General features: G+C 37.4%; 3 protein-coding genes and 1 pseudogene across 6 annotated transcripts; 1 reads left to right on the top strand and 3 right to left on the bottom strand.

The window, feature by feature from the left end:
* Positions 1–29,953: 29,953 nt before the first annotated feature.
* On the bottom strand, positions 29,954–77,729 carry ATPSCKMT (ATP synthase c subunit lysine N-methyltransferase). Of its 3 annotated transcripts, none has more exons than XM_056824308.1 (5): positions 77,677–77,729; positions 69,260–69,549; positions 48,489–48,626; positions 44,672–44,722; positions 32,931–33,826 (listed from the first exon to the last, which is right to left on the bottom strand). In XM_056824308.1, exons 1-5 carry the CDS (start codon positions 77,702–77,704, stop codon positions 33,638–33,640), a joined length of 696 nt encoding a protein of 231 aa, XP_056680286.1. In that variant the 5' UTR covers positions 77,705–77,729; the 3' UTR covers positions 32,931–33,637. The 3 variants fall into 3 exon arrangements, with proteins under 3 accessions (XP_056680288.1, XP_056680286.1, XP_056680287.1); XM_056824309.1 differs by lacking the exon at positions 77,677–77,729 and adding an exon at positions 76,600–76,737; XM_056824310.1 differs by lacking the exons at positions 32,931–33,826; positions 44,672–44,722 and adding an exon at positions 29,954–31,944.
* A 398-nt stretch (positions 77,730–78,127) lies between these two features.
* CCT5 (chaperonin containing TCP1 subunit 5) lies at positions 78,128–97,754 on the top strand. The gene is made up of 11 exons (XM_001363915.5): positions 78,128–78,260; positions 82,691–82,751; positions 82,834–82,998; positions 85,285–85,483; positions 86,770–86,962; positions 87,054–87,203; positions 87,623–87,742; positions 89,224–89,409; positions 91,190–91,327; positions 92,878–93,058; positions 96,378–97,754. The coding sequence occupies exons 1-11, from the start codon at positions 78,156–78,158 to the stop codon at positions 96,503–96,505; spliced, it is 1,626 nt and encodes a 541-aa protein (XP_001363952.1). The 5' UTR covers positions 78,128–78,155; the 3' UTR covers positions 96,506–97,754.
* A 1,416-nt stretch (positions 97,755–99,170) lies between these two features.
* On the bottom strand, positions 99,171–112,051 carry CMBL (carboxymethylenebutenolidase homolog). Of its 2 annotated transcripts, none has more exons than XM_001363994.5 (6): positions 111,714–112,051; positions 109,727–109,960; positions 105,201–105,308; positions 101,034–101,176; positions 100,032–100,123; positions 99,171–99,399 (listed from the first exon to the last, which is right to left on the bottom strand). In XM_001363994.5, the coding sequence occupies exons 2-6, from the start codon at positions 109,939–109,941 to the stop codon at positions 99,220–99,222; spliced, it is 738 nt and encodes a 245-aa protein (XP_001364031.1). In that variant the 5' UTR covers positions 109,942–109,960; positions 111,714–112,051; the 3' UTR covers positions 99,171–99,219. The 2 variants fall into 2 exon arrangements, with proteins under 2 accessions (XP_001364031.1, XP_003340655.1); XM_003340607.4 differs by having other exon boundaries at positions 109,727–109,986; positions 111,714–112,025.
* A 6,986-nt stretch (positions 112,052–119,037) lies between these two features.
* On the bottom strand, positions 119,038–120,420 carry LOC100018990 (heterogeneous nuclear ribonucleoprotein A1-like 3; annotated as a pseudogene).
* Between the last annotated feature and the right edge of the window lie 14,323 nt (positions 120,421–134,743).

Raw genomic sequence — 134,743 nt, 5'->3', positions numbered from 1 at the left:
GAAGGAAGGAAGGAAGGAAGGAAGGAAGGAAGGAAGGAGTGAATTCCAGATAGGAGGGACAACCCATCCAACAGCATGAAAATAGGAGAGGAAAGGTTGGCTACAAAAAACAGCAGGTAAGCTAGTTGAGCTGAAATATAGGGTGAGTGAAGGGGTATAACACGTAATCAGCTCAAAAAGACAGACTGGAGATGAACTGTGAAGGGCTTACTGGGCAAGAGAGTGACATAGTCAGAATGGACTTTGGAAATATCAACTTGGCAGTTCTATGGAGGAAATAGTGAAGATGTAGAGGCTTAAGACAACACCAGCAAATAGGAGACTATTAAAAAGGAAATCTTATCTAAAATACTTAATCTAAAAGAACCTAATCTAAGGTTGTTGCCATGTAAGTAGAGAAAACGGGATGTATCTGAGAGGTGTTATGGAAGTTGAATGAACAAGAATTGATGCAATAGTAAAAAGTCAGAATTTTATTTTGAGTTCATCAACTTGGGTGACTGGCAGGATGGTGGTGCTCAAAAGGAATTGGAAAGTTAAGAAGAGGGATGAGTTTAGAGAAAAAGATAATCATTTATGCTTTGAATATAATGTTTGAGATGCCTATGGGACATCGAGTTAGAAATGGTCTCCAGGCCTTTGGTGCTGTGACCTAAAAATCAGAACAGTGACTACAGCTTAGTGTATAGATTTGGAGTCATCTTCATACAGATAAAAATTGGACCCAGAGGAAAGAAGTTATATAGAGAGAAAATAAGAAAGCCCAGGACAGAGTCTAGAGGAAAACTCACAATAGGGGATGGATCATGGATGATCCAGCAAAGATGACTGAGAAGCAATGTGAGAGAAATACATATGTGTATATATATATATATATATATATATATGCAGACACCCAAAGTAGGGGAAAATGAGATTCTTGATTTCACAATCTTCTATGTTCTTTTTTGTATTTGGAAATGTCTGTATTTGTTGATGCTTGTTAAATTCATTATACCAAAAATCCCGCTGCTCTAGCTAGGTTTCCTCAAACTCCCTATCTGTATGTTGCTTATCAAGTTCTCAAAGTTTTCTTGCTCAAGATTTAGATAAAAATGAAAATTTTAGAAGCTTTAAATACCTCTGGCTTCTTGGTTCTCTCTCTCTCTCTCTCTCTCCCTCTACTTCTCCCTCTCCTCCTCTCTCTCTCCTTCTCTCTCTCTTCCTCCCTCTCTCCCTCCCTCCCTCTCTCTCTCTCTCTCTCCCTCTCTCCCTCCCCCCTCTCATTAGATTAAATGCTCATAGCACAATGCAAATGGGACCAATATAGTGAATCTGATCCCCTTTGACACCAGGGCTTGGCTCAGTTCCATGGTCACAGACTGCACTTCTAACTCTGGCCAGCTGTGTTAAAATGCATGTTGACAGACATAAGAGGCAGGGGACTTGAGTGAGAGAGTATGGATGGTTTAATATACATTCTCACACTAGCAAACTAACTCAAAACATGACCAGTAGAGTGTGTGAAGGGCATTGATGCATAAGACTTGAATAAAGATGTTCATTTATTCAAACTGCAATATTTGGCATCATTTGGAGGAATAAGAAGGGTGGATGGTCAAGCCTTGCCCTATTCAAATTGTGACTTCTTGTCCCAACTCCTTTCCTCTAATCCCTACCAGCATTCGTCCTCCTTAGTAATTTCATTTCATTCCCAGTATATCTTTTCAAACTATGGGCGAATAAGGCTATAATAATGTTTTTAGTCTTCCTGGGTATCCTTCCTAGACTGTTCTTCCATTGAATAGGATAATTTTTTTTCTTTTCTACATAAAGGCAGTGCTTTCTCACTCTTGATTCAAAAATCAGTGTGTGAAATCATCTCAATACAACTTAAAGCTTTTTCTCCTTTTTCATTGTAGATCAAAGTTCTTATTTCTCACTCAAACATAAATATATATATATATGTATATATTGCCCCATATCGTCCATAACTGCACAGAGAGTATCACCTTACACAAAGCTATTAGCAGCATTGTTAGTGTCCAGGGCTATTCACTGGGTCAAATGACCACCCCAGTCTACCACAAGGCCTCTGCCAATGAGACCTCCTTTGAAGACAAGGGATATCAACAGCAGCAGGGAGGCTACAAGAAGCTCAGCTAAAGTAGGGCTGGTAACTTTCTATTTGAAGCAATTATTCTTGCTAACTAGATGCTACACTCCGGATTGAAAGTATTGTCAGTGCCCTCTAAGTTTCAGCAACCTAGTACAAACCTCTGGTTGCCCTCTCCTGGTTACAGTTCCTGTCTCATTTTTAAAGACACCTTAAAGCTCTAGTACAATCAGACAATGGTCTCTTGCTCCCCTCCACTGTAATGACTGGCAGGTGGACTGTCTCAGAGAAGTAACAGAGGGGATGAAAGGAGGAAGCTAAGCTATCTGGCGCTAAAAAGGACGCAAGACTTGCATATATATCTTGCACAACCATATATAATATCATATGATCATAACATAATCCCATCCTCCATGACCACCTTTTCTAAGGTGAAGTAGCCTTTCTCATTCCCTTGAGGTATGTGATTCCTTTAAAACCTTGTTTTTCTCCTTCAAGGGTAATGTTGGCACTAATTTAAATTTTTTACCCTATACAAAACCAAAAAAAGAAAACCTCTGGGAAAGAGAGTAGTATATTGTCAATTGTCCCAGGCCAATTGTCCTTTGCTAAAAACAACTCTATCTTCTGCCACTACTGGTAATAAATATTCATGGAGGCCCTGAAGTGCCCCTGTTATAAGCTACATTCAAGCATATATTACAATAAGCACCCTCAAGTTTTGCAAATATAAGGCTTAAAAGACACATATTTCTATGTAGATACATAAATATGTATAGCAACAGCGCCCCAAATGTGCAGATTTGAACCACAAGAACTACCCTAAGACTTTTGAGCCACTCTCTGTATACATATATATACATATCTTCTGGAAAGAAGGGGAGAGACAAACAGACAGACACAGAGACAGACAGAAAGAGACACAGAGAAGAAAGAGAAAGGAGAGAGACAGAGAGAAAGGAGAGAGAGAGAGAGAGACAGAAAGAGAGAGAGACAAAGAGAAAGGAGAGACAGAGACAGAGAGAGACACAGAGAGAGACACAGAGAGACAGAGACAGACAGAGACAGAGAAAGACAGAGAGAGAGAGAGAGACAGAGACAGAGACAGAGAGAGACAGAGAGACAGAGAGACAGAGAGACAGAGAGAGAGAGAGAGAGAGATTAGCACAGCATTCCAACAATTCTTATGACTTAGTTTAGTCTCATGAAGGATGGTTTTGTGGAACCCGATGCTTGTGAAATACAATCTCTGTGTGATCTCTAATCACATAAGGGAAAAGTCAGAATGTACCCAGAAGAGAAGATTATGTTCCAGCCTACTCAGTGTTATCAGGTCAAGCCCAGCTCCTTTCTTCTTCTTTAGCAAGGGATTAGAATCCTGTTGTGTTGATGCTGGACTTTAATCCTCTCTTCCCTTCTGAGCTGTAAAAATGGAAGATGTGAGACTTGTACATATTGGCCATCTGCCACAAAGTATTTCTTGACATTGAATTTCCATCACAGAGATGAAATAATTTTGAACTTCTTGGAAGAATGGCATTATTCCAATACAATGTGTATATAAATTACAGTCCTAAGAAAGAGAAAGAATGCTCACATTGAAACATAGAAAAGAGAGATGCATGAGTGCCAAGTGATAGACAGTACCTTTGTGGCTCTGTTCCTGTGTGGAAACTGATGAGATCAAGAAGGTTGCATTTCACCACACAGATGTCCTTAAATCTCAGGATATAAGCTATTAAGTGTTTCAATATTGTCGTTTAGATTATCTCATGGCAGCTGAGCTATCCTATCAGGTTTCAAACGGTTCCTATCAACAGTTTTGTTTTCATTTTTCAAAATCATTTCTAAATGGAATATATTTGGCAAAACTCTTCATTAAAATGATAGTAGAATTCAGGGACCTCTAATTAAAATATCTTCCATCTTGAGCAATAACTTTAATGAAGAGATTATAATACTTCAGGAACTTTGGTTTTGTCTGCTCTCAACTCAAAGCATGAGTCCTCTATAGCTTTGGAGATGGACTTTGAAAAGAGATCTGGGTTCAAATACTATGTCTTCCATTTACTAACAGTGTGATTTGCCAAATCACCTAACTTTATCAAGTCCCATTTTCTTCTTCTATAAAATAAGGAAAAAATACTTACAATACCAAGTTTACTATTGTGGCTATCATGGGGCTCAAAACGAGATAATGTACATGAAGTGCTGTATAAATGTCAAACAGAAGATAGGCTCAGCCTATGAAATTTACAATAGCATGAAACCAGTAAAATAATTAGGTAGGAAGATGAAGGTAATGCAAGACATATATGTTCAACTATAACTATACACTGATATGGAAGAAGTTTTATTCCTGATGAACATGAATTATCCTTTTATGTCTTGTCTTCAAAGGTTAGCAAATTGTACACGTATTGACATTTCTATTCTCATATTAATTATTTGTTTGGTCAGTAGTTTTCATCAATTAGCATAGGATATTGTATCCAACATGTCTTTAGAATTCCCCATCATTCTGAATATATGATTTCCTGAATCTGGCACAGTGGTAAATTATGTATGTATTTATTCTTTTGTTTTCAGAGCTAGATTTTATTTCCATTTATTTTTTGTTCTTTTTACATGTTGGGATTACCCACTCATAAGAAGTCAGTAGACAAACTATTGGGAAAAGAACACAAGAGCAAAGGCACAATCTTTTCATTCTAAGGGACATTAACTATTTTCCTTAAAAGTAACAGGTATTAATGCTACCAATGTAAGCTATTCAGGGAGATATAATAACAATTTAACTCAATCAAGAAAGTTCTGTGAAAGGTTGATTTGAGATCCTGAGGAGTAACTTGTTAAAAACCGTCTTTTCCTTTAAGGTACATTCCATGCTCCCCAGATGAAGAGAAAATTTAATAATAATCTATTTATTATGATATACTGCTCAAATATTTCACACTTAAGTTATCTTGCAAAAGGGTAATAACTGCCATAATCACCAAAGAAGACTCAGGAATGAGCAGGCTTGTTCAAAAATATCTCTCTTGCTATTCAGATTAGAGCAATTATTCATGAAATATTCAATATAATTTGTCATGTTGAGAAGGTAGAGAGCCAAGCTTACAGGAAACTCAATAATCTTTTTTGTTATTAGACAAAGATTCTTTTTTCTTCTTGTTCTATAGAAGGCTGGCAACTAGGTGGTTCAGTGGATAAAATGCTAGGCCTAGAGTCAAAAAGCTCTGAGTTCAAATCTGACTTTAGAGAGAAGCTGTGTGGCCCTGGACAAATTAAATTCTGTATTTCTTAACCCACTGGTGTAGGAAATGATAAACCACTCCAGTATCCTTGCTAAGAAAACCCCATGGACAGTATGGAGTCATGAAGAATCTGACACAACTGTACAATGCAATAACAAATTGAAGTATATGGATATAATGGAATCTATTGGTCTGTAAATATAACTGAACTTGTTTGTACATACCCAGATTGATTAACATGGAAGTTTCCTGTGTCTCCTACCACTTGGATGGAGTTGCATCTTAGGGCAGCTAGGTAACACTGTGGATAGAATGCTCAGCCCAGAGACAAGAAGACTCATCTTCCTGAGTTCAAATCTGCCCTCAGACACTTACTAGCTTGTGTGCCCTGAGCAAGTGACTTGCCCCTATTTGCCTCAGTTTTCCTCATCTATAAAATGATATGGTGAAGGAAATGATAAACATTCTTTGCCAATAAAACCCCAAAGAGCATCACGAAGAGTCAGACACTGAAAAATAGCTGAAAATAGATATGTTGTTATATAACTTTGGGGGGGGGTAATTCGAACTCACACTAGCAAGTTAGATTCCCAGTGGTGATGACTCCTCCCTTCTTAGGGTTCTAGGGTACCCAAAGGGGAAGTAGGGGGTTTCCTAATGCTATAGTTTATAGATATAGATATAGATATAGATATAGATATATAGATATAGATATAGATATAGATATAGATATAGATATAGATATAGATATAGATATAGATATAGATGTGTGTGTATGGGTATGTATATATGTGGAGAGAAAGAAAAAAGGAGAGAAGGAAGGAAGGAAGGAAGGAAGGAAGGAAGGAAGGAAGGAAGGAAGGAAGGAAAAATGGAAGGAAGGAAAAATGGAAGGAAGGAAGGAAGGAAAGGAGAGAGGAAGGGTGGAAAATACACACCAGTAGTATATAGTATTTGGAAGATATGTAATGAGCTTAAAGGCTTGGTTTCTAAGTTGAAGCCCTTTCCTCTAGCTAATCTTCTTTAATATTTCCTTTTCATTAACTAAGATTCCAGAATTACTATTCTCCTTTTCAGAAGAGTAATTTCTTTATATGTCTGGGTGTGAAGAGAAATTAGAAAAATTAGACAAATAATTTTATAATCTAATAATTATGATTACCAGGACTAATTCTCGAAAGGTAACAATAAAATTAAATTTTCACGATTTCACCTCTAGGTTCTATGAACTGACCTACAAAACATTGAGAGTTTTTTTTAAGAGGAGACAGCAGTGGCACTATTACTTTGTAACAAATCAGATTAAAATAGTAATACCAATTCACATTGTAAAATGCTTCCCAATTTACAGAGCGCAAACAATTCTGTGAAGCAAGTATGGCGAGATACGTGGGACAACCCTAAGTTAGAACCAATACCCAAAATGCCATCAAATAAACTATAAGCTCACAAGTTCCTTTCACATGGCAACTGGAAAATGCCTTGGGGACTCAGCAGAAAATAAATAAGCTTCTCATATGCCTTTGGGCTAGAGGCACGTATGCCAAATGATAGCATTATATAGCCAGTCAGCAGAGCAGAGAAAAGAGGCCAGTGAGCAGTTCAGGAGGAGGGCTGAGCAACAATGATTGTACAGAGAGGCTGTCACCCTTGTTCTCATCTTCAGCCCAAAGCTTGCTAGAAGTTACCCAGAGGTTAGCTCCACCAGGGTCAGAGAATCCTCTGATGCTAGTGATGAGCTGCTCCAGGGCCTGTTTCAGAGGGCTGAAACTAGTTAATGAAGAACAGGAGTCCAGCAGATTGATGGCTAAGACGTCTTTGCAGGAAAGTCTTCCTCTCAAGAATTTTTCACTTTTTTTGTATCATGGACCCCTTTGGCAGGCTTATGAAGCCTATGGACCCCTTGTCAGAATATTGTTTTTAAATGCATAAAATAGAATACATAATATTACAAAGAAAAGTATTTATATGAAACATAGCTAACAAAAATAAAACCCCACTTTAAGAACCTAGTCCTAGAGCCTTGGGGGTTTTTTTTCAAAGAGCCTTTTTGGTGAATTTTGTGGCTACCTCTGAGTGGCCCTATTCTAGGGTGGCCCAAAGACAAAGTATTCTCTACTTCCATTGCAGAATGAGAGGGGACTCTTGCGGAGGACGGTCCTTCCATCTGAATCCAGCCAGAAGGAGCTGAGTGCCTGTTCTTCATTCGCTCATGCTGCCAGGGGAAATAGCCAGGGAAGAGAACTGGTGTCAGCTTAGAAAGTGTGGCTGGGGTCTGAGAGCAACGTCAGGACCCCTTTTCTCAAAGGACACCCCTGGGTACGAAAACAATTCTCTCAATTAAAACTAACACAACCAGCTACAATCATTACAGAGGGACATAGTTACTCAAAAGTTGTTCTAAAAATCAGCCAGCCTCCCTGGAGCTAGATGGGGCTAGTGTGGAAAGGTTTCATAGAGAACATGAATTCTGAGTGTTGTGAAGGGGCTAATGTTGTGAGGCCTAACTATTTATGAATGAAGGATTATAAATAAGCTAATTGCATCAAGCACTGTACAATGGGAAATAAGGAGAAGGAAGGATAAATTGGTGGGGGGTCCCCAACCCATCAATAGAATTTATGTTTTATTTTTGTGGCAACTGAGTGACTGAAGATTCTTCTCCCAAATAGAAGGTAACCTAATGCTGGTAACGTCCTTTTCTTTTCTTTTCTTTAAACCCTTACCTTCCACTTTAGAATCAATATTGTGTAACAGTTCCCAGGCAAAAGAGCAGTAAGGGCTAGCCAGTTGTAACTGCAGAAATATGGGTTTCAAGACTGTGAATTGCCAAAACTGTAAAGATAATTTTTAGTGTCTTGATTTAAATAAAAAATAAGTGGTCGCCATGGGAAAAATTCCCAAATATGAAAATACCCAAGTCAGCTGGGTTTTATGGATATTTAATTAATACAAATGAAAGAATTTAAGGGAAGGGAAAGATAGAGAGAGAGAGAGACTATTCAGTATTTTATCACTCACCACAAGATTGTCCTAAAGCAAAACTCCAGTTCTTCACTGAAATCCTCAACTCCTGAACTCAGTTCAGAGACCCAGCTCCTCCAAACTAACTACAAACTCCAACTAAGAGAGCCAGCTCCTCCAAACTAACTACAAACTCTAACCACAAACTCCAACTCACCCAAATTCAATAAGTCCCTTCCTTTTAAAGAAATTTTCTCTTATGTCACCTCCCCTAAATTTTCATATCTACCAACCACAGTAGACATTTTTTCCCAGGACTGCCCATTCTTAGTTCTCACCACTCTTTGGTTCTCACCTTCTCTGGGTAGACTAAAACTTCACACCTCTTTTGTTAAGCTTGCCTTTTGTAAGTTGCTTGACCTTTTAGTGATTAATCTAACCTTTATAGGTACTTAGCACCTTTTTGTATTAAGTCTAAAAATAAACCTAGCTTAAGGTTTTTGCTTCACTGTAAGTATGAGTTGGGGACTTTTCATTGTTCAGTAAGGAATTTTACAACTTTATCGTCCCCTAAGGCACTGTCTGAGCAGGGTGGAGTAATTTTAAAGTTCTCAATACATTCCTGACCAAGTACCTGCATTGTAGGAAATGGGAAATAGCTTAATCAAATCTTCTGAAGTAGAGTCTGAGCAATTTTAAGATTCACACAGTGGGGCGGGGGGGGGGGGGGGGGGCACAGAACTAGGAAGAGTCTGAGGGCAAATTTGAAATCAGAACCCCTCAGCTCTAGGCCTGGATCTCAATCCACTGAGCCACCTAGCTGTCCTCTTTCTGCTATTGACACCTAAATTTAATTAACAAATAAAATAAACAGCTGAGACTTTCTTCTCCAAAAATTAAACCTTTAAACCTAGGCTATTCTCCCTTATTTCTCCTCTCTAGCATCATCAGCACAATGCCTATTTCTATTCTGGCACTACTAATGACCACATTTTCTAGGTTGTATAGACATCTGCCAATAATAATAATGGCTAATGTTTATTTAGTGCTTTAAAATTTCTAAAGAATATTACAGATATTATCTTATTTGATTTCCATAGAAACTCTATGATGTAGGCACTATGCTAAAATTAATCCCATTTTACAGATAAGAAAACTGAGTCAGAGAATTGAAACACTTTACCCATAGTTCCACTAAGGAATGAAATAGATAAGTTATTAAGAGCAAGTTCAAAAGACAAAGATGCTAAGAAGCAAAGAGGGTGAATATAAGCCACAAGTTTTTTTAATATATAGATAAAATTAATAACTAGAAAAAGTAGTAACCTTAAGTGGGTGCTCATTGTTGAATAGCTGTCCTTTTATTCATCTTTAGCTAACTCCCTACCATGTTTCTAACATTTCACTATTTAAGATTTTCTCCTCGTTCTTCAAGTCCCCAACTTCTTCTCAATAAACCTTACCAGCAAATAACCTATATTCCTATTTTACTATAAAAGCTGAGGTCATCCATCATGGGCTCCCTTATTTCCCCCATATCTCAAAATATCTCTATGGATTCCCTGATCCTCTCTTCCTTCATCTCAGTTGGAGAGGTTGAGGGAGTCTTACTCATTCCAAAGGTCAATTTGTGCCCTTGATCTCACTCCCTTCCAAAAACCTACTCTCAGGAGTCTGATTTGTCAGTTGCTTCCTCTCACTTACCCTCATCAATTTATCCCTCTTTGCCCACTCTTTCTCTACTACCTAAAAACATATAAAGTTTGTTTTTTTAAAACCCTTACCTTCCATCTTGGAATTAATACTGTGTATTGGTTCCAAGGCAGAAGAGTGGTAAGGGCTAGGCAATGGGGGTCAAGTGGCTTGCCCAGGGTCACATAGCTGGGAAGTATCTAAGGCCAGATTTAAACCTAGGACCTCCATCTCTAGGCCTGGCTCTCAATCCACTGAGCTACCCAGCTGTACCCCCCAATATCCCCCCCATATAAATTTTTTTTAAGGAAAGGGAGGTTTTCTTAAAAAAAAAAAAAACTCTTCCTTGATCCCATTATACCCTCAAACTAACATCTTCCCTTTCACAACCAAACTCCTAGAAATAGTATATTAAAACTCATTGCTTTGATTTCTTCCAATTCCAATCCAGATAAAATGGCCTGTGGGCTAGAATTGGCCAATCTTTAGTTCTGGAGTCACTCAGTAATACTAGGAAATAATTACAATCAGGAGTGATCCTTGAGTTCCTATAGACTCCTCTCATTACTCTTCTCCTTTACTCTCAACCCCTCTTTCTACCTAAACCCCCTCCTACTGCATCTTCTCTTCCCTACCTTCATTCATTCAAATTCATTTATTCAACACGTCTTCATGAAGTTCTTAGCACAAGCAAAGGATCTACTCTTTCTACCTGTCAATGCCATTGGAATTGTCTTGCTTTGAGCTTCTGTTGACATTCTAGGGCCCAACAGACTGATAACCCCTGAACTGGTTATTACTCTAAAAGACAGTCTCTCATGTTTTACATGACAATAATTTTTTAAAGACATGATTTAAAATTTTTTTAAAGAAAGAAAGGCATTTTTTCTTGTTAAACAATTAGGTAACAACTGAAGATGAGCGTCAAGAAATAATTCAGAAGTTAGCAAATAGTAACATGGTTATTTAGATTTGAAAGTTGTTTAAAATTGATAGTACATGATTTTTATATTTCAATATTAACATTCTCATTTAAAATATTATTTTAAATATCCTAATGAGACCTCCAAAACAGAAGCAATTTTACTCAGACATTGTCATTACTGGCATTTGCTAGACAATAAGAAATAGGGTGATGTATTGAAAAGAGTGCTGCCTTTAAAGGAAGAGATTAGTTTTTAGTATTTATAATTAATTTTATTAATAGTAGTAGTCAGATTTGAATCCTGCTTTTGTTACTTAGTACCTGTCTGACCTTTAGCAAGTCACTTATTCTAGCTGGATTTCAATTTCAGTAAAATGAAGGGATAATGGTAGATGATTTCCAAAGACCCTTCTTGTCTTTAGTCTATAATCTTTTGATATTTCTTTCTTTGAAAGGGTAAATTTATTTTTCTCATCAAATGACTAAAAGCTAGGGGTGCTGTCCTTTACCTCCTTTATCAGCCTCACTACCACTTACCCTCCCCCAAGCCATGAGAAATAAAAGGAATATTTGCTGTGACCAAGAAATTTTTCTATTTCACCATTTCCTTTTATGTAAAAACTAATAGTTAAAATTCTCATGCTTGTTAGAATTCAGGCAATTGCTGTCAGAGAGGAGACCCTCATAATCAGTCTGAATTATTTACTTTTCTGTTCGCAGTGTACAAGAATTGCTCCAAATTCTCCTAGTTAATTTAAAATATTTGCCTATTTTGATCAGCTCAAACATAATCCTTTGACTTCTATTACTCAGTGATTCTTAAAGGCTTCAGAGTAATCACTGTCTTGAGTGTTTTAATGGAAAATCTCTTTCTGGGAAGTCCAAATTTACATCTTAAAAGAAAAACAAGTAAAACCCACCTGAACAAATAATTGCCACACTACCAAATGCATAAAATTTCTACACTGTGCCAAAAATGGAAATGGACTAAAAATATAAAACCATCAAATACTTAACTCATTTAAAAACAGGGAATTACTGGGTTCTAGAGCTTTCCCCCCCCCCTTCTTTTTACCTAACTACCAAGTGGGTGGAAATATTGTTCTTTCATATACTGAAAGTAAAAGTGACGTCGCATCAGCAAGTGGGCTGCAAAATATAACATTAAAAATCAGAAGGAGATTACTTAAATGCCAATAAGAATGAAATAAGAAGAGGCATAATGTGGTTATGAATTTTACCAGGGAAAAGTTAAACACAAAGAAAATATCAAGGAGAAAAATAAAAGAGAATAAAATCTAAAAAAAACCTCAACTGAGACTGAGTGGGTCGATAACACATAGGGGGGACATTAAGGGTCAGAAGACAAGAAAGGAAAAAATGAAGCAAAAGAATTTGAGTCGGAATGCTGAAAGGAAAAATAAGAGAATACAGAAAAGTTTGTAAAAGATAGATGAACAGAAGAAAAGAGGATAAATTGGAAACAAATTGTGCAAGATTTGTGATACCACCTATCCATTCCTTATAATAAATGTGATATGTACATTTAACATATTGCAAATTAAGTTGTGACTGGAATGAAAACAGATTCCATCCATACTCAAGTGGCTACCAAACAGGGTAGGTGGTTAATGAAGGAAAATGCACTCATAATCCCTGACTGTGGCCAATAACCATTGGATTTTCCACTGAAATCCCAAGTTCAATATCATGATTCAGTTAGGAAACCCACACTGCTGCTATTTCATGGCTAGAAAGGTCAGACGGAGAGCTCTGTGACTTACCTGAGTGAGCCACTGGTGTTAGGCAGGGCTTATATTGTAGATGACCTCTGTAGCTCACAAGCCCATGATCTGGTCAGAGAAGAATAGATCATTACACAAAGGCATTAAAATTCAAGAAAAAACGCCATATTGTCCCCACCAAAAATAAAGAAAGGAGGAAAGGAAAAGAAGCAAGAAATCTTGGGGAAAGGACAGAAAAAGACTTTGTAGAGAGGTGGGTTTGGATGTTTCTTATTGTCCCTCCAGACTCCAGTCCATTGTCCATTCAGCCACAGGTCTTACCATGTCACTTCCCACCCAGTTAACATCAGTGGTTCTCCATCATCTACAAGGATAAATGTCAAATCTTCTATTTAGCCTTCAAATCCCTTCATAACCTAGTTATATACAGACTCGCACCCCTTTCTAGTCTTCTTATACCTTACTTCTCACCATGTTCTCTGCAATCCAATGATACTGGTCTCCTTACTATTCTCCTGGCTACACTTTCTTTCCCCATTTTGACACTGTGTCTCTCAACCCCTGGACAATTTCACTGACCATCCCCTGTACCTGGAATGCTCTCCCACCTCATCTCTGCCTCCTGACTTTCTTCAAGAACCAGCTAAAATCCATCCTCTACAGGAAGCCTTTCCTTATCTCCCTTAATTCTAGTGCCTTTCCCCTTTCATTATTTCTAATTTAGGTTGTAAGTGGATTGTGCCATTGTCCTTGCCTCCATAGGATGCTGGGGCTAGGATACTCTACTGGGCAGGTCTTCCTTCAGGAATTTCTATGGGAATAAGCAAGCTCCCTGCCTTTAGGGACCCCTGATGACTGTCTATATGTCTATATGCCTTTCACAGTTCTTTCAGCCCTCTCTGCTCTGGTCTATATCAGTGCTCAGCTCAAGAACTTGCCAAATTTGTCTCTTCCCTTTGAAAAACAAGGTCCAAAGACACAAAACTATAATGCCTATGAATGAATAAATGGAAAAAATATGTATTAATTATTATTATGTGCCAAGCACTGCAGATAGAAAGTTACATTCTAATAGGGAAGGCAACATACAGAAAAAAGGAGCAGTGGCCAGAGAGAGGTACCTTCATCATGAAAGTTACAGGATTGCAAATGAGGGCCAAAGAGCAATAGATTGCAATAACTCATTCGAGAACAATTTCATAAGCAGAGGCAGGGAACATTGTACACAGTAACAGCAATATTGTGGAATGATTGAATGTGATAGACAGCTCCTCTCAGCAGGACAAGGATCCAGGACCATTCTGAGGGACTTATAACAAAGAATGCTATCATTTTTCACATGTTTATTTGGATATGTTTGGGGGGTTTGGTTTTATAAGATTATTTATTTACAAAAATGAATAATATGGAAATATGCTTCATGTGATATATCATTCAGGTATAACCCAGACTTAATTGCTTGATAGCTCTGGGAGGCAGGAGGGAAGGAAGGAGGGAGACAATTTAGATCATATAGCTTCAGAAAACTTTTGTGGAAATTTGTTATTACATGTAATTGGGGGGAAATTAAATTTAAAATTTTTTCAGAATTACTCATATTTCTAGAACTTGAAGGACAGGGATGAGGGAGAGGAAAGGTACTCATTTGGGGCAAGGTAATTAAACAGAGAGTAAAAAGTGAAATAAAAGAGAGTTGGAGCTTTTCCAGAAATAGTGGGAGGAGTCATCACAAATCAGGACAATGGAGCCTCATGAGTTGACAAGTACTCAGGAGAAGGGTTGCATCAAATCTATATAATTTAAATCCTAAATGGGCTATCAACAGGGATGTTTCTAACAGGGAAATACTTTCATGATCAGAACAAAGGCTTCATTCTTCAAAATTATTTAATTGGTCTATGACTAGGTATACTCCCTACATTTGGAAGTTCTCTCTTTTGTCTGAAGAAAATACATCAATTTTTAAAAAAAGATTCAGAATCAGAAAACCTGGGTTTAAATCTTGATTTTGCATTTTAATAACTGTGACCTTGGGCTAATTTCTAAATCCTTGTAGACCTCAGTTTCCTCATCTGTGTGTAGCAATGTTGAACTGGCCTATTGGAGCTATTCCTGGTTCTCATTGACTACATAGGATCTTTGGGCTTGCTTCCAGCCTTTTGTGTTTCAAATTTAAGAAGTTTACACTTTGAAGTGAGGAAGAGGGACTTTACTGACTACAGAGACAGTAGAGTTGATGACTCAATGTCTATCTAAAAGAGAACAAATACCCCCTTCAGCCTCATTCTTCCATTATGTGGGAATTGTATCAGACCTCTTTCAAGCTGCTCTCTTGAGCATCCATGCAACTATAGCATGTGGCTTCTAATGAACATGTCCTGGAAGTGGGGAGAAAGGGGGGGGGGAGGCAGAAGCTAAGATGGTGGCAGGGTAACAGGAGCCTTCTGAATCTTCTTCCAACCAATCATTGCAGAGAGACTCAAAAAGACAGAAATCAAAATCTCCCACTGGATGCAGCCTTAGAGGTAGGCAGTGTTGAGGGATTTCCATGCTATATGGGGACAAAATTATGCTTATCAAAGCACAAGCTGGTCACCCCTCCCCCACACCACCTACAGTGCCAGAGTCAGAGCAAGGACTGGGGCAATCTCTAAACTCTCTTGGAGGCTGGCTGAGGGCACCACAAACTTACCCTTGAGGGAAGTGCAAGGCCTCAGCAGTGAGACTTGGGACCTAAGGCTGAAAAGCTCAGAGTCTGGGCAACAGAGTAAGGAGATTGGGAAGAAACAAAGCTGACCACAGGAGAGGCAGCAGGGACTGGAAAAATAGCCTCAGAGCAAAACGCTTTAAAACATGCTATGTAGATTGACTAACATGACAGCAAAGGAAAGTAATGAATGCTGGAGGGGATGTGGCAAAGTAGGGACATTAATTCATTGCTGGTGGAGTTGTGAACTGATCCAACCATTCTGGAGGGCAATTTGGAACTATGCCCAAAGGGCCATAAAAGACTGTCTGCCCTTTGATCCAGCTATAGCACTGCTGGGTTTGTACCCCAAAGAGATAATAAGGAAAAAGACATATACAAGAATATTCATAGCTGCACTCTTTGTGGTGGCCAAAAATTGGAAAATGAGGGGATGCTCTTCAATTGGGGAATGGCTGAACAAATTGTGATATGTTGGTGATGGAATACGATTGTGCTAAAAGGAATAATAAAGTGGAGGAATTCCATGGAGACTGGAATGACCTCCAGGAAGTGATGCAGAGTGAGAGGAGCAGAACCAGGAGAATGTTGTACACAGAGACTGTGGTACAATTGAATGTAATGGTCTTCTCCATTAGCAATGACCCTGAACAACTTGGAGGAATCTATGAGAAAAAAAACATTATCCACATTCAGAGGAAAAACTGTGGGAGTAGAAATGCAGAAGAAAAACAACTACTTGATTACATGGGGGATATGGCTGGCGATGTAGACTCTAAACAAACATCCTAATGCAAACACTAACAACATGGAAATAGGTTCTGATCAAGGGCACTAGTAATACCCAATGAAATTGCCCGTTGGCTGCAGGAAGGGTGGGGAGAGGGGTGGGAGGGAAATAATATGATTCTTGTAACCAAGGAATAATGTTCTACATTGACTAAATAAATTAATTTTTTTAAAAGCATGCTACACAAAGAACTGCCTGCCCTCCTCACTTAAACTTCTGACTGGGAAGGGAATATACTACCAAGGCAAAGCCCTGTGAGACAGAAGCTAAGAAAGGAATGTTCACCAACATGCAGGAACTACAATCAACTAATAGAAAAGGAAATAAGCAGCAGCAAAAAATGCTTTTGACCTTGGATTATTTCTGTGGAGAAAAAGAGAAAACTACAGAAGCAACAGCAGTAAGCAACAAATAAACAAACACATCTAAACTTTCCCCAAAAAATGGAAATTGGTCACAAGCTCTTGAGGAACTCAAAAAGGAGTTCAAGAACCAAGTAAGAAAGATAGAAGGAAAAATGGGAATAAAAGTGGGAAAAAGAAATGAAAGTAACACAAAAAGAAAATAACAGATTAAAAGACAAATTTTCCCACATGGAAAAAGAGGCACAGAAATCAAATGGAGAAATAAGTAAATTGGAGACCAGAATTGACCTGCTAGAAGCCATGAAAAGCAGGATAGACCAAACCAAAAAGGAAAATCAAGACCATAATCAAAAATCAGTCTTTAAAGACTAGGATTGGGCAAGTAGAAGCTAGTGACATCACAAGATGGCAAGAATTAATAAAGCAAAATCAAAAGAAGGAAAAAAATTGAAGGAAACATGAAATATCTCATTGAAAATACAACAGGTCTAGGAGAGACAATCTGAGAATTATTTGTCTACCTGAAAGTCTGGAAAAAAAACAATCTTTGACATCATATTACAAAAAAATTATCTAAGAAAACTTCCCTGATATTATTGAACAAGAGGACAAAATAGACATTGAAAGAATCCACAGACCACCCCCTACATTAAATCCTCAAAAGGCAACCCCAAGGAATGTAATAGCCAAATTCAAGAGTTTTGAGGCCAAGGAGAAAATATTGCAAGCTGAAGAATATGTCCTACCTAGGCAAGTTTGAACTTCTGTTTAGATTGCTTCTTTTGTATCCTTTTTTTCCTGATCTTAAGGAAACAAAGGTCTATCCTGAAACAGTTATGTCTAGGTTGGAGGTGATAATGGGAGGCCAAGAGGTCTGGAGTTCCTTGGTCCTATCAGCTAAATGAAAGCAGAATATTCTCCTTCAACACTCTGATGCTCTTAGACTTCCACCAACAAGAGGACATGCCTAAGACTGGTTATTTTACCAGCCAACTGTGGGTTTTTAAATATTGTGGCTAGGGGAGCTGTATCCCCCAGAATGTCACAGGGGTGCTTCCCCCCTACACCCTGGTATGGGATTGGTCGTTCTATAGACCCTCCCTAGCACAGGTTTGGTCCTTTCAAGACCAATCCCATTCTGGGAGAGTAGGGGGGAGGGACCTTTGGGGCACGCTGGGGGATGCAGTCCATCCCATCCACCCCCACCCACCCCACTCCTGCCACAATATTTTAAAACCCACATGGCATACACTAAAAGTTTTTTGGGCAGTGCACAGATTAAATGAAATGTGAAATGCCTAATTTGAGGTCCTGCAAATTGTTTTATGTTCTGATGATGTTCAAGCATCTGCATCCTAGAAGACTAGAATAGTTATTATAAGTTACCAAACTATGTTTTTAGGTTTTTTTTGTCAAATGCATTGTTGTGAGTACTCTTGTAAAAGTCTTGTGTTTTGTACCTTTTGTGTGTAAGGAAAAATTATTTGTCCTATTCCTGATACTCCAAGTATGTTTTTACTCTTCCCTTGTTGAGGAAATCTTAGACATGATCCATAACTCCAGCCATTAGATAATGGGCTGAAGAATAATGAGAATAAGGAGCCTAACTCCCATTTCATTAGAGCCTGGGTTTCCCAGCACATACTGGTCTGAACCACATGCTTGGGTACAGAATAGGGAATGAGCACAATACTCCAGCCCCAAGTTCCAGCAATGCTTCTTCAAGGTTAGGTATCAAATATGGGTATGATCCTTTCAGGTCTAACTACCATGATCCCGTAACTCCAAGTAACCTAATTGCAGATCTATTTACTCGTTCTCATATGAACAATGCAAAAAGCCCAAGGGAGAAAGGTCAAGATTTCTTTGGGACTGGTTTGCTTATAACTGAGCATTTGAATCTACCATTGAAGTTAAGGAAAGACAAAAAAATGGGAGAAAGGAAGCAGAAATTAAACCTAAAGAGAATCAGTAGAGAGGGAAAAGCAAGAAGGAAGATGATGATCAATGCAGTGAGTCTCAGCAGTAAGAATAAATGCAACTCATCAACAAGTATAGAGTTGCTATGGACAAGACCCTGTTCTATATTAAATCCAAAGAAGGAGAGTGGGTGGTTACCTTTTCATATCTTACATTTTCACAGGGGAGATGGCATGTCCATAAATACCTATTTTATTTATTTTTTAATTCTATCTTTATTTTATTCCAATAACAAATTTACACATAAGTTTTCCAAAGTTACATGATTCGTGTTATCTCTCTCCCCTCTTCCCTCCCCATTCCCAGAGTTGACAAGCAGTTCCACTGAAATAGCTATTTTAGCAGTATAGGACTTCTATTCCTACCCTGACCTTGGAAGAATAGGGTACCCTGAAGAAATGCCTATTGGAAACCCAGGGCAGGAAACAGCTTCTCCCATCCGCTTCTACGGCCCGAAGAGAAGGCAGTCAATGATAATGTAGGATGATTTGAATCTCAGACTTGCCCCATTGATATACTTTGGGAGAAACTGGGATGCTTCATCAGTTCCTAAACATGTGCTTATCTCCTTCCTATATGAGCCATACTGCTATGAAATTGAATAATGAAGGTAATGTTTTTGTTATTGATGAAATTGTATGAGCCCACTGAGTCACAACTGCACTGATTCCAATAAAATCACCATGTGTAATTGTACAGTGACACTTCATTTACCCAAAATCTTCAGGGAGTGATATGTTTCACATAAGTGAATTTCCACACATCTTTGATGACTCAGACCATATTGAATTATGTGGGCCAAGCTATTTGTCCCAACCCTACTACAATGGTCCCAGATTGCTATTGTTCCTTTCCTTTCTCATTCATATGAAAGGACTATAAATATACACTGGGAAAATTGGTTGATATTGTCATTTAACTACACCATTTAAAAATAGTGGGCCAACATGAAGAAATGAGGCAAGAGAGAATTCAGGGTATCCAAAACTTATGAGACTAAAAAGAAAGAAAAAGTTCAACTGGGCAGCACAAATACATTCAGTCAGTCATTTAAATTATGTGTGTTTGTTTTCACAAAATTCCATTATGTGATTCTGCTTAAATCTGCTAACCTTAGGCAAAATCTAAAATGGATTTGATGGTGTTATTTCTCATCAGGCCACATATCTATTGCAGGAGGCAATCCATTCTTGAACACTCACACTTCCTCCATACCTGTGCTGTAGGGCATTGATATTGATTTGGGGGAATGGCTGCATTTTGCAACTAGCACCAAGATCTTCTATATAATTGTAATACCCCTATTTTCAGACTTATTGCCAGCATTAAAAAGGCCACTGTTTGAGAATAAATATTGTATTCTAGAAAAGGCTAATGAGGAAGGGAGGAAACAAGCTACAGCTCAACCCCTTTGTCAACCCAATTTGTATCCCGATGCCTAGGAAAGTTGTCAAATTAGAGGCCAGAGAAAACCATCTGTATTATTCAAAATAAATCACAAAGTCAAGAACTTAGATATTTAGCCAATGATATAATATATATATACATATATATATACATACATAGGAATATACATAATGTTTTAAGCACTACTGTATTTTTCAATTGGAGTCCACCACTGTCTTTTCCCCATCTCATAAGAAATACATAGTGAGAACAAGTACAATTAAATAGTCCCTACACCCTCCCTGCTTCCTCATACACACACTCCATTCATTAACCATGTCTGGATGCCTATGCCTTTTCCCATTCCCATAGTACACTTTTTCTTTAGAGATGGGAAATGTGTTTTCTCTTCAATATGCTTTTTTTTAACATAAAATTCCAATTCTTTCTTCCAGACAGTATGCTTTTCTTTTAAAAGTATATAATAGAGAGGCAGCTAGGTGGCTAAAGAGCCAGGATTGGCGACGGGAGGTCCTGGGTTCAAATATAACCTCAGACACATCCTAGCTATGTGACCCTGGGCAAGTCACTTAACCCCCATTGCCTAGCCCTTACCACTCTTCTGCCTTGGAACCAATATACAGTATTGATTCTAATATGGAAGGTAAAGTTAAAAAAAAAGAAAGAAATATGCCATAGTTTACTCTAGCACATAACTTTAATTCCTCAGAGGTTGTGATAATCTAAGATTTGCAACCAAAGCACATCACTAGTAGAATATTTGTATTAGAGGAAAGGGAGGTCTTTTATCCAACTACTGAAATTTATTGAGTAGGAGATTGATATGGTATGTGATCTGTGTTTCAGGAAAATTGCCCCTTGGCAACTAGATGGAGGAGCCATTGGAGGAGGGAAAGACTTCAAGCGAGGCAATCTATTAGGAAGCAATTGCAATAATCTAGGCAAGAGGGACTGAAGGAATGAACCTAAGTTGTGGGAATATGAGGAGAAATGATATAAAATTTGAAGAGATGATGAGAAGGTAAAAATGGCAAGATTAGAAGAATAGAAATATAAGGTCAGTGAGAATGAAGAATCAAAGAATTTGAGACTCTGGAAGAATAGTGCTGCCTTCAACAGAAATAGGGAAGTAAGAAAGAGAGTATTGATGGTGAAACACATTAAGTTCTGTTTTTGAGTTTTGAGACCTTTTTGTGGCTTCCAGTTTGAAATATCCAATGGCCAGTTGGACAGAAACTCAGAAGAGGTCTTGAAACTGAAGATGGATGATAGATCTGTGAATCACTTCCTAATCTCCCAGCATTGTCTATCCCCCACTTCAGCTCATTATCCAATCAACTGTCAAATTGATCTTCCTAAAGCACAGATCTAACCATGTCACTCCCTTATTCTATAAACTCCCTATTACCTCAAATATAAACAATCGTTTGGCTTTTAAAGCCCTTCATAATCTGGCCTTTTCCTACCTTTCTCATCTTCTTTTATCTTACTTCCTTCCACATTTTCTGTAATTCAGTGATACTGGCCTTCCTGCTGATCCTCACAAAGACAATTCTCTTGACAAGGGAGATTTTCACTGGCTTTCCCCCACACCTGGAACTGTCTCCCTCCTAATCCCCATCTCCTGGCCTCTCTGATTTCCTTCAAGTCCCAAATGAAATTCAACTTTCTATGAGAAGCCATTTCTAATGCCTGTTGATGCTAGTGTCTCCAACTCTAAGATTATCTCTAATTTATCTTATATAAGGCTTGTTTTTGCAGTTTGATGTTTGCATGTTGATTCCCTCATTATACTGAGCTCCTTATGTAGCCCAGGTCCCTGGTACAGTACCTGGCACATTGTTAGTGTTTTTAAAATGTTTGTTGACTTAACTAACATCCATAGAGATGAAAGAAAAACACCAATTCAGTCATGAACCTTTTGGAAGAAGCTATTAATGAATAAATAATTCCTTGATGTACTTCTTTTGAACTTCAAGAAGTTTCTCCTAAATTCAAAATGTTCATAAGTACTTAAAAAACTACCTAAGTCCATTAATAACTTAAGAATTACAAACAAGTAGGCAGAGGAGGAACCAATTCATTCTTATCAAAAAGCACCAAAATTCAATGCTAATGTATTATTGGAGAACTGGTATATTTATTCATTGCTGGACAAATTGCAAATGGTAGAATTTTATTTGGAGAGCAGTATGCATTATTGTAATAGCCGTTAACTAGCCTGTTCTTTAACCTAATAATTCCACTCGTGGAAGTAATCCCTAAAAGTATTAAGAAAAAACCAAGCAGACCAATAAAATGACCTATAGAGAAATTTTCATATATTGAAATATTCCTCAATGAGAGAATTCTCTCCAGTGATTGATCATAACACAGCCATAACTTAGTACATAATTTCCCTGAAACTCATGGAAATTAAATCATATTTTCATATCAGCCTCATAATGAGTGTCTGTGACAGAACTTGAACCCAGATCACCCTGATACCCAGTTCTGTTACGCTACAATGCCTCCCAAAGTTGCCTTCCATAGAAACACTGTAATTACAAAAAATTGCAATCTACATACCCAACAATAAAGGAATGTTAAATAAATTGTAGTATACTCATGGGATAGAATATGATAATGCAATTAGGACTAACAAGTCTGCGAGATACAAAGAAGTCTGGAAAGACCATAATGAAATAATGCAAAAGAAAGCAGAACCAGAATGGCAGAATATATAACAGGAAAAGTCAATGATGAAGAGATAAAGAAAGACTCCTAAAGAAGTCTCTTAATGGAGTATTAGACATGGTAATTGAAAAGTTATATGTTATGTGTTGAAGTTAATTTTAAAAAAAGAAGTTGATTGACATGTGAATAGTCACAAAGCAAACTTAATTGGTTGCATCAAAGTTTAATATTAAGGCTAAAGTATACGTAAGACTAAAAGCTATAGAGAAATTGGTGCTCTACATTGATAAGAAGAGTTTCCTCCCAAACAAAATCATAAATAAGGGACTGCCTCCAAAATAAAACTCTTTACATGATTTATTTTTCTAAATTTTTCATTTGGGACAAAGCCTATTCACATTTACAATGGGGTAGCTAGGTAGCAAAGTAGATAGAGCACCTGACTTGAATTTAGTCCAATTTAGCCTCAGGCATTCACTAGCTGTGTGATCCTGGCTAAGTAATTTAACCCTGTTTGTCTCAGTTTCTTTATTTGTAAAATGAGCTAGAGAAGAAAATGGCAAACCACTCCAGTATCTTTGCCAAGAAAACCCTAAAGGGTTTACAAAGAGCAGACCTCACCTGAAAAATGACCAAACATAAATAGCAACAAAAATATGATTTAAAAAAAATATAGTATCCCTTTAATTCTAGCAATCTGGAACTTAATGAACAAATAAATACACACTTATCCTATTCCTACCCTACATGTTTTTTTTTTCCAGATTTAAATTATCTCCTTCAACTTTCGCCTTTCCTGATGACAGTCCAAATGTATTTAGTTTGTTCTCAGACATCAGCCTCATCTACTTGATTATTTTTGATTGATTGCCCTCACTGAATTGCCTCATGTTCCATTATTATTTTGACCTTCTTTTTGATTGTTCCCCTCTAAGTTGGATCCAAAGCAGGGTTGGAAAGACAAAGCATTTATGTGTCTTAGATAAGGTCTGAAAACAGAATCCCCTTGTGTATTACTGCTTGAAGCAAAGCAGCTGAGGACCAGATGGTTCATTTGGACTGGGTGTCCAGTGCTGACAGGGAGATGAGTCCAGGTCACAGGTTGCAGCAGCTAAATTAAAACCTTTAATTTAGCCTGTTCAGTTCCATACCTATTGGCATAAAAATTTAGGACTTTCACACTGAATCATAGTATTATAGGATCTTAAAGTTAGAACTCACCTCCTATGTCATCCATCTAGTTCAAATGATACCTGAGCAACAATACCCTCTAGAAAATAACCACCAAATAGTCACATAGCCTTTGCTTAAAGACTTTCAATCCACCATGTCCCAAGGCAGCCTATTCAATTTTTGAAAAATTTTAATTGTTGGAGCCAAAATGGCACAGTAGAACAGAGAATCTCTGACTTACCATGAGAATCCTCTCCAATCAATATTAAAATATCACCACAAAACAAATATAGGGGTGAAGAACCAACAAGGAGACAGTGAAACACCTTTCAAGAAAAGAAAAACCCAAAAAAGTAGGCAGAGAACATCTGGAGCACTGGGGTGAGAGGGGAGCACAGTCAGCAAGAGGCTGTAGCAAGGAGTGAAGAGCAAGCCAAGAGCAAGCCAAACATCCCCAGCCCAGTGTCCCAGGTTCAGAACCTAAGGTCAAGCCAACAATTCATACCCTGAGATCCTGCCTAGGCAAATAGTGGTCCAAGTTAACTCATACTTCTTAAAATTTCAAACCTATGAAGTCCAGAGTCCCAGCCCATAGCAGTCTGGCCTAAAGCGGACTGATCTATGTGAGCCCAGGACAAAGCCAGGAGTCCCAGTATGGGCTTGGGATGAGACACAGTTCACAGTTTGAGGTGGCTGATAGTACTAAAGGGGAGTCCCTGGATCTTTTTGCCTAAAGCTCAGGGCAGAGCTCTAGGACAAGGCAATCACAGGTGTGCCTGATTAGAACAAGTACATAGTAAAACCAAAAACTTACACCTAAGCCTGAGGCTACAACCTCAATAATTCCTGATCAAAAGCTTACAATCAAGCCTAAGTCAAGTCTTTGGGTTATCAGGATGTCAAGGGTTAATTGAATCAGCAAAGGTGGGGGTGGGGGAGCCTCAGAACTCTCAGCCCTCAGGCCATCACATCATCTTCCAAGAACTGAAACTAGTAAAAACTCAGAAACTAAGCTGAGAATAGCATCATGGAAGGACTGAAGTTTAAGAGTACCCCAACCTCCCAGAAAACAGAGTCTACCTATATCATTAGATTGGGGAAATGAGCAAACAACAAAAAAAAAGTACCTAACTCTAAAGAATTTTTATGGAGATAAAGAGCAAGATACAGACACAGAACAAGACAGTGAAAGTAAAGCAAACACACACAAAGTACAAAAGAAAAATATGGATTGGACACAGATTCTGAAAGAGCTCAAAAAGGACTTCAAAAACCAACTAATAGAGGCAAAGGGAAAGTAGGGAAGAGAAATGAAAGCAATGCAAGAAGAAATGAAATGAAAAAGAAGAACCAAAAGCTGACAGAAGAAAATCAGGCCTTAAAAATTAGAATTGAGCAACTAGAAATGAATGATTTCATGAGAAATCAAGAAACAGTAGAGCAGAATCAAAGGAATGGAAAAAAAAACCAGAGGAAAACATGAAATATCTTATTAAAAAAAAAAAACAAGTGACCTAGAAAATAAATCCAGGATAATTTGAGAATTATTGAACTACTTGAAAGTCATGATTAAAAAATAAAAAACCCTTGGATGTCATAATACAAGAAATTATCAAACAACTTTAATTATTAGGAATTCTTATTTCAGATCAAAAATATGCTTCTCTTAAATTTCTGCCTATTCACTCTAATCTCAACCTCTGGATAAGTAGAGCAAATGCTTATATGTTGATTTTCATGTGATGCTAAAAACAAGGCAAAGACTAAGTGGCACTGGCTCATATGGAATTAGTTTAACTACATATGAATAGGACACAGTGAAGTTATGTGAAAGTCAACCTCACAACACCCCCAGAGTGAACAGGCTTTGATTTGGGGCACAGACTGGGAGAGATGGAGGAAATTCCATCTCCACTATGACCAGCGTATCTGCACCTTGCACCACCTTCTCTTAAAAATCTATAGAAAACAGTGTGACTACCCCTGGGCTACTATGCTCAAAGTGCTACATCACTCTATTACAGTGGCATCACTTAGCTCTGCTTCTCTCTTCAGAGCAGTGCCTACTGTATGGATCTAAGGATTTACTCAATCAAAAATCAGTTCTAAAGCTCTCATAGCAATCCCTATTAAAGTTGATATTGCCATATTTCCTAAGCCCTAGTCATAACCTTGAGATAAGAAAGTTACTTCTCCACAAATCAAATAGTAACGCTTAAATACTATGTGCAACACTTATTCTTAGTATAGTGTGGTAGAGACTTGAAGAGAGAGAGGACAAGCCAAGATGCAAAAAAACAAGCTGGGGACCTGACCTGCCTGTCAATCAAGGAGAAGGTTCCAAATGGGATATTCCCAGGAGTTGGCAGTTGAGCCTGACTGAAGGGGAAGAAGCTGAGATCTGATCCTGGTTAGCTTCTGTCCATGGGGGAAGGACTCTTGTAGGTCTGACTTGGCTTTGAGCTTTCTATCAAGGGGAAACCTCTGCTCTCTCTGAGATTTGACTGTCCAAGAGTTGGAGGAAAGCCAAGTTGAAGGAGAGAGTTTTCTTGGTGGCTTGGTGAAAAAGAAAGAAGATTTTGAACAGTTGTCCTCTATCCATCTCTCTGTCTCTCTGTCACAGTTTGTGGCAAGACTGATTATTTCCATAACCCTCCTAAATTCTCCTTGTAGTTTAAGGAAACCCTCATCCCTCTCACTTCAGTTTCTCATCCTGTTATCACAATAAACCCCTTACCTGAGAAAGGAAAAAGATTATCTTTATAGTCCGCTCAGGGGGGGAGGGAGGAAGCCAAAAGGCTTCCAGAAGTGGGCAGTTAAGGGAGGGAGTGAGGGAAGAAGAGGGAGGAGGAGGTTAGGAAATATATTGATCCATCAGCCATCAGTAGGGATCAGTAGGCAGACCCCAGAGCATTCCCCTTTAGCAGTATCCCTGTGGCAGCATTTCCCTGTAACAGCATCTCTGTAGCAAGTGCCCCATACTTAGTAGCAGCTCTCTCTAGTCATCAGCCAGGGTACATCAGTCATTGCAGCAATAAGAAATATAGTCACACAGATCATCTTTTCTATTTCAATAGGAAGAATAAAAGCAATGACTAGTATTTAATAAAACATCTACCAGTCTTTGATATATTTTGAAATAGTACATAGGAAGATTCTAAACTAAGGTGTCCTTGGAAATGCACAACTTATTTATTTACCCACAGCTGTTTCCCCTAGAAAATCCAAAGTTGTATATATAGTCCAACGTTGTTCCTATTCCATGCTAGACTTCTGGTAGAGGCAGTTGAAAGTACAGAAACTCTGGATTCAGGATTTGGGCACAAATTTGGGAATGGAATTTAGGATCCAGTATGAACTGGAACTCCCGGAGATTAGAACTTTTCCTAATCTCATCTATGTTGTTGCCTGAAAGAAACTTGTGAACCATTCTAGACCTGCCTAGCTCAAATCAGATAATGGTGAATAAGACACAAGAGCCAACCCAGCAACAAACAGCACTGGAAACCCAGCATTCCTCTCTTCAACTTTGAGTTAGCAACCTTTTTAATTCCCAAATCGTGCTACCTCCCATGACAAACTTCTCACACCCCCTAGCCCGAAGCTCTGCCACTTTGTCCATCAGCAAAGACAGGAAGCAAAAAGTAAAGAATGTTACATACATTATCTTATGTGGACCTCAAGAAACCTGAGGTAGATACTACAGGTTTTGATGTTTTACAGAATAAGAAACTTAAGTAACTTACCCATCTGATCAAGGACACAAGTAATATCCAATGAAATTGGGAGTCAGTTGCGGGAAGGGTGGGTGGAGGGGAGGGAGGGAAATAAAGTTTGTATTGTAACCAAAAAAAGAGAGAGAGAGAGAGTAAAGTAACGTATCCATGGTCACTGTAACAGCAGGATGCAAGGAAGAAGGATGGAGTATTAAGTTTGACTGACAGGCAAAGACCATTGGGTCCAAAGAGCAGAGGAAGCTGGGGAAAGAACCAGAAGGAGAGGGTCCTGAGAGGAATCCCACAAGGAAGAGAAGCTTTTTGGAACTACGATCAAGGGTGGAAGGGGGGTTCCTGCCTTGCTTTTGAGATCGCCCAGAAAGCCAGTTGAGAGATCAACCCTGAAAATCAACCTTGAAGCTTCTTAGCTTATGACTTTGTTACCTGTCATTGTCCTCAACTCCTGAAGAGAGATTTTGGTCTTGCCAGACCTTGGACTCAACGGCCTTTGAACCAAGCCCCCCAAAACCATTACAGCACCTGCCTTTTCCCTGTCCTGATCCTTTAGTCCTTAATTTAGTTTATAAGATAATTGGTATGGGGAGGAGAATTTCTGGGTTATCCCAAAGCTCCTAGGAAGAAGGACCTCAAAGAGTTTTGATATAAGGACACCTCTTAACCTCAAACCAACCCCCCACTTCCAAATACCTTGAATTTATTAAAGATTTGCTAAACTGTAATCAGATTGGAAGAAAGGGATTTTGTTCAAGAAGCATTAAGGGAGCCAATTCCCTGAAGCTACTGATCAGTCATCACACAATGATGTTCAGGCCCCCTCTCTGTGTCAGAGGGGTGGGTATCTTCCTGAGAGATTCGTATTTGGGTGTTTTGGGGGTTCCTCCACCATCATTCAACATTCATCCTCCCTTTGACTAACCAACACTGGCCCATCACTTGGGATCCCCATTTCCCAGAGACATTGCACTGTTACCATAGCCCAGGAGAAGAGAGTGAGAGAGTACAACAGGAGTCATTCTACCTTGACTCCTACCTTTCCTCACTCATCTGACTCTCAGCAACAGCTCCCCCAAGATTAATTATTACCTTTTCAGCAAATAATACATTATTCAGCTACCTAATGTCAAAAGCAGGATTCAAACCCAGGACTAACTGATTTCAAGACTAGTTTTCTCCCCTTTGACCACACTGCACCATTTTCTCTACTTGGTCTATTTTCTGTACTTACTCCACTTACTTAAGCATTCACTTCTACTCATTTTCTTGTCAGGCTGTGTAAGATGCCCCCCTGGTGGGCAGAACCAGGACCAGGAGATCCTCAGGTAAGGTCGAGGGAAAATGAGAGAACAGAGAAAAAGACTGGAGTCAGAAGGACCTCTTCTGCTGGTAGCAGAATGAGTGTGTTTTAATTCAAACTGGTAACATCTTTTAAAGGCAAGAACCACAGACAGTAAAACAATCCTTGGAGAAACACCAATGAGAAGGTGTAGCAGATAAGGCTCTAAGGTCACCTGGGTTCATGGGACAATCTAATCATTAATAACATGTTATTATGTGTAATTGTGTGGGTTGTTTATGGTAATTGGAGGTGTCAGACAAACACACTGAGGAATAAGGTAATGGGAAGACAGAATTCTTTCCCTCCTCCCCCCCCACCAACTTCTGCTGTCTTTTTCAGTTGGAATCAAGCTAGGATTCAGAATGGGTAAGTTGACTGAAAATTTAACTCTCTAAAATACCAGAAACAGGGATTTAATTTTAAGGAAGGAGGGGTAAAGGGAATTTGGATAGGAGAGAGGGAGTTTAGGATTTCCCTAGTATTTTATAAAACTCAAGATGAATAAGTAAAGTTGTATAGTCTTTAAGAGGGATATTATTAACAGCTTTAAAAGGTCTTCAGAGCCAAGCTCCAAATCAGCCAGAGAAAAATCAATAACCATAAAGGCAGAGAAATCTCCTTTAGCTCTTTCTCCTAAAGTCCCAGGAAAAAGAGTAAGAAACAGTTTGTGTCTCCTTGTACAACTGCCTTCTCTAGGCTACATTCTTCTCTGGAATTTTCCTTGATGGATAGATTTTCAAGCTTCCATTCATTGCATCTGCTTTTCCAGGTTTTCTGTAGCATGGTAAAATTACACTTGAAATCTATACTTTGCCACTTACTACCTGTGGCCTGAGGACACGGGCCACTTTAGTTAAAGAGTTGGACTAAATGACCTTTAAGGAACTTTCCAACTGTAAAACCATGATACTAAGAAGTGTCAACTCCTGGTCTACCATATTTCTGACTGCCCCTTTCTCTTGAAAAATACAGCTTAAGAATATAACTGTTAGGAGTTATTTGCTAAGTTATAAAACAATCTATTTGATGGCTATGCAGGCAATAGTATGCTACACCAGCTAACCCTGACATCAACTTCACTTAGAGCACATGACACGGATGATACAAGGTAAGGATTTAATTAATAATTAAGAAGACTGATAAGAAATTTCTAGTCACTCTTCCACAACAACATTTTATCTTAGTATAATAAACAGAAAAAAAACTATACTTTTCCCCAAAACTGGCATATATAAAACTTAAGGGCAGCCCAAAACCATGTGGTGAGTACCATAGTTAGAGTAGAATGAAATGGCAAATTGAGTGCTGGACTTGAAGTAAGCAAGACCTGGGTTCAAATCCCATATCTGATATTAGCTGTAACTACTGGCAAATAACATCATGCTCAAACCTCAGTTTCCCTCTGAAAACAATTAATCCCTGCAAATACTGATCTCCTTTAATTGTGGTGAGGCTCAAATTAGATCACGTATGTTACATATTTGGTAAACTAAGCACTCTATAAATATTTTATTTTCATTATTTAAGTTTTACTGGTCTTTCCAGTGGCAGCAAAGGCAGTAACAAGTTTTCCCACCATCTGGTAGACATACATGGGTCTATGCCAGGAACCTCTGCTATTAGTGCTGCAAGGTAAGGTTTCTATCCATCCTTTAGACATAGGGTTGTAATCATGAAGTCCCCCAACTCTGCCTTGCTTGCACATAGCAAAACCCTAAAAAATACTTATGAGATTGTTCAAAGGTACAATGCTACTAAATGGCAGAGCCAGAATTTTTACCTGGGTCTAATGACACCAAATCTAGTGTTCTTTAGTCAATGAATGAAAAAGGCTATCAGATAGTTTAGAATAGCTCAGTGTAACACAGAAGAAAGCATTGGATTTAGAGTCAAAGAACTTGATTTCTGGCTCTGTAAGTTCCTTGAGGACAGAACTGGTTTTGCCTTTCTATGTACCCCTTAGAACTTAGTACAGAAACTCACACATAGTAGGTTCTTCATACTTTGATAAATCATTTCTCTTTTCTGTGCCTCAGGTCCTTCAGATGTAATAAAAAAAGGGAGGGGGGTCCCTGGCCTGGATTGCTTCTAAAAATCCCTTTTAGCTCTGAATCAATGAACCTATGATCACAGAAGGTGAGAATTTCTGACCAATGGAATTAAGGAACCATCAAGGGCTGCATTTAAAAAGTCTTATTAGAAGAAGTCATAAATGTAGAGCATATATTAATGTGATCTAATTAAAGGTATCTGATGAAAGGGTTAGGACATAAGCTCATACTTCATGAAGGATAAACATACAGTATAACTCATATCTAGATTGATCAGGACTGAGTACGATCAATCCACATAGCAAGTGGTCCAAAGAAATGTCTTGGGCCTTTCCTGGGAGAATGGTTTTTCCATGGAAATTTATTTAAGTACAGAAATAATTCTATCCATTTTCATGGGGGGGAAAACTCCAAAACTTGGGAGGCTCAAGAAGTAATAGGAAAACAACTATTTTTAATTAGTGATTTTTTTCATGGAGACAGACACTAGCTTACAAATGTTACTCCTATTGGCGGTCTGCTTATTCCTGTGACAGTGGGTATCACTTGAATAGGAAGCATCAATTATTTCCAGTCACTTTCAACTTTCACAAGTAGAAAGTTTATCTTCTCGTAGACAAAGGTTTTCTTTCCCTTGACTTCCGTAATGATAATTGTAATGAAGGAGCAATTAGCTTAGTTAAGAATAGAGTGTAGTCAGACATAAGGTTTATAGAAGGGATCTGAGATTTCCTGGGGTACTTGATGATTTGCCATGGAACCCTGACAAGGTCGGAGATAGGGAATTTTTGGAGAGTGTCTTAGGAGCATCAGATGAGAAACCATCACCCCACTTCTGGGACAGAGACTAGAAGGTTGGTTGTTCCTGGCTTCCTTTTGGAGAGGTTGTGGAAGACTTACAACATCTTGAATCTGAAGGAGCTGGAAGCTGGTTAGATCAGAAAGCAGAGAGTTACTGAGCAGCTCTTCAGAACTCCTCTGGGGGCCACCAGAGGGCAGCTGCTGGGAGGACCAACTGGTGACTCAGGGACAGTTGATCTCTGGCTGAAGGGAAGGAAATTTCAAAAATTTAGCAATAGGTTTAGTAAGCTAGAATTTATAATTTAGATAAATAGCATAGAATAAGCAGGATCATTATTAGTGATCCAGAAAGCTTCCCGTGAGGGAAAGATTGGTTGGGAATTTATATAGAATTTATTAATTAATAGGGAATCCCTTATCAATACTTATTCTCCTTTTACTTTCCCTTTTATCCAATTATTTATAGTTATAATAGTTTTATATAACTGGCTTGAGCAGATGTTTTCCTTCAGTTACTTGAGCAGTCATTTTCCTCAAGGGTCAACCTCAAGAGCACTATTGGTACTACTAATACCAATAATCAATAACGGTAAATACCCTTTACAACACTTCCAAGTGAAACAACACTCTCTTATGCCCAACAAGAAAGACAAAGTGAATGACCATATTCGTATTAAATAAAACATTAAGTTTTGTCATTGTTCAGTCATGTGTGACTCTTTGGGATCCCATTTGGGGTTTCCTTGGCAAAGATACTACAATGGCTTGTCATTTCTTTCTCCAGCTCATTTTATAGAAACTGAAGCAAATGGTGGAAGTGACTTACACAAGGTCACCTCCTGGCACTCTCTCCAACCACTACACCACCTGGTTGCCTCTTTCATTAAGTAAGGCATCCCTATCTTTTTTTTTTTAACCCTTACCTTCCATTTTGGAATCAATACTGCATATTGGTTTCAAGGCAGAAGAGTGGTAAGGGCTAAGAAATGGGGGTTAAGTGACTTGCCCAGGGTCACACAGCTGGGAAGTGTCTGAGGCCAGATTTGAACCTAGGACCTCCGGTCTCTAGGCCTGGCTCTCAATCCACTGAGCAACCCAGCTGCCCCCTTTCCCTATCTTTTTGAATAAGAAATACTTTTCAACATCACTAAATCCAACATGATAGTGATTTTACTTAGTATTCATTAATTGAGAAAATACATGATAGAAAATTACTATGACTTCAATAATGCTTTAAAATGAATTTGTATTTTATTCTTAATAGCATCTGCATACATTTGAAAATTAATAATACATGTGTGGTATTTATCCAACATATAAAAGTTAAATTTGCTTCTTGATGGTTTCACAATAACCGGGGAGTCAGTTCCCCTGCCCCTCAGCTAAAGGTCCAGGACTCACTTACTGAAAAGCACTAAATTAGGAAAGGAGTCTATAACCTCTGAAAATGGGTTTTTCCTAATATTTAGGGGAAAAAAAAGATTTAAATCTTTATTAGTCTACCAAAGCAAGCTTTTCAGATACTAATTTTGACAAAAGAGGGGGAAATGAAATTGAAATGTTAATTTACAGGAAATTATATTTATATTAAAGAAAACACGTTTTAAAGGGGTTTTTTGTTCATAACCATGGTCTTGTTCTAGCTATGAAAATCATCACCACCAATTCATATTGATTAAGAGTTCAAGTACATGGCATTACATACAGTAAATCCATTTTGGGTACTCATTCATAATCTACTTCTATTCCTTAATTTTTTTCTCCTTCTCACCAAAAAAAATTTTTTTTTAAAGAAAGAAAAAAAAATGTCAATCCAGACCACAGGGAATTTTCCTAATTATAAAAACATTAAATTTTAAGGTACAGTTTTGTAAGTAAACTATAAAAGCACAATAATAAATTATGCTTTCAACAAAGCTTTCATTTGGATGACTTTCTACAAATGCATATTTGACAAAGGTTTGAGGCAGCTCTTTTTCCTTCCCCTACAATCATATGCCCAGACAGTGTCTATCCCCTCTCCTGTAATATGATCAGGGATCCAGTGAGGAAAAGGAAATCGGCAAGCAATGACTCGGGCATCATCTTCCAATTCTAGCTGAAGTTTCTTCTCCAACTGTGGCATCTGTAGGGCAATAAGAAAATCATTAATATAGTGAGCAAGCTAGATTATATATCTGGTTAGAAATTTCTTTTGCATTGTATAATTCTAGGAAATTGCTACAACTTTTCTTTTTAGTCAAAAAAATTGAATTATTTTGTAAAAGAGATCACTCCGGATACATATACAAAGTGGAAAAAATTTCATTAAAATACATAAAACAAAGTACCTGCAGTTACTAACCTATCTTAAAATATCAATTACAAACTATGCTAGTTTAATTAAGGAATGTATTAATTATACTGGGATCTAATTTTATGACTACATTTATAATGCAAACTGCTTTAAATTATTTACCTATTTTAATATTTACAAAAGCTTTTAATTACAAAAATGTTTTATTCAAGATGCTCATTTATTGGGAAATAGTTAAACAAACTATAGTACATTACTATAATGGAATAGTACTATACCTTAAGAAATAATGAATGTGAAAACTTCAGAAGGGAAGATTTATTGAACTTATGCAGAATAAAACCAGGAAAACAATATATGTGATAACAACAATCATGTAAATGAAAAGAATGAATACAAATTGAAAGATGACCAAGTTTTGCTTGGAAGCAATCAGAAAATGCACCTCTCTTCCTCTTTCCTAACACAGAATTTTGATAGTATGTTGAACCATTTTTTCCCCTTGTTTACGTGCTATTCTTTGTTACAGAAATGGTTCACTAAAAAGGGGGAAGGAAGGGGATACTTACAAATGAAAGTGATATGAAACATATCAGTAAAAATTAAGAATCCCTTAAAACTCCTTATGGACTAATGGTATATCAACTCAGTTAACCTATCTGTGATTGTGGCATAAGCCTCAATCTTCATAGGTATGCTAATTTTAAAAAATTATCTATAATATATAATATACCGTAAGAAATGAGAACATAAAATTATCAAGAAAAAATATTTTGAATTCTAGTCAGGTATCAACTGGGCTATTAAAAAGATAAACCCATGCAATTTATTATTATTAATTATAAACTAGGGATCATTACCAGAACAGTAGTCACAAGATAATTTTGTTGGCCATACAAATTCATGAAAACCACCTATCTAGGTATAGATGGGACTTTGGTATTCATCAGGGGAAGAAGTATCCATAGTGATGAAATCATAGATCTTTTTTTTAAATAGTCAAAGAATAGAAAAGGTATTTTTCTCATTCCTCTATGAATCACAAGTTTGATGCTTTAAAAATGTTTACTATAATAGTTAACATAATTATTACTATGTATTAATCACATACTGAATAAATATTTCTTTTTATCTCAAATATTTTTCTATTATTTGACTACTTGTAACTATTGTTGCATCTTAAAAGTATGTTTTTATAGGAGTATGAAAATATGAGCAAAGTTTACAATTCACCTTTAAAGATTTTCCATAGAATCCGAAGTTACCTATTTACAATTTACTCTAAATTGATTTGGTAAAGACTTGCAATAGTTACATCTATAGAAAGCCCAAATACTAATTATTCATTAGGATCAAAAACAAACAAAGATGTTAAGCTAAATGATAGAAACTTGTTAAATACTATAGTAGCTACAAAATATATTTTATATATAGATAAATATTTATATATGTATATATATATATATATACTGCTAGTATATTATCTACATATTGCTTATGGAATAAATCTATACCCAAAAAGGACTGCCAGAAAAACAAATGAAATTCAAAGAAGGATACAGTATATGGATGATATTTTACCAAAACCTCAAGGATCTCATATGGTAATTTTGTTAATAAAAGATAATTATAAAGTTATTCATCTTACTATTCTTTTAATTTTTACATTCTGCTTTATTGCAACATGACTTTCTGCCTTGTGCTGAGTTGAGATAACCCTGAAAATGAAAGGAGCTATTTCAATCATAAGAAATTAACTGACTAAATTACACATAAATATGCAACAAATCTAATTCTTGATATTATACACAAAGAGAAGCAGTGATGTGTCATATCTGCTTAATAGAATTCAAAATTATTCATACAATTACAGATTTGAAAGTGACACAAAGCCATGATGATCCAATTATAACTTTAAAATTTCAAATAACTTAAGTTGAATAGCTCAAAGAAATCTCAAGATTAGCTGGCCTCACCAGGAAGTTGTAATAAGAAAAAATACTGAATAATTAGATATAAGTTTTTATATCAAAACATGCTGATAGCAGTATATTTTCTTCAATCATTTCATGCCAGTGCTAATTTTTACGGAATTTAGATATTAAGCAGAAACATTTATTACATGGCTTATTTAAAATCTGGCCAATGTTTCAATTGGCCTTTCTTTTAAATAATAAAATTAAATAATCTACAAAGAAGGAAAATGCATCTACTAGTAAGTACTAATAAGACACTGTGACTCTAGCGGCTAGTTTATTTTCCATAAGCAAAATATTTTATGAGATTATTTATCTTCAAGTTAATACAATAATTACAGCATGTCATAACATACTCAAGACACTGACTCCAAAATACCAAGATAAGTTCAAAATGAGCATATGACTTAAACATAAAGAGTACTATTGTAAGTAAGTTAGATTAACAAGGAATAGTATACCTGTCAGATCTATGGAGAAGGGAAAAATTTAAGACCAAGCAAAAGACAGAGAACATTGCAAGATGTAAAATGAATAATTTTGATTTTATTAAGTTTTTAACCCTTTTTAAGGGTTTGTACACACAAACTCAATGCATTCAAAATTAGAAAGGGAGCACCAAATTGGGGAAAATTTTTTATAACAAAGTTATCTTAAAAAGGCCTAATTTCTCAAATATACAAAGAATTAAGTCAAATTTATAAGAAATCAAATCACTCCCCAATTGATGAATGGTCAAAGGATATGAATAGGCAGTTTTCAAATTAAAAAATCAAAACTATCAATAATCACATGAAAAAATGTTCTAAACAACTCTGAGGTACCACCTCACACCTAGCAGATTGGCCAATATGACAGTAAAGAAAAACAATAAATGTTGGAGGGGTTGTGGCAAAACTGGGACACTAATACACTGCTAGTGAAGTTGTGAAATGATCCAACTATTCTGGAAGGCAATTTGGACTTATGCCCAAAAGGCTTTAAAAGAATGTCTGCCCTTTGATCCAGCCATAGAACTGCTGAGTTTGTACCCCAAAGAGATTTTTTTAAATGGAAAATGAACTGTTTGTACAAAAATATTCATAGCCACTGTAATAAAGAGGTTTCGGAGATTAAAATAAAGGCCCTATCCACTGTCTCAGATGATCTTTCAGTGGAGTTCACAAGGAGTTTCTGGAAAAGGATCTGAATGTAGGAGAGAGTAGGAGCTTGAATGAGGTAGTACCTACTGGCCTTTCACCCTCCCTGAGAGAGGCTGTTGACAGTTGCTGCACAGGTATATCAAGGTTCCCTGAGGAGAAAAGGTGGTGGGGAGTTGAAGACAGGTCTCCCCTACCAAATAAACTCAAAGGTAACCCCAGATTCCCCGGGGATCCATAGTTAAGCGTTGGTGGAGGTTTTGCCTCAGCAGGAGATGGTCTTGATGGCTTTCTGTTGATCTTAATTGAGATACCTCCTCAAACATAAACCAAGGAATTTGACAAATCTGACTGTAGTTTATTCGTTTTAATGATGATACTAAGAGCAAGTTGGGAGATGGAAAGTGGGATTCGGTATCCCTAATGGTATCCTAACACAGTCTTTTACCTAGGCAACTTAATTTAGCAGACCTAGGTTTCTCCGTCCTGATCCCTAACTAAATAAATTCAAACTATTTAGTATAATCTAGCCAAAAAAATCTATAAATAGACAGGTGCAAGAGGGCTAGAGGGGCAAGAGAGCCAGGATCTCTCCTCGGTGTGTCCACAGCCCCCTTTTGGGGTTTAAGGGATCTCCTCAGTAGAGATGTTGTTGGAGAGATTAGACAGAAGAACTTGAATATCGACACAGGATATTCTCTTATGGCTCTCATTGAGATCCTCAGCTAGGAAACACATCCTGCCTGGTCAAGGTCTCAACTCAAAGCCAAGAATTCCATATAGATCTTTCTCAGGTCAGTTTTCCTTTCCCAGCATGCCTTGCTCTCCAACCAGAGTTTCTGCCACTCACCCCGATGCAAAGATTCCAAATTCCTCTCTTGCACTGATCACCATGCTCTCTGTAGTGGTAAAAAATTGGAAAATGAGGAATTGTCCCTCAATTGTTCAGCTAGTCTCAATGGCTGAACAAATTGTGGTAGATGATGGAATACTATTATGCTATGAGGAATGATGGAATCAGGGACTTCTATAAGAACTAGAAAAACTTCTATAAACTCATGCATGGTGAAATAAGCATAATCAGGAGATCATTATACACATTGTGGGATGATCAAAAGGTCTTTGCTACTAATAGCAATGCAATGATCCAGGACAACGCTAAGAGACTTATGGGAAAAAATGCTATCCACATCTAGACAAAAAACTGTGGGAGTGGAAATCCAGAAAAAAAAAACATATGATTTATCACTTATTTATATGGGTGTATGATTTGGGATTTTGGTTTTAAAAGACTATTACAAAAATGAATAATATGGAAATAGTTGTGAGTGATTACATATATATATATATATAACCCAGTGGAATTGATTATCAGATCTGGGAGGGGCAAGGGAAGAGGGGAGGGAGACAACATGAATCATGTTACTGTGGAAAAAAATCTTAAAATAAAAACATTTTTTGAATTAAAAAGAAAGAGAAAAAAAGACATTGACTCCTAAAAGTCTACTCTGTTAGATTTCTTTATATTTAAATGTTGGACTACCTCCAATCATGAGCTCTGCCTAGAAATAAGTTATTGAAGGCACAGCAGAATAGTGAAAGAGAATATACATCCTAGAATTTCTGAAGGAGTCTCTATTTCAAGAAGAGAGTATTTTTCACTAGGCTTTGAATAAAGGAATATCTAATTCAAAAACTCTACTATTTGAATACAGAATATAGGAGTGGCATGATTAGAAACAGTGTTGTGAATAGAAGCAGTTTGTTTACCTCTGATTTGGGTACATTATGGTATATGAACATAATTGAATACTATTGTGCTGTAAGAGTGACAAAAGGGATGGATTGGGAAAAAATCTGGAAAAGCTCATATTAAACTGATATAAAATGAAATGAATAGGGCCAGGAGAATAATTTGTACTATATACAAAAAAATGATACTGCTTAAAAAAACTTATACTCTCATCAATGAATTATTTAATGATGATTCTAGAGGCCCAATGATTAAGAGTGCTACTTACCTTCTTATAGAATGGTAATAGACAAAATATATAGAATGAGACATATTTTTGGACATAACCAACATTGCAGTTTGTTTTGCTTAACTAGGCATTTTTGTTAAAAGTTTTGTTTTTCCAGTTTTTTTTTCTTTCTCAGTAGGGGAGAATTAGAGAGTAGAAAAAGAAATGCTTCTTAAATGAAAAAAAATTTTAAGACCTAGGAGTTCAATATCAATTAACAATTAGACATAGTCATTTGGCATTAGCCAGAAAGAGCCAATATAATGTTTGACTACATTGATTAAAATATAGTTTTTGAAAAAAGGATTATCTATAGTAAGGCTATGTTTCTTGATTTGGAATTCAGAAATATCATCTCCATACATATGATAAAAGAGATTCAGAAGATCTGGACTGGAGCCCTGTCATTTAACCCCTTTGGTTCCATTTCTCATCTTGATGATCCTTAAGGTCCTTTTCAGTTATCAAAGATGATGAAACATTAACAAATCTTAAATATCCATGTGTAAATGACCCACAAGAAAATTTTAAAATCTGACTTTCTTTTGCTACCTGCCACATAAGTGGGTCAGCCTCCATGGAAATCAGTCAGCATATGTATAAATTTTTTAAAATCAGAATTACAGAATCTTGAGGCTATAAAATACCTTAGAAAGCTTTTACTACTATTGCTTTCTCCTCCAAGGTTACCTTAAATCTGTCTTTCGTGTTTTTGATATATACCAATATTTGTTTTTTTAAATATGTATATGTCATCTCCCTAATTAGAATGTAAGCCTCTCAGACATTTTAGACTGGTTGTCCTGAAGGCATTTCAAACTTAACACATCCAAAATATAACTCAATATCTTTCTTTCCAACCCTATCTCTCTTCTAAGTAGTTCTATTAAAATCCAATACCACTATGCTTCTAGTCACTCAGGTTCACAACCACACACATCCTTAACATCACTCTCTTATCCCACATATCCAATCATTTGCCAAATATCTCAAATATACCTACTCATAGAGTTCAGGCCCTCATCACGTCTTCTCTGAACTATCTTCAGGAGCCTTCTAAATGGACTCTCTGCCCCAAATTTTCTCCATTCTGTGTAAAGGGAACCCCCTCCCCCAGAGTCATCTGACCTGTGTCCCTGAGCTGTGTGACTAGACATCACGTGAATGCTCCAAAGACAGGTCACAGATGAAGAGTCCTAGGGACATAATCCAGAACTAAAGGTGATGGGTCCAGGCCAAAAGAAAGGGTAAAAGAGGGGGTACAATCTCTCTACTTCCTTGGAGAGTGGCTAAGAGAGATAGCCATGTGGAGAAACACATGTTTAGAATTAGAATAGAAATAGGCTTTAATCTCTATATATCTGCTTTCTCTATTTCAAATAAATATTAATAAAATCTATAGAAACTAAGAACCAGGAATTTTTTATTTAACTTTAACAACTCCAATTCATCTACACAACTTCCAAAATTTTTCCAAATTAGTCTGACCATGCCACTCTCCTACTCAATAAACAACAGTGACCCACTATTACCTTTAGAATTAAGTATCAATCTATTTGGTATTTAAAATCCTTCAGAGCCAGATCCCTTTACTGCCTTTCTACATCATAATTATCCTAGACTCACCCAGTCATACTGACTACTTACTATTTCTTACACAGAACATCCATTTTCTGTCTCTTTGGTGCCTTTGCAAAGGTTGTCTCCCATGTCTGGAATGCTCTCAATTCTTCCTCGTAGAATCCCTGGATTTCTTTAAGAATCAGTCTAAGTGCAGTTTTTAGATAAAGGAAAACTATCTATATAGTCACATGAAAAAAATGCTCTGAATGACTACTGATTAGAGATATTCAAATTAAAACAACTTTGAGATACAACCTCAGAACTATCAGATTGGCTAATATGACCCCCCCAAAAAAATAAATAAATAACTGCTAAAGAGGATGTGGGGAAATTGGGACACTAATACACTGTTGGTGGAATTATAAACTGAAACAACTATTCTGTAGAGCAATATGGAATCATGCTCAATGGATCATAAAACTATTGACCGGCAATACCACTACTAGATCTATGGTGGTAGTCTCTCGGTAACTGAGGATGACGATTGTCTTTGTGCATTTTTGTGCACAAAGACACTTGTGCATGAAGATTTAAGTGGAAAATTCGATGCACAGAGACAGTCCCACTCTCTTGGCGTTGGAAGCCTGGGTCCAGTGGCACGAAAAGTCATTACACCTGGAGGCTTCCTCAGCTGTACTGAATGGTCGTGTTGTCTTTTGTACTCCAACACGCCCTAAGTACTCCATAGTGCTTTGCTGAGTCGCCATCTCAGCCGTTGAACCTTCTTATTGGTTTCTTCCGCCTGTTCCGCAGAAGCAGTCTTCACATGCTGGGTGAGCAAAGCCCTGGTTCACCAGGGGTCCACGACGACGACCCGATGGCTACCCTCACAAGGTTTAGCTGTCCTGTCGAAGCCGTTGCCCGGGGTGTGGCCGCTGCCACATGCTAGCAGCTACTGGGAGCCACAAGTGAGAGCTGGGTGTCAGGTGGGGGTCAGAGGCTGGAGAGCTGCCCTAGGAGGGCACAACAAGCCCTCCATACCAAAGATATTACTCCTCCCTGAGCACCCCATACACCCCACTATATCTATATCCCAAAGATATTAGATCTGGATAGGGGAGAAAAGTACCGTCTTGTACAAGAATATTTTCAGCAGTTCTTTCTGTAGTAGCAAAGAATTGGAAACTATGGGGATGTCCATCAATTGGAGAATGTCTGAACAAGTTGTACATGGTTGTAATGGAAAACTATTGAGCCATAAGAAATGATGAACAGGATAAGTTCAGAAAAACTTGGAAAGACTTATGCAAAGAATTTATTAACTTATAAAAGAACTGATCCAAAGAGAAGTGAGCAGAACCAGGAAAATACTATATACAGCAACAGAAATACTATAGGATAATCAACTGTGAAGGACTAAGCTATTATCAGCAAAAAGTTCTGGGATAACCCCAAAGAGACTCATGAAAAAAAAATACTATCCACAGTCAAATAAGGAACTGGTGAAGCGTGATTACAAAGCACACTGGCTTTCACTTTATTTCCTTCAGGAGTTTTTTATTGCATGTGTGATATGTGTCTTCTTTCACAGTTTGAGGAATATATAAATGTTTTGGACAAAAGCACTGGTATAATGTATATTAGATTATTTACTGCCTTGGGAAGGGGGAGAGAGGGAGAGAATCTAAATTGCAAGACGTCTAAAACAATTGTCAAAAAATGTTTCTATATGTAATTGAAAAAAAAATTTTAAGTAAAAAGAAAAAACAGCCTAAATACTATCCTCTGTAGAGGGTCTTTTCCAGTCTTCCCAGATACTAATGCCTTTTCCTCTAAAGTTATCTTCCATCTACTCTTTATTTTGTATGTATCAATTAGGAACAAGTTGTCTTCCCCCCTCCCCCCCATAGAATGTTAACCCCTTGAGGGCAGGGACTTTTTTTCTTTTTATTATCAATACTTGGCACAGTGACTAACACAGTGAAAGCTTAATGTTTGTTAACTGAGGACAGAATCTGTGTCATCTTTATCTTTTTATGTCTATGACTAACATGGTGACTGACGTAGTAGATGCATAATAAGTTTTTAATTCGTTGAAAATAAGGCCCAGAAAAAAGTTAAATGACTTGTCCAGAGTTAGAAAATTAGATAACGATAGCCTAAAAACTTTTTTACACTCTACCATACTTCCTCCAACTAAGCAAAACATAATTATGAATATGAATCTAGTACTTCTCAGAAATATCATTTAAAATATTCCCCAAAGTTAACAGGAAGCAATGTTTGCATTGTTTAATGTTTCTTAGTTAATTGTATTACTTTAATTCACTAGCACAGGCAATCATTGACTGTTCTTAAATGCCATTTGACCCTTCAATTATATATGCCTTTGTATTTTTTAATAAATCTTAAAATGGCACAAAGTTTTCAGTGACAGGTGTGTACAGATGAATGAAACCAACAATAACTGTCAGAACATTGAGCAAATCAAAGATGCTCTAATTTCTCCTGAGTGATTCACTCCCTAAAACCCACCATTTATAAGTCTCATCAAAAATGCAGTAACCAAGTACTCTCAACTTGAAGTGAAGACAACTATAGCAAAGACCTCTACTGCCCTCTTCTGGAGTAATAAATTATAGATTGCAATAAATCTACCATTATAAATTATCATTCCACACCACTCCAGAAAGCATATAGCAATTCTTAATACAGTCTTAAAAATGGATTTAAATTTCAACAACTATTGTTCACAAAACAAAAACTGTTTATGGAATGAGCAAAAGCTACAACCAAAAGTAAATATGCTGTCAAAATGTTATAGCAAAAAAAATTGATTCAGATCAATTAAAGCAGTTATAATTGTTCTTTTAAACTATTCAGTGCTAAAATTTAAGGTTATCCAAGTTTGATATTTTACCCACACAAGATGCTAACAGCTTTATGATCCTTTCAGCAGTATTAAATTTTCAATAAAACAAAAGAATGCAATGATTCATTGCAATAGTTAAAGAAACAATAAAAATTACAGACATTTTCTTAAATTCACATAAAACATGTGTGATAATACATGTGCAACCCAAACTGAATAAGCTCTGGGAGAGAAGGAAAAAAGGAGGGAAACATTATGGATCATTTAACTTTGGAAAATTTACATGAAAATGTGTTTTTAAAATTAAAAATCCAAATAAAAATGCCATGCTGAAAAAAAACTCACATAAAATAATATGAACTACTAACATTATATATTCCTTCATTCTTTTGAAAATGTCACTTAAATGGCAACGTCTAAAATAACCATACAATTTCACTAACAATGCTATAACGATGAGTCACATAAAAATGGGGAAAAAAACAATTTTTTCTTAGGGTCTTTAAATCAACAATTACATGAAAAATATTCCATACAGTCTTTCCAAAGGCTAAGATAACTATTATGAAACTACCTATCTATACAAAGCTGCAGTACTTTCAATTTTGACAGTATATAACCAAAGTTCAATATTCTATTCTTTGGCAAATCAGTCTACAGAAGCAAACTGAAACTAGTCAATGCTTATCAGCCCTGAAAATTATCTCACTGAAAAATCTGAAAAATGATCAATTTCAACTGAATATTCCATTAACTTTTCCAAGTAATCTAAGCAGTACAAAAGTGGTCATATCATAACAAATATAAACTATATTAACCGCTGCTCATGAAGCCATACTCAATCTGAAAACTCTTGAGGCTTAAATAAATGAAATTTTTATTCTGTGGTAAGTTTTAAGTTTGACAGCATCTTTTACTTTTAAATTTTTGAGGCCCTAAAGCAAAATTTAATGTTTTATCCAACCAATGAATTGAACATCAATGGATACTAAAAATCTGTGGTAGATCATTTCACAGATTGATAACCTTAGTAGGTACAGGATTTAACTAGGACAGGCCATTTTTTTCAAAGCTGAAAAACAGGGGGAAAAAATTATACTTACCATCTGAGGCACTCCAAAAATAACTACATTTGTATACTGTGAAAAACTAACCTAAGTAAAAAAAGAAAGAAAAAAAGGCTTGTAAATTAATCTGTCTGAGAAATCTTAAACTAAATGTTTGTAAAACAGAAGTTAATAAGTTTACATTTATATAGCAATTTATGATTAATAAAATGTTTTCATATATTATCTCATTTGATCTTCACAGCAACCCTGTAAGGAACTTGTAGAGAGTATTATTAGTACTATTTTTAACATACAGAGAATATAAGGAAACTATGCCTCAAAAATGGTGCCGAAAGTGGCACACAGCTAGAATGGGGCAGAGGAAGGATGAGAACTAAGTTTCCTGGTTCCTACTGCAGTGCTCTATTCACATTGCCATTGGTTGCCTATCTTTCTACAGTGACCAAGTGGAAAGAATGGGCTTATATCAATTTGTGAACCCAGTTTTCTTTACGATTACATAAGAAAAAGAGGCAGCTGGATGGCTCAGTGGATAGATACAGACTGGAGGTCTTGGGTTCAAATCTGCCCTCACATACTTCCTAGTTGAGTGACCATGGACAAGTCCTTTAAGCACCATTGCCTAGCCTTTTCCACTCTTCTGCCTTGAAACTGTAAGGATTACATATGAACAGCCACTAGTGTTACTTTGAGGTTGGTAAATGATGGTCTAAAGGAGCTTGTTGTGAATGAGGAAGGTGTAGAATGGTAGGAGCCTTGATGGGATGACTCCTACTCTCTCTCTCTCACACACTCTTGCTGGGCTGTGCGTTAAACGGGTATTTTCTCAATAAATTGGGGATCCCAATAAGAGGATAAGAGGGTGATGGGGAGATGAAGGAAAGTCTCTCCTATCTGGTGTAGTGAGGGTACCCCCAGATTCCCTGGCACAAGGAGGTCAAGGGGATAAGCATCCCCCGAGTCTTCAGACTCAGCAGGGGAGGGGTCTTGGTTTGCACTCAATTGTGGCTGATCTGTAGCCTTATCTTCCTTTAGCTCCTAGAATAAGCCACTTGAATAAATCTGACTGTGCGTTATATTATTTAATAGACAAACAATATAAGGAAAGATGGGGAATTGGATGTGGAAATAGGAATCCCTGATTTCTATTCCCCGAGGTCCATGGCTCTGGGAGCTATCAAGCTACCCAGAGTTTCTCCTCCCCTTTCCCACTATTTATCTCACTCCTAATATAATACTACTGGGTCTAAGCAATAATCAGAACAGGTGCAGAAGGCTAAGGGGAGAGAGCCAGGCTGTCTGGCAGAGAGTCCACAACCCTTTCGGGACCAAAGAGACTTGACACTCTGGTTGGATATTCTCAGAGGTATTATATGTTGTTGAAATACTTTGTAAGAGCAGTCTTGGGGCTAATCACAGGTGAATCCTTGCTTGGCTCTTGGCAAGATCTCCAGCAAGCAATATGCTTCTGCCTCTTCAAGATCTCCGTTCCAAAAGCCCAGAATTCTTCTTGGCGCTTTGCTAAGTCCCTTCTTCTCTCCCAGCCTCCTCTGCTACCAGCTGTCAATCATCTCTTTGCTGTCAATCATCTCTTCATTCAAAGTTCCATCTTTCCCTTTGTAACCCGCCCTTACAGAACCAATGCACGGTATTAATTCTAAGATGAAAGGGAAAGGTTAAAAAGAGAATACTTTGTCCTCAACCTCTGTCAAGCAGAATCAAAATGATCAATTTTTTCCTGTGAATATTTCCTGAATGCATTGCCCTCTGTGAGGATGGTCTAAAGCTAGGCAGAGCAACTATATGTCCAACATTTTCTTTAGTACATCTTGGTGAGTTCTGGCACTGTCAAAGAATGCTGAGGAGGACCAGAAATAGAACAAGCAACATGCTGTGGCAGGAGAAGTCAAGAATTTTAAGTCAAAGGATGTGGTGGATTTGAAACCTGACTTTGACACATTCTACCTGTGTGGCCTTAAGCAAATCACTTAAATCTCTCTAGGTCTCATTCTTAAAATGAAAGGTGTTCTAATTATTAGCCTTGAGGTATTGATTTGTTTTGCCTGACTATTCTTATCTTTTACAGTGGAAGTATATGGAGGAGGAAAGAATCTATGGAAAGTAAGTCATTTTATAGTAAGTCATTTTTTAAAAGAAAATATCACTAAAATCTCTTTAAAACAGATTTGGACCAGACAGCCTTCAATGCCTCTTCTAAGGCAACAAGCTAGATAAGCCATTAATTGAAGAAATGATATAGAAAAATGGTAGGAAAAAACCTTCCTCCCTATGGACTATTAGAAATAATGATGATGATGATGATAACAATAATAACAATAAAATTCATCTTTTTTCCAAAGTGAACTGCTGATCCATCTCCCATAAGACTTTATCTATAATGTCTTCACTCTGGAAGTTCACTACATTCCTGGGCAACTTTTCACACTGGAAATACTCTCCACTGCTGAGGCCTCACTTTCTGATTGGTTGCTCTTGGAAACTCAGTTGATTCATTGCCATAAGACTTTTGGTACTATGCCCAGGCACTAGGTATCTTCTTTCTGGGGCAAGAACTGTTTTATTCTTCTATTTGTATTCCCAAGAATTGACACGTAGCAAACATTCAATCAATGCTTCTTACCCAACTGACCAAAAAATATAAGAAATAAAGTAGAATGAAAATTGTAGCAACTTCATTTTACTATTTCATCAAAATGATTTATTAAATATATCCAGTGAAAAATTCAGTCTGTTTTTTTTAAGCTACTGAATTCATCTTGAAATTCTAGCATTGTTTTTCTTACAATACTAGATTTTTTTATATAACACTAAAAAGATCTCCAAATAGAAAAACAGAAAAAAATGATTTAGCAGAGAAGTTCAGGAAATTCTTTACTGAATTCTATTAAGAGATTAGTGAGGGGGCAGCTGGGTAGTTCAGTAGATTGAGAGCCAGGCCTAGAAACAAGAGGTCCTGGGTTCAAATCTGGCCTCAGACACTTCCCAGTTGTGTGACCCTGGGCAAGTCACTTAACCCCCATGGCCTACCCTTACCACTCTTCTGCCTTGGAACCAATACACAGTATTGATTCCAAGATGGAAGGTAAGGTTTAAAAAAAAAAAAGATTGGTGTATGGCTGGTTATTCAGTAGAACAAGAACATAAGCAAAACTATATTGTTTCATTGAAACTCATTTTTATTGTAAACAGCAAATCTTTAAAAATTATGATTAGAAAATTTTTAAGAAAAATGCTTTCTGTAGTGGATATCTACTCAAGAAAAATTCATTTGTTTTGTAAATATTTCCATCAGGTAAGTTAGCTGCTTTTTGAAATGCAATAGTTCCTCAATGATTATGACTTTTTAAAAATAAAATATAAATTGACAGGGTTTTTTTTAAATAAAAAGTCAAATATTTACCAGAAATCTCTGACAAAGTTAAAACATGTTACAATCATTAAAAATCCTAAATAAAATCAGACTCAACTGCTACTATATAGTAGAAATTAATCAATAATTATTTGATTTAGTAAACCTATACTTAAGATTCACATTTCTTACAAAGTAAAATTTTAGTTGATACTTTAAGCAGACCTAATTTAACAACTAATGTCTAAGTATTAGCTAAATTTCACTTTGCTAAAATAATCAGAAGACAAAATGAACTATGACTAATACTATTTTATTTTTGTCTTATTTTTAAAAAGCAATTTGTTACTTTTCATGGATTTCCCCCCTTGCCTTCACACCAATTATACTATATTGTATGTTTAAATTATTAAGTTAAATAATTATGTCAATTAAAATGCAGATTAGTTTCTCCATAAGTTCTGTCTTCTACATACCTACCTTCCACAAATCTGAAACATAAAATTTTGCAGCATCATGGACACCTTCTCTCCAAGCACAATACCTGGAATACCAAACTAGCCATGGATTTAACTCATAACCAACAGCTCTGAATCCTTCTTTTGCAGCAGCAATAACCTATAGAAAACAAGCCAACACTTAAAAATGGGAAGAAAATCAATAAATCATTCTAAGTCTAAGCACCAAAGTATTTCCTAATCCAACTTACTGGAACAGTGTTCATAAATCAAGCAAACAGAACAACCTGTAAGGCATTGCTAAAATATATATTTTGAAAAGTATGATGCTAATTGTACATAAAATCATAACCAGATTCTTTAGGCTCCAATCTCTTCTATAGATTATATCTTTCTCCTCCAATTATCAATGAGGAAGAAGTATAGATATTTTCTATCCAAAGTCATCGTGGAACCCATTGATATGGCAAATAGGAACCTGAAGAGAAGCTATCAAAATTATATAACACAGGGAAATAACTTCTAAAATTACTATCTTTGACAACATAACTATCTTTGGATGATTAGAGGTTGATACATAATTTTCTTGGTATTTGACAATAAAATTCAAACTTTAAAATCAAGTTAAAAGAAATACAGAAGAATATTAAGGCAAGTGGCCAGTTCTAACAAGAGAGAGGAGTTACATTACATTACAAGGGTATCCACCACCCCAATACCTTCCACAAAAACAAACACAAAAAGTTCAAAATAAAAATGTGGAGTTAATGAGCTGAAAGGAGGCAATTAAAAAGTCTCTAAAATACCTTCTCACAAAAGGAAAGAGGGCAATCAAAAGAATTACACAAACAGAATAAAAAAATTCCAAAACAATGCATCAATATTATGCATGAAAAGAATCAAAACATGGATTCCAAAAGGGAAAAACAATAAACAATAGCCATAATCACTAAGTTAACAGTAACAGTCTCAAAAACAAATGTGAGCCTTTACATGCTAAAGTATATCATAGATACTCAAAGGAAAAGAAAGATCTGGTGGCAGTAAAAAATGGATTTTATTTGTCAGTAAAGAAAAATATGCCATTAATTAAAAAGGAGCAAAAAAATAATGAAAATTAACAAATGTAAACCTTAAAATTTCTTAGACTTATGAATGTTAATTTCATACTTGAAAAAATTTCCTACTGATAGTAAGAACTCTATTGGAATGTGAAACTCCTTGGCATGGGAGGATCCTTCTCCTCCCTACTTAAGACTACTTTAGGACAAAAACCTTTTGCTAAACAATGGAAAGGGCTTTGACCTATGCTTAAGCATAGAACAGGAAGTTCTTTGAGTCATGATTGATTTTAGAATTGATACAATTGAGATACTTGGAATGACAGAACCAGGTCTTGGAAACTACAATCTCCACCCTACTCAGAGTAACAGGATTTAGGAAGGGCTGCAGCAAAGATCAAGATTTAATTATTTGAGAATATGACCTTCAACAGACATGTGCAAAGGGGCCAGACCTCTGGGGGGTCCTGGGTTAAGCTAGAGCCACCATTGGCACAGGGGAGACATCGACAGTGATTGGTAGATGTGAGAACTGAGGGGAGGGAACTTAGATTGTTGGCTTAAAAGATAGCGGGGTCTGAGGACTAGAGGAGGTTTTGCTCTAAGGAGGAGGTTGCTCTGAAGGAGGTGAGAGGAGAGAGGTCCTGGAGGGAGAGCTCCTGGAGAGGTCTTGAAGGAGGCTGTGGAAGGAGAACTCAGGAGGAGTCAGGAGGAGAATTCTCTGGAAACATTTCTTGAAAGGAGGCTCTCTTGAAGGGGGAGCCTGAGGTTGGCATGAGAAGCCTTACCTAGAGAGATCTTGGGTGAGTGATAAAACCAACTGACTGATTTATCTCTTAGGACTGAGGTCTAGGCCTTATTGGCTTGAGGCCCTTCATTCTTATTCCTTTCTTACTTTCTCTCTTTTTCTATTGATTAATCAGTGTATTATAAATTAAATTTCTCTATAAAACCCAGTTTGCTTGGGCATATTCATAAATTGGGAATATATTCCCTGGCGACCATCTTATATTTATATAAACCCAAGACACAGTAGAAAACATATTTCAGCGGTCATAATTGTTATATATATTTCCCTTGCTCCCAAACATTTTAATTATCACAGTTTATGGCTCCCACTCTCTTATCTACAACAATTTAAACCCCACAACTATTTTAAATCTAACACAAAGTAGAGAGATCTGTGGAAAATTAAATAAGAATATGGAACCAATGGGAAACAAATGTTTTACTAGAAGACAAAATGGAAAAGAAGTAAACAAGATCAATGGTCAACTCAAAAAAAAACTTCAAAAAAGCAAAGGTAATAGAACTAGAAGAAAAAATACAGAGATCATTTAAGTCACTGAGATATTTAAAAAATGTAAAGAAAGAAAAATTCCCAATGCAAAGACAATTTTCACTAGATGCCATTGGTGTCTAGACACTTTCTGGTTTAAACTCCTCATTGTACATGTGAGGAAATTTTAAGACCTAAGGAGGGTAAGTAACTTATCCATGACACATGACACCTGAGGTCCTAAGCATCAGGGATTTGATGTGAACCAATTCTATAGTCATTGCTGACTCCCTTGCACTCAACCAAACATGTAGTAACATCATAGTGCAAAAATATGCCATACAGGGGGCAGCTGGATAGCTCAGTAGATCGAGAGCCAGGCCCAGAGATGGGAGGTCCTAGGTTCAAATTTGGTCTCAGACCCTTCCCAGCTGTATGACCCTGGGCAAGTCACTTAACCCCCATTGCCTAGCCTTTACCACTCTTCTGCCTTATCAATTGATTCTAAGGCAGAAGGTAAGGGTTAAAAAAACGAATACACACACACACACACACATATGTCATACAAAGGGATGAATTTATAAGTAAAAAAGAAAAACTTCACTTATAAAGGTAACAATAGTGGGGCCCTATCCTTGTATGTCCTGTGTGGCTCTGAGGGAGGAACAATAGACATCTCTCTAGCTTCTTCTCTCCTCACCCCATTCCAAGGGATATTTTCTTTTCTGCCAAGAGGGGAAAAAGGAGGTTGGGGTCCAAAACCACTCTAATATTTAAGGGAGGGGGAGTGCTGGACTAGATTTATATCTACCTACTCCTTTATTTTTAGTCATGAAGGCATGATCAGGTTTAAGCTAACTTCTGACTTTGTTATTTGGTGAGGGGGAGAGCCCCAAGTTCTAAAACTGTGGTTTAACTCCTTTCCCACCTAATAAATACCAGTTCCACAATGAACACACAGAGAGAACAGTAAAGAAACTCATCTAAACAAATAACAAAACAGAAAGCAGAGAAAGTATACATACAAGGATATATATCAGATAATACAAAGTAAAGAAGCTCTCCCATTGGAAGAGAAGTAACTCAGTTCAACCAAGACAGAGGGCCCTAGATTTCACCCAAAAGCTAATTCCCTAACATTCATAAAGTAGCAAGCTAAAAGGACCCACCACTTGAAGACATGAAGAAAGTGTGCGCTCCAAGAATCCAAGAGAAAAGGCCCTGAGGATTCCCAAAGGAAGGCTCAAAAAGGATGAAGCTCTCTTATCTTTCACCTATTCCACTCCGCCTCTCATTCAGGGCAGGGCATTCATCTCTGCCAAGAAAATGATACAGAAAGGAACACCAAGTATATAATAAGATCATTCACTCAGGATGAGAAACAATAGAAAGAACTGAAATATGACACATAGAAAATAAGACAAAATAAAGTTTTATCCTTAGATGAAGTAGCTGTTACCCAGCTACAATGCGTACTTGAAGGAAAAGAATTAGAAACAATGGAACTCCCAACAATTTCTACATTAGGTTGAAGAAGGCCTTGCTATGGCCTTTCCTTAGCAAATAAATAAATAGAAGCTCTAAAAGGTAAAGCAAACCAGGCCTGATCAGAATATTCAAATACATTTTGAACTTCAATACAACTTAATAATATACATTAATACTGGAATCCTGGGATCCTAGGATTATAGATTTAGAGTTGGAAGGCACTTCAAATGCCATCTAGCCCAGTCTCCTTAATTTATGGCAATGTTATAAAAAGTACTGGGCTAGAAAAATGAAGCCTCAAAGACAAAAATAATCCAAAGTACAGAGACTCTACTTCATCAAAGATAAAGTCTATCCAACCATTCTGGAGGGAAGTTTGAAATTAGACCTGGAAGGCTATAAAACTGTGTATACTCTTTGATCTAATAATACCATTAATAGGTTTATATCACAAAAAGATCCAAAAAAAGGGGAAAGGACCTAATTGTACAAAAATATTTATTGCAGTTCTTTTTCTGTTGGCAAATAATTGGAAATCAGTTGGGGAATGGCTGAACAAATTGTGATATGATGGTAATGGAAATCTATTATGCTGTAAGAAATGATGAACAGGATGAACTCAGAAAGAGCTGGGAAGACCAACATGAAATAATGCAGAGTAATAAACAGAACCAGAACACTTTATATAGTAAAAGCAATATTATAAAATGTTTAACAGTGAAAGACTTAGCTACTATCAGCAACAGAATGATCCAGGACAATTCTAAGGGACTTATGACAAAGAATACTAACCACCTCCAGAGAAAGAACTGTTGGAGTTGGAATGCTGATCAAGACATACTATTTTGCACTTTAGTTTATTTGTATTTTAACTTTCGGCTTTATGCAAGTATTCTCTCACTACAATGATCAATATGGAAATGTTTTGGATGACAATACACATATAGCCCAGATTAACCAGTTTATCATCTTTGGGAGAGGAGAGAGAAGAGAAAGGAGACTATTTGGATCTCATAATTTCAAAAAAGTGATGTTAAAAATTATTCTTACATGTAACTAGGAAAATAAAGTATTAAAATAATAAAAATAAAGATAATTGATTTTTCAAAGTAAATTCTACGTAACTAACTGTAAAACTTTAGATATTTAATGGGGATGCAATATATGTTTGACAAGGTTAGCAAACCAAAAGATAATACTGATCTGTCAATAACTATCTCAAAGCCTAATGTTATAAATAAAAAAATTAATCTTGGAGGCTTTAGACTAAATTTGTAAGTAGTTATTAGTAAAGAGAAAGAAAGACAGAAATAAGGTTTCCAGCTTTTATAACTTAAAAGTAAAAATTCAGTTCTGAATTACAGCTGGCATGGTGCCCTGCCACTTGCCAGAGATGGCAAGATAAGAGCTCAAAGAAAGAGCCAGCTAGAAAGTGTCCATTCAGGGAGAAGAACAGGAGCAGAGAGCTATTCAGTTTTCCTCACTGGCTTTTCAAACTAAAGCTCCTCCCCCCATCCTTCCATTGGCCTAGAGCTTGCTATCTGACTTCTGTCAGCGACTTCAGGCCATGTGACTCTGTGACTTCTCTGTTCATCCATTAGGATGAGTCTTTTTCAGGATTGGACTAGAATGGAGGTCCCCCAAGATATTTATTTCACACACTAGAAAGCCAAATTTGAGAAAAGAATACCAGGATGACAAAAGTGTTGGTAAAATAGAAAATTCCTCAACTGAAATTGCCAAGGGAAACTTATGAAACATGGCTTTGATTTTATTAACAAATATTTGGAAAAAAACAAGCTTATTTTTATTATCAACTAGAAGAGTGTGGTGAAAATCTATTAGCCAAGATACAAAAAAGTAAAACCAAAAAAGTCTCCAAGCCAAAAGAAATAGATTTATTGAGAGAGCCAGACTGGTCAAGACCAAAAGACCTTGAGCCTTGTGAGTGGCCTCCTTATATACCCAAAAACTTTGTTCTAAAAACACTTTTTCAGGTTTCTCCCAAGCATCATATTATTCCTAAATATCAAATACAGTCAGCAAAAATCTACCAAAAAGAAGTACAAATCAGATACCACATGGGTGTGCTTGAACAACAATTTCACACAATACAGCATAGGGTATTAAAGTCAGAAAACTTCATGCTAGCTGTGTGGTTTACTTCTAAAAATGATTATTTCTAGTACAATTTAAGATTTAAACTATTAATGATTAAATTATAAAAGGGGGTAGGGGATTTCACATTCACAGAGGTCATAAGCTGGCTTAGAAAAGGAAACAAAATAGATAAGCAAACAAATAAGATAATGTATTTTAATAATTCAAGGCTCTGAGGTTTCACTGATCCCAAACACCCTACAAAATAGGAGATAGCCAAGAGTTGCAGTGGCATAATAATAAGAGCTAACATATATCTAGTGTCTACTATGCGCCTTCAACAGTTGGGGAAATACATGGGGCAAACAGAGGTTAAGTGACTTGCCCAAGGTTACATTGCTAAAGTGTCTGAGATCCTAAATGAACTCAGATCTCCAGGAACCACACTCCATCCACAGTGCCAAGTAGCCACCTCATTAAAATGAAGTAGACCTGGTGATTAACTTTCTTAAAATTAAATAAGGCTATTCCTCCGACAAAAAAAAAAACTCTCAATGGATTGAGAGTCAGGCCTAGAGATGAGAGCTCCTAGGTTTAAATCTGGCCTCAGACACTTCCTAGCTGTGTGACCCTGGGCAAGTCACTTAACCCCCATTGCCTAGCCCTTACCACTCTTCTGCCTTGGAACCAATACACAGTATTGTGTATGGAACCAATACACATATTGGTTCCAAGACAGAAGGTATGGGTTTAAAAGAAATTTTTAAAGCTTTAAAGAAACTGGGAGCACTTCCACATAACAATGAGGCACTCCAAGGTAAAGGGCAGTTGCAGGTCCTAGGCTATGCAATTAAAAAGAAGCAAATTTAGAAGCAACTAGTAGTGGTGTGGCTTGGACTCCAATTCCAGTTTCCAGCCCAATCTAAAGTCAACAGAGATTTGAGCTCTGATCTTCCTGACTCCGGGTCCGGGTCCAGTGTTCTATCCTCTGAACCACCTAACTGACTTTGAAAGACTTACAAATTCTGATTTGCATAACTAACTGAAATTCTTTTTTTTTTTAAACCCTTACCTTCCGTCTTGAAATTAATACTGTGTATTGGCTCCAAGGCAGAAGAGTGGTAAGGGCTAAGCAATGGGGGTTAAGAGATTGCCCAGGGTCACACAGCTAGTTGGGAAGTGTCTGAGGCCAGATTTAAACCTAGGACCTCCCATCTCTAGGCCTGGCTCTCAATCCATTGAGCCACCCAGCTGCCCCCATTAACTGAAATTCTAAAAGACAGATAATGAAACAAAATCCCTATCTCCTGATAAAGAAATGAGAGAGACTGAAGAATGAGACACGGGTATGTATACATGATATGTGCATACATATGTGCTACATATACATGTATGTTAAATTATACACTGTTTACATAGACACAAATATATTTCTATTTTCTTCTTTGAGAAATGGCCAATGCAGAAATTTGTTTTTCTTCACTACACATATCAAGAGTTTTGTTTTTCTTTTATTTTCATTTGGTGTGGGAGGAGAGGGCAGTTTTCTCATAATTGAAAAAAATTAGAATTTCTTCAAACCCTGCTCTATTACTTTTTCTTTTCAACTTCTTTTTTAATCAATGGCTTGGATGAAAGTATAACAATCACTCAACAAGAATTTATTAAGCACATACTATGTCCCAGGTTTTCAAAATAAATAGATAACCCAAAGTTAGGAGGGATAATTAATAATTAAAGTGTCAAATTTTAAATCTTTGCAACAGTCTAGAACCACAATAAATTTTAACAGGCGTAAAGTTGCACATTTAAAGTCAAAGAATCAAGTGTACAAGTACAGGATGAAGGAGTAATTGGACAATATTCATGTGAGAAAGTTGTGGCAGTTTCAGTAGAATGCACGCTTAACATCAGGCTGCATTAAGCACACAGAGCATCAGTGAGAGTCCTCCTTGACCCTGGCCAAGTCAGACCACCAAGTAAGTGCTACGGTCCAACTTTGGGTGCTCTGTTCTAGGAAGGACAGGAATGTCCAGTGAACACACGAGTGACCAGGGAACTACAGATCATGTCATATAATGAGTGATTAAAGAAACCAAGTATGTTTCATAGGGAGATGAAAAAGATAAGGAGAAATGCAAAACTATCTTAAATTATGTCTAGGGATGTCATGCCTCCTCCTCCCCACCCTCGACCCCTCAAAATTTAGGTTTGTTCAATCAGCCCCAGGTTGCAGAATTAAGAGTAATATGTTATGGGAAGCTAGGTGACAGAGCACGATAGGGCCTCAAGTGAGGAAGAAATTTTCCTGAGTTCAACTCTAGCCTCAGATACTTTCTAAGCTGTGGGACCCTGAGCAAAACACTTAACCCTGTTTGATTCAGTTTCTTCATCTATAAAATGAGCTGAAAAAGGGAATGGCAAACCACTCCTATATATATCTTTACCAAGAAAATCCTAAATAGTGTCAGAGTTGGAGACAACTGAAATGACTGAACAACAAAAGAATAAAATAAAGAGAGGTGACTTTAGGTTTCACATATGGAAAAACTTCCTATAAATTAGATTTTCTTCAAATAGAATGGGCTGCCTCAAGAAGTTATGAGTTCTCTTCCATCATAAGGAAATCTTCAAACACAGGCAAGATAAAATTTGTCAGGAACATCAAGTAGACTAGACTAAGGTTTCTTAAACTTGATCTACAGATTCTGTTTGTATGTAGATTTGAGGGGACTGATAAAATTGGATGGGAAAATATTTATATCTTTATTTCAACATAATTGGTTTCCCATTAAATCCTATATTTTTATGGAAATAAATACAATGTTATGAGAAGAGGTTCTTGAATTTTACCAAACCAAAGGAGTCCACAGTACAAAAAAAGGTTAAGAACCCCTGAACTATGTGAATTCTGAAGTCATTTCAAAAGTCTAAGATATTTGTAGTTATACAACTAATTATAGATGAAGTAACATTTTTTCATGAAACAGGAGTAACTTGCTGATTTTCACAACCCTGGAAGGTAGTTGCTATTATTATCTCCATTTTACAGAAAGGAAAAACTGGGGCAAACAGAGGTTAAGAGACTTGCCCAGAGCCACACAGCTAGCATAAGTGTCTAGAGTCACATATGAACTCAGCTCTACAGGCCCTGAACTCTATATAGCAAAAAAGATAACAATAGCAAGAGATAGGATTTCACAAATTGGAGGGAAAAAACCTAGCTAATTTAACTTTCTCCCAATTATAAATTAATGTTCCTATGCTTTAAAAGTATGCTCAATAAAACCTAATTTTTCTTGATTATTCATTTTCATCATTATAAATCTTAGTAATCACAATATCTAGCATATTCTGATACTTATAGTAATTGAAATATAAAAAAATAATTTGTGTTTCCTAAATGCTTCTAGATTATCCTTTATGTTTTCTATTTTTTTATAGTTCTTCATCTTCCCCTTCTATTGTGATCTATTATTCCCTACAATTCATATATCCTCCTATTGCTTCAAATTTGAACTGTATTTTACACATGCTAGACTGGATTATGGCCTGTAAATGGTACCAGTTTAGATAAACAAATAAATGACGTCAAACTCCAATAGAAACAGAAGTCACTAAATCATAATAAGAATTAGTGAAGCCCAAATATTGACTTTAAAAATTACATATTAATATTACTAAGCAAAAAGCACAAGTTTTGTGATGGTCATTTGCCATATAGAGGCAGCATATTTGCTGACTTTTCTGTTTTAAACTATATTCCAAATAGGGGAGAGAACTGAAAATCTAAGAAAAGATAAATGGTCCCAGATCTAGCACGGAAAAAGCCAAGCTTATACAGAGTACAGCAGTAGCTAATAAATGGCAGCTTTATTCCTTATTACTCAATTCTAGGTCAGAACTATAGGGCAGATTAAAGAGGGATCCTGTGCCTAAGGGTGGCATTCCAGGGTGAGGGGCAGTCTTGGGCCCTAGGCTGTAGATCCAGCAAGAAACAAGTTGAGAAGCAAGCAGAACTGAGTGGCTCTCATAGTAAAAGCAAAGCAGGGTCTCATTTACATTTTCTAGCCTATTTAAGAACCTGCAGGGGAAATAAACAAGACAGATATTCCAGCCTAAAAGACAGTCTGGATTTCTGTCCTGATTTCAGTAGAGCTTTCCAGCTGACTGCTAGAAACTAAGACCAGCAACAGTCTCCTGCAACTCCAGGTGGGGCAAGCTTGCAGGCATATCGCTCAAACTGAAATCCATGTCAGGTGTAGCATACCAGGCATGCATCTTAGAAGTATGGTTGATGTACTGATATTGTATCCTATATATTCATTTACCAAACACGTGGTCAGATCAGTTAATGATCATTGTATAGAAGTTACAGTCCAAAGGGCAAGAGAATTCCTGAGCGGCCACAGGGTCCTAGCTCACACCTTGTCAGACCACATTCCTTTACAAGCCGCATGTCAGGTTAATCTCCACCTCTTTGATCTTGTCATTGTCAGTTCAACCAATGTTAAAACCTATGCCATGTTACGTATTCACTGATCACCTCCCAATCCACATTCCTAAAACCTCCAATAAATACTGGGGAACAAGCCCGAATCTCTCTCTTACATCCCTGGATCTTCTGATTGCTCTGTCCTATCTTATTCCTCCTGACCTCTCTTTCCTAGCGACACTGCCACCCCCATGCTTCCTATTAATCCTTGGACACTCTTGTCCATAGGAGACATTCAGGAATTGTTACTCACCACATGTTTTCTTATTCCTCATATTTCCCATTAATTACTTGTCCATGAGAAATATTCACGGAGATCACGCCACTCCCCATGTGTTTTAACTTTTTGTCTCTGAGTCTTTGTTATTCACCTATTTCCTTCAGTCTCCCTTCTCCTTCTCAGGTTATCACCCACAGGTAAAAAATATATAGGGATCGCAAGTCGGTCCTTATATCAGGAATTTGAAAGTTCTGTCCAAAGGAAGAACAATTAGACTTTGTCCTGGCTCAGAACCCTTTGAGAACAATGAATGTTATTAGATCCCCGGCCTAAGCTTGCCCTGAGATCATGAAATAATACAACACTCAATATACCTGCAAGAAAGTAGCAAAAGAACCAACCTGGACATTCCCTTTAAAAGTGTGCAGACCTGGTCTTTATATAAAATATGAAGTTAGTCAGGAGACAACAAAAAAAATAAGCAAAGAATGAAAAATTATTATGGTTCCAGGATCCTTAAGACACAAACTCAAAAGAGAATAACTCAAAAGCATATACAAGCAAAAGCCTCATTACTACTTGAGCTCAAATATAACTAGAATTCCTGGAAGAGAAGAAGTAAGTATTTAAGGAGGGGGAAAAAAGAGTTCATAAATGTTTTTATGAAGAAGTAAATGCACTAGTTTAAAAACAGAAAAGAAATGTGAACCTTGTTATTATTGGAAAGGACTGACAGCTTAGCACAAGAGCCACATAACTTTACCCAAGCAACAAATTCCCCCAAATTATAATGAACCAAATAGAAAATAATGACTCCATAAAACAATAAGAAATATTAAAATAAAAAACTGAAAAATAGAAGAAATTTAAGGTATCTTACTGAAAAACAATTCACCTAGAAAACAGATCAAGGAAAGATCATTTAAGAATCATTGAACCACTTAAGGTGGAGACAAGATGGTGGCTTAGAGGCAGTGAAAGTTCAGACCTCTGAAACCCTTTCTCACTGATTAAAAATAAAATGCTTCTAGGGGACTGAAAACCAAATCTAACAACAGGACAGAGCTAATGAACTCTCCTGCTGAACTCAACTTAAAATGTACGCCCACAAAAAGCCTGAATTCTAGAACATTCAGGTTTAAGGGGAAGGAAGAAGAAAGATCCCAGGACCCCTCCCCCACCTAGAGTACTGAGCCTCTGGAGGTGGCTAGAATCTGTGGGCAGGCAAGGGCACTAGTCTGGAGGGCACAGCTGTGCTTTACTCAGGGCTTTGAACACAGGTAGCAGAGGCAGTTGGAGGAGAAATTCAGAGAAGGCAGTCCAGTCACAGTGGAGGCACTTCATATTGCTTACCCCCACCCCTTCCCAGAGGAAGTTTTGGCCTCAGGACACATCCAGCTCTGATAGATCAACTCCACCCTAATCAATAGGGCAGATAAGAAGCCTTCACAGGGCAGGAAAGCTCAAGCTCCCACACCGCTCCCCCACTAACTCCACTGAGAACCTGCTGACTAAACTCCAAGGGTGAAGGCTGTAATTACTACAGAACACCTTAATAACAAGATGGGAAGCCCAGCTACTTTTTAGCTCCTGCTGACAGCTGGGGAAGATCTGGCATCAGGGATCAACCTTACCAGTTAGCAGAGCAGAGAAAAAGCCCCTTCAGAACAGAATAGCCCAAACCCACAGATCCAGCACATAATGAGAGGAGCAAGACTACTGGCAACTACAGGGAGAAAAGAAGGGGGAAATACAAGCAAACAACAGAAAAAGAAAAAAGAAATTATAATGATAGGCATGAACAGGCAATGAACAAAGAGCAAATGGAACAGAGGAAGATCAAGAAACATCAAGCAAAAACACAGAATCTCCAGCAATTTGGACAAAGGCTTTGGAAGAATTCAAAATACAATTGAGAGATGCTGAAGACAAATGGGAAAAGAACTTAAAAAGCAAGATAAGTCATCTGAAAACAGAGGCACTTGAACTAAAGTGAGAAAATAGTGTCTTGAAAGCCAAAATTAACCAGCTTGAAAATAAGGCAAAAGAGATGACAGATGACCTCCAAAGAAAATCAGACCAGAAGGAGAAGGATGACCAAAAAGCCAGGGATAAAATTCAGTCTTTAAATACTAGAATACAACAACTAGAAGCAAACAACTTCACAAGGCATCAGAAAATTATAAAGCAAAATCAAAAGAATCAAAAAATTGAGGAAAATATAAAAAACATCATCCACAAAACAGAAGATTTAGAAAACAGGTCCAGGAGAGAAAACTTAAGAATTATTGGTCTACCGGAAGATTATGACAAAAGAAAAAGCCTGGACATCAAACTACAGGAAATTATCCAAGAAAACTTCACCAATATTCTAGAGCAAGAGGGAAAAGAGGAGATTGAAAGAATAAACAGATCACCTCCTGTACTTAACCCTCAACTGACAACACCCAGGAATGTTATAGCCAAATTTAAGAACTACCAGATCAAGGAAAAAATATTAAAAGCTGCTAAGAAGTCATTCAGATACCATGAAATTACAACACAGGATCTGGCTGTATCTACACTGAAAGGCCAAAAGGCATGGAATATGATATTCGGGGAAGCAAGAGAACTAGGTCTACAACCAAGAATCGAATACCCAACAAAACTAACTATATTCTTACAGGGGAAAGTATAGTCATTTAATAAAATAGAATTCCAAGTATTCGTTAAGAAAAGACCAGACCTGAACAGAAAATTTGATGCCCAAACACAGAAAAGAGAATCATCAAAAGGTAAATAAGAAAGGGGAAAAAACAAAAACAAAAACAAAAAAAAACTTTTTCTAAGGGACTCAATAAGTTAAAATGATCTGTATCCTTATAAGAAAAAAGGATATTGGTAACTCTTAAAAATTATTATTATCACCTGGGTAGCTAGAAGAATTATACTTAGAGGGAACAGTGACAAATTGTATAGGATGAAATGCCAAGACATAAATATGTATATAGATATAGGTATGCATAAATATAAATATAAAACTAGAGGTAAAAAATGGTTAATACTAAGAGAAATGTGAAAAGAAACAAAATGGGGTAAATTTATATGTCATAAAGAATCACATGGTGGGAGTGGAGGAAAACATCAATATGCTGGAAGGGTAAAGAGGTTGGAGATGGGAAATACTCAATTCTTAAGTACATTGAAATTGACTCAAAGAAGGAAGAACAATCAAATCCATTGAGGCAGAGAATTGATTTGCACCCTATAGAGAAGCAGAAGGGTGCCAAACAGACTGGTGGGGAGGGAAGAAATACAAAGGAGGAAGAGGGTGGGAGGGGGTAGTTTAAAAAGAACATGAAGAAAAAAAGAGAGGAATAAGAAGGGGGTGAAGAAAGGGAAGTAAAATAAGGGTGGGAATTAGGGGGACCGAATAAAAACAAAACACTGGTGTAGAAGGAAATAGTGAAAGAAGAAAGAATAGGACTAGGAGTGGAAATCAAAATGTTGGGAATACATACCTGGTAATATTAACTTTGAATGTGAATGGAATGAACTCACCCATAAAGCACAAGTAAATAGCAGACTGGATTAGAAACCAAAATCCCACCATATGTTGTTTACAAGAAACACACATGAGGAAGGTAGACACACATAGGCTAAAAGTAAGCAGATGGAGCCAAATCTATTGAGCATCAACTGAGAAAAAGAAGAAATGAGAAACAATCATGATATCTGACAAAGCCAAAGTAAAAATAGATCTTGTCAAAAGAGACAGGGAAGGTAATTACATCCTGATAAAAGGGAGTATAGACAATGTATAGGGAGTATAGACAGTACTCAACATATATGCACCAAACAGCATAGGATCCAAATTTCTAAAGGAAAAATTTCTAGTGGAGCTCAAGGATGAAATAGACAGAAAAACTATACTAGTGGGAAACCTGAACCTTCCTCTATCCAAACTAGATAAATCAAAACAAAAAATAAATAAGAAAGAGGTAAGAGAAGTGAATTAAATCTTAGAAAAATTAGAATTAGTAGAGATGTGGAGAAAAATAAATAGGGACAAAAAGGAATACACCTTCTTTTCAGCAGCACATGATACATTCACAAAAATTGACCATGTATTAGGTCATAAAAACATTGCAAACAAGTGCAAAATAGTAGAAATAATAAATGAAACTTTTTCAGATCATAATGCAATGAAAATACATGGAGAGGAAAATCAAAAATTAATTGGAAATTAAATAATAAGATTCTCCAAAATCGGTTAAAGAACAAATCACAGAAACAATTAATAACTTCATTGAAGAAAATGACAATGATGGGACATCCTTTAAAAATCTATGGGATGCAGCCAAAGTAGTTCTTAGGGGGAAATTTAAATCCTTGAGTTCATATATTAACAAATTAGGGAGGGCAGAGGTCAATGAATTGGACATTATAGGATCCACCAGCAGCTCCTATATAATGAACCTGTGGGTGGTGACCTGAGAAGGAAATTGGAGGCTAGAGGAATATGGATGTAAGATAGATAAGGCAGTCAGAGGAAGAGACGCAGGAATAAAGACTCAGGGACCACAAGTTGAAAAACGTGGGGAGTAGCAAGCTCCATAATTAACTCTCTAGAAAGAGAAAGCAAGCGGGGAAATTATAAGTATGAGAAACAAGAGAACATTCGTGGAGCTAAGAACTCTAGGATATTCCCCCATGGACCAAGTGGTCAAGAGATTAATGGGAGATATGCAGGGCAGCTGTGCTGCATAAATCAGTCGGACATGAGGAACATAATAGGCCATAGCAAGATTAAGAGGTGCAAGGAGCAAGAGCAAGAGCAAGGGCTGTTAGAGCAAGAGGTGTAAGAGAAGAGGAGACTTGCACATGCTCCCCAGCTTTTATTGGGGATCTTAGGAATGTCAAGTGGAAGGTGATTAATGAATACATGACATGATATAGGTTTTGACATTGGTTGAATTGACAATGACGAAATCAAATAAGAGATTAATCGAACTCGCGCTTTGTAAAGGAATGCAGTCCAAGCCAGGGCACTGTGGCTGTCAACACCCAACCCAGGATTTTGCTAGTCCTTTGCGCTAGTCCTTTGGACTGTCCCTTTCCATACAATGAACATTAAGTGATCTAACTATGTGTCTGGTAAATGAATATATAGGATACAATATCAATACATCTATCATACTTCCAAGAGGCTAACATGCCTGGTATGCTACAGACATGCAAATCAAAAAACTTGAAAGTGAACAAATTAAAAACCCCCAGAAGTAAACCAAATTAGAGATCCTAAAAATTAAGGGAGAAATTAATAAAATCAAAAGTGATAGAACTATTGAACTAATAAATGAGACTAGAAGCTGGTATTTTGAAAAAACAACAAAATAGACAAAGTACTAGTCAATCTAATGAAAAAAAGGAAATAAGAAAACCAAATTAACAGTATCATAGATGAAAAGGGAGAATTCCCTCCAATGAAGAGGAAATTAAGCCAATCATTAAAAACTATTTTGCCCAATTATATGGCAATAAATATGCCAATCTAGATGTGGATGAATATTTACAGAAATATAAATTGCCTAGATTAACAGAAGAAGAAATAGAATTCTTAAATAACCCCATATCAGAAAAAGAAATTGAAGAGGCCATCAAAGAACTCCGTAAGAAAAAACCCCCAGGGCCTGATGAATTTACAAGTGAATTCTATCAAACATTCAAAGAACAGCTAATCCCAATACTATACAAACTACTTAATATAATAAGCAAAGAGGGAGTTCTACCAAATTCCTTTTATGACACAAATATGATACTGATTCCAAAACCAGTCAGGTCAAAAACGGAGAAAGAAAACTAGAGACCAATCTACTTAATGAACATTGATGCAAAAATCTTAAATAGGATACTAGCCAAAAGACTCCAGCAAGTGATGAGAGGGTTATTCACTATGATCAGGTGGGATTCATACCAGGAATGCAAAGATGGTTCAATATCAGGAAAACCATCCACATAATAGACCATATCAACAGGCAAACCACCAAAAATCACATAATTATCTCAATAGACACAGAAAAAGCCTTTAACAAAATACAACACTCATTCCTATCGAAAACACTAGAAAGTATAGGAATAGAAGGGTCTTTCCTAAAAATAATCAACAGTATCTATCTAAAACCATCAGCAAACATCACCTGCAATGGGGATAAACTAGATACATTCCCAATAAGATCAGGAGTGAAACAAGGATGCCCATTATTACTTCTATTATTTAACATTGTATTAGAAACACTAGCTGTAGCAATTAGAGAAGAAAAAGAAATTGAAGGCATTAAAATTGGCAATAAAAAGACCAAGCTATCATTCTTTGCGGATGATATGATGGTCTACTTAAAGAATCCTAGAGAACCAACTAAAAAGCTAGTGGAAATAATCAACAACTTTAGCAAAGTTGCAGGATACAAAATAAACCCACGTGTCATCAGCATTTCTATATATCTCCAACACATATCAGCAGCAGGAATTAGAAAGAGAAATTCCATTCAAAATCACCCTAGACAATATAAAATACTTAGGAATCTCTGCCGAGACAAACACAGGAAATATAAGAACACAACTACGTAGGGGGCAGCTGGGTAGCTCAGTGGATTGAGAACCAGCCCTAGAGATGGGAGGTCCTAGGTTCAAATCTGGCCTCAGACACTTCCCAGCTGTGTGACCCTGGGCAAGTCACTTGACCCCCCATTGCCTAGCCCTTACCACTCTTCTGCCTTGGAGCCAATACACAGTATTGACTCCAAGACAGAAGATAAGGGTTTATAAAAAGAAAAAAAGAACACAACTACAAAACACTTTCCACACAACTAAAACTAGACTTGAGCAAAACATTAACTGCTCATGGGTAGGACGAGCCAATATAATAAAAATGACCATCCTACCCAAACTTATTTATCTATTTAGTGCCATACCCATTGAACTTCCAAAAATTTTTTTTACTGATTTAGAAAAAACCATAACAAAGTTCATTTGGAAGAACAAAGGATCAAGGATATCCAGGGAAACAATGAAAAAAATGCAAAGGAAGGAGGACTTGCAGACCCAGATCTCAAACTATACTAAAAGCAGTGGTCATCAAAACAATCTGGTACTGGCTAAAAGAAAGAAAGGAGGATCAGTGGAATGGACTTGGGGTAAGTGACCTCAGCAGGACAGTCTATAATAAACCCAAAGATCCCAGCTTTGGGGACAAAAATTCACTATTTGATAAAATCTGCTGGGAAAATTGGAAGACAGTATGGGAGAGATTGGATTTGGATCAACATTTCACACCCTACACCAAGATAAACTCAGAATGAGTGAATGACTTGAATATAAAGAAGGAAACTATAAGTAAATTAGGTGAACACAGAATAGTATACATGTCAGATCTTCCGGAAAGGAAAGATTTTACGACCAAGAAAGAGTTAGAAAAAAATCACAAAATGTAAAATAAATCATTTTGATTACATCAAATTAAAAAGGTTTTGTACAAACAAAACCAATGCAAACAAAATTAGAAGGGAAGCAACAATTTGGGAAAAAAAAATCTTCATAACCAAAATCTCTGACAAGGGTCTAATTTTTCAAATTTATAAAGAGCGAAATCAATTGTACAAATAATCAAGCCATTCTCCAATTAAATAAATGGGCAATGGACATCAATAGGCAATTTACAGTTAAAGATATCAAAGGTGTAAGCACATGAAAAGGTGTTCTAAATCTCTTGAAATCAGAGAGATGCAAATCAGAATGAATGCAAACAACTCTGAAGTATCACCACACACCTAGCGAATTGGCTAGCATGACAGCAAAGGAAATTAATGAATGCTGGAGTGGATTTGGCAAAGTTGGGACATTAATGCATTGCTGTTGGAGTTGTGAATTGATCCAGCATTCTGGAGGACAATTTGAAACTATGCCCAAAAGGCACTAAAATACTGTCTGCCCTTCGATCCAGCCATAGCACTGCTGGGTTTATACCCCAAAGAATTAATAAGGAAAAAACTCGTACAAGAATATTCATACCTGCGCTCTTTGTGGGGGCAAAAAATTGGAAAATGAGGGGATGCCCTCCAATTGGGGAATGGCTGAACAAACTGTGGTATATGTTGGTGATGGAATACTATTATGCTCAAAAGAATAATGAACTAAAGGAATTCCATGTGAACTGGAACAACCTCCAGGAATTGATGCAGAGTGAGAGGTACAGAATCAGGAGAAGATTATACACAAAGACTGATACACTGTAGTACAATTGAATATAATGGACTTCACCATTAGTGGCAATGTAGTGATTCAGAACAACTCAGAGGGATTTACGAGAAAGAACACTATCTATATTCAGAGGAAAAAGTGTGGGAGTAGAAACACAGAAGAAAAACAACTGCTTGATTGTGTGGGTCGAAGGGGATATGATTGAGGATGTAGATGCTAAATGATCATCCTAGTACAAACATCAACAACATGGAAATAGGTTCTGATCAAGGACACATGTAAAACCCAATGAAATTGTGCATTGGCTACAAGAAGGGGTTGGGGGAGGGGAGGGAAAGAATATGATTCTTGTAACCAAGGAATAATGTCCTAAATTTACTAATTAAAAAAAAAAAATCACTGGACTACCTGAAAGCCATGAGCAAAAAAAAAAAAGAAGAACCTAGACATTATATTTTTTTTAAATCAAAACAAATAAAAAAAAAAAGAAATTGCCCAGTTCTCTTAAGCCCAAGTGGCAAGCTAAAAATTTTATGAATCTACTAGTCAGCTCCTGAAAAAATCTAAAATGAAAACACCCAAGAACAGCATAGCCCAAATCCAGAGCTTCCAAGTCAAAAATATTACAAGCAGCCAGAAAAAAAGAATTCAAGTACTAAGGAATCACAGTCAGGATCACATACAATTTAGCATCCACCAAATGATACAAGCTTCTAGTCCCAGCAAAACAGTAAAATCCTACAGGAGAGAAAATTAAATTGGACCTTTAATCAAAGAGAAGACTTCTATATCCTAATGAAGAGCCCAGAGCTGCAGAGAAACTTTGAAGTACAAAGATAAGTTAAGAGAAACATAAAAACTATAAATATAAGTAAATAAGCATAAGATGATGAGAGGATGATTCATATGACCCTTCTGAATCCTATCAACATCAGAGGTCATAAACAGAATGGATCTCAGAGTAGTTCTCTTATGCTTTGATGATCTTAAAATATGAATGGAAAGAGAAGGAAAGAGGAACACTGTAAGGGAGGAAAAAAGGAGGACAAAAAACTTCTCTCACAATTGGAGTATACAAGAAGAAATATATACAGATAAGGAAGAAAGTATAGGGAAGAACAGGTAGTACTTGAATTTCACCCTCACATAAGTAAAGAAACATACATTTCACTCAACAAGGAAAAAGGACAGAAAGAGGAAAAGCGAGAGGATGGAAAAGAGTAAGGGTAGACTAAGGAAAGGATTAGTCCTAAATAAAACAAACTTGTACAAAAATATTTATATCAGCTCTTTTTGCAGTGTTAAAGAATTGGAAACTGAGAGATTGTCTCAGTTTACAATGAGGGAAGCCATTGGGGAATAGCTGAAAAAGTTACAATATATAACTGTAATGAAATAATATTTTGCTAAATGAACTGATCAAGGGAATGGAATAAACCTTGGAAGATTTGTATGCACTGACACAGAGTAAAATGAGCAGAAGGAAGAGAACAATTCATATGTATTTATATTTTATAATGTATTTATATGATACATATATTATATATAGTATGTATTTACATTCTTTACAATTGACATTGTAAAGAAAAAACTTAAAAGACTCAGAAACTCTGATCAGTGCAACGACCAATTACTATTCCCATGGGTTCATGATCTATGCTACCTCTCTCCTAATAGAAAAGTTATTTCTCAAAGTGCAAAGTGACACATGTTCTGGACATGGCCAATGCAGTAACTTGTTTTACTTGATTATACATGTTTGTAATGGGTTTCTTTTTCTTTCTAATTTGAAGGAGGAACACAAAATGGGAGGGAGAAAAAGAGGACTGTTGTTGCTTTTCAAAAATAAAATGTCCTGGATGCTGACAATAATAGAACCTACTAATCACAGAAATGTCAAAGTATAACTTACAATACGTCCATCACCACTACCAATGTCTACCAGGGTTCCACTTCTACATCGTAACATCTTCAGAACATTTTCAATCTGATGTGATGTTGCAGGTACAAAAGGCAAACAAATCTTCCGGAGGGCTGGAGTTAAAAAAGGAGTAGCAACTGCATACACAGCTACTAGTGTCCCACCAATTATCCCAGGGACTAATAATCCCCAATTTATTTGTTTCAAATTCCTAACATCAACATTGGTAGTGAAATCATGTTCTGTCAGTCTTCCTTCCTGAGGTACTTCCGAAATTATACCTAGAAAGGAACACCCCCCCCAACAACAAAAAAATTACCATCAAGTCTGTCATGAAAACAATATTTATCACTACCACCCTGATGTTTTCAGTGAGTTTTCATCTTATGTTGGCCAGAACCAGGCTACCATGCCACTTTGGTCAGCTCCAAACCATGCTGCCTCAATGTACCTTTGGTTCCCATTCCTCCCTCTACTTTCCAACTCTAGTTTCCTTATATATATTGTCTTCCCATATTATAGTGTAGTCTCCTAGAGGTCAAAGACTATTTTGCTGGCTTGTAATTTTATTCCAGTACTTAGCATAGTGCACCAAGGTACATAGTAAAAACTTTCTCCACTTATTCATTTGATACTTCTAAAAGAAGCATAATTCAGTTGTACATACCTATTTCAAATGTAGGATTTTCAAACAAAGGTCATATATTTCACTAAAAAATATTAAGCTCTCTTGGAAAAATTATTCAATACCAATTGAATACAAAAATCTGTTTCTTCTACCATAATGTTGTTTTGTTGTCACCACAGGCATCTTTAGCTGACAGCTTATTCACACCTTGATAGTAATTTATGAGTTCAATATCCACAAACACAAATGCAGGTTTGGAACATTTATGTCATGAATTTATAGTTCATAACAAAATTCTCAGATTTGAATAATCATCAAAGTTTTCTTATAAATTTAATATTATCTCAGCATTATGTAAAGTGTGAGGCAGGCTCATCAAAATAGAGTTCATTTGATCATGGTTGCACAATGAGTACAAAAGAAGACTGAATACAAGATACACAAATCAAGGTCTTAAAAGTATACACTACAGCTCAAAAGAAAGTCATAAATTAGTATGTAAAGTGTTATAACTAGTCTGGGAAAAAAATATAAAGTAAATGTTCTCTACCCTGGCCTGAATACTTGTAGCACTATTCATTCATTATTTCCAAGGAAATAAAGTACTTTTAGTCCCCAAAATTAATATATTAACATCTTTTCAAAATAATTTACATGGATGCTTTGCCATTCCATTCAATTTCAGTTCATCTCATCATGTTTATTAAGAGACTACTACTTAAAAGGCATTGGACAAGGGATACAAAAACAAAAATAAAGCCATCCAAGACCTCATGGTTCTAGTGCACAGATCAGTAAATCAAACAGAGAAAGATGAGAAAATGGGAAAATGCTCTAGGAAAATCAAGGGGAAATGAATGCAGGGCATCAGGGACAGATTCATGGAAGAAACAGCACCAAAGTTGAACTACAAAGGAAGCTCAGGTTTCTGACAGGTAAAGAAAAATAAATAATATGCATTCTCATTTGTGCCCTTTTTCACTTCCACTTCTACCACCTTAATTAAGCCTTCATCACCTTTTCCATATAATTGCTTTTTTTGTGCAACCCTTACCTTCAGTCTTAGTATTAATTCTAAGACAGAAGAATAGCACGGACTAGGCAAGTGGGATTAGGTGACTTGTCCAGGGTTACACAGCTAAGAAGTGTGAGGCCAAATTTGAAACAAAAAACTCCAATCTCCAGGCCTGGCTCTCAATTCACTGAGCCATCTAGTGGCCTCTTGAAATTGCTTTTTTGGTATTCATAGCTGCACTCTTTGTGGTGGCAAAAAAAAATGGAAAATGAGGGGATGCCCTTCAATTGGGGAATGGCTGAACAAATTGTGGTATATGCTGGTGATGGAATATTATTGTGCTCAAAGTAATAATAAAGTGGAGGAATTCCATGGAGACTGGAACAACCTCCAGGAATTGATGCAGAGTGAGAGAAGCAGAGAACCAGGAGAACATTGTACACAGAGATCAATACAATGTGGTACAATCGAATGTAATGGACTTCTCTGTTAGTGGCAATGCAGTGATCCTGACCAACCCCGAAGGATCTATGAGAAAAACTACTATCCACATCCAGAGGAAACACTGTGGGAGCAGAAACACCAAAGAAAAACAACTGCTTGAATACATGGGTCGAAGGGATATGGTTGGGGATGTAGACTCTGAATGAACATCCTAGTGCAAACAACAACATGGAAATAGGTTCTGATCAAGGACACAAGTAATACCCAATGAAATTGCCCTTCGGCTCTGGGAAGAGTGGGTAGAGGGGAGGGAGGGAAATATTGTGATTATTGTAACCAAGGAATAATGTTCTAAATTGACTAAATAAATTAATTTTTTTAATTGCTTTTTTGGGGCAGCTAGGTGGCTCAGTGGATCGAGAGTCAGGCTTAGAGACAGGAGGTTCTAGGTTCCAATCTGGCCTCAGACCAGTCAGCTGTGTGACCCTGGGCAAGTCACTTGACCCCCATTGCCCAGCCCTTATCACTCTTCTGCCTTGGAGCCAATACACAGTTTTGACTCTAAGACGGAAGGTAAGGGTTTATTTTTTTTTATTATTGCTTTTTTATATAGTCTTTCTGCCCCTCTGTATTCATAGGATAGCTGTCAAAATAATCTCTGGGTACAGGTCTGAGTATGCCTTTCCCTCTTCAAAAACCTTCAATACTCCCCTATTGCTTCAAGGATTAAATATAAACTCCTTAAATTATGAAACTTTCTATCATTTGACTACAACTAACTTTTTTTTAGTTTTCACTCATACTGTTCTCCTGCATGAACTTTGCATTTTAGCTGCACATTTACTTTCTCTACTTACCATCTTCCAAACACCTCACTTTTGCACTTTTCTCATCTCCCTTATATCTGTTCAACAAAGTAATATCAAGACATTTTCAAGTGTTGCTTATGAGTTAGCTCTCCCTCAATTTTTAAAAAATTATTTATTTTTTTAATAATTAATTTAGACTATTGTTCCATGGTTACATGATTCATATTCTTTCCCTCCCCTCTCCTGGAGCTGATGAGCAATTCCACTGAGTTTTACATGTATCATTGTTCAAAACCTATTTCCGTATTATTGATATTTGAATGATCATTTCAAGCCAAAAACCACAATCATATACCCATCACACCATGCGATCAATCATGTGTTTTTCTTCTGCATTTCTATTCCCACAGTTCTTTCTCTGGATATAAGAATGTATAACATTCTTATAAGTCCCTCAGAATTGTCCTGGGTCATTGCATTGTTGCTAGTAGAAAAGTCCATTACATTCAATTGTGCCACAATGTTTCAGTTTCTGTGTACAGTATTTTCCTGGTTCTGCTCCTTTCACTCTGCATCAACTTCTGGAGGGCTTTCCAGTTCACATGGAATTGCTCCAGTTTATTAATCCTTTAAGCACAATAGTATTCCATCACCATTAGATATCACAATTTGTTCAGCCATGCCTCAATCGATGGACACTCCCTCATTTTCCAGTTTTCTGACACTACAAAGAGCATGGCTATAAATATCTTTGTGCACATATTTTTCTCTATTATCTCTTTGAGTTCCCTTCCAGCAAAATTCCAAATTGCCTTCCAGAATAGTTGGATCAATTCACATCTCCAACAGCAATGCATTAGTGTACCAATTTTGCCACATCCCTTTCAACATTTATCACTTTCCTTTACTGTCATATTGGCTAGTCTGCTAGATGTGAGGCGGTACCTCAGAGTTGTTTTTATTTGCATTTCTCCAATTATGAGAAATTTAGAACACTTTTTCATGTGCTTATTGATAGTTTTGATTTCTTTACCTGAAATATGTCCCATGCCCATTTATCAATTAGGAAATGGATTTGATTTTTTGTACAATTGACTTAGCTCCTTATAAATACGAGAAATTAGACCTTTGTAAGAGGTTTTTGTTATATTTTTCCCCAATTTGTTGCTTCCCTTCTAATTTTGGTTGCATTGGTTTTGTTTGTACAAAACCTTTTTAATTTAATGTAATCAAAATTATTCATTTTGCATTTTGTAATATTCTCCGTCTCTTGCTTGATCTTAATTTTTTTCCTTTCCCATAGATCTGACAGATATACTATTCTATGTTCATGTAATTTACTCATAATTTCCCTCTTTTTATTTAAGTCATTTACCCATTCTGAATTTATCTTGGTAGAGGGTGTGAGATGTTGATCCAAACCTAATCTCTCCCAGACTGTTTTCCAATTTTCCCAGCAGTTTTTGTCAAATAGTGGGTTCTTATCCCGAAAGCTGGGATCTTTGGGTTTATCATACACTATCTTGCTGAAAGGTCATTTACCCCAAGTCTAGTCCATAGATTTTCACATTTTTTTCATTAGTTCCCTTGATATTCTTGATCTTTTGTTCTTCTAAATGAACTTGGTTATAATTTTTTCTAATTCTATAAAAAAGTTTCTTGGTAGTTTGATAGGTATGACACTGAATAAATTGAATAGGATTGTCATTTTATATTAGCTCGTCCTACCCATGAGGAATTAATGTTTTTCCAATTATTTAGATCTAGTTTTAATTGTGTGGAAGTGTTTTGAAGTTGTGTTCATATAATGCCTGTGTTTGTCTTGGCAAATAAGATTCCTAAATATCTTATATTGTTTAGGGTGATTTTAAATGGAATTTCTCTTTCTAACTCTTGCTGCTGAATTGTGTTGGAAATATATAGAAATGCAGATGATTTAAATGGATTTATTTTGTATCCTACAACTTTGCTAAAGTTATTTCCACTAGCTTTTTAGTTGATTCTCTAGGATTCTTTAATTAGACCATCACATCATCTGCAAAGAGTAAGAGTTTAGTCTCCTCACTGCCTACTTTAATCCCTTCGATTTCTTTTTCTTCTCTAATCGCTACTGATGTTTCTAGTACAATGTTAAATAATAGAGGTGATAATATACTTTTGCTTCACTCCTGATCTTAATGGAAAGCAAATTTTTTGTTATGAACAAAAAATCTACTCTCCTTTCCCACCACTCCGCAATCCAGTCCAATGAAAAAGAAAAAGAAAACCCTTCTAATAAACATGAATAGTGAAGTAACATAAATTCAATGACTATGTCCAAAAATGTGTTCCTTTAAATTTCAATAATGCTGTAGTGCTTTATCTGAATCACTTCCTTGCACTCATCACATTCTACCTCATGGCACATTCATTTGTTCAGATGTTTAGTAAAAGGTGCCTGCTGTTTAGAAAGCAATATTCTTGGTGACTGGGAAGATAAATTTGGATAAAACATCCTTCATATACATCAAGCTTACAGTTTAATTGGAGTAATCATTTGGACACATCTTTCTTATTAATATCATAAGTTTCTTGATGGTAGTAGTGCTCTTTTTCATCTTTGAATCTCCAATACAAGGCAATATTTAAGAATTTGTTTAACATGCCAATCCACCAAACTAAATGTTACTTTTTAAGGAAGAATAAAGATATTATCTTTTGCTATAGAAAGCAGATATGCCAGTCAGTGATTTAATGATTATGCCTGTGGCAGTTAGAAGTGAAAAAGTGTGCCAGAAGTTTATAGTCCTTTGACCAGTATGTATGCCTTAACAAATTCATGAAGGATCCTAATGCAATAAAGAAAATACTCAAACATCCTACATCCCAGAATAGGCATTTTTCTCTAAATACCGATAATGCTCATAATATTGATCTCCTTTCCAGACAATAAACACTAGCCAAGTGAATTAATGATTTTTCTCTCTTCATCCTTATTTGTATATCATGTTCCAAGTCTTAGAACAGTTTTAAAATTTAAGCTTTTAAATCTTAGTACAGTTCGCTTAAAATTACACTAAGACTTTTGGAATACCCAATAGATATAATCCTTTAATAGCCTGTTATTAATCATTACCATGTTGTAAAAAATGAAGAATCATAAATAAAGAGAATCATGAAAAGATTTATGTGAATTCATCTGTGCCTTCTGTTTTCCCTGGCTTCCTTCAAGTTCTAGCTAAAAGTTTATCTTCTAAAGGAAGCCTCTCCCAATCTCTTCTCATTCTAGTGACTTCCATCTGTTGATTATTTCCTATTTTTCTTTTCGGTATTTGCAAATGGTCTTCCCCATCTGAGCTCCAAGAAACAGTTATCTTTTGTCTTTCCTTATATCAGAGGACCTTAATATTTACTAAAGACTGAAAACTGAAGTTGGGGGGGGGGGGGGAGAATGACTACAATCCATGTAAAGCATAGAACAACAAAACAATTGATTCTGAATACTATGAAATTACAATGGCCAAGGGCACCTAAAGGCTCAGTGCATTGAGAACCTGACCAAGAGCCAGGAGGTGCAGGGTTCAAACCCAACCTAATACATTTCTTACCTATGTGACTCAAGGTAAGTCATTTAACCCACATTGCCTAGCCCCATAATGAACTTATAGCACAGTTGCCAAAGATGCTATCTGTGGGCACTCGAAAATACATACACACACACACACACACAGAGTTGGTTACTAGAAAGGCAGAGGGACTAGGGCAAAGGCACAGGGACTAGGGCAAAGCTGCTCCTCTCCCCCTAACTTGATGACATTTTTTCACGTCCTCACCCCTCTGCCCAGCAGCCCTATGGTAGCCCACAGAGGGGAATCCAGTGATTAGGCCATTCCCCTTCCCCTCTCTACACTGGCTGAAGATATTCCTTACTTCACCTACCCAATGGGAGCTTTTTCTCCCTCCCTATGTGGGTTAAGGGTGGGGGGTACCCAGCATGGGGGAGGAGGGCAAGGCACTTGATTTGGAGGGTGAGGTGCCTGCCCCCCCCACTCCATCTCTAATAGGTTTGCTATCACTGGGTATGGGCTGCCTTAGAACCACTACATAGTATTGATTCTAACACAGAAAGTAAGGGTTTTAAAAAAGAAATTATAATGGCCACACTGGGCCCCCAAAAAAGAGAAATGAAGAAGTACTCCAAACTTTGTGGAGGTAGGGAGTTGATTCTAGAACATTGGATATAACTAGCCTTTTTCCAGAATATTGATTAGCTCTGAACAATGTTTTTTCCCTTCTTTCTCATTTGTTATTATATAGAATGGCTCTTTAGGAGGGGGATCCAGTGGAAAATCTGTTACATAAAAACAAGATATATAAATAACATTTATAATTTTCTTAGATGCTTACATAACTAAATTTCAGGTAACTTTAGTATGGTTGCAAAGTTAGGACTTACAAAATGAGCCTGAACATGTCCTAGCCATCAAGTCATCATGGTGAATCTCTCCAGGACTATTACAAATCTTTGGGTATGGGACTTACCTAGAATTTAAACCTGATCCTTTGGGAACAATGTTTAAGGGGTTTAATAAATATACTCTCAAATGTACTTCAACAATTGGCCTGGAGCCAGGCTTGTTAAGTGTGAGCCCTGGGCAGAAAAGGATGCCCTCTCCATGAGTTGTTTTCATTTCGCAAACTTAAAATTTTGACTGGTCATTCACTATAGGCATTAACCCAGTCTGTTTTCAAGCATTTGTTTAGCATTTACAGTATGCGAGTTACCATGCTAGGCCCTGATGATACAAGGGCAGACAAAATCAACAAATATTAACTTAGGTGCCAGGGACTACAACAAGTGCTGAGAATACCAAAAAGGCAAGATGTCCCAGACCTCAGGAAGCTCACGGTCTAATAGGGTAAGTAGGAAAGAATCCAAAGAGGGAAGGCATTAAAAGTGAGCGTACAGTGACCTGTGCACAATAAGACCTGAGTGAAGGTCCCCGACTTACTCTAAAGAAGGAAACGCATTAACAATATGCACCCTACACTTGGGAGGTGAATGTAAAGGAAAAAGGATTTCAGATGATGAGGGATGAGAATCGCTGCAGGTAATTCGAGTCAAGAACCACAGGCTCAAAGAATGCCAGTTTACGCTTTAATGGGCTTGGTCAGTTTCTTCCCCAGCCCCACCCCCATCTCCCAGCCCTCTACCTCCACCGCCCACCTGAGGCTCGAGCTCAACCCGAAGCTCGAACTCAACATAGGCCGGGAACGTTAACGGCCCAGCGCTTCCCCAACTGCCAGGGCTTCCCACGCGTGTCCATGGGAGAGCGGAGTCAAGTCTTCCCAATTTTCCCCACCCCCCATTCACCAGGAGGCGCCGCCACACTCGCAGCCAAAGCAAAAGGGCTGGGAAAGCACGTCGCACGGAACAGTTCAGCCCTACCCGGGTCTTCCCACCCCCTGCCCGCCGCCACCAGTGAAGACAAACACGCCGGAAAACTCCAAACTATCTCCTTACTGGCCTGACCTCCTTCTCCTCCTCCTCCTTTCCCCATCGCGAGAACTCCGGCCGATGGAGCGGGACACTACCATCTCTGAGGAATAGGTAGGGGAGGAGGGAGAAGAAAAAGGCCTATTTTGAAGAGACATAATTTTGTTCTCCCTTATTGTCCAGAAATTTCTAAATTCTCTTTGTTTAAGGTGGGGGAAGAGTTTTCCTCTTGGGAATATCTGCATGCAAGGGAAGACATTGCAATCAGCCGTTGGCAGCATCCTAAAACTTGCCCCCCCCGCCATTTTCTACATAATGGTTATCTCCGAGGGCCGCTGATTCCAGAAAGTACTGGACGGCGGAAATAGTCTCGGGCCGAAAAATAAATCGCGAAGCATATGCACTGCGCCTGCGCGAAGTGCTGAAACTCCGCCTGTCGCGAGAGGAAGCGGTAGTTTCCCTCCTACTTAGTTCGTCTCCGCCGGTTGCACGGAGGGAGCTCTGGTATCTGTACCATGTCTTCCATGGGGACTCTGGCATTTGACGAATATGGCCGTCCTTTCCTCATCATCAAGGACCAAGAGCGCAAGTCTCGTCTTATGGGACTGGAGGCACTCAAGGTAACGGATACCGGAGTCATTAGCACCTGAAGTACGGGGAGGCCCCGGGAATCGATATGTCTTGCGCATGCGCTAGGGTTGGGGAAGGGTTCCGCCATGTGCTCCTGGGAAAGACCGAGAAATTCTCATCCACGGATCCCATTATCGCCCCACCCCACCAAGGCACACGCGGGACCCTCCCTCAACCTCCAGCAAAAATCTTTCAGGGACCTTCTAATAACGAGCCATACTTACTACTATGGGTATATTGGGGGTGAAGCAATTTGGAAGCCGATATTTTATTAAATTGAGTATCCACTAAAACCCAATGGAATTGCTCGTCAGCCACGGAAGGGGGGAGGGGAGGGGAGGGAAAGAACATGAATCTTGTAAACATGGGAAAGTATTCTAAATTAATTAAATAAATTTTTCAGAAAATATGTCTATCCAGGGCCTTGAGCCCTCCACTGACCCAGTTTTTGTTTTTGTCCGCTATGGATTATGTCTAACAGCTTAAGGCTGCAATTAGACTATAGGGATGCTTTCTAAATGAAGCTGAATTGTAGATTTGCTTAATTTATAGATAACTTTAGTCATTTAGCTGAAGCGATAGCTTTTGGGTACCCTGCCCCGCATACCCCAATGGGCAATTTCATTACTTTATTCAGTACCTTAGCTATACGATAAATTAAAAAAAAAACTGATCTTGGGAAGTTGATTTTGAATGGAGGCGGGGGAAATAAAGTGTTTGTAAAATATTAGGAAGGATGTGATATTTCAAGCTTTTTAGCTAGAAGAACTTAATAATCTTTGTCTAGTGTAATAAGGGGATACATAGATTAGTTAAGAATTTGGCTTGGGGCTTTTAAAAAATGAGTTAGATTTCACCAAGGGGCCACGAGAACAAGCTAAGTCAGGAAGGCAATAAAGAGCATCTTCAAGGAACAAGAAGTAGACTAGTTTGAAGGACCATAATGGGCGTGATGGGTTATAAGTCTGGAAAGGTTAGTTATGATCAATTGATAGGAAACTTTGAATGTCAAGGTAAGGAATTAAGACTAAAGATTTAATTTGTTGAGTTTTTCAGGAAGTGTACTATGGAAGATCAGTATTGTAGGGGGAAAGGGAAGGTTTCTTTTGTAGGAAGAAGATTAATTTGTTCCAGGGAGAAAAAACAAGGTCCTGAATTAAAGTGGCAGGAACTACTGACTTTTCATTAGCCTGAATCATTTGATAGGGAAAAGATAAGAGGCTGTGTCCCCTTATTTGGAAATTCTGTGAATTTTTATGAAAAATCATTAGAGTTAATAATACCTTTAAAAAGTTAAATCTTAATTTGAGGCAGCTGAGATCTTATATTCAGGAAGGCTTGAGTTCCGTTTTTATCTGTGCATAGTATAACCTTAAAAATACCACTGGTGAGGGGGCAACTGGGTAGCTCAGTGGATTGAGAGGCAGGCCTAGAGATGGGAGGTCATATGTTCAAATCTGGCCTCAGACACTTCCCAGCTGTGTGACCCTGGGCAAGTCACTTGACCCCCATTGCCTAGCCCTTACCACTCTTCTGCCTTGGAGCCAATACACAGTATTAATTTCAAGACGGAAGGTAAGGGTTTAAAAAAAAATAGCACTGGTGGGTAATTCTAGACCTCTCAGTATTTTTGTTTTAATTTTCCTTTGGAGATGGTTTTTGATCAAAAGAAATGTTGAAATTCTTTGAGTGAAATAAGTTAACTTACAAAAATTCCATTGTGAAGAAGCTTGAGAACGTTTCTATGTAAGAATAGTCTTGTATCTTTAGTTGAGCACAATATTATGTTACATTTAAAGGATTGTATGTATGTTTTCATAGGTCTTTCGACTTTCAGTAACTTGTATACCTGGTGACTTCCTTCATTTCCATTTCAATAATACTTTTGGATCCTGTAGTCCTTTAATCTGGTGGCTTGATACTCTAGGCACCTAACCCTTTCCAGCTTATCATGTGTTTATTAGAGTATGCTGGGCCCCCAAAAAATAACTCAGTAATGTAGAATAAGTGGTGCAATAGTGTGTCAAAAAAACTGTCTTCCTGGGGGCAGCTGGGTAGCTCAGTGGATTGAGAGCTAGCCCTAGAGATGGGAGGTCCTAGGTTCAAATTTGGCCTCAGACACTTCCCAGCTGTGTGACCCTGGGCAAGTCACTTGACCCCCATTGCCTAGCCCTTACCACTCTTCTGCCTTGGAGCCAATACACAGTATTGACTCCAAGACGGAAGGTAAGGGGTTTTTTTGTTGTTTTTTTTTAACTGTCTTCCTGAGTTCAAATTTAGCTTCAGTTACTTCTTAACTATGGGACCCTGGGTGAGTCACTTAACCCTGTTTATATCAGTGTCATTGTCAAGAAATACCCAAAGTGTGTTGAAAAGAGTCAGATGTAACTGAACACAAAATGTAGGCAAATCTTTCTGTCAGAACCTGAATGCTAACTAGATTTTAATTCCAGACAAACGATAGTGACAGAAAAAAAAGGATAACCCAAGTCTTTATAGCATTGCATAGATCCCAAGAAAAATGAATTCAATGATGGGGGAGTAATGACCTCATACATCCCTCAGCTTCTCGTAAAACACCTGTCCAAAGGTAAAAGTTAAGGAATTTACCTTTTTCCCAAAAAGCCTGGAATTGTTAAGTAAAAATAGCTTAATTAACCACTGGCTTCTTTTTTTGAAGGAGTTGGATTTTTGGGTGATTATTATTCCAGCCTTTGGAGGGTAGGGAACACAGATCAGAGTTCTCTGTGTGAGTATGTTCTCAAAGTGTGGATCAAGCCTTCAAGGTATCCTTGGGGCCCGCAACATCAAAACTTTTCTAATAAGTAAAAATGGTTGGATGCGACCCACAAAAGACAAGGGGGGGGGGTCATTTTTTAAGAGTGAGGAGCTCCTGAAACCAACTGAGAACCACTGATAACACTAAGTGTCCATAGATAGATCAGGAACTTGGATGGGGAGGCAATGATTACATCTGCAGTACTCTAAAACTGACTTCATCTCCCAACATTTTCTCTGTCCTTTATACCTGGATCTCTGCTTCTTTATTTCTGCTTTCATAGCTCTGCTTTTGCTATCTTACCTCTGCCTTCAGTCTTCACCGAATTTCAAGCAGTCCTACCTTCTATTAGAAGCCTTTCTTAGCCTTCATTACCCTTAGTGCCTTCCTGTTGAAATGATACTCAATTTATGATATATGTTATATATATAAATACATTTATTTATATATATATCTTGTTTGTATGTAGGTATTTGCATGCTGTCTCCTCCATTTGACTGTGAATTCCTTGAGATCAGGGACAGTAATTGGTTTTTGTTTTCTGAGTAAGATTGTTGTGGTTTTTTGTTTGTTTGTTTTTGGTTCTTTCCCTCTTTTTTTTTTACCTCTAACTGAAATATGGTGTTTTCTTCACTTTTGAAAAGGAATTCATAAGATTGACCCAACAACTAAAAAGAGTCCGTTGACTTTACAATTTAAAAAAAAGTTAAGATCCTGTGATCTAGAAGAATGATTGGCATGTTGGCGTGTGTCTTCTGCACTTGTCTTCCTAGAATCCAGTTTCCCTTACCACTGTTGTGGAGTAAAGAGGAAAAACCCAAGATGATATGGCCCATTAAAGGGTATTTGAGATGTTTGGGATAAAGAGGGACACAGAAGGTGGCAATTGTTTTGGATCATTAAGTGTCAGGATGAAAAAAAGAAAGCACTTAAATTTGCAAGCCTACAAAGATTATAATGAAAACTAAGATTGTGTGTATCCTTATAATGCAGAATTAGTTTGTTTTTTATTGGAGGAAAAGGGTATACTGCATTGACTTAATTATTCAACAAATATTTAATGAGTGCTCTGTGCCAGCTAAAAAGGAAATATATACATGGTCCTTGCCTTCCATGACCTCAAAATCCAATGAAGGACGTGCAATGTGCACAAAAATAAGCACATTGTAAGGCAACAGTGCCACAAGTAACAGCATGAAGAAATAGTAGAGATGTAGTAAAGATTGTTTTTGACATTAAACCACTAGTTATTGTCTGTATAGAGCATCTAAAGATTCAAATGGGCTTATTTGATAGCACCCAAGTAGTTGCTTAATTTTGTAAACAATGTGACTAAAGTATAAAGTACCTATGGTTAAAATGGACATACTTTTGATAAGTATGAAATATCTATTGTGAATGAGATGGTGCATTTGGGTGATATTGGGGATAGAAGGACTCATAAGACTGGAATTTATTCAAAATAAACATTAAATACCAGTTCAAGATAGAAACGCTCTTGCAAGCTAGTGAAGATCAAATTTTAAAAAATAGCAGCAATTTAGTATTTTGTAAATGAGTTCCTTCAGTTATGTTAAGATTCTTTTCTCTGCCATAATTATTGGCTAGTTTCAACCCCATTCTTGTGTTTGTTTCATTTAGTCTCACATAATGGCGGCTAAGGCTGTATCAAATACAATGAGAACATCACTTGGACCTAATGGTAAGATTCTAACTGGGACGGGGGGAGGGGTCAGTTTTATTTGCTAAATTTCAAATCTCTAAATTATAATTTTTTTCTTTAGGGCTTGATAAAATGATGGTGGATAAGGATGGTGATGTGACTGTAACCAATGATGGTGCCACCATTTTAAGCATGATGGATGTAGATCATCAGATTGCTAAACTGATGGTTGAACTTTCCAAATCACAGGATGATGAGATTGGAGATGGGACTACAGGAGTAGTTGGTAAGAAAAATCTAAAAATAAATGGAATGAGATCACAGGTGGTTACTTTTATTGGTGACCACAATGTGTAACTTCCTTATCAAATAAATACCATATTTACCAATAGTCAATTTTAAATAGTAGGTTGACTTTTTTTTCTCTAACAAAAAAAAAATATATTGTTAACAATTGCTGGCTTTTTTTTTTTTAATTTTAGAGTTTGCAAAGTGCTTTATATAGCCTCACAAAAGAAGCCCCTTGAGGTAAATTACAGATGATATTCTTATTCCCAAAAATATTAGATGATACATTTACAAAGAAAGAAACATAAAGATTAAATGACTTTCCTGTGGCCATACAACTAGGAAATCATCTTGTCTACAAATACAACACTATCCACTATGCCATAAAGCCATTATATTATATATCATGCATGGAATACATGCTCAGAGACAAATATGTAAATTACCCATTATCACATGGGTAATAAACAGCAGTCAGAATTTTGAGTCCAGATCGTCCAATACAACAATACAGCCCTTTTTCTACTTTTATCAGTTGAAGAATGACTTAGTGTTGGCCAGTACTAATTTAATGTCTATAGTAATGTTAACTTAAAAAAAACACAGAACTATTAAATAGTCAGAAAAAACAAATCTTTAGTCAGGAGAGGGATGGGTTCAATATTTGGCCGTTTAACAGAGCCCAGCACCAAGAACTTTACAGGGCCTATACTCTGGAACTCTGGAAACATATCCCTGGGAGAAATCACCATGAAGTTGGAATGCTGTCCAAAAACACTGTTAATTACCCAGATATAAGATAGGTTTTATATTAGAACATGATTAAGTATGTTGTTGCTGGGCCATTTAAAAAAATAGCACTATACAGCTGAATTATAGTTATTGAGTTGTAAGGAAGTAACACTATCATACTCTGGCAGGTATTGGGGCTATTTTGTTCAGTTCTCAGAAAAGTAGGTAAGTTTAGAAGAGAAGACCCAGGGTGATAGCAGTCTGGAAACTGTATTATGGGAAAGATTGAAAGAACTGAGTATATTTAATTGGAAGAGAAGGCTAAAAGGAGACAAAAATAGCTTCTTAAACTATTCTTTATTTCATCTGTGGCTATAAATTGTTCTTTATTTTTATATTTTGCTTTTTGTGTTTCCAAAAAAATTTTGGTTTCTTTTGTAACCTTATAGATCTTACTTTATATATTTAAAAACATGCTGAGAAGAGGTTCATAGCATTCACCAGATTATCAGAGTCCAAAAGACAGAAAAAGGATAAGAACCCCTATTTTAAGGGATGGATCCAGGACCAGTGAAAGGAATTACAAGGAGACAGATTTCAGTTTAGTTTTTTCCAAGAATTAAAACTATGCAACAGTAATCACTCAAATTGTTAAAGTGAAATGTTGATTTCAATTTAAGATCTTTTTTATGTCATCATTAGGCATTTATTAAGCCCTTACTCACCCCAGGTTTTGGGTTGAGGATACAAATAAAGCATGCCCCACCTCCAGTGCATGCCCCCACCCCCCAGTCCTTTCCCTCAAGGAGCTTTATTTTTTTTTTTAACCCTTACCTCCCATCTTAGAATGAATAGTGTGTATTGTTCTAGGGCAGAAGAGCTATAAGGGCTAGGTAATGGAGGTTAAGTGACTTGCCCAGGGTCACATGGCTAGAAAGTGTCTGTGGCCAGATTTGAACCCAGGACCTCCTGTCTGGCTCTCAATCCTCTGAGCCACTTGCCTACCCCCAAGGAGCTTTTATTCTAATGAAGGAGATAGCATTAAAAATAAAAAGGGACCCATGCCAGGGTAATGTTGGCAGAATCTAGAATCAGAAGTAGAGTGGGGAGAAAAATGAATAATGGCTAGCCTGGGCTTTTGTTAAATGAGACCATCCTTAATTGTGGGTATTTCCCAAGGCATTGTCTTTTACTCTCTTTTTTCTTCCTTGGTGATTTCATGTGCTCCCATTAGGTTAATACAACTTACTCTCAAGTTTATACGTTTAATCTCAATGTCTCTTTTGAACTCCAGTCTCACATTATCAACCATTAGTGAAGTAATCTCTATAGTTAAGATAACTGAGGTTTACAGAAATTCAAGTTTGTCTGAGGTCACATAGTTAGTGGCAGAATGTCTTTAAGATGCCAGTTCTAGAACACTTGCCATTATAAATTTTATAAACTGTGACTTCCTCTAAAAGTGATGTACAATAACTTCAAAAGCAAAATGCTCATAAGGTTTATCTAAACAGTTTTTACTAGGTTTTTCTATATTTTTCCCATTTCACAGTTTTGGCTGGTGCTTTGTTGGAAGAAGCTGAACAACTGCTGGATCGTGGTATTCACCCAATCAGAATAGCAGATGGTTATGAGCAGGCTGCTCGCATTGCCATTGAACATTTGGACAAAATCAGTGAAAGTTTTCCAGTTGATGTTGGAAACACTGAACCCCTCATCCAGACTGCAAAAACAACTCTTGGTTCTAAAGTGTAAGTTAATAGTGAAAACCTTACAGTTTATCTCTTTGTTATGTGCCATCTTTACAAACCCTTTTGTTGGAAAATGTAGGCTGAAATGTACCATAAGAGGACAAGTAATTTAGAAATATAGCTAATTTAGAATTCCCCTTTTGGGAGAATATGTACATTTTCATGACTAATGTTTCTTCTTTATATAGAAACTTTTTATCCTAAAGAGTGGAAACCATGTTTTTTGTATTTTGTGTGTTATTTAGATGTTGTCATGGCTAGTGGCCCTCGTATTTTGAGATTTTGAATAGTTTTCAGTACCGATATAGTGAAATTATGAATAGCTTTCTTATAGGTTAGTCATAAAGTCAAAACTACTTGTATAAAAAATTTTATTTACTATCCACTTTGGTTTCTGTCCTTTTTATATATGGTACCAGAACTACCCTGACCAGATGAAGTTTTAAGAAAATATGATGAATACTGGACCTTTTTGTGAACCTTAAGTGAGCATGCTTTAGTTTTGCAAATATGGCCTTTAGAATAGTTTTAAATTATTTTATTCAACAATCATTTGTTAAACACCTTATAAGGTGCTAGGGGAGGTACCAAAATGAAATTTGGTTGTTGTTGTTTGCCCTCTTGAAGCTTGCAGTTTGGCATGGGCTTGTAACACTTTTTTCACTTTTATTCACTAAATTCTAGTTTGTGTTGTGAGATCCCTGAGCAGGTTTTCCTTCAATTTCTCCCAGTGATATATGGTACAATTTCCTCCTAATTCTGTAAAAATAGTCCATTTAAGGGAAATGTAGACATTTTTATTGCTGTTGTGTATTTTCCCCCAAATAACCATGACCAGGTGTTGTCTAATTAGGATCTATAGGATCCTTTGTTTCCACCGAAAATCTTTTTAAAGTTGTCTTGTGAGCAAGATAAGACTCAGAAACATTTGCTGTATTTGACATCACAAAAGGAATTCATCTTTTCATTTTCTCTAGTTTTTGTTGGCAGTATAGTATAGAAAATGTAGATAACAAATTATGACAATTTAAAAATTCTTTGCCATGCTTATTCCTCTGTTTTTCTTGTTTTGCTATATTATTTCATGGCAAATGGAAGTAGTAATTTTATTTATATAGAGAATTCTCAAGTGAGATAATTGCCTTTGATTTCTATATTTTTAACATGAGTGTATTTTATAAGGCCTTTTCTGCATCTATCGATAATTTAGTATTTACTAAATACATTTCAAAGATATTCCTCAAGTGTACTTTTGTTCTTTTTTTCTTTCTTCTTTTTTTCATCAGAGTTAACAGCTGCCACCAACAAATGGCTGAGATTGCTGTAAATGCTGTCCTGACGGTAGCAGATATGGAACGAAGAGATGTTGACTTTGAGCTAATCAAAGTAGAAGGCAAAGTAGGAGGAAGACTTGAAGATACTCAGCTCATTAAGGGAGTAATTGTGGATAAGGATTTTAGTCATCCACAAATGCCTAAAGTAATTCTTTTTGCTTGTTTGTTTTTGGTAGATTGAAACTTTTTCATACTTTAAATTATCTAGACAAAATGTTTTTATTTTTTCCCTGTAGGAAGTGAAAAATGCTAGGATTGCAATTCTTACTTGTCCATTTGAGCCACCTAAACCAAAAACTAAACATAAGCTTGATGTTACTTCTGTAGAAGATTACAGAGCCCTACAGAAATATGAAAAGGAGAAGTTTGAAGAGATGATTGAACAAGTAAGACTTTCTCTACTGTGGTTCTGACTATGTGGATGCAGTGAGTGAAAGATTATATATCATGCTAAATATTATACAAGGTGAAAATACAGATTTATTAAGTTTTTTTTTTTTTAACTTCAATCTCTTCCCTGTTGGTTTATTTGGAAGATTTAGTATCACTTCCTATCTTGGATAGCATCTTTAAGGACTAATTCATTTTGATATGGCAAACTATATAATTTAAGACTTCTAGATATGACCTTTGGATAAAAGAGGTTTGATACACATTTGAATAGAAAGGCTAAGCAGAGAAATTATTGGGATTGTTTACTCTTTGAGGAATAGTTTTAGTTAGATAGAGCGGTACTTTACCTTGAGATACATAAAAATTATGTATCATCTTTGTTTTAACCTTTGATTTTGTTTTTCTTTTTCAGATTAAACTCACTGGTGCAAACCTAGCTATTTGCCAGTGGGGCTTTGATGATGAAGCAAATCATTTACTCCTTCAGAATAAGTTACCTGCTGTCCGTTGGGTAGGGGGACCGGAAATTGAAGTAAGAAATATTATATTTTTATCTAATATCTTCATTCTAGAGACTTTCTGGCCATAACGATTTAGTTACCTTTTTTTCCCTTCCTCAGTTACTTAATTCATATGGTTGGATTCTATATCCCTGTCATATTTTAGAATTGTTAGTTCTCTTTAAGAAGCTCTTAATTTTCCTTGGACCTATGGTTTTAAGGTATCAATCACAAAAGATTATTTCCATGTTCAGATTTTGAAAGTTGATACTTCATACTCATGTCATGAGTGTGGTATTCCTTCCGTGTGTGTGCGCGCTTGTGCTTTTCTATACTTTATTACCCTGTATGGCTCTTTCTATTTTCCGGCAAATCCTAGCTATAGACGATCTTCTTAGCATGTTAAACTTCATCCATTTGTTCTCAAAGCTTCTCAAGGTTTCAGACTGTCCTGTCTGTTTACTTTAATCCTTGTCCTATATTACTGTTCCGTCTCCTTTTTTTAGCTATATATATATACCTTTTGCTAATGTGACAAAATCCATGCTGGTAGTGTTGGAGATATTTTGTGTTTTAATTATTACCCAGTCTTATCAATTTGAGGCCTAAATTTATCAAACTTATTAGTTGTAGCTTTATTGATCATGAGTATAAAAACTGATTAAGCGGGGGGGGGGGGGGGGGGGAGGGGTGAATAGAAGGAGCTCTTCTCCCAAATCAGCTCATTATCTTACACTTAATAAAAGCTATGGAAATCTTTAATGGAACTGCTGATTGAGAGATCAAAATTTTCAATCAACATAAAGGATTCAGTAATGAACTTGGAAACAGCATTAAAATATTCTCCATGAAACTTTTCTGCCTCAGCAATTTGTTCACATATTCACAAGTCCTTAAAGACCTCAAATAAAAACCAAATAACCATTTGTCGGTGTCATAGTTAGAACAGTGGTTGGACTACTTGGCCCCTGAAGTCTCTTCCAACTCTTCATTCCCAACATTCCTTTATGCTGCTTCTGCCATTTGTCATTTCCGATAAAATCTTCAACCTCTCTATACCTACCATATGTGTTTCCATTACCTTTGAGGTAACCTCAAAGGTAGCTTTAATACTACTGAGATCATCATGTTCCATGAATCTCAGATCCTCCAGTAATTCATTGTGGCATGGAGATGCCATTGCATTCTTGAAAACCATGCCAGGAGAGTGCTGAGAGCTAACAGGCCCTACCAACCTATAAGGTCCTAAAGTATGGGCCCAGGAATACATGCTGTAGTTACCAGAGGTGCAAGAGAAGTTTGTCAAAAAGAAAGGCTAACCATCTAGAGATGGGAAGTGTCAAAACATATAAGTGGCTTTGTAGCACATGAAGCAGATACAATACTATGCAACCACCTTCCACAGTGTCGGTGGTAAAATAGGGAAATAGAAGTGGGTATCAGGTGGACACTAAGAGTCAGTTTTTGAAGTTTCACTTTATAAAAAATATTGTCTTTACTTTTTTTTTTTTAGCTGATTGCCATTGCAACGGGAGGGCGCATTGTTCCACGGTTCTCTGAACTTACATCTGAGAAACTTGGTTTTGCTGGTCTTGTGAAAGAGATTTCTTTTGGCACAACAAAAGACAAAATGCTTGTTATAGAGAAATGTCGGAACTCCAGGGCTGTGACCATATTCATTAGAGGAGGAAATAAAATGGTATGGAATTATCCAGTTATGCAATAAATTACAGCATCACAACTACTGCTTACCAATATAGATATTTTATCGATAGCTTTTGGGCTTACATCACCTTTGTTTGCAAATATAGGTATTTTCCTCCCTCCCAGAGAACCACCCCTTGTATCAATTCTTTCAAACAATTAATTCAGTATTTCACACCCATAATTGACATTTGTGTAGCAAAGGAAAGAGTGTGCATTTTCACATCTCTTCTTTGAGACATAGTGGTCATTTTAATGATGTGTAACATTTAGCTTTGTTCTTTTTTTTGTGTTGTTTGTTTTTCGTTTGCTTTATTGTATTTCTTCTCATAGTTCTGCTTAGTTTATTTGCATTGTTTCTTACAAGTTTTTCTGTGCTTTTCAATATTCTTCATTTCTTACAGCGTACTAATATTCCATTACCTTTCTGTATCACAATTTGCTTAACCATTCTCTGATCAATCTCCTTTGTTTCCTATTTACTCCTACTACTAAATGTGAATGTGCTGCTATAAATATTTCACCGTATATATTTATAACCTTTTATATTTGATCTTATTGTTTAATATAAAGAGATCTAAGGGACAAAGGTTAAGGACATCTCAGTCACTGCTTTATCATAATTTCATTGCTTTCCATCAGTACTATTAGTTTGCCTGTTTTTCCACAGCCTCTTTCTGTCTTTTGTCATCTTTGCCAGTTTGGTGAGTATGGGGTAAAACTTCAAGAGAGACTGAGGAGGAATATTGCCTAAGACCATGCTGCTTTGCCAGTTTTATAAAAATGTCTGCAGTTCACCTGCTGTCCCTTAAATTGAGTGAGATGCTTCTAAGTACATCATTATTAGTTCTTATGGTCCTTTTTCCATTCTTCAAGTCATTAGTCCCAAATACTTATTAAATCTATACATAAGCCATAAAGGCAGGAGCGTTAGAGAGCATTCTTCTCTCCCTTCCTTCCTTCTACTGTTTTCCCATGTATCGTATTTGACCAGTGTTCAAAGTATATGTGTTTGAGCTAGAGCTATTAAATGGTTTGCAAAATGTCTGTGATTACAGGTGAGTTTTTTGTTGGGTTAGGTATATAAAAAATCTAGGATTATGAAGATGTTTGTTACAACAAACTGCTTCTTCCTTTAAAGGCCCTTAAAGTTTCTTTCACAACATTTTATCTTTTTGTTGTCTTTGAGTACTTCAGTTTTTCATTTGTAACACTTAAAACTTCAACGTAATGCTTTGTATCTGTCCCTTGATAAAACGAAACTGGATATGCCTCAACACTTTCTTCCATGAGAGACTATAGCCAACTTCCCAGGCTTTCACTGACTTTAGAGTATGGTAGTCTGTCAGTTTGATTGAATTTCTTCATGAAACAGCTTTCACTGACTATAGAATGCATTCCTAACATAAACTTACTACCTTGAAAAACCCAGACATTTGAGATTTGAGTGGGCTTAACTCATTAGCTTTAGGAAATTCAGGATTTAAATTTTTTTTAATTTTAAATTTAAATTTTTTTAAATTTAAGTTTGGGGTGTCATCCTTGATATAGAAAGTTTATTTATGTGCTTATAATAGAACTTAATAATTGATGAATAGAATATTTGTAAAAGCCCAAGCAAAATTTAGTTTTTCCAGTGAAGGGGCTTTTTTTTTTTTAATCGCACTAGAAGTGCCTTTGCAATTCAGACAATGGTGAGGTACTTGACATCTTCATTTTAATCAATTTTATGTTGTAGGCATTGATTAAAATTAACTTAAAACATTTCTTCCCAGATCATTGAAGAAGCAAAACGATCTCTTCATGATGCTCTTTGTGTGATCAGAAACCTAGTTCGTGATAATCGTGTGGTATATGGAGGTGGTGCAGCTGAAATATCTTGTGCTTTGGCAGTTAGTGAAGAAGCTGATAAGGTAAACAATAGTATTAGCAGCATGTTTTATGTCAGATTTTACTCTTCTGTAAGCTTGAAGCTACTGCAAAGTAGAGCAGCATCATAATCTTTATTTAGTGGTTAAAAAGCACTATTACTCGTTTGGTTAAACAGAAAATGCCATTAATTTCTTAATTATCCATGATGAGTGGGAATTTTTAGTCCAAGAGGAGAATCAAGTGGATCTGTATTTAATAAACAATGCTCATTTGTATATTAAAGACTCTTTTCCTTCCCAAAACACATTTTGAAGATTCAAGCACATTCTAAGCTAGAGCTTGAGCATTTGTGACTCTCGATTCCTTTGAACTTCAGCTTACATTTATGTTCATATCACTCATTCTTTATGCATGTATATTCCTATAACAATTGCTTTTACAACATAGCTTGCCTGATGTGTTTTCACTGAGCTGTTTAACATTAGGCAAAATCAACAAGCATTTTTTTAGTGCCTGCTAGGCACTGGAGACAAAAAAAAACAACAAAACACCAAAATTAAATGCTCCCTACTATCAAGGATGTCTTTCAGGATGTTGTCTCAATGACCATGGTATCTTACCAAGCTTCACATGCTCTAGAGTACCTAAATGAATGGTGGAACAAATTATTCTCATCCACCCATTCCAATAAGGAAAGTATTTACATGCTTGAGATACACCTCCCCCTAACTCAGCAATGGGTTTTAAGGCCTTTGGTTATTTTCAACATGGTTTAGCTTGCTTGTCAAAATATTTGGGGCAAGGTATACTTCATGTACTACATATTTTTGGAAGCACAAGTAAGACTTTGGTGTGAGATGGACACCAAAGGTGGATCAGCAGCCCTGAATCCTAGAAAGGGCTCAATAAGCCCTCAACACCAGTGCTTTTCTCCCTGAACACTTCATATACTCTATTGCCAGTTGTCCTGACTTGTCTTGCCAGTGGTCTTCAGTCAGTCTAGAAGGGTGAAGCCAACAGCTTCTTGCAACTCTTCTTCACTTAAATCCATTTCATGCTCAAGTCAAGACATCACCCTGTGGTGTCATTGATCCACTTTAAAAGGATGGTGGACAAAAGCAATTCTATCAGAATGTAGCGTATTATTGCCCTAAAGTGGCTTAGTAGATTATTGATTCAAGAAGCCCTGAGTTCAGAGTCTTTGTGACCTGGTCACTTAACCTCTGTTTCCTCAACTGGAAAAGGGAGATAATGATAGCACCTACCTCGCAAGATTGTTGAGATCAAATGAGTTAACATCTATAGAGTACTTAGCGCAATACCTGGCACAGAGTAGACTCTTAATAAATGCTTCTTCCCTGTATCACTTAACCGCCATTGCCTAGCCCTTACCACTCTTTTACCTTAGAACTAATACACAGTATTGATTCCAAGATGGAAGGTAATGGATTTTTGGTTTGGTTTTTCTGTTTTCTTTTTTTTTTTTAATGATACATGCTTCTTCACTTCCTCTTAAGTGTATGTTAATTGCTTTTTAATCATTTCTGTTTTTCTGCTCTCAAATGTAGTAAAATCTTTTGTTACCTTTCAGTGTCCTTCTTTGGAGCAATATGCTATGAGAGCTTTTGCAGATGCATTAGAGGTCATTCCCATGGCCCTTTCTGAAAATAGTGGTATGAATCCCATCCAAACTATGACTGATGTACGGGCCAGACAAGTGAAAGAAATGAATCCTGCCCTTGGCATTGACTGCTTGCATAAGGGTACAAATGGTAAGGGATTATTTTTTATGTTTGTGATGTCCTAATTTGGTTTAAATTTAGTGCTTCAGATATCAGCAAATAGTGAATGATAAGTATTATAATTTGTAAGGCTAAGAAAGGAACATATATAATTCTTGCTCTCAAGGAGCTACTTGAGACCCTAGACAAAGATAACTAAGAGTATAACATAAGTACATAATATAAGAATTTAAAATTTAGGTTTTATGCTAAATATGAAAATTCTAAAGTAATATTGTGATCACTCATTTTTAAAAAGTAAGTCACGAATCTAGTGACTGCTCTTAACAATTTAATAGAGATATAGTAAAAGAGAGAAATGTAGGAAGGAAGAAGAAAGTACTGCCTAGCCAGATACCATATAATTTCTGTCCAAAGAAGACCAGCTCACCACCTGGGAGGGGCTCTCAAGTCCAATCTCCATATGGAGTCACTAGTCTCTTAAGCCAAGAGTCCCAGTGATGTCTTCAGCAAGGGTTCCACCAGTGTAGCCTCCTCCAGGAAAGGAAGGCCAACTACTCACATAGTTCAAAGGAGAAGTCCCTTGGACAGGAAGTTTAGGACTTTTTATAGTCCTTTTTCCATGTCACTTCCTGTCCCTTATGGGAGACTTAATGGGAACCAGTTGTCTTTCAATTGGAGGGAGGGGGGACCAGGGCAGTAGCCTTTGGAGGTATGAGCTTACTCTAGTAAGAGATTATTCTCTTACTTAGTGTTAAGTAGGAGTGCTTTGAGTTCTTGATTTGTTTAGCTAAAAATAGGCAAGAGGAAAGTTAATCCTCTCTTCCTAGTAGATACAAAATAGTGTTTTCTTGAGTCTGAGGGTGAGTCTGTTACCTGAGAAATTACAAGTGGAGAACAGGCATTTGAGTTGAGCTTTCAAAGGTGAACCAAGGAAACCATAGATATTCCAAAAGTAAGCAATACCTTGAGCCACAAACTAGAAGCATGAGATCTTGGGACAATGTGGCAAGAGCACAGAATGTCTGATGAGGACTAATATGAGGTACGAGATAAGACTGAAAAAGGAGGGTGTTGCCAGATTATAGATAGACTTGAATGTGAGAAAAGGATTTTGGATTTAACTTGATAATATAAAAGCTAGCCATTGTCTTGTTGTAGGGTAGAGGGCATGGCTGAGCATATATGTATGTTGAAGAAATATTGGGGTCCTGGGATTTTAGAAATTATGGAATCTAATCTCATTTTTACAAATGAAGAGGATAGACCAGGCTTGTAGAGCCAAGATTTAAACCCAAGCCCCTCTGCTCTTCCAAATCCAGTTCTTTTTTTATGCCACAAGAGGTTGGCAGTGATGTAAAGGGCCAGTTTGATTAGGGGAGTGGGGAGGGTGATTGAAGTATATTGCCTAGATGAGGTTGTTGCTAGGAGAATAGAAGAAAGAAAATACACTCGCTATAGAAGAAGCCTCAACAGGATTTGATAACTGGGTAAGTAATACCAAGGTTATTAACATTGGAGACTGGATGGATGACAGTTCCACAACAAATAGTGTGATTTTTTAAAAAAGAAGAGCAAATTTAAAGAAAAACAGATTTGTTTTGAATGTGATAAGCTTAAAACACCAATGAAAAATGCCACATAAGTGGTTACAAAAAAGGAGTCTAGAATTCAGAAAAGCTAGGCTACAAGTTTAGCTATGACAACTGCTAGGGGAAAAAAATGAAAAGAGAAAAGTCATGGGTTTGGGAGCACCTACCTTTATGAACACCCTGGTTAGGAATTAGTGAATGAGAAGAAGGAAAACCAAGAGTGTGGTATCTATCTCTGGAGCCAAAGGAGGTTAACAGTGTTAATTGCTACAGAGAAGAATGAGGACTATAAGAAACTAGTACATTGACTATGGCAATCCAGTCGTTCATGACCTTTGGAAGAACAGATCAGCATTGGTAAGGCACAAGGTGTTAAGAGTAGTTAGTGGTCACAGAGACTGATACACTGTGGTACAATCGAATGTAATGGACTTCTCCATTTGTGGCAATGCAGTGATCCTGAACAACCTGGAGGGATATAGGAGAAGTAACACTATCCACATTCAGAGGAAAAACTGGGAGTAGAAACACCGAAGAAAAACAACTGCTTGATCCCATGGGTTGAGGGGGATATGATTAGGGATGTAGACTCTAAGTGATCACCCTAGTGCAAATATCAATAGCATGGAAATGGGTTCTGATCAAGGACACATATAAAACCCAGTGGAATTGCGCATTGGCTACCGGAAGGGTTGGGGAAGGGGAGAGAGGGAAATAATATGATTCTTGTAACCAAGGAATAAAAAGAATAGTTGGTGGTGAAAAAGATGGGACATCGGATATAAACAACTTTTTAAAAAGTTTGGAAATGAAGGAAAATGCAGGTGAGACAGCTGTGCATTTTTAGCTGAAGTAAGATTTTAGTTATGCTCAAACTTTGATTCTCCTAAAAACTGCCATAACCTCAGGAATAGAAACAATGGTTAGATGGTGTAAAATGTTGGTGACATTCTAGCTCCTCGGACTCCATGTAGAGTTGTTTTTTGTTTGTTTGTTTGTTTTTTAAAGAATATTCCAGAATCCATGGTTACATGTTTTGTGTTCTCTCTCTCCCTTCCCAGATCTGACAAACAATTCTACTGGTTTATACATGTCTTTATTACTCAAAACCTATTTCCATATTAATCATTTTTGTAATCTTTTAAAAACCAAAACCCCAAATCATATACCCATATAACTAAGTGATAAATCATGTTTTTCTTCTGTTTCTACTCCCATAGTTCTTTCTCTAGATGTGGATAGCATTCTTACAAAAGTTTCACAGGATTGTTTCTTGACCATTGCATTGCTATTAGTAGCAGTGTCTTATTTGATTGTTCCATAATATTTCACTTTCTGTATACAGTGTTCTCCTGGTTCTGCTCATTTCACTCATGTGGAGTATCATAAAGACATCTATATTTTGAATGTGGCAAAAATCTATTTTATTACTCTAGAGACTTAGGGAAGGAGAGGCTGCTAATTTTACCATTTCTGCTAGTTGGTGGAAAAACAGACTTCAAAAAATATGCATAATATACTTTTAAAAGAATTAATTTTCTTGAAGTGTAAACAAAAGCTATATATTGGCTCTCTTGAAGAAGGCCTCAATGTCCTATTTTTGTAATTTGGAATGTTAATATCCAGTTAATAGAATAACTTCATTCTTTTCAGTATATTGACTTTACCCTCTTTTTCAGAATTAAGGTTTACTTTGATGTTATACTAGTTGGATTAATATGTATTGTGACATCCACATCATTTGTATGTTTTCCCAGATATGAGACAACAACATGTGATAGAAACTTTGATTGGCAAAAAGCAACAGATTTCTCTTGCAACACAAATGGTCAGGATGATTCTGAAGATTGATGATATTCGCAAACCAGGAGAATCTGAAGAATGAAATCTTAAATTGGAGGAAAATGTAGTAAAGCTACTACTGTGTTTAAGTGAACAGAAGTCATGCGTTGGAACTACAGCTATTTATTATTTTTTCCCTTTTCTGGCACTGTAACTGCTATATGCTAAAGACAATAATAAATTAGCTGTTTAATAACTATAACTTGTTTCAAAAACATTATGTATTTGTTGAGAGATTGACACACAGCTTTTGTATTTGTTATATTAAAGGGATCTCTTTTGAATTAGACCTTTTTCTGTTTCTCAAGTTTTAAGCAAAGCTCATTATTTGTAGCAGCATCTAAATGAGACTTCATTTGTGAAAGTGAAACATGGAAGTCAAAGGAAAGAGTGACATTTTGCTAGTCATTGAATTGAGATATGTTATCCTAACAGTTCCGGTCCTAGATTTACTTGTTATTCTTGCATTTCTTCAAACCTTGAGAGAAGGCTATATGCTTCCCACTATTCAGAGAAATATCCCTGGATTGGGGCTGCTGATTTCAAACTATATTCATTTGGTTGAGAACTTAATGGCATTGTACAGTGGTTTCCTTACAGTACAGTATTTGCCATCATGATATCAAAGAAGCATTTCCAGTCATGCCTCTAGACTCCAGAGTTGAGAATCCTCTCCCTTTGTTTCTCCTCCTCCTCCTCTCTTTATTCCCCCAGCATTCACAGAAGAAAGGTCAAAGTGCATCTATAGATCAAGTTCCCAGTATCACCTTCCAGATACTGACGTTCAAGAAGCAGACCTGAGCTCAGGAATTCGCTTCCAATTTGGGTCACATCTAGCAAAATTCCAAGTGCACATTCACCAAGGCAAAAGAGTATAGTGCAGGGGGTTCACAAGATCTTAGTAGCCATCACTTCACAGCTGACAGCTGGTCAGTAGCTTTGATTTATAGATCTGTGTAAGTACAAGTTCTGCTTGATTGATTAATGTGTGTGTTCTGAAAAGTAAATTAACATGATGGATATGAAAGGGTTTTGAAAACAAATATGGTTTTCTTATTAGAAATAAACCTGAAGTGTATAACAATGAAAACTAGGAAATAGTTATGTAAAGGTAACTGAAGCCCTAGATCTAAAATGGTTTGTGTGAAATTTGGTTTTTAAACTACATTTATTTTAGTTTTCATGTTCTAGATATGTTTGGAGGTTTTTTGGTTTGGGGGGCAGATAGTTATTTGTAACAATCAAAAGAAGCGGTCCTGGATAATTATCATAATAAACTTAATTTTCATCAAGATTGTAATTGGCTTATTTGCAAACCAAGATCACTTGGTAAAAACAATGGATTCATCTATAAAGCTTCCCCCCTCCCTCAGGATCACTGTAGTTCCTGTGGTTAAAGTGTTGTCCTAATGCACTATTCATTTATATAAAATTTTCCATTCCACACTAGGCCTAAAGAACAAGACCATATATTAGTATATTAGCTGATTATTTTAGAGATGATTTAGAAACATCTATGATGACTACAAACATTGATCAGTATAGGCTACATGCAAAGGCAACAGTTGGAAGGTTCATGGTAAAGCTTCTGTACAAGGGCTCTTAAAAATCTTCCAATTTGTTATTTCATATTGTTATTCCATTTATAGCGCCACAAAATCAAGCATCTTCTGTAATTACCTTTGGGTAATAATTCTCATATGCTGCTTACACTGTTTTCTTCTTATGTAGTTGAATTCCAGTGCAATGGAGAATTGATATTGTTGGATGTGAAGAGTAGTTTTGCCTTAATATATTTTCTCTTGCTTTTCCCTCCACCTTGTTAGGTGAGTGGTTATGGGATGGGACCATATGGATAGGTTTGGGCCAGTATCAGAAGATTAATAGGTGTGGGAAGGCCAACAAACCCAGCCAGGCAGAGCCTGACTCTTAAGATGACACACAGACCACTCAAAATGGGAAGTAGGTTTAGTAAAAGAAATAAGGTAGAAGAGTGTGGGATAACCTATAGCTAATTTGTCCAACTAATAACCCAGGATCTCTTCACAGATTTCTTCAGTGATTTTCCCTGCTCATCCTAATTACCTAAATCCCCAGTCCCTGATCTTGGCTAAACTAAAATCCCCTTAGCTGTTTTTAAGTAAAGGGTCTGTGTAAGCCTGATGGGACCCAGGGAAGGTCCTAGATCCAAAAGGACCCAGACCTGGTCTCACAATCAGATGCCAGATGGTTCAGGATCACCAGGAACTGCAGTAGATAAACCACATCAGCAAAGCAGCAGGGCCGCCAGACAGCAAGACAGGATAGGGAATTCGGGGTAGTATCAGCCACTGAAGAAAAGCAGCCTGTGTCTTAGGTCAGAACCAGAGAAAGACCCCTAAACCTCAGTTAGCTGTCTCTCCCTTATTTTCCCATTCTAGAATTCTCTCCCTCTTAGTCTCGTAGCCCTGCAAAGTTTCTCTAACCCTCTCTTCCAAATAACCACCTGGAGTACTTCCCTGCAATTTGTATATAGTTCTTCCTTCACTTCAGGGCTTAGCTTAAATGAAATGCTTCTGCTTTTTCCCAATACCAGTTCCTTACTCTATTTTCACTTTCCACATTGCAGTGTAGTTACTTGTATTACATTCTTATCTATAAACTTTTTGGATGAATAAAGCATATAGTGATTTTCAAAGAAAATATAATTTCATCAAAATCATAAAGAATTCCATTTTAGAGAAAAGTTTTATTTGAAAGACTACATCTAACTACTGATTAAATATACTTGTTCAGCCAGTTGATTAGGTCCTTCCTTGCTTCTTCAATATATGGTTTGTCTTTAGGGTTCCAATCTTCTCTCTGGCGATGCACAAACCCATGAGTTTGCCCAGGAAATACTTTAATTTGGTAATCAACTTTGGCGTGCTCTTTCAACTTCTGTGTCAGCAAAGTGACCTATTATGCAAAACATTTTATAAAGATGTTACTTCAACAAATTTGCTTGTTGCCAGTTTCCAAATTGCACATTGCTCAGAATTTGTCCTACAGTTGGAAAGGATTTCCCTTACTTGTAAGTTTACCTGACTAATAACTAGACAGGCCTGCAATTGTTTAATAATAATAATAACAATGCATTATATGAATGGGCATATTGGAGCTTTTTTCCTTACCTTTCTCTCCCATATTTTGAAAGTGCACACGATTTAAGGCACAGACTATGTTGTAGATCACCTAACTTTATACTTCATTTGAAAAGCTTATAAAACTAAATTCATATTCTCTTCAATATACAGAAATTTTAACACACTGAAGGCTTCGTCTGCTGTGCAACAAAAGCATTCAAAAGTAGCATCCCTAACCTCAAGGAGCACACATTCTCTTCCCCTGTTTATTTTGTCGAGAGAGCAGACATTTCCTGCAGGTACACCTACATACAAACACAGTTCCTTTGAGGAGGCCTGAAAGGATGAGATGTTTGAAGTGTATCAAAAAACTGAAGCTTAGTCCAATGCTTCTCGGAGAACACATGGAGCAGTTCGTAAAGCTACAAATCACTGTAAACAACCTGCTTTGAGATGACCACTTACTTGCTCGAGAGGAATAACAGCATCATTCTCTGCAAAAATGAAGAGTGTAGGATTCTTCAAACTATAGACATCTTCAGCATCTCTGATAATGCCTAGAAAACGTTGAAAAGAACTTGAAAACGTTCGGTAAAGTAAAAGAGCAGCATTTGTTTGGTTACAACAAACCTAGAAAAGTATTCCGAGGTGTCAGTCTCAAGGAACGGTCAGATGGACAGAGCAGAAACCAAAAGATAATGAATGCACCTATAGGCTACTTGACGTACCTTAGAGATTACGCAAATGTAATATTGGGTCCTCCTCAATGTACACAGTATAACTTGGGAATAGTTTACAGTCTTTTAAATATGGAATTAAATCTTATTCACTACCACATCCACTAGCAGCTTTTATGAATTAAAGCCACTCCTAGGATACCTAACTATACCTTATATGGGACTCAGGCACTAAGATGATCTAGTTCTTTTCTATGCTTAAGCAGCTGTTATTGTTAACTTGCATACCACGTACAAATAGACTTATTTCATGTAATTTTAAAAAGTGGGAGGAACATGAGAAATCATCCTTATTTCTGAGCCTCTCATTTTGCAGATGAACACCTGAAGAAGCCAAAAGAGCTGAAGTAATTTAATTTGCCCAGTGTCACATGTGGAGTTAGTAGCAAAGGCTCAACTAAAACCCAGGTTTCCTGTTTCCACAGTAAAGAGCATTTTCTAGTATAAGTATTAAATACCCTGTTTGCTCATAAATTTAACACATTCATCAAATGGTTCTTTGAAAGGCTTTGCTAGCAAGACTCCATTTTTAGTTGTCCTAAGTCTACTTACTTCATATCGAACCTGATCTTTTGTAAGGTTCCTGCTCTAAAATGCTTTAATTTTGTGATTCCACATTTGCAGCACTTGATTTTGTACTGTGTCTTAAGACTCGGCAAATTGGGGGGAAAGTTTCTTATCCAAGTTCGTCACAATCACAGATTAAGATCATTGTTTGAGCAAGGATTACCATAGACTGAGACTCCTGCTTTTAATTCCGGATATTTCATCATCAAATCATGTACAACAATTCCGCCCCAGCAGAATCCAACGATACCAATTCTCTGAGCATGGCACTTCTCTTTCAGATACTTAAGAACAACGCTGGCTTCTCTGTGAAAGGTAAATAAAAGGTATTACCATTGGCTTCAGTGATAGCTAGAAAGAAAATTAGGCCACCGATTTTACCAACAATAATAATACATTGCACTTATTTTTCACTTGTTATTTGACTGTTAAAAGGCATTTTAATAGTGAGCCAGCTTTTCCTAGTGTTGAATTAACAATGACAAAATCAAGTAGTGCAGCAAGATAGATGAAAACAGGAGAAACTCAAATAATTAAAGAGACAGTAAAAGTTTTCAGAGATTTAGTAACTAGCAAAGAACTAGAACTGGAAAATAATTAGGTCTGACATACACACAGTCACATACAAATATGAGTACATACAGACAAGATACATTCAGGCCCAAGTATTCAGACTAAGTCATATCCATAGTCTGTTCCTAATGCCATTTTTAAAAACTTAATTTCTGGGGGCAGCTGGGTAGCTCAGTGGATTGAGAGTCAGGCCCAGAGACAGGAGGTCCTAGGTTCAAATCTGGCCTCAGCCACTTCCCAGCTGTGTGACCCTGAGCAAGTCACTTAACCCCCATTGCCTAGCCCTTACCACTCTTCTGCCTTAGAATCAACACACCATATGGATTACAAGACAGAAGGTAAGGTTTTTTTTTTTTAATTTCTACTGATAAATTTTGTTATTTACCTTATTTTCATTTCCAAATACAGTTCTCCTTTCTATATCACACCTTTCTCCATCAGGGTTTCACTATATCGTGGGTTGGCATAAACAAAATTAAATAGGGGTTTTGGGACAATTTTGTGGAAGCTGCAAATGACATGCAAAGGCCAGCAGATAACACAGAAAAAGTACAGAAATGCAGAAATGCACAATTAACTCAATATTTGCAATAAGGTACTGTAAACAGCCCATAAAAAAAAAAGAAAAATTCATATTTCTTCTCATAAAAAACTTCTACACAGATTTTTCAGATCCCAGAGGTGCTGTGCCCTTCACCCCAACATGTGGAAGGGATAACTGTATATTCCTCTCACATCCATTATAATAAAGCATAAAAAAAGAAAACTTGATATAGGTCTCCAGCCTGCCCCTGAGAGAGTGGGATTACACAATACTGAGGGGCAGCTAGGTATGTAGCACTGTAGATAGAGGGCCAGATCTGGAGTTGGGAGGACCTGGGTTCAAATGTAGAATCAGATCCTTTCTAGTTATGTCACCCTGGGCGAGTCACTTATCCCCATTGCTTAGCTCTCACTGCTCTTGTATCTTAAAACTGATACTAAGACAGAAGGTAAAGGTTTGATTTGGTTTTTTAATTAAAAAACCAAAATAGCCCTTACTACTATCAAGAAAGTAGCAATAGTTCTTATCCAGACCTTCCCTCCAGAAGTATGACAGATCCCAGGCTTAATGTCAAGCCCAAAGTCAGAAAGCAGATCAGAATTGGCAAACCAAAAAAATAGGCCCACCGTAATGATATTATGGAGTTAGGACACTCAAGCACAAACAGAAGAACATAATAACTCCAGTGCCTTGGAGAAAAGCATAACTTAGCCATAAGGGATGAAATACGTGTTTTTTAAAGTTTTAAAAATTGTATACTCCTTATTTTTGTGTATCCTTAGTTTTTTTTGTTTTGGATTTTTTTTTGTTTAGGACTAATTCCTCCATTAATCTACCTTCTATCTAATTTCCCTTCCTCCTTTCTTTTCCTTCTATTTCCTTATTTAATGAAATACAGATTTCTGTCCCCAGTTCTGCGTGTGTTCATACCTTGACTATATGGGATAACTTTCCCTAACTTTTTTTTTTGGTGGTGTTGGCTTCTGAAATTTCTCCTTTCTCCATTTTTCACCCAGGGCCTCCCTACTTAAGAACTCCACCGTGGTGCTCAGGTCTGAAACTGGGCAGTAGGTTATAAAACTGCCAGCTGGCATCTGCCCTCATTGCATCTGGGGTGTTCTGGTATGAGTCTGAGACCTCAGCTCCACCCGGGCTCTGGAGAGGTAGGTGGTGGGGGTAACATGAAGTTTCCAGTGGAATAACCAGTGGAAGAAATGTCTCTCTATCACATTATGTCTATGTTGCAATACAGTTGTATTGGTCCATCTGGCTGTGCTCCTAGGCTTCCTCATGGTCTCCAGAGATTTATCATCTTTTAACATCGCATCAGCCCTGAAACTGACCCCTCATCAGTACCCCCCTTCTCTCAGGTCCCCTCCCTCCCGATGGGGAGAGAAGAGGAAGTATGGACATTCGAGGATTCCTTCCAGTTTCCATACATTTAAAGAGGGTTTGAAAGGCAGCCATCTCATTTCCCACATCATAATTTCCCATCCTTAGGCCAGGTACCCTCCTTTCTTTTCCATACTGCTTCCTTCCCCTCTTCTTAATTCCCCATTTTCAGCTCCATTTATTGTAAACTTCCTAAGGACAAGGACTGTTTTGCCTTTCTTTATACTCCTGAAGCACAGGACTGGCACACAGTAGGTGTTTAATAAATGTTTATTGTCTGATTAGCCAACCAAAAGCAAGTTGAAGACAGGAGGTAAATTGAGCCTATTTTAAAGCATACCAAAAGCACTCCTTCTTCACAGTCTATTGCCTTGCCTCTATCCTAAGAAATTAATTTAAGGTTTATCTGACCTAAGTGACCTTCAAGGGCAAAAATGGGCAATATGATCTGAAAACAGAAATACCTAATAATAGAATCATCTACTATAATGCATCAAAGAAGTGTGAATATGAAGAGAAACTCAAAGATGCAACATGTGGATTTGTGGCAGAGCCAGGATAAGAGGAGTCCTGAGTGCCCTTCCTCCTATTTAATAAACTCTGCTAATGATTTGGTTTTTTCCTCTGCATCTAAAACACTCAAAAGCAGGATTTCATCAGTCTAAGTATTTCATTGATGAAGATCTCAAACCATTTCATGACTGGCTAAAATAATTGCCATTGTCCGAAGCCTGCCTTCTGGTGCTGAGCCTTTGCAAACTTACCTAGACTGGTCTTTTCTAATGAATAGCAGGCAGTCTGAATTTATGCTGGAAGCCTTTTTAGCATTTTTTCCTATCAGAAATTGTTCTGTTGCTTCTTCAAGAACCCAAAGCCATCTTTCTATTATGATGTGTCATGGAGCATCATCCTTACAAGCAATCCCATCTTGAACCAGAATTAAGAGAGGCTTCTAGTTCAGATGAGTTGTAAGAGACAAAATCTGATTTAGAGTCTTTTGTCTGTTTCTTCAGCAGGTGGAAGTGGGTGTCACTAGGAAATGGTCTGTCCCAGACCGAGGCTCAGTGTAGTGTTGGAGCTCACCAGTAATGCTCACTGCTCATTTCCTCCTTTATGTGGAATTAGAATTTTGAACCCCAGGACTCTCTCTCCCAGGATCCCACTTTCATTCTCATGTTACATGCTAATGTAGGGAGGATATACGTATTGTGTAGCTCCACCCTCTCTCACTCTCTTTTCCCCTGTTTGCAGTTGGGAAAGCTGACTTTACTCAGGTTTTTACTTTTGTCCTTTTATTTCTTTCACTTCAAATGATTATTAATAAAATAATTTAAAATTAATAAATTAATAAAAATAAACACAAAAATAACATATAATACTTGGAGTTATTCGATATTAATTTTAATCTTACATTCACCACTTAATGAATCAATATGTCAGTCTCTCTACACTTTATCATTCATCATTTTTTAACTCAGTAGAGCTATCCTAGGATTCAATGCGTTTTTTCACTCTTTTAAAGCTTCTTCTGTCAACCCTCTCTATACTTCCTTGGTCATGTCAGAATAGTCTCTCAACAAAAAGTGCTAGATGTCAGACTATGCTTCTGCTCTCATACCTCCAGGCTAATCTGTCAACCTCCAGCTATCACAACAGCCCTAATACTACTTCCTTATGCTATTAAATAGTGCCAGGAACAAGTCAACTTAATTCAGCTCAAAAACACTACATATCTACTGTGTGCCAGGCACTGGAGCTGCAAAACTGAAAATGTCTGCCTACTAAAACAACATTACTGAGGGAAGTAAAATCATCACATACTTATCAACATTTCTGGCATTTCTTGTTTTCAGCCAGTCCTGGAAGGTAGACCAGTCATCAGATGTGTGCCAAGGTTCTTTCCCTACAAAGAAGTCTGGGCAGATTGCTCTATGAAATAAAAAAGTTAATTCACCTTCAGTGTTGCAGCCTACTACATATTATTCTCAGAATTCTTAGTATGTGGGTAGTTTTTACAAGATAAGTGTGACCAGTACACTATATCTCACCCCACACCCCTTCATAGACAGAGTTTCTGATATAAAGAAAAGAAAACTATTTTCCTAGCAAAAAAAGAAAAAAGGAGAAAGGAAAAAATACATAGCCTATAGTGTCCCGAAGACTGTCCAGCAGTCTACGAAGTCGGGGGTCCCTCTGACTAGGTGTGACAACAAAGGTGGATAAGGAATGGGAGACAGCTCATTTTTTCAAACCTGTTGTTCAGGCCACACTAGGAGCTGTTCCACTAGGCACAGGGTCATCTTTATTTTTATAGCTCAGTGGTTACATACTTTCATGGCACACAGTCTCATTTTTCAACATACATGATTTCTTACAGATAATTGGATATGTCACATACTAATTTTTAACAAATCGTTTAATTAGCATTCCATTACCATCCCACGTACCATGTTGTTATAGATTCCGACAACAAACACAAAGCTTTACTAAAGAAAATGTATTTCTCATCACAGGCAGGATAACCAGGGTCAACCCCCATTGACCTGTGAGTTGCTCAGACTTGCTAAGAAAAAATCATTGTTACTTTTAATCAACTTACATAGTCACCAGATTACTTAGGAGACAAGCAACAAAAACACTGCTGCTAAGTGCAGGGTCAAAGGGTAAAGTCAATACAATCTAGATTTAGGTACTTTCCAATTTCCAACCTTCATTTTTTCTAATGTTTCACTCAGCTATCTTAGAAATGTTGCTTAGGCTTCAGTAAACACAACAAGCCAGTGGAGGATATCATACCAGCCTGTGACTGAGAAGTGATTAATATGCCTGTCGGCCCTGGCTTACATTGGGGGTAGAGAATCTGAATGTGGTTTTTACTGGAGGTTTAAGCCTAGGGAAAAGGAGGGGTTTTTCCCACCTAAGTGGGTACATAGGTATCTTTTAGGCTTAATTCTGTAGATATGATCTTTTTGGTGATACTCTGGGGGGATTAAAGTGGTATTAATCCTGAAAACATTTTGCTCTCATATTATTTTTTCCTATAGCTGGGGAGGAAACAATAATCATGGCAATTCCAATAGCAAGGGATATTAGTGGGGGAAGTCACATAGAGGGGGGCTGAGTAGGTATCTCCATCTTTCCAGAGGGTCACTTTGCGACCCTGGTTTCCACATGCAACCATGTCAGACAGCATGGGTTTGACGGCCCCCAACAATAGTGGATAATAATATATAAATCTATCCCCAAATGATTTTTAATGCTATATAAAATGCAGCTAAATAACATATATGGCAGTGTGGCAAAGTGGATAGAAAGTTGGCCTTGGAACCAAGGAATCCTCCATTTAAGCCCTTCCATGGATTTTGTGACCCTGGACTGATCTCAGTGCTTCAGGCAACTCTCTAAGACTATTAAGTGGCAGAGAAGGTGATGACCTGCATTATAGTGCCATCCCCTTTACTAAAGAAATCACAAAGCAAGTCTAGAAAAAAAAGTGGAGAGTCTCTAGTTGGTCCCTTTAAGAACTATCTACCCCAGCAGATCTAGGTAGCTCCTGGTCCTATACACTGGATCCACATGCTTATTTATCTAAAGGAACACTCTGGGGTGGACAGGTCTGATTAATTGTAAGACTATTAAGTTTTCTTCACTGAATATATGCTATGTAATGTTTGCTCACTGTGCACATTTTCCGGCTCAATGGATATTTGCCAAGGTAGATTAGTAAAAGGCCAATGCACCAGACATTTTTTCTTGAGTCCACTGCTCAATGTCAGAGGACCAGGAAATAAATCTTTAACTCAAAGACCACTTTTTCTTCTTTTAAATGACAAATAGGAAAGGAAAAGAAGCAATTCTACTCCACACAGTAGACAAATTAATATTTACTTTTTTCTCAAGTTATAATTTCTTTAAGTTTTGGCCTGGCAGTCAGGAGACCTAGGTTTTGCCCCTATTAAATATAATTTTTAAAAATTCTACCCCCCCCAAAAAGATATAATTTCTTTAGCTTAAAGCCTATAACCAAATGCTATAGAAAAAAAAAATCCTATCTTCAAAAAGTATCAAAAGAAATAGGGAAGATAGGAAGAGGGGCAGGTTTAATGAAAAGAGTATTAGTTCCTTAAGGAACATGTTGAAATTGAGGTGTTTGTTGGTGGGAAATGCAAGTACTGCTCTCTGGTAGATAGACATGTACAATAAGAGCTCAATGGAGAGTTGGAACTGGGCATACAGTTATGGGAATCATCTGCATTGATGTGGATTTTGTTGTTTTTTTTAAGTTATGGGAGTACATGATACATCCATCCAAAGGAGAGACTATAGACAGAGAAGAATAGGAATGAGCACCAAGCACTTGGGACACCGAGCTCTATGGAGTTCAGAGTGTTAGGGTGACACAAGAGAGGTTTGGAATTCTGAGGATGACTGACAGGGTGGAGTGGCAGTTTGAAGAGCAGAAGCTTGTGGGACAAGAACAGTTGACTGAGAGGATTCTAGAGAAGCTCTTGGTCTTCTGCCTTGAGACTGGGAGCTGGAAAGTCCGGTTTGGGGAAAGGCTGAAGAATTTCTGAAGCCACAAGAGAAGATGCTGTTTCTTTCCTCCTGTTCCCTCACCAGATATTTAACCACTGAGTCCCTCCACCTGCAGTAAACATCTCAGACCCCTGAAGGGGAGCTGAGTGGACTCTCTAACCAGAGCTCCTCTTTCCTGACCCTCCTTGCCACCCAGAACTGTTTCTTAATTATTTATTTAGGACATATTAGTATTTAAGTCAGTAGAAGGGGCCATCAGCTGGGAAAGGGGCAGAGACATTCGTAGGCACAGTTGCTGGGCCATTGAATCGAGGACTGCATAGGAATTGGGCAGGGCTACCTCCACCCTCTCCCCTCAACTCTTTTATCTAACCTTGTTAATAAATCCCTTATAGCAGTCAGATCTCTGTGTTGCCTTTAAACCTTAATAGGAAGGGAGCTTCAAGGAACTGGGGACAGGTCTCAGGCTGGAGGCCAGTCCCACAGTGGTAAGACCTAGACAAATTCTGCCACAAAGCCTCCTTTGGGGAAAGGGTATAAATCCTACCTCTGGGAGTGCAGACTGGGGAGAATATCATCTCATCCTCTCAGCCAAATACATCAAGGAGCTTCACATGATAACTGGCTGCTTATCATCACTTGAGACAGTGAGAGAGGGGCGGTCATACCCTCTCTCATAGGCTATTTACCACAAGCCCTGTTCCTGCTCACATAATCCACCCAATACCTCACTGGTATAACACCTCAACTAATGACCTAAACCACTTATTATTATAACAAGATGATCCCCATTCTTTACAAGAGAAAACAAAGAGGGAAAGTGGCCGGATAAGAAGGAATAAACAAAGTAGAAGAATACTACAGAAGCTAAGAAACCCAGAAAGATGGGAGGAAGGAGAGGGAGTCGCAGAGGGTGGTCTGCACTGTCATCTCCAGTAGAATAGTCCAGAAGGAGGACAGCTGGGTGGCTCAGTGGATTGAGAGCCAGCCCTAGAGATGGGAGGTTCTAAGTTCAAATCTGGCCTCAGACACTTCCTAGCTGTGTGACCCTGGGCAAGTCACTTAACCCTTACTGCTCTTCTGCCTTGGAACCAATACATAGTATTGATTATAAGGTGGAAGGAAGGTAAGGGTTTAAAAAAAAGAATAGTCAAAAGGGATGAAGATGAAATAAAAATCATTAAAAGCAATAATTAAGAGGCAACTTTTGGGGAAAGGATTCAGGAGAATTGTGGGGACAGTCCATAGTGCAAAGAATTGAAGAATGAATGAATATGGAAGAAATCAAACATTTCTTTCAGCTCAGAAAACTTCTGAAAAGCTGGGATGATTCAGTGATCATGTATCAGCCCCACTTCTGAACAGGTGGTTGGTTCAAGAAATACTGAACCAACACCCCCACACACAAAAAAACACACAAAAAAAACCATTTTGAATGTATTTAAAATAATTGAAAAAAAAAAAGAAATACTGAACCAAAGTAGACACCTATGTTTATTGTTATAGCCTTCAAGGTGACTGAAGAATTATACTATCTCAAAGGTATTATGGGAGAAAAGACAACCAGACTTAAACCAGGATTCCAGCGTTTTTCCTATGTGGCCTAAAAGCCCATGGATTGAGAGTTAGGGATTGTTGACAAACTAAATTCAATTTGGAGGCAAGGTATTTGCTTTATTTTACTAAAATGTGATATGGAATTCAGTGTATCAATAATATCTTTCTGGAAGTTTTTTTAACATTTTTTAAAAACTATACTAGGAAAACAGACAAAAGATCAAGAAAAGCAGCATTTTGTATTTTATACTTACATGTATCCATTGGCTGCAATCATATCAACCATATATCTGGTGTTGGGCATTTGCCAGCCAAAAATATCTTGAACAACAATCACAGCTTTGTCTGTGGTTGATGGCGGTTGGCTAAGGTAAGCCTTGATGTGCTTGATTTGCACTTCGCATCCCAGGCCCCCATATTCCATCTTATGCCCAATGTCACAAGGGCAAGGCTGAGCCTCGTTAGCCATTAGGAAGGCTTATGTCAGGCTATGGAAGTGGAGACTTGAGTGAAACTACAATAAACATAACACCATGACTGCTGAACATTAAGTAAGAATTCATTTTCACATATAATGAGCAGATAGTAAATAGTGAATAAAAGTTGATTTATGAAAATTATACTTAATTTCTCATTGCTCAATTTTCTAAACTGCTAGAGTAGAACAAGTAGGTTAGTAGCCTCTTAAGGTGGCACAATGGAGAAAGCACCAGGTCTGGGAGGACCTGGGTTCAAATTTGACTTCAGATACTTCCTAGCTGTGTGACTTTGGACAAGTCACTTAACCCTGTTTACCTACCCTTACTGCTCTTTTGCCTTGGAAACAACACACAGCATGGATTGATTCTAAGACAGAAGGTAAGGGTTTAAAAAAAATTATTTAGGTGGTTGAATGGATTGAGAGCCAGGCCTAAAGATGGGAGATCCAGGGTTCAAATTTGACCTCAAACACTACCTATGTGTAACCCTGGGTAAGTCACTTAACCCTCATTGCCTAGCCCTTACTGCTCTCAATACACAGTATTAATTCTAAGACAGAAGGTAAGGGTTTAAAAATTATGTGTATATATATATATATACTCCGAAACAGGATTGTGAACTACTCCTTCATGCAAAAGTAGTCTCCTCTTCTCTTCACATCTGTAATACACTAGCTGTGGCAGATGGGGATAAATGTGAGAGAAATAGATCTTGATATACTCTTCCTGGTGTTTCCCTATGAAAAAATAACCTTAATATAATCATACTCTATTCTGTTCCTGCTCATATTTGTAAGATAAATAAATACACTTAACTTTTCCATTTTCTTTAAAGTAACAAGGTTTTAATTATATGCTATCAGCTCAACGAGAATTTTTAAAAAGCTTCTCTTTTCTCCATAGACTATTTAGCTATGCTTTTGATGTAACAATCCATAACAAACAGAATGTTAGATTGAAGAGGCCATGCTATGTTTATTTGTAAACTTATTCTCCATGTTACCTAATTTTATAACTTTATTTTTTTATTTTATAGGTTATCACTTGAAATGTCACTTTGGACAATAAATTACATTTATGCCTCTTAATAGAACACTATTATTAAATCAATTGGTTACATGATCTAGTTCCTGATACAGTGCTCTGCACAAGTACATAGAGTAGATACTTAATAAACGCTTGTTATATTGTTATATATTGTTATATTGCTGTATCATATTGTATGATTTCCATTTGCCTTTAACACAGTGATAACCACTGAGCTTTGGCCTGAAAACAAAATGGGCAAACATGCAGATATATAATTAAGGTCTACTTATCTATTTATCTAATTCTGCAATTAAAAAAAAATATTCAGAAATACCCTAATCTTTAATTGCCTCATCCCACACAGTCCTAAATTCCAAAGATACAACCTTATTGTTTGTTTGTTTGTTTGTTTGGTGTTTTTTTTTTGGGGGGGGGGTTGCCATTTTGTTAAGAATTGTGATCTTTATTTATGACATCCCAGGCATTTCCTCATATGCATCCATCCCCAACTTACCCCCAAACAATTTTCTCTTGTAACCAAGAAAACAATTTAGCAAAAGGAATCGCATCTACAGCCTTTAGTATCCCTGGTCCCACTCTCCACCAGCAGGAGGCCAGGATAGCTCTAGGATTCCTTTAAATAAAGCTTTGAAGTGTGTATAACATATCCAGGAAAGACAGCAAAGCTGTACTGGCCTGTTGCTATGCTCCCCATGTGTCCACACAGCCATACCTTGATTTCTTCGGCTAGCTCCGAGAGAGCTGATCAGAAATCCCCTGCTTTTACTCTCTTCCTTTAACAATTGCAGAATCACTTTAATGACACAGCAAGCAGACTCAGAAGGTGACGGAGGAGACAAGCAGCCCTTTGGCACTACCTTCCTTACTGCTGGGTGGACCGTGGCTGGGAGAGGAAGGACTTGCTGATTATATAAAAAAGGATAAGGGTCATGGACAAATGGAAGCAAGAGGGAGGGATCTGGGCTGGCTGAACTGGAAGTGGATGGGAGAAAAGAAAGAAGGCTTCATTCAGTGCCCCAGCACACTGATTTCTAACTAGCTGACTTTGCAAATATGTAAGATGTTGCAATCACGTGAATATATGAGGAAGACAGGAAAAGAGAGACATTAAACACAAATAGACATGAAATGTGCCTTGTCTCTGATTGTAAATGTTACCCTTTCACAATTAAGCTCTGTCCCCATCTGGAGACATTTGCCTTATTTGGAATTATGCCCAAAGGGCTTTAAAATAATGCATGCCCTCTGATCCAGCAATACCACTACTAGGTTTGCATCCCAAAGAGACTGAAAAAAATGGGAAAGGATCTGTTTGTACAAAAATATTCATAGCTGCACTCTTTTGTGGTGTCAAAAAATTAGAAAATGAGGGGGTATCCCTCAATTGGGGAATGACTAAACAAATTGTGGTATATCATGGTGATGGAATACTATTGTGCTCAAAGAGAGAGAGAGAGAGAGAGAGAGAAAGAGAGAGAGAGAGAGAGAGAGAGAGTTGAATGTTGAATGGCTTGATTTCTATAAGAACTGGAAAGACTTTCATGACCTGATGCACAGTGAAATAAGCAAAACCAGGAAAACATTATACGCTGTAACTGAAGCATTATGGGACAATCAAATGTGATAGACTTTGCTATCATCCAGGACAAAACTGAGGGACTTTTGAAAGAATGCGATCCACATTGAGAGAAAGAACAGTTGGAGAAGAAATGAAGAAGAAAACATGATTTATCACTCATTTATTTGGGTATATGATTTGGGGTTTTGATTTTAAAAGATTACCCTAATACACAAATGAATATGGAAATAGGTTTTGAGTGATAATACATGTATAACCCAGTGGAATTGCTTGTCAGCTCTGGGAGGGGGAGGGAAGAAGGGAGGAAGAGAACATAAATCATCTAACCATAGAAAAAATATTTTAAAAAATAAAATTAAAATTATATTTAAAAAACTAGAAATGTTTGCTTTAAAATCTCTGGGTTCTGGTGTGCCTTAAGTCGAAGAAAGAAAGAAGGAAAAATATGAAGAAAAAGTATGGAGTGGGAAGAGAAGGTTGAACAGAAAAGTGAACAGTAATCTCTAGGACCACATAACCAGAATACCATCAGGTGCTTTTGGTTTGCTTCTAAATAAGAGTAAAAACTTCCTTGGCTTTCTATTGATTTTAAATGCATGAATTCTGACTAGAGACTAAACAAACATTTTATTTTGTTTAATAAACTGTCTAGAGGTAGGGCAAAAGTGTGGATGTTAGGAGACCTGGGTTCTGCCACTAACTAGTTCTGTGGCCTTAACCATGGATTGCTTCTTGGGCCTCAGTTTCCATATCTGTTATATAAGCATTGCATTATCTGATTCCTAAATTCCCTTATGACTCTAAAGTTTGATAATATAAACAACACAAATTCTACAAGGAAAGATTTAACAAACAAGTAAAAAATTTTCAAGTAGACTCAGTGTTTTAAAAGTAAAGTTTAAAGAGGCAGCTTGGCACAGTAGAAAAGGTTTAGGACAGTGATGGTGAACCTTTTAGAGACTGAGTGCCCAAACTACACCCTTATAATGCATGTTCAGTGCTGCCAGAAACAAGTGGAAGTTATTTCTCAATCAGTTTCTCCTGTACAATCAGACCATTTACTCATCGGAGCTAAGACCAGAATTGGCAAAAAGAATGAGGGAAGAATAATATGAAAAAGATATTTCATTCAATTAAAATACTTTACTCAAGAATTATTTAAATGAGTAGTTGGCAATCAAAAATGGGAAATGAACAATATCAATAAATACCAATTCACTACTGTATAAACATCACCATGCCACCTATATTATTATCCACCTCACATTGGAATTGAAGGTCCCACCTACAGGAGTTGGGCTCTGATTGGTGAGCTTCCTCTTTATTTGACAAACAAATAGTACACTCTGACATGTTGCTACTATCTGTAAGCTATATTAATTACTTTATTTGTGCCTACTGTAAACCTTAAAATTTCACAGACTTATGAATGTTAAAAATTTTACTCCACATTGAGGAATCCTCCAATTCCCTACTTGAAATAATTCCCTACCAGATAGTGAGAACTCTACTTGAATGTGAAAACTCCTTGCTATGGGAGTATCCCTACTCCACCCCTACTTAAGACTGCTTTAGGGGAGAAAACTCCTTGCTATGGGAGGACCTCAATTCCACCCATACTTAAGACTGCTTTAGGGCAGAAAATTCCTTGCTAAACAATGAAAGTACTTGAAAACCATACTTATAAAGGAAAGGAGTTCTTTGAGCCATGCCTGTTTTTGGAATTGATACAATGGGATGCTAGGTGCCTATAAAGGTGGGGCAACTTGTAAACTACTTAGACCTAAAAGGTGAAAACTTACTCAGAGGTTTTCTCTTAATGAAATTAGTCGACACAGCAGCATTTTTTTCTGACTTACTAAAGAGATTAATCTACTCAGCTGTGAATTCAAAATGGGCTGTCTTTTGGAAAACATCTATAGTGATTTGGTAGATGGAAGAACTTAGGGGAGGTGACACAGGAGATTTTGCCCTTAAAAATGAGAGCTCAGAGAAGAGCTGAGATTCATTCTAAAACATTCAGATTGAGAGGTCATTCTGAAACATTCAGATTGAGGAAGGACTGATTCTGAAACATTCAGATTGAGGAAGGACTGATTCTGAAACATTCAGATGGAGGAGGAAGCTGGTGAAAGCAGCTGAAATGATGCTGGCCTGGTGTCACTAGAATCCTTGCTTAGGCAGACCTTGTGGTGAGTGTTAAAAGACTGACTGACTGATCTCTCTCTCTTAAGACTCAGGTCTAGGCCATGTTGGCTTAAGGCCCTTCATAATTATTCCTTTCCTACTCTTTCTCTCTTTCTCTAATTCCTCATTATATTATTAATTAAAATCTCTATAAAACCCAGTTGACTTGGGTATTTGAATAATTGGGAATATTTCCCTGGTGACCACCTTATATTTGATTTAAAAACCAAGACACTGCAGTGAAACATATTTTCTGAGGTCAAATTTACTCACCCTCTCTTATATCTATCACAATTTATATCTTCCACCATTTTAACTCACTACAGTTTATGGGCTTCACTATTTTAAATCTCACACTACCTCCTTTCAAACTAAATGTCTTGTTCCCCTAGTAGAATATAAGTTTCTTAAGGCCAAGGACTATTGTCTTCCTTTCTTCTATTTGTATCCACAATGCTAAGTTGTGTGACTCTGGACAAGTCACTTGACCTCTGTCTGTTTCCACTTCCTCACCTGTAAAATGGTGATAATAATAGCACTTACCTCCTGGGGTCACTATGTGGATCAAATGAGATAATATTTGACTGTAAAGCACTTAGCTCAGTGCCTGGCACATAATAAGTACTTTATAAATGTTAATTTTTCTTTTTCTTATTTCTTTTTCTTTCAACTTTTACTGGTTTCCTTTGAGCCTCTTATTCTTATTTTTTCCAGCTGTAAGGGGGAAAAAAGGGGTTAATTATAAAAAAAAGGTTGGACTGGATTATATTTAAAATAGGGTCACCAGGAATTTAATTTATTCCAAAGAGATTTGTTTATAATTTATTTACAAAATATAGAAAGAATGAAGTAGGAAATCAGAAAGAGGATAGGGTAAAATATCTAGCATAAGCACTAAGTAATTTACTCCTGGTCCCTCACTCAAACTGGGAAGGGAGAGTTAGTCCTTAGCTGGCCTCGGCAAAGCCAAGGACCTGGGGAAGTCTCTCTCAGAGGATAGGTCTCTCCTGAGGCTAGTCTCTTCAGAAAAATCCAGCAGTTAAGAGTCAGCTTTTCACTCACCACATGACAGTCTCACAAGGAACAGGGTCTCAGGTCCGGTCAGCAGATTCTTCTTCAGCCTCCACTCTAAGTAGAACTGACTCAGGAAGTTGTAACTCCCTTATAAAGACACTTTCTTTTGCGTCACTTCCTGTGCCTTCCCCTAATTTTACATCTTCCAATCACAGTTGAAGCTTTGCTTTAAGAATGCCCTGGGGTAGTTAGTTTAATTCTGATTTGTCACCCACTATTGCACATGTGGGTCATAGATCTCCCCCACTCAAGTGTGAATGGAGTATTTACACCTTTGGTGATTAAATCTAAAAATGAGCAGGGAAGTTAATTTAATTTTCACAATCAGGGGAGAGTTACATTTAATCTTCACACAGCTCACCTCTAATTGTCTCTGCTTCTTCTCCTCTGATCTCAGACCCTTGAAATGTCTCCTCTACCATATGTTGCAATATCCTAGATACTGAACTATCCTATTTTATAGACAATCCATAGGGAATAACCAATTTTTCCTTAGCTAATCTAAAGATTCTTCTTATCAACACCACTCCAATGTCTCCAAGGACTTTATACATTTAATCTAAAATTTTTGATTTATTGAGACTTGTTCTCCTTTGGTAAATGTATTAGGGTGTGGCGTTGTAGAATTAATCAAACCAAAGCAATAAACATTAAGACCTACTATGTGCTGGAGATATAAATACAAAAAAAGGTAGTATGCCCTTAAATAATTTATAATCTAATGGAGAGAGGAAAAAAAAACACAAAAGAAAACTGAAAATTAGTGGAACTGAAGATAAAGAAAAACAAGCAGCAAAATACCAAAGAAATGCCACAGACATCACAGGTATCTCTTCATTTCTCATCTGGCTGCACTACTTTGGGTCTTCTCTGACCGACTCCTCCCTTGATCCTTATGAAGCTCATTACTGAGTGAACTCTTCATCCTATAAGATCTCACCAGATTCTATTATCACCTACTTTTAAGTGGGAATGGAGAATCTTTATGCTCTCCAGTTTTAATTCTTGCCCTAGAGTAGTGATGGCAAACCTATGGCACAGGTGCCAAAGATGGCATTCAGAGAGCTCTCTGTGGGCACTCAGCTGCCTCTCATCCCCACCCCAGTGTCCGTTGAAAGGCAGAAGCACTCAAGCCGAGCTGCTCCCTTCCCCCCTCTACACTGTGCATGATAACATTTTTTCACATCCCTCACCGGGACAGAGTTGAAGGGGAGCAGATTGCTAGAGCACTCCCCTCCCCCTCTTCACCTGGGCTTAAGACATTTCTCATATGACTTGCCCCTCCTCCCAGCAGCCCAAAAGGAGAGTTTCCTCCCTCTCCTGTGTGGGTTAAGGGGGGAAGGGTACCCCCTTGCACTCAGTAAGGGGGAAGGGCACAGCACATGGTCTCTTGGAGGGGTGGGCTTGGCACTTAGTCTGGTGGCTGGGAGTGGGGCCCAACACTCTCAAAGGTTTGCCATCACTGCCCTAGAGTATTTTGTAATACACATCATCTTTGAGAAATAATTGCCCTGGGTAAGGATGGGGTGGGAGAAGGTGTTTCAGCTTCAGCTTCCTCTTCTACTGTAACAAGAGGGCCATATTGAAGACTTCAGCAGTTCAAAAGACTTCTCATCTCACCATCTTTGACCTAGCCCCATCCCTGGAATAGCTGGCATCCCTGTCTGTATCTGGGACCAAGGACAAACTGAACAGAGATTCATGGTTCCCAGTTAAGAAACTACATAAGCATCCCATGAAGGGCAGAGAAGGACTTTTAGCAACAAGTTTTGTTTTTGTTTTTTTAAATAAAAACCCTTACCTTCCATCTTGGAATCAATACTGTGTGTTAGTTCCAAGGCAGAAGAGTGGTAAGGGCTAGGCAATGACGGTTAAGTGACTTGCCCAGGGTCACACAGCTGGGAAGTATCTGAGGCCAGATTTGAACCTAGGATTTCCCATCTCTAGGCCTGGCTCTCTATCCACTGAACCACCCCACCCAGCTGCCCCCCAGCAACAATTTTTCCACATTGTACTCTTTAAATTTAGGTCACACTTTTCTCTTGACCTTGTAGGTACTGGTAGAAGAATTTATCACAGACTTCCGGGAAGATGTTTTATAATAGTGGTCTTGCTTACTGTATCATTTTAGTAATATCTTTCTAAAAGCTGATTAAGTCTGACTGATTAATTGGTAATCAATACTCTTGGAAGTACTCATATATTCTCTCTGTCTGTCTGTCTGTCTGTCTGTCTCTCACACACCCACCCCCACACACACGCACACACACACCCTTCTCAAAAATAGCCCTAGAATCATAAGAGTATGCTCTGGAGACCCAGCTCATCAGTAGGAATGGGAATTGGGATAATAGCCTCAGAGCATGTGCTACATTTTAATTTATTTTTTATAATTACTTAGAAAAGGATAACCAAGGTATAACTGTCACAACAAATATACTGAAAGAACCTTAAAAGGACTTTAGTTAGAAAACATTTAACTTACTTGCCAGAGAGAGGTCCTTGCCAAAAACAAAGCCACATGAGAATAAAAACATTAAAAACAAGTTGTTCTAATCAGCCAAAATCTTCCATTTTACACCCTCACTCCAACCTTCTTCCCCCACTGGAACACAATTAAAACAAATTAAAACATTATAGACATGATAGCTAATCAAAAAGTCCAATCAGAAGCAAAAGATATTGCAAGTATCTCCTTCAAGTTTTCAAATGGGTATGTCCAAGAAAATTTGTCTCACTTTTCTATCATTAGTGGGCATATTTCATCATTAGTCCTTTAGTCATTACACAATTCATTATGCTGCTAAGAGATGAGAACAATAGTATTCCATCACATTTATACATCCCAACTTGTTCATCTATTCTCTGGGGCAGCTAGGTAGCACAGTATATAGGGCACTGAGCCTTGAGTCAGGAAGACCTGAGATCAAATCAGACTTTGTTTTTTAAAGACACATTTATTCAGCGTCATGATCTGACTATTATATTACATTTAGCCATCAACAGCATAGGAGCAAAAAAAATCTACATTAAAATCCTTTGTTGGAATGCTTTCCACTTTCTATAGAACAGAAACTAAAATAACCTGCTATATAATTAGTCACAAATACAGTCCTGGTGGTTTTTTTGCCCACCCGTATTGTCTAAAACAAGTCTTCTTGTAGCAGCTAAGCCCTGCCACCACTGTGTTTGAGTTCACAAATCTGTTGTAACCTGTAGCTTCCCTGTCAATTCTCTGGCTATCCTCTCCTGCTTAGCTTTGTTTCCTAACAGTAATTAAAATCTGCACTGCTGTAACTATTGCTACTACTGGAACCACCATAGCCACCTTGGTTATGTGGTTTGGCAAAATACTGGTTCCCACCATAAGGGCCTGAGCTCCGGCCTCCAAAATTTCCTCTTCTCATGGGACCAAAGTTTGAAGACTGATTGTTGTAGTTGCTAAAATCATTGTAACTTCCACCACCTCCGAAGTTGCTTCCATCATTTCCAAATCCATTTTAACCATCTCCACTTCCACCATATCTGCCACCACCACGACTGCCACCCAAACCACCTAGACCACTGAAGTTCCCACCATGGCCAAAGTTAGCATTTCCACCAAAGCCACCTCCATGGCCACCACCAAAGTTTCCAGAACTACTTAGACCTCCCTGACTAGAAGAAGCACTGGCCATTTCTTGCTTTGACAAGGCTTTCCTCACTTCACAGTTGTGGCCATTCACAGTATGGTATTTTTGAAAGACTATCTTGTCCACTGTAAAAATGGAGACTTAAATCCAGGACTTCAATCCCCACAAGTCCTTGCTCCACTTACCCAGAATGCCTTGTAACCTCACCTGGGCCAAGAGCGAGATGGGGTATTTAACCTGGTTGTAAAAAGGCTCTGCCTCTTTTTTTCCTACTTCCACTTGGGAGCAGAAGCAGCTCTCCACCTAGCAGGTAAGATGTGAGTGGTCATGAATAGGCTCTTTGGGCCTAGACACATGCCTCTCTTACTTCTATTTTCTTCATATTTTAGTCTTCAATAAACCTCTAAAAATATAATACTCCTTGCAGAGAGAAACTAATTTCTACTTGCCTCAGTTTCCCCTAAATTTTAATCTTAACACCACAGAATCATGGCCATCAAATGTTACAAAAGCAAAGCCCTTCTTCTTGTCAATGCCTCTGTCAGTCATAATTTCAATCACTTTGATTTTTCCGTATTGTTCAAAGTAGTCCCTAAGTGATGCTCCTTCGTGTCTTCCTTGATGCCCCCCACAAAAATCTTTTTCACAGTTAAGTCAGTGCCTGGCCTTTGAGAGTCCTCCCTGGAAATATCTCTCTTTGGTTCAATGACTCTGCCATCGAATTTGTGAGGTCTGGCATTCATGACTGCATTGATCTCTTCCACTGTGGTATAGGTAACAAAGGCAAAGCCCCTGGACTGCTTGGTATTGGGATCCCTCATCATTACACAGTCTGTAAGTGTGTCCCATTGCTTGAAATGGCTCTGGGGACTCTCATCTGTCCTCTCAAAGCTCAGGCCTCTGATGAAGAGCTTCCACAATTACTCAGGCTCCCTGGCTTCTGACATGGCAAGAACAGTGGCAGACCCTTCAGTAATCCTTCTCAAGGACAGAAAGGAACTGGCTAACTAGCATATCAAACCAGACTCTTATTATTTGTATGGCCTTGGGCAAGTCATTTAACTACTATCTGCCTCAAGTTCTCCAACTATAAAACAGGCATAATAATAACACCTACCTCTCAGGATTATTGTGAAGATTGAATGGAGCAACATTTACAAAGGACCTGTCATATAGCAGGTATTTAATGAATGCTTATTGCCTTCCCTAGTCTCCAATTTATGGGCACCCCCTTTATATTCTCATTCCTTGCCACATCACAAAAAGCTGTAAATCTTTTTGAATATCTATGGTTTGTTTTGCTTAGGACTAGTCATTCCCTTGATTTGACTCTCTAATCTCTCCCTATATTCTTCTCCCCTTTCTCTTCTATTTTCTCATTGATTAAAATGTATTGCTGTACCCATCTGTGCATGTGTGGGTGTGTGTTCTTCCATCTTTTAATTAGTTCAAATGAGGATAAAGTTCAAATGTCAGCCATTATCCCACCATTCCCTTCTTTTTGTTTGTATAATTACCAGTGCCATCTGATTATGAGATAATTTTGCCTCTTTCCTTTCTTCCTCTCCCCTCCCCCAGAGTATACCTCTTTTCCTCTTTTTCCATTCTTAGGATGGTTGACATAACAGAAACTTCATTGATTAGCACTTGATAAAGATAAGGCTCAAAGGAGACATATATCATCTTCCCATATTTGAATATAAGCAGTTTATACTTGCTTGTTTAGTCCTTTGTCACTAATTTATGTTTATATTTCTATCATTTTCTTCATTCCTGTGTTTGAAGCTCAAAGTTTTCCATAGCTCTACACTTTTCAACAGGAATGCTTGAAAGTCTTCTGTTTCATTAAAAAAAAATCCATTTCCCCCCCTCTAGGATTATACTCCATTTTGGAGGGTATGTGATTCTTAGATGTAAGCCTATGTATGTCCTGTGCAATTTGGAATACTGTATTCCAAGTTTTCTACTCTTTTGTAATATTGGTGGCTAAATTATATGTGATTCTGACTATGCTTTCTTGGTACCTGAATTGTTTCTTCCTGGCAACTTGTAGTATTTTACTTTGACCTAAAAACTCTGAATTTTAATAGAAGTAATCAGTGGATTCTCCCCTATTTTTATTCTTCCCTCTGCCTCTAAGAGATTCAAGCAGTTTTCTTTTGTCTTGAAATAGGATATCTAGGCTCCATTTTTGGTCACAGCATTTAGATAAGCCTTGTGGTTCTCAAATTTTTTCTCCTTGATCTCTTTCCAGGTCAATTATTTTTGCTATGAGGTCCTTTACATTTTCTTCTATATGAAAGAGTTTTTTTGAACTTTGCTTTAGTATTTCTTGTTGCCTTATGAAGTCATTGGCTTTTATTTGGTCCACTATAACTTAGAGAGTTTATTGCCTGAGCAAGGTTTTATATCTCTTGTGCCAATCTGTTAATTCCCTTTCCAATTCTTTCATCCATAATTCTCATTTTTTCCCAATTTTTTCCACATGCATTTTCTACATATGGAGGTTTCCCCACTTTGAACTTCTGAGCTCACTCACTTCAGGGACTTTATGTATATGCAGGGACAGAGTAAATCTCCTTTAGGGAGAATAGTTTGTATTAATCATTAATCTTTTCTAAAGCTAATGGAGTCAACTGGTTGATGGATAACAGAGAACGCTCAGTATTGGAAGCGACAGCCCCTCAGATTTCCCCCCAGAACACTCAGGGGAGTATTGAACCACACTCTCTAGAGACCCTGATCTGGGAAGTGCAAGTAGGGGAAGTGACTCCAAAAGGGGCACTAAAAATATACACTATTATTGCAGCAAGGAAAAATCAAAAGATAGCTGCCCTTCCTTACAAGCTTCCAGGGACTAATGAGATAGCAATGGGTGTTTGGAGTGAGCCTTTGGGAAGAGTACTTATTTATAACAGTGTCAGGATTTATTTTAGGGAGGAAAACAATTAAAACTGAATGTTGAGAAATTGTGACCAAGTTTGGGCCCAAATAATATATATTTGGGGATGGCTGTAGAACACTAAATATAAAGGTCAGATCTTTTCAATATCTTGTTTAGTTTTGCCAAACTATTTTTCTCCCTCTTTTTAATTCACTGTTGTAAGAGATGGCTCTCTGGCAAGGAAAGAGAGATAGACAGATCTATAGGTCATGTAAAAATAAAAGATATCCATTAAAAAAGTATTTTTAAAAAGAATACTGTGATCAATGGCCTTCCTTCTTTTTATGGTTTGACATTATTGTCAATCCTAAAAGAAAAACAAAAATAAAAAACTCTCTATGCTACGGTGAGGCAGTAGGTATTCTATTGTTCCTCTAGTATAAGGTAGTGTCTGAACCCTCCCAGTCTCTTGGCCATAACTCTCTCAGCCCCCTACTCCCAGAACAATGCCATGAGGTTATACTATCCACTTAGTGAATTTCTGACTTGAGTAAACCATAAGGCTATGTCCACAACTATTGGAAGGCCAGCCTCTCAGGCTTTGAAATCGACTTCAGTTCTGGACATAGCAACATGTTGATGCCTTATGACTATATATGATATAATGGGGAAAGGGCTGAAACAGGCATTAGAAATATCTGTGTTCGAATTCTTCTCCTGCCACTTACCAGTGTGTGATCTTAGCAAGTCACTTCGCTTTTCTGAGCCTCAACTTCCTCACCTGTAAAATAAAGTTAATAACATCCCTGATATTTCATTAGATATTTTGTGAGGCTCAATGAGATAATGTAATATTAATAATAGCTAGCATTTATATAATACTTAATAGGTTCCAGGCACTAGGCTGAGTACTTTACAATTATAATCTAATTTGATCTTCATAATAATAACCTTGTGAGGTGGTGCTATTATTATCCTCATTTTACATGTGAGAAAACTGAGAAAAATAGAGATTTAGTGACTTCTCCAGAATTATACAGCTTTTAAGTGTCTGAGGCAATATTTGAACTAAGGTTTTCCTGATTCCAAGTTCAAGAACAACACACTGTGCCACCTAGATGACCTAAATTTCATACACTAAAGTACTGTATATAGGAATATCAGACAATTTTAGAGTCTTTGCAAGCTCTAAAGCATTGTGTACAATCAATTCCAGTTATAATTATTCATCAAATAAAATTATTTAATAACAGGTATTTTACTCCTGAAATCTATGTTTACTTTAGCCATTCAGGACTTCCTTCCAGTTCTTACTAATAATCTTCTACTTTTGAAATCAGTGTAATCAAACATGAAGCCTTGGGGACCCCAAACTTAATAACAAACCACAAATCACAAATTGAATGAGATCTCTAATACACACCTGCCCTAAACTTTCTTTTCAATCTACAAACTAATCAAGAAAGCATATTTTTCATGACCTTAATACTAAAAATCATACTACTAAAAAAATTAGAGGAGCAGTTGATTACATACTTCTCACAGCTATTAAGTAGGAGACGTATTCCTAACCAAAAACAAGTGAGAAGTAAAAAAAAGCTTCTGAGCAGACTAGATTAATGCACCTAGGATAAGAGGGACTGGGGTCAAATAGGAAAAAAAAAAAAAGGCCTTTATATCAAAGTTCTCTGAAAAGAGTTCTGTCCCCAAGATATATAAGTAATTAATAAATGTCAATATGACTATTAGCCATTCTCCAATAGATGAGTGGTTAAAGGTTATGACCAATACTTTAAAAAAAGTTTTGTCAAGTATTTACAACCACATGGAAGAATGCTTTTTGAATCACTAATAATAAGAGAAATGTAAAACAATCCTGAGTTTTCACTTCATACTTTGCAAATTGGCAAAGATGACAAAAGAGGCAATAATTGATGTTGGAGAGGTTGTAGAATGATTAAGGATACTAATTCTTTATTAGATGAGCTATGAGATGCTATAACATTTTGGAGAGCAAATTATAATTGTGTACATAAAGTGATTAAAATGTCCATACCTTTCGACCCTCCATTACTGGGCTTATACCGCAAGGAAGTCAATAATAAGAAAAAAGATCCTATATGCAACAAATATTTACAGTAGCTCTTTTTGTGACAGCAAAAAATTGTAAACAAAGTAGATGCCCATTAATTGGGGGATGGATAGTCAAAAATTGTGATATGTGAATGATACATATCACGAATTGTGATACATGAATGTAATGGAATATAACTGTGCTATAAGAAATAATGTATATGATATATACAGAGAAGTATGTAAAGATGTACATGAACTGATACAAATGACATATGCAGAGCTAAGAGAACAACATGCACAAAGACTACAACAATGTGAATAGAAAGGATTATGTACCACAAAATCAAAATTAAATGTAACAAAATTATAAAGATTGAGCTTTCTAGAATGAAGTGACATGAAAAGACAACTCCAATCCACTCTTTTGTGGAGGTGGGAGATCCATAAATGTTACACATTGCATGTGGAAGAAATCCTGGGAACCAATTGTGATCATATAAAAATCAAGACATAAATAAAAACGTATTTTTGTAAAAGAAAGTGTATTTAGGTTTTTAACATGCTAACTGCAAAACAAAGTTTAGGTCCTCACCTTGACTTTAGTACTTTATTGTAATAGATCTACATGGATTTTTTTCTTATAACCAATAAGACCACTTCAGATCTTTCATCAGAATTAAATTATTTTTGTTTTTGCACATAGGACTTAAATTCTAATTTCTGATTTTGTTAGATACTTCTAGGTATTACAATTTGGGTATGCAAACAGTTTCAACTATCAACTTAAGTGATGAGAAGTTCAATGAAGACTAAGCCTGCTTATGTAATTGAGAAGGGAGTTAAGGATGTTCATAGACTAGTACTTCTTGTGTGAGGGCTTGCCAGAGCCTCTTCAGGGCTCCTCATCCTCCTTTGGTATCCATCTGCCACTCAGCTCTCATTTGTGGCTCCAAGAAGCTGTAGCATGTTTAGCAGTCACACTCAAGCAGGTAGGCTAAACCAGGTTCAGGGCAATCAAAGGGTTTCATACCCCTTAGTAAGTTAGGAGGGTATCTACTGCAGACATGTGAAGATGTTCCCCCAGTGGAAGGGGCAGGTGAGAACATTTTATTCCAACAGCCATAAAGGTGGAAGAAGCAGGTACTTGTGGACTACTTAGAGCTTGGTTAGATAGTAAAGAAGCCAAGGTCATCTACTACATGTAGTGGTCTTGACTTTTTGTCTTGCCACCAGACTTTGATGACTCTGGAAAAGAAAGTGAGGGAAATGACTGTGTGCAACTCTGCTGCACTTAAATCCAGTTTATGCACAAGTCAAATGACATCACCAATGATGGTTAAAGGGTTAAGTAGATTATCTAAAGTCCATAGCTAGTTAGTGACAGAACTGGGTTTTGGACCCAGTAGTCTCTTTCCTATACCATGCCACTTCGATTCAATTCCAATTTCTGAAAACAAAGGCTCAGCAGTCCCTTTCTTTAAAGTCTTACAGCTATGACACCCTTAGTTAAAATAAGAAATTTCAAACTTACTGAAACTAGTTATTACTGTTCTTAAGCTGGATGACATTTCAGGCAAATCTGGTTGTGATTCCTTTTTCTTTAAAGAGATGAAAGGTTCGGAAGCACTCCCTGTCTTTTCTATAATCCCTTTCTTTTTTACTACCTTATTATTGCTAGTCTTACTTAGAGCCACCCAGACAGACCAAATTCTAAAATTTAATCTAAATATCATAAAGAGGAAGTCTTGCTTCTGCCTGAAATGCACCTTATTCTTTTTTTTTTAAAACCCTTACCTTCCATCTTGGAGTCAATACTGTGTATTGGCTCCAAGGCAGAAGAGTGGTATGGGCTAGGCAATGGGGGTCAAGTGACTTGCCCAGGGTCACACAGCTAGGAAGTGGCTGAGGCCAGATTTGAACCTAGGACCTCCCGTCTCTAGGCCTGCCTCTCAATCCACTGAGCTACCCTGCTGCCCCCTCACCTTATTCTTTAATGCTAAGTTGTCGAATTTAGAAAACTCTAAATATATCCACTGTTAAAGAGCTAAAACACTTATCACAATCTCATCTCTCTTTTTTTTCAATTCTGACCTTCCATCTTAGAATCAATACTGGGTATTGGTTCCCAGGCAGAAGAGTAGTAAAGGCTAGGCAATGGGGGTTAAATGACTTGCCCAGGGTCACACAGCTAGCAAGTGTCTGAAGCCAGATATTAACCCAGGGCTTCCATTCTCTAGGCCTGGCTCTCAGTCTACTGAGCCACCTCCAATCCCACCTCTTTATACACATGTTCATATTACTGTAGGAAATCCTGTGCCAAAATGAACCAACTTGGAAAAATGTATTTCAAGGTTTCACATCAATTCAATCAAATCTAAATCTTACATTTACAGTAATTTAAGCCTTTTTTACTAGTAAGTATATATTACTCAGCAACTAGTTAGTAAATGAAGGCAAATTAAAGCTATACTATCCATCCTCTTGAGGACTGCTGCCCAATGATTGTAAAAGCTCTCATCCCTACAGAATTTTAGGAATTATCTTTGACATGGGCACTGTACCCCAGAAACCCAGGCAAGCTATTATCAGGGAAACTCCCTTGCCCTTGCATCCTTGTGACTCTTAACCTAGAAACACCCAATGACCCCACCCAGGCTCCTGACATGTTTACCCTCTTTTGTCTCCTAGATTTAAGGTGGACAAAGAAATTAATCTTTATGCCTCCAGGCAGACCCCAGTCAGATGACCACCTCACCCCACCAACTGCCTGAGGGACTAACACTCTCCAAGTCAGGTCCACACCAGGACATAGCATCTAAAGAGTATATAAACCCCAGAACTGATGTCTTATGGGGGAACAGCCTTTCCTTTCATGCTGTCCTCCCAAGGAACAGCTCCCCATCTTGCTGTTCCACCTTGCTATCCTCCTGGCCACTCTCAACATTACTTTCTAAATTAATAAATCTCTTTTTGTTTTTAAGCTAAGTTTTGGAGTCTTGCATGCTTGCAAAAGGTATCCTTCCCGAACCCCAAAAGGTATCCTTCCTGCCCATAACAATCTTGACTATTATATCAAAAGACAGCCCACAGGGGGCAGATGGGTAGCTCAGTGGATTGAGAGCCAGGTCTAGAGATGGGAGGTCCTAGGTTCAAATCTGGCCTCAGGCACTTCCCAGCTGTGTGACCCTGGGCAAGTCACTTGACCCCCATTGCCTAGCCCTTACCACTCTTCTGCCTTGGAGCCAATACACAGTATTGGCTCCAAGACAGAAGGTAAGGGTTTAAAAAAAAAAAAAAAGACAGCCCACAGCAGTTACCTCAGCTTACTACTTGAAGCCCTTACAAATCTCTGCTTGTAGCTAGTCAGGAAGTCAGTAAATTTCCACTGCCCATTAAAATCTCCTCTCCTGGATTGTTTGGGGGAAGTTCCTAAACCTGTTTCTGTCTGACCTTGTTTCTGGTAAAAGATTCTTTCCCAGAGTTTGTTCAGAGGACAGGCTTTGCCTTAAGGTCAAAACCTTTTTTTTGGCAAAACTAGCAGATTACTCAATTTGTCAGTTGAGCTGAACTTTACCTTTGGTCTTCGGGAACACTTTTTCTGACAGTTGGTGCACAGGCATTATTAAGCACTCACTGTGCTAAGCCCTGAGGATATGAGGATACAAAGAAAGACTTTTGTTACCCATAAAGAGTTCACATTCCCATGGGGACAACAAAAAGCAAAAAAAAAATGTACATACAAGATACATACAGTGTAAATGGGAGCTAATCTCAGAGAGAAGGCCCTGGCTGGAGGGCTGAGAGGGTGAAGAGTGAGTAAGGGAGGGGTGAATATCCAACTGGAAAGGCCTCTTGCAAATGGTAGAATTGTCAAGTCTTTTTTTTTTACAAGGTGAATATTTTTACTTTTAGTATTTTATCCAGTATGCTAGTATGTATAGTGCCATTACAGAAATTATATTTGTTTTTTGTTTAGTTGAATTGGAAAATGGCATGATGCTAAAACAAGGGACAATGGAAGAAAGTTTCAAGGAGGCCAATATAGTCTGGATGTGAGGAAAACCCTTCCTAACATTTAGAGTTCTCCAAGAGTAAAATGGTCATGCATATCCAACATCTTTTGAGAACCTCAAGCAGAAACTGTACTTGATGGGTATGTTATAATGGAACAATCTTTATAGCCCATTAGATTGTGACTTCCTTGAGGCTAGGCACACTCTTTTGCCCCTTTAAAATTTTGCATCCATAATATATAGCACAGTGCTGGACACATAGTAGGTACTTAAAAATGTTTATCAGTTGACTGACTTTAATTTTGGGATTGAAAGAGTTGGCCAACGAGATTACTTCTAATTGTCAAATTCCTAATTTGAGGATTTTGAAATTATTATTTATTTATTTAGAATATTTTTCTATGGTTACATGATTCGTGTTCTTTCTCTCCCCCCTCCCTTGAGCCAAGTCTTGAATGAGATCAGCAAAGCCCAGTGGCAGAGGTGAGAAGAGAGGGCATCCCAAGCTGGAATTTGGTGATCTGAAAGTGAGTCCATTTCACATCTGATATATCCAATATTATAATAAAATTATACTTTGAGACTGTGACTAAGTGGTGATTTTTTAAAAACTAATTCCTACAAGGGGAAGCTCTGGCATACCCTCAATTACTCTAGAACAGGGGTCCCCAAACTACAGCCCACGGGCCACATGTGGCCCCCTGAGGCCATGTATCTGGCCCCCACCTCACTTCTGGAAGGGGCACCTCTTTCACTGGTGGTCAGTGAGAGGAGCACAGTATGTTGCAGCGCCACAAAATGCGGCATCACTCACGCACAGTACTACTTCCGGTGACATAATCCTTTGTATGGCACCTTGTTCTGAGAGTAACTGAATGAGAACGAGGCGCGCACAAAGGATTATGTAGCTGCACAATGGAAGACGTCAGCATGGTGAGTGGCGATCTGGGGGAGGGGATTCCACACTGTGTATACTGCTGCCCAGTATAGTGGTGGCAGTGATGGGTGTGACAGGGGCCATTAGGTTGTGCATCTGGGGGAGTATGGTGGTTGCCATTGTACTACATGGGGGAAGTGAGGCATATGTTTTTTGTATTACGGTCTATAATTATAGATCCATAAATATGGACCACAAGAGGACACACTAGTGTCATGCCTTCTTTTTTTCTGCTGTGGAATTCCTGTGTGAGTTCACAGATTGTGGTGCAGTTCGTACAGGGTAGTGTAAACTGGAAAAGTGGTGGAGGAACTGGCTCTGTAATCGTGCTGGTTCCCACACCACACCAGTGTGAGCCTGAGGTAAAAGTGGAATTCCACCAATATGGCCACTGCTAAGGCTGAAATGATGTAGACTGGGAAGGCTGCATTGATGGGCAGTGCAGTCGGTATGCCTCTGTGTGGGCAAAATTATTGTTGGTATATTGTTGTTGTAGGGATATGGATATATATATATATATATATATATACATGTATTTTACTAATAGCAATTTGGAATCCCTAGGAAACAATGACGTGAAGAAAGAGAAAAATTGACTCAGAGTGTAGGATATTCAAAGAACAGTGGACTTATGATTACTTTTTCATGCCATATAAGGAAAGAGCTGTGTGCCAGAATATAGTGTCTGTGTTCAAAGCATACAATTTACATCGACACTATCAAACTCAACATAAAGATAAATATGATTGTTTGGTTGGAGATGTGAGAAAAGATAAAATATTAAAATTGAAAAATACATTGACAACTCAGCAAAATACTTTTGTGAAGCAGAAGCAGCTAAATATTTCATCACTGCAAGCAAGTTTTCAAGTTGCCAAGCTAATAGCATGCACTGGCAGACCATTCATGGAGGGAGAATTTGTTAAAGTGCCGTCTTTCTGTTGCCAAAGAGATGTGTCCAGAAAAGGCAGTCTTATTTAGTACAGTTAGTCTTTCAGGATATACAATTACATGAAAGATTGAAGAAATGGGAGACAATTTGCATCAGCATTTGCAAAACTCCATAAGAAAACGTTCCTATTTTTCTTTGGCACTTGACGAGAGCAATGATGTTCGTGATTCTGCACAACTTCTAATTTTTCTTTGTGGGATGAATGACAATTTTGAAGTCACAGAAGAGCTTGCTGCATTGCAAAGCATCAAAGGAACAACTACAGGAGAGGATATCTATGAAAAGGTTTCCCACACTGTGAAGGATTTGGAGCTGGACTGGGCTAAATTAGCCAGTGTGACAACTGATGGTGCTCCTAGCATGGTGGGGTCTAAGAAAGGAGTAATTGCTCGCATTAACCAAGAGATGGACAGACTTAACCATTCTCATTCAATAGGCATACACTGCCTCATCCACAAGCAAGTGCTGCTATGTAGTAAATCACTGAAGTGGAACTCTATTATGAAAATTGTGGTATCTTGTGTTAACTACATTAGAGCTAATGCACTGTAACAGTTAAAATTTAGGGGAGACTGAGGCAGGTAGAAATTAGTTTCTCTCTGCAAGGCGTATTATATTTTTTATGAGGCTTATTAAAGATTAAGGATTAAAGAAAATACAGGATAAGAAAACATGTGTCTAGGCCTCTGGCCTAGACACCTCACCTACATTATGAAAGAGCCACCTCTGCTCCAAAACGGAAGTCCAAAAGACCCCTCAGTAGGTGGAGAACTCCTTTAAATAATCATTTGTGTTCTTGCCCAGGCGAGAATTCAGTGTGATTACAAAGCGTTCTGGGGAAGTGGAACAAAGGATTCTGGGGATTGGAGTCCTGGATTCGAGTCTATTTTTACAGCACTAAACCATAGACCATTTCAGAAGTTTCTGTCTAAGCTAAATGTTGCCTATGAAGATGTTCTGTATCACACAGAAGTCCATTGGCTGGGTCGAGGGAGAGTTTTGAGACATTTCTATGACTTACTTCCATAGATTACAGCTTTTATGCTTTCAAAAAACAAAGAAGTACCAGAGCTCAATGATGCAGAAGGGAAATGGCACCTCACCTTTCAGACAGATGTAACAGAACTACTCAACAGTTTCAAGGTGCAACTTCAAGGAAAAGGGAAGCTCATCTGTGATATACAATCACATGTGAAAGCATTTGAAGTAAAATTAGGCCTCCTTATCAAACAAGTGAAGGAGGAAAATTTCTACCATCTCCCCTTAACTCAAAATCTGTTAGCAGAAAAACCCTTGATTGCATTCCCAAAAGAAACATGTATGGATTCACTGGAAAAGTTGCAAAAGGAGTTCCAATTCAGATTTAAAGAGCTTCATCTCCATGAATACATACAGCTTTTCTGTAACCCATTTTCTAATGACATTGAAAATGTGGATACAATTTACCAAATGGAACTGGTTGAACTGCAGAATTGTGACTCTCTGAAAGATGCATTCAAGCCAAGCAACTTGCCTAATTTCTATGCATTTCTCCCCCTTCAGACATATCCTAATCTCAGGAACCATGCATTCAAAATGGTAACCATCTTTGGCAAAACTTATGTCTGTGAACAGACTTTTTCCAGAATGAAACATCTGAAATCTCTAACCAGATTAATTAAAAAGGCTTAATTATTTACCTGACTCTTAAAAACTTTTTGTAATCATTTACTACTCCTCAGCCTTAGGAAGCAGATAAAGCCTAGAGGAATGAAGGGGCTCACAGGCTCATTCAGCAATTGAGCAACAGAAGAAGGACAAGTTAGAGATCTAAAGACATTATTCCACTCCTTTAAGAAACCTAGACAACCATTATCTAATCATGTGACAAAAAAATTATTGCTATTATGGTTCAAGAGAGATGATATTTAAGAAAAAGTTCCCCTCTAGTACCCCACCCTCCAGAACAGGTTCTTTGGAATTCCACCTAAAAACTATGTTACCAGTGAAAGGGGGAAATTTGGATAAATGTGAAGGGCCAGAGAAAGGAGTGCACTGGATGCAGAAGATGGAATGTAGGAGGGAGCTTGGAATTATGAGTGGAGGAGTTTGGTGTGCCTGGAACTGGGAGTTGGAGGAGAGTGAGGTTTGTGTGGAGGAAGACACATCTCCTGCCCTTAGCTCTCTCCAAATTGAGTGGAAATCAACCCAAATTTCCTACATTGGTTCTTGTTGTTCCTGAGTGATCCCAGTTATCTAATTTACATCTGTTGACTTCCAAGAAGACTCTACCACAGAAATTGGCTTGGACTTCTAAGTTACCTCCAATAGTCTCAGCCTATAGACCAAGGTGGTAAGTCATTTCTGCCACTATCCTTCTGATTAATCAGAGCTCTGACCTTGGTTCAACAACAGTTTCATGGGTTTAGCTTAGTTTATTTGGGCAGAATGGTGGGGACTAGATAGAAAGGGAGACAGAGCAGGTCCAATTGTGTTGGATGAAAGATACCTGTGAGAGTGAGAAAGTAAGTTGTAAACTCTTTGCTGAACAATGAAAATACTTAAACCCATACTTATAATAAGGCAAAAAGTTCTTAAGCTAAGTACCTATAAAGGTCAAGCAACTTGTGAATTTACAAGGAACAAAGAGCTGAGAAACTTACTCAGAGCTTTCCTGGTGTGAATTACTCAAAAATTTACACCTTCTTAGGTGTGAACTAAGAATGGTCTATCCTTTGAAAAACATCTACTGTGATTGGTAGATGGGAGAACTTAGGGGAGGTGACATAGGAGAAAATTCCCTATATAAGAAGATGAGAAATCTGAGAAAGAAAAACAGTCTCTAAGGAGGCTGTTGGGAGAGAGCTCTGGAAACAGTCTCTTAAGACAGGCTCTTGAGGACAGTCAGAAGAATCCCTCTCTGGAGAAGGATGGCTGGCTGAACTGGTGTCTATATTCTTGGTTGGACAGATCTTGTGGTGAGTGATTAAGAACTGACTGATCTCTTTCTTAAGACTCAGGTCTAGGCCATATTGGCTTAAGGCCCTTCATACTTATTCCTTTCTTATTCTCTCTCTCTTTCTTTAATTCCTCATTGTATTATTAATTAAAATCTCTATAAACCCAGTTGACTTGGGCATATATTTCATAATTGGGAATATTTCCCTGGCGACCACCATATATATTTGATTTGAAACAAGACACTGTAGTGAAAACATATTTTCTGCGGTCACAATTTACTCATCCACTCTTATATCTACTACAATTTATAGTCTTCCACTATTTTAATCACTACAATTTATGGCTTCAACCATTTTAACTCTTAAAATAGCTTGGGGAAAGATTAGGGATCTTCCTAGCCCATAATCCTTTCCTTATCTTCCTGAATTTCAACTTTAATAAACCTATTTTGTTAATAAGAAAGTCATTTAAAGTTTGTTGGTGAACTCTAGGCCAGAGGGTATCCATCTTGCCCTCAAGCCAGGGAGGAACAGCTGAATAATACAAAGACTCAAATAATCTTATTACTGGTCCAACTTACCATTTAACACTGTAAGAATTAAAATAATATTTCTACCCAGTTATATATTTTATAAAGTTTATTGGAAGGGTAGACAAACTTAAGTAACCTGACCACGTGGTGCCTAGCCTACCAGTCTCTTCCTCATTCCTTCCCTCACCTGCCTGCTCTGTTCTCCCTTTCAATTCTCTCCTGAGCAGCCCCCAACCTTGACTTTTATTGATGAACCAAAGGTACACAGACTCAACCTTGGCACAGCTGTGGTATGTCAGGAATGTCTGAAAGACAGGTAAAGCTCCTCTGGAGGGGGAGGGGATAAACTTCCTTGACACAACACCAAGCTTTCATCCTAGAGAACCCCATCTGCCACAAGCAACCAGCCAATATTGAGCCGTGAGAAATAATGATATATCCTTTTTATTTTGTTTGGAATTAGAATTCCCAGGACATCCCTCCTACTCATTGACATGCTACCATGACATCTATCCTTGTTTTCAACTGCAAATCACTTATCTTATGTGTATTTGTTAATATATAGTGTCTTAAAAGACTTAGGGCAAGTTTAAATCTAGAATAACTTAATACTTTAAGCTTTTGAGATATTGTAATAAGTGACCATTTGGGCGAATATCAGACTTTTATTTTGCACTTCACTTTTTTTTTTTCATAATTGTAACATGTATGCTTTGAACCAGCTTTTTCAAGGCCAAGGAGGGTAGATACAGCTCTCCTTGGGGGGGAGGGGGATGACTAGGGTGCCATAAAAGACTGGGTTGTATCTTTTCTTTGCCATTATTAGTCAATCAACCAACATTTATAAGTTCCTAATATGTGCTAGGAACTATTATAAGCACTGGGAATACAAAGAAAGATAAAGGACAGTTCTTGTTCTTGAGGAACTCACAATCT

Source organism: Monodelphis domestica, chromosome 3 (genome assembly GCF_027887165.1).
Source record: "Monodelphis domestica isolate mMonDom1 chromosome 3, mMonDom1.pri, whole genome shotgun sequence".
Taxonomy (NCBI): Eukaryota; Metazoa; Chordata; class Mammalia; order Didelphimorphia; family Didelphidae; genus Monodelphis; species Monodelphis domestica.
This window is presented reverse-complemented; position numbering and strand designations above follow the sequence as displayed.

Coding starts and splice junctions, on each gene's coding strand:
- ATPSCKMT (XM_056824308.1), bottom strand. CDS start 77,704: ATGGGGAAAGGAGGAGGAGGAGAAGGAG. Junction 69,550..77,676: donor AGGAGGAGGAGGAGAAGGAG/GTCAGGCCAGTA, acceptor GTTCCTTTCTAG/GTATAATTTCGGAAGTACCT. Junction 33,827..44,671: donor TTTTTGGAGTGCCTCAGATG/GTAAGTATAATT, acceptor ATTGCCCTACAG/ATGCCACAGTTGGAGAAGAA.
- CCT5 (XM_001363915.5), top strand. CDS start 78,156: ATGTCTTCCATGGGGACTCTGGCATTTGACGAATATGGCCGTCCTTTC. Junction 89,410..91,189: donor TTAGAGGAGGAAATAAAATG/GTATGGAATTAT, acceptor ATTTCTTCCCAG/ATCATTGAAGAAGCAAAACG. Junction 91,328..92,877: donor TTAGTGAAGAAGCTGATAAG/GTAAACAATAGT, acceptor GTTACCTTTCAG/TGTCCTTCTTTGGAGCAATA.
- CMBL (XM_001363994.5), bottom strand. CDS start 109,941: ATGGCTAACGAGGCTCAGCCTTGCCCTTGTGACATTGGGCATAAGATG. Junction 105,309..109,726: donor ATTGCAGCCAATGGATACAT/GTAAGTATAAAA, acceptor TTTATTTCATAG/AGCAATCTGCCCAGACTTCT. Junction 101,177..105,200: donor AATGCCAGAAATGTTGATAA/GTATGTGATGAT, acceptor TACCTTTCACAG/AGAAGCCAGCGTTGTTCTTA.